The sequence below is a fragment of the Scyliorhinus canicula genome, chromosome 4, assembly GCF_902713615.1.
Source record: "Scyliorhinus canicula chromosome 4, sScyCan1.1, whole genome shotgun sequence".
In the NCBI taxonomy this organism is placed as follows: domain Eukaryota; kingdom Metazoa; phylum Chordata; class Chondrichthyes; order Carcharhiniformes; family Scyliorhinidae; genus Scyliorhinus; species Scyliorhinus canicula.
The window spans coordinates 38,096,549-38,240,727 of NC_052149.1; the positions used below are offsets into that span (position 1 = coordinate 38,096,549).

General features: G+C 47.2%; 1 long non-coding RNA gene across 2 annotated transcripts; it reads left to right on the forward strand.

Annotated features, from left to right (window-relative positions):
• The first annotated feature begins 7,148 nt into the window (after positions 1 to 7,148).
• LOC119964501 lies at positions 7,149 to 76,608 on the forward strand. 2 transcript variants are annotated; one of them, XR_005460308.1, is made up of 7 exons: positions 7,149 to 7,345; positions 17,196 to 17,289; positions 36,901 to 37,025; positions 46,709 to 46,832; positions 60,056 to 60,148; positions 75,281 to 75,333; positions 76,440 to 76,608. It is a non-coding gene; the product is annotated as an uncharacterized LOC119964501 (long non-coding RNA). The 2 variants fall into 2 exon arrangements; XR_005460307.1 differs by lacking the exon at positions 76,440 to 76,608 and having other exon boundaries at positions 75,281 to 76,429.
• The last annotated feature ends 67,571 nt before the right edge of the window (positions 76,609 to 144,179 follow it).

The window sequence follows — 144,179 nt, forward strand, 5'->3', positions numbered from 1 at the left end:
GGAGGACCTTCTGATGACACGCCAATGCCGTTCCAGCAGCGTATGGCACGCAACGCGATTTCGGAGAGGGGCAGAGAATAGAAAACCGCCGTCAAACTGGCGCCGCCCACGATTTGGGCGTCGGAAGGGATTCTTCGCCCGATCGTCAATTATGATGTCAGCTTTGGGCAACGGAGAATCCCGCCATTAGTCTCAGAAACATTTGGAAAAAGGCCCATTTATTGCTACTCTATGCTTCCTGCCAGCCAATTTTTTCTCCATCTCAATACAGTACCCCAATTCCCTGTGCATTAATTTTACAAGTTAATCTCTTATGTGGGACTTTGTCGAAAGTCTTCTGAAAGTCCAAATAAACTACATCCACTGGCTCCCCCTCACGAACTCTATTAGTTACACTCTCGAAGAATTCCAGTAGATTTGTAAAGCATGATTTCCCTTGTGTGAATGGATGCAGACTGTCTGTTCCTGCCACTGTTTTCAAAGTGCTCTTCTTTTAAATCCTTTATAATAGACTCTAATGCTTTCCCCATTTTCCCAGGGATGGCACAGTGGCACAGTGGTTAGCAATGCTGCCTCACAGCACCAGGGACGCAGGTTCAATTCCCGCCTTGGGTCACTGTCTATGTGGAGTTTCTGTATTCTCCCCGTGTCTGCGTGGGTTTCCTCCGGGTGTTCCAATTTCCTCCCAAAGTACAAAGATGTGCAGGTTAGGTCGATTGGCTGTGCTAAATTACCCCTTGATGTGGAGATTAGGCTATCGGGTTACAGGGATAGGGCGGGGTGGATGGGGGAGTGCAAATGGGAAGCTCGTTCGAAAGGATCGGTGCAGACTCAATAGGCCGAATGGCCTCCTTCTGCACTGTAGATTAATATATATCAAAATGAGAACTGGTCCTAATATCAACTCCTCGCTTCAGACTCTACCCTCTACGTTATGTTCCAAAGCCAAGTGACATCCATCCTTCACCTGATCCTTTAATTTCACTAACAAGCCCATTATATGGTATTTTGTCAAATGCCTTTTGTAAGTCCATATACACATTTTAAAAATATTAATTCATAGGATGTGGATATAACGAGCTGGGCCAGTAGTTATTGCTCATCCCTAATTGCCTTAGAAGTGTCTTGCTAGGGCCATTTCAGAGGGCAATTAAGAGTCACCCACAATGCTATTGGTCCGGAGTCACATGTGGGCCAGACCACATAGGATTGGCAGATTTCTTTCCTTCAACAACATTAATGAACTAGATGTGTTTTATTGGTCATCATCAGACTTTTAATTCCAGATTTTTGTTGCATTAAAATTTCACCATCTGTTGCGGTGGGATTTGAAACCAGGGCCGGGCTTCTTCCCTATCCGGCGGGGCGGGGGGTCCCGGCGTGTTGGAGTGGCGTGAACCACTCCGACGCCGGGCCCCCCAAAGGTGTGGAAGTCTCCGCACCTTTAGGGGCCAAGCCCTCACAAGCCGCCACGCCAGCCGGAGCCGAAAGGACTTCGCCGGCCGGCGTACGTCCGTGCATGCGCCGGAGCATCAGCGGCTGCTGATGTCATCCCGGCACATCCGCAGTAGAGGGGGTCTCTTCCGCCTCCGTCATGATGAAGACCATGGCGAAGGCGGAAGAAAAAGAGTTCCCCCACGGCACAGGCCCGCCCACTGATCGGTGGGCCCCGATCGCGGGCCAGGCCACCGTGTGGGCACCCCCCGGGGTCAGATCGCCCCGCGAACCCTCCAGGACCCCGGCTCCTGCCCGCGCTGCCAATCCCGCCGGCGGGAGAGGCTTGACAGCGGTGGGACTTAGGCCCATCGTGGGCCGGAGAATCGCCGCGGGGGGGCCGCCGACTGGCGCGGCGCAATTCCCGCCCCCGCTGAATCTCAGGTGGCGGAGAATTCCGGACACGGTGGGGGCGGGATTGACGCCGGCCCCAGGCGATTCTCCGACCCGGCGGGCGGTTGGAGAATCCCGCCCCAGGGTCCCTAAAGCGTTTGCCTGGGTCTCTGGATTACTCGTCCTGTGACAATACCAACACCACTCCACCAATGCCTCCCCAATCAACCACACTATCCTTTCCATTACTTCATCACAGAACTTAATCAAGTGAATCACACCTGATTTACCTTTAAGAAACTTTAAAGTCCCTGGCAAGCGTCCACCCAGAAGTGATGACTGTAAGAAAACTCCAATTTATTATACCTCCTAATATTACACCTCCTACTTCTAAAAGGATCTCCCACAGCCCACCCATACGTGGGCCGGGGTTCTTATGTCCCAGAGGCCCCTGGGTTATTAGTTTGGCTCCGCCCTCCCTCATTTAAGGAAATTGTGCTCATGTGAGGCCCCAGGGACTTTGAGATTGCAGATCCTTTGGCCTCCGGTCGGGTTATAACACCCCTCTCCCCCCGCACACTGCAAGTCCGATACATCTTTCACAGGTGTGTTTCCACTGTGCTTGGCCCGGAGTGTGAGACCAGGCCTTGTTGCTTTTCTACCATTCCCAGGATCCACAACACCCCATCGTGAAATTTCAGAGGTAGACGGCGTCGCCCGTTACAGATTCCCTGATGCGTCTGATTCGTCACGTCTAAACGTGTTTCTGCTGGTCGCGGATCTTTTCCCTGTTATCTGGCAAGTTGAGGCTCAACCACGTGCGCAGCTGACATCCCATTAACAGTTCCGAGAGTACCACTCCGGTCGTTGCTTGTGATGTGGTCCTGTAGTAGAAATGGAAATGGCCGAGGGGGGCTCTGGGGAACCAGAGGTCTGTTTCTGCAATGCTCATTTGGCCAAAACGTTCACTGACGGATGGTAAGGTACAGTCCGTACATGACGGACCCCATTTTGCTTTAGAAAGGTGGCGAATTCCGTACTCGTAAAAGCAGTGCCGTTGTCTGATACCAACACCTTGGGAAGTCCGGAGACACTTAAGGTTTGTCTGAGCCACTCAGTGGTGGCCTGCGATGTCACCATGGTCATGTGGTGGACGTTCATTCATTTTGAATGTGCGTCCACGATAATTAATTACATTGTGCCTTGAAAGGGCCCCATGAAATCTACATGGAAGTGTAACCATGGTCAGCCCTGCCACTCCCATGGATGGACTGGAGCTGCAGAGGCTAATTTCTGACATTTTTGCACCATGTATATTATTTTGCTCAAGTCTCGGTGTCCTCATCTATTCCAGGCGACCACACATAGCTCCTGGTCGATATCTTCAGTTTTGAAGCCTCTCAGCTGTCCACTATGGAGGTCTTGCAGGATTGCTCCATGGCCACGCTCAGGGACGACCACCCGGGGGCCCCACAGCAGGATGCCATCCATTACACTGAGTTTGGCCAGATTCGGAGCGAATGCACACAGATCCTCCAGCAGAGCTCGATACTGGGCCCCACACAACACTATGTGATGGACACTGTCCAATAATGGGTCTATTTGCGTCCATGTCTTTACCTGGGCCACTGGTAACTGGCAAGGAATCCATAAAATGTAAGGCTGCAATTACCTCCTTTGACCCAGCAGGCATCGGTGTGCTGGTGGGTAACAGGAGTCGGCTGCAAGTGTCCACATGCGGAATCTTTGTTCTTGGACAATGTTCCAACATGCATTCAAAAGCCGCCAGGAGCAGAGCCCAACGCTGAATGCGGGTAAACAGCACGGAGAGGGGGGGGGGGGGGGGGAGAAATTTCCCTATCTTCTTGAACAACCCAACAGTGACTCGTGGTTCATATACGCCATGAACGTATGTCCATAGGTATTCTGGTGGAACCGCTTCATCCTGAAAACCAACGCTAAACCTTCCTTTTCAATTTGTGCATAAATCTGATCTGGTGCCAGGGTGCTTGAAGCACACATGCAGTGCGCCAGAACAGCCCCAATGCTGTAGGGTGAGGCATCGCAGATTAACAACAAGGGCTTGGGCAGGTCAAAATCAGTCAGCAGATGCGACGATGATAGCCGCTGTTTCACTTCATTGAAAAACATCTGTGCGGTGGGTCCCAAAACCCTCGCTGCCCCTTCTTTAGTAACAGATGCAGCAGGGCTAATAAAGTCACCAAGTTCGGAATGAACTTGCCATAATAGTTTATGAGGCCCGAGAAGGAGCGGAGTTCTGCGGGATCCTTTGGCATGGGGGCTGCCGGATTGCTCGTACAGGGTGGACAGGAATGGCTTACAACTGGGTGTAAGCCATTCCTGTCCACCCTGTAACCTAAGCAGGACCCCGACTGCCTCAAAACGATGTAATACGCCATCTGGGTTCTTCATGTGTTCCCGGCTGGACAAACCGGTGATCAACACTTTAACCAGGTAAACTGATATTTGTGGTAATCCTCGGAGAATATTCTCCATTACTAGCTGAAAAATGGCGCAAGCGGAGGAAACTCCGAAAGGCAACCTGGTGTAGTCGTACAAATACCCATGTGTGTTTATTGTCACATATTTCCATGAAGCTGGGTCCAAAACTAATTGTAAATAAGTGTGGCGTATGTCGAGCTTGGTGAATGTACGTCGTCTGCTGAGCCGTGCATATAGGTCCTCAATCCTGGGCAACAGGTAAGGGTCCAAACAGGTCGCCCGATTGATCGGCATCTGATAATCCCCACAGCGATGGACGGCACCGTCAGCCTTCAGTACTGGCACAACTGGTGCAGCCCAATCTGTGAACTGCCCTGGGTTGATGATCCCTAACTGCTCCAGACAGTCCAATTCTGCATCCACCTTTGGCTTCAGTGCATAGGGGATGAGACGAACCTGAAAATACCATGGCTGGGGGTCCACTGAAATCTTGCCAGAGGCTCTGTGGATGGTATCTAATTTGAAATACGCCCGGAAAATGTACCAGTCCAGCCGGAGATGCTTCAGACAATTCTGCCCAACAAACTGGGGCCCAGACCTTTCACTGCTACCAATGATAGGTTTGCTGACTGCGCCGCATATTCCATGGGGACTTCCAAGGTGCCCGTGATCTCCAAACACTCCCCCGTGTTTGTTGGCAGCCATGTGCTGGTGTCCTGCAATGCCAAACCACGGATGCCTGAGCTGATTCAGTCATAAGTGCAGAGGATGATCACTGAAACCGCAGCACCGGTATTGAGCTCCATTTGGATTGCGAAACCATTGATCCGGACGTCACCTGGATAGGTGCCACCTGTGATGCTGAGTTACAGTAAAAGTGGTGGGCCCCCTCTACTTGGTCTTCCATGAAATGGGTCTGTCCCCCGGGATGGTCTTTGGGCATGTAGCAGTGGGCGGGCATCCCCACTGGCGACTGTTTTGCCGGTTTCTCCAGGTAACAGTGCATCCATCCTGCTTGTCGGAAGTGTCCAACGAGGGGGGGTGATGGTGACTCGCGCCAGGAAAACGCTGGCACTGGTCCCGGTCTTAAGCAGACCAACGGCGTAAGTCCTGAACTACAGCATGGGAAGGGGGAACTCCGGTTCTAGCTGGGCTCCCTTGGTTGAGGACAGCCACTCCTTGGAGCTCCTGGACTCGGCACTCCGCGCTCCTGGGACAAGGTCATTGCGGTGGCTTTCTTCAGATCAAGATGTGTTTCACCCAGTAAGCATTCTTGGGTCACTACATCACTGATGCCACAGACAAATCGGTTTCTGAGCGCCTCAGATGATTTTGGGGCCAAACACGCAACACATTCTGCAAACTGGCGAGTGTCGGGCGTATCCGGAAAAGTTAAACTCTTAATAACGCTGTAGATGTCTGTCCCGCAGACCGCAAGAAGGGTCACCAATTGTCTTTCATTGCTGATGATGTTGAGCCGAAAAAGTAGCGTATTTGCTCGATATATTGGATCCAGTCATTCGACTTGGCAACAAACGCCTCTAACTTCCCAATTAGTGGTGTAACCGCAGCCTGCTTGGAAGCCTCCTGAGGCCTGGTCGAAGTAGGCCTGGTCTGAAGGAAATGGCATCTCTTGCAGCTCCACTTTACCCTCGTCGCCAGTGTAAAGTCCCAGGCAAGCAACCACTGGGAGGCGATGTCTGTAAGAAACGCAATTATTTATCATACCTATTATATTACACTTCCTACTCCCACAATGGTCTCCTGTGCCTGGCCCATACTTGGGCCGGGGGATTTATGTCCCAGGAGCCCCTGGCTTAAAGGGGGTGGTTCCGTCCCCCTTATCTAGATAGATTGTATTCAGGTGAGACCAAAGGGACTTTGAGGTTGCTTATCCCTTGGCCTCCGGTCAGGTTATGACAGAAACCCGTGCTGATTTTAATTACTTCCGTACTTCCAAATGCCAATTAATTTTGTCCCAGATCATTGTCTCCAAAGGTTTCCCCATCACCGTCAATAAGTTGACTGTGTCATGAAAAAATGTAAAGGAAGGAAAGCAAGATCATTTTCTTAAAATGGGAGATCGATATTGTGTAAATAGACTCACAGAGGGATAAAACAAAAATCGTGAAAGCAGGGAACAAAAGTTAGTTGAAGGGAAGTGAGAGACGGAGAAGTTTTTTGGGGGGAGGGGAAGGCAGGGCAGATAAAGACGAGGAAGAGAGGAGCAGTATAGTCTGAAATATATGGTGCAAGTCTAAAGCGAGGCATAAATCAATGAGAAGATTGTGCTGCCCTGTATCTATTTATAGACATGTTAGCCATTACGTTTGCTTAGCCGCTTTGAGTGTCTAAAGTGTAATGGATGAGGAATCGAGCTTTACACCACGCTGAAATAAAATATTTTGGAAGTTTAGTTTAAAGAAAAAGTCTGAAGAAAAGGAAAAATTCTTGTCTATATAGGTCATCAAAAGATTGACATTGTCTGTTTAGTGCTGGCAATCTAAGGCTTAAATGACAGTTCTAGCCGCCCACACCGGGTGGGGTCCCTCTGGCTGACTCATGAACATTATCATCGATAAGAATTCCCCGCACAGCAGGTGAAAGTTGCATAGCCTGCTGTACTTCACAGACCAGTAAACCAGTTCAAGAGCAAGGTGGGAGTTTGCAGACTCTGTTGTGATTCTGTCTCAGTGAAACTATTTATTGACAGCAATTAATTCTCCACTTCCACTATCCCACCCCCTTCTCTTCTCATTCCGTCTCCCCTGGCTTAGCTGCACCAGGGTGGAGTTCTGATTTTTTTTTCAGTAAAAGAAGCCATGAATGATCTGAGGAGGCTTATTATTTCTAGCCACTAACCATGTCCCAGCCCCTAAAAGGGAGGTGGGAGGAGTTTCAGAGGCTGTCCTTTTTAAAACAAAGTCATTTTTTTTCTTCAGAAGAAAGTTGAATGCAGTTGACCACCAGATGGGATGTTGTAGCTATGAAGTAATGATGTCGAAATATGTTCCTGTTGAACACGAGTCGTCTGGAGGGGAAGACAGGCTTGATTGTGAGTAACAACTCTAAACCTTTTTAAAGTCTTCCTGCAGTCCTTTATTCACTTTAATCTATCTCATTTTGAGACACGTATGCACAGTTCAGGATTTACTGTGTCGATAAGGAAATTAGCTCTGAGCAATGTTCATTAAGGAGCAGTCTGCTGTTGGTTATGCTTTTTGCCTTTGACTCGTTGTAAAGGGGTGTGGGTTTCTGCACAAATAAAATTGCACTTGTTGCTAAATTTAGTTTGCCAAAGCTCTTTGTCCTGGCAAATCTTTTGATCAAAAACTCTTTGGCGTATTTATTATACTAAATAAGATTGAATGGTCCATTTTGGCACGTCAGTGAGACGGATTCTGAAAGTAGCAGCTCATTTGAGTCAGACGAGACGTGTACGTGGCCGATGGGGTGGCTTTAATATATGTGAAGGAACTACCTTTGTCTTTTCAAACATGGCTGGAGTGAACGGCAGAGTTTATAGAAGGGATATCTCACTGAAAATATATCCCAACAAAGTTTTGCATTTTATAATGTCTGTATTTTTTTAACTCTTTCCCTGGCTCATCCTGGTTGCACAGACATGTTTTGTACATTGTTGATCTCTCACGTTATTATTCTGTGCTCCTTGGTAGTTATCACTAAATACTGACTTTGTCCATTGAAAAAAATATTGTGAAAATTCTAATTCTTGTTCACTTAATTCACCGATTGAATGATTACATTTAAGTTTCTTAAAAGTTAAAGAAGCAAGACAGAAAGCAAAGGTTAGTGGTCTGTAGAACCTATTCCATTTAAACCTAAAAGTTTCAAAGACTGGTTGGAATTGGATTGAAGTGCTGTTGGAAGTCACATAAACCAAACATTGGTCATCGCCGCTACGCCTGTTAAATGGAATAAAGAAGCCATGAGAATATTGAATGCTCACAAATCGTACTTTCCCAAGTTTATTGACTGCTCAACTAAGATCTTCTGATTACTTCTGAAATTCTTTGGGATTTTTCCTAAGCATTTAAGGTGTAGAAGGAGCGTCAATCTATTGTGCAATAATAATAAAGGGATGGCCTTCTTCCTCTGCCAGTTTGGTTTTTCCGAAGAAAATTATCAATGTCTGACCTCTGGACGCAATGAAGCTAATTCTGCCTATACACTTTGGTCAGATTTCTGATTGATTCCTGAAAACTTTGCTCTGCATTGGGAAATGATTTCTTTCCTGCTTTCATTGCAATTTACAGCCTAATCTAATTATTATAAATTTACGGTCCCTGAGAGGAACAGTTAGTTCTGGAGAAAGAAATTGCATTGAGATTCCTCCCCCTCTAAGTTAAAATGGAGTCTCAGCAAGGACCAGAGAAACAGGATGTTATAATGAAAGGTTTGTTGTAACCAGGTTCTCACTGTAACTTGATTACTTCTATTTTATTTGTACTTAACCTCTAAAGAAAGAGAGAAGGAGCGAGAGAGACAGGAAGGCAGACGGTATGAGAGAAGAAGCCAGTGCACAAAGCATTAGAGAAAGGAAAGACAGGAATTCTGTCATTAAAAGTTGTGGAGAAAAAGTTGAGGAAAATAAGAAGGAGTCTACTAATTAACATATTCCAGGAGCTAAATGTATTTTTTCCTTCGAAGAGCTTCCTGTTTGCCAAATCCTATAGCTTTCTTTCCATAATTAGAACATAAGTTCAGCTACATTTTTGCATGGTCATTTTCCAGTGATTGATTCTCAGGATAGTAAAAGATTGTGGGTATAAATCACCATATTTAACTGCGACAAAATCTTCAAGTTTGGCGGGAATATTTGTTGCGCCAAAACATCCATCTGTTTGACCACCACACCCAACTCTCTCCTCTCAACACTGCTGTTAAATGCTGATATCAGATCATTTATACTAAAGCCACCTTTTTGGTGCTAAAATGTGAGCTGCTATAAAATGAAAACTCAAAAATGAAGGGTAATAGTTAATTTGTTTTGAAGTTAGGTGCAAATTTGAGAACTTCTCTTCAAATATATTCAGTAAACTCAGATGGGCTTGGAGGGGATGTGCTCCAACCTCGGAAGAAACTGGTAATTGATTTTTTTTAAAAAACGTGCTCTCCATGAGTCTTCGCTTATTGCAGACTTGTATATATGTGGACTGACAGGTTTATGTGTAAGAAGAGCTATGCTCAATCTACTGACCTCTTGAAAATTACAGACCCCCATGTTAATGAAGCCATTTGCTTATTCTGCCATTGTGTCAGCGAATTGGCATCGGCACGGCATTCCACGTGTACAGAGTTAGCTGTGAGCAAAGCTGTACTGGCACCGTTGGAGTGGAAGGAGGTAGGACAGGATCTATCTGAGCAGGAGAGTATTTTGAAAGTATAATGTCTGTTTCGTGCGGTTACGTTCACTTATGAGCCTTGTATGTTTCAGTGATAAAGGGAGACACAGAGTAGAGTTTCTGAGGCCTTTTTGTCCTGAAAAATGGGATTGTTCATTGTGACCTCTACCAGATCAAAAGGAGTAGCTATTAAATGGCGCATTTAGATTGTTGCCATTATGTCGACTTCACTGGGACCAGGGACCAATTTATGGGACGGAATTTTTTGTTCTTCAGAAAGTCATTGGATGGGATTTTACAGTCTTTCCCACCAGCAGGACTAGAAGAGCCTGTCGAAGTCAAAGGATTCTTGATCTGCTCGCCACATTTTCCGGCCACACCCCCCGCCATGACTGGGCCATAAAACTTTGCCCATTATTAATATTTTCAATTCAACAAATGACGGCCAATGGCCCAATCCCTCACCGGTACAAATCTATTTGCTGTAAAGATTTTACCCTGTTTTGCTATGGCATTTTAATAATAGGGTTTCACTGGAGACCCATTGTGTCTTTTTAAAAATAGGTGATAGAGATTTGCTTGTACGCTCTGTAATCTCCAGTCGAGGGTCTTTCCTTTGAGGAAACTGGATTCCCCGCTTCCAACATCTGCTTAAAAAAAAATTTCAAAATGGCGACGAGTATATGGGATTCTGAATCTGCTGCCTCATCAAAGGAATTGCTCTTTTAAAAATGTCACGTTCTACCAAATAAACCCATTGCCCTTCCCAAGTAAGCAAATTCAAGGGATCAGAGGGAGTGGCTAAATCCCTTCAAAATACATGTCAAATATGAAAACTATCTGCTCTGGCAGATCTCTGAGGTAGAACGGCCGAATGTAGATTAGGAAAATTAAGAATAGAACACTTCTTAGCTGATAATTTTCAGTAAATCTCAGTGATATTGAATATCTTTCTGGCATTGTTTATCTTTGGAGATAAAATGCTGCTGCAGCAGGTGGCAACGTTAATCCCAAGAAAGTCCGTCATTTGTTGATTTGAAAATATTTTTCCATTTCCTTCGTATGCCTGATCAGTGCAAATGCTGTGAGCTGGTACTCCATCTTGTCTCAGTTATTTTTAACTGGATCCTTGCTGGGACTTTGTTGGACTGTATTGAAAACTAACCAGCGGTCTGGTGAAATGTGGCACTTGCGTGCTAACTCACTGTTCCAATGGAGTGGTCGAAGCAGGAAGGACCCCTCCATGATCTCTGTACAGCGAGTTTCCAATTCAGCATAGTCTGCATGAGATGGGGAAAAATTACCAACTCTAAGTACCTCCCAAAAGCTGTCCAACCAGGGTAGGTGGATTGAACACGCTAAATTGCCCCTTAATTGGAAAAAATTAATTGGGTACTTTAAATTTATTTTTAAAAATATTTTAAAGCTGTCCAACACCACCACATTTCACCTCAGGAATGGGCTTGTCATCTCCTCAAACGGTTGCAAGAGGTGTTAGGTAGAGAAAATCTTTTGACAGATTAAACCTGCCATGCATAGGATGTGAAATTTCAGCACTGTTGTTGTGACAGTACTTACTTATTTACTCGCCATTGGGACCTTGTGTTAACCAATTAACTAAAGGTCCAGTTTGAATGAGCCAGTAGGGATCACTGGTTGGTAAATTGTGAATGTGTATAATTAGCCTGAACTCGGTAAATAGATTCTAACGAAAGGGAAACACAGCCGTAATCGTTCTAGTCAAGGAAGCAGACACCCATACCCCATAGGGCTGTAAAATGGCTCCTGCGGAGGAGGAATGGAGGAAGGCGGAATTCAGATAAACCACCGTAGGACTATGACATTTTCTGTGATCAGCCTCCATCTGCAACAAGTTTATGCCATTTGAATTCCACTAAGTCAAAGCTTCTGAAGACCATGCAATCATTAGGGAGACTGTAGCCACAATGATAATGATCCCTGGAACCATACGTTTCACATGTTTAACTTGCAGTGTGTTTCAGAAACAAGACTGTTGCCAGAATGGTAATGGTGAAATTTTCCTTCACAACCCTGCTGCTGAGGCTTATTAACATTTAGCGCTTGCAGCTCTGGGCTGAGAAATGCTTATCAAGTCCTTACTTGTTCCTAACATGGTAGTAGTGCAGCCCTCCAGTTAAACTTGCTTTTTTATCGCATTGTCAGACATGTTGATTATAGAGCTCAAAACTAGCTTTGGTTAAAATGTCATGGTTCGTGCGATGTCCTCTGGAAGTCACATACCCTGGGATAATCTGCACTCACTTTTCCTCAGACATGATCTGTTCTTACTATTCAATACATCAGAATTTTCTAAACATGATCTCTGCTCGCAAGTTTGCACACATGGGGATAGATTTTGACTTTGTCTGATAGTCTAAGACAAGTGATAGCCAACTGGTAGCCCATTGTACATCCTCCATAATCTTTCTTCCACATGAGATATGACAAAAAAAACCGAGATCCAATCTATGTTAAAGAAAAGAAATACAAAAATGCTGACAGCATGTTGTTAGGTTGTGGCACCTCCATAGATTTGTGAAGGGAAGGGTAAGAGCCACTCCCTGGTTTCAAAATTACTGCCATGCTACGATTGACGTCAGTCTTACATTAACTGTAAAGGCCAGAGGGTGATTTAAACCAGGACTGTTCCTTATAGATCTGGCAGAAAAAAAGAGAATACATTTCAAATATCCTTCATCAACAATAAATATTTATAACTTGACTGAAATAGGATTAAAGATCTCATATTATCTGCACAAGGAGGATATACCTTTCAGTTTATATTTGCTATATAGTTGGTGTGCTGAAGAAAGGTTTGTTTTGGTTCTATTCAGAATATATCTTTTGCTTATGTTGCGATGAATCTGCGAGTAAGTAAGCAAAATTTTATGACCTTCAACTTAAACTTGGGAAGTTGAGGGGCTCCATTATGTCAGTGCGAATGAACGGCAATGCTGGGCAGGAGTTTGACCCAATGCTGCTGGACCTCACTTCAATGGTGTTGAAACCATAGAATTGTTACAGCACAAAAGGAGATCATTCTGCCCATGGTGTCAGAGCCAGCCCTCTGCGAGATCAGCTAGCCCTGCAAACTTTTTCTTATCTCGTCCAATATTTATTCAGTTCCCTTTTAAAGTCGCGAGTTAATCTTCCTCCACCATACTCTCAGGCAGTGCATTCTAGATCCTAACCACTCACTGTGTGAAATGAAAATGTTTTTCCTCGTGCCGTTTTTGCCATTCACCTTAAATCGGTGTCTTCTGATTTTCAACCCTTCTGCCAATGAGAACAGTTTCTCCATCTCTACTCATTCCAGAAATCTCATGATTTTGAATGAAATGCAGAGTATTCGCTGGTTCAATTGTTTGCCTGTTTCTTTAAGCAGAAAGCCCACATAGCAATGCTCTGGGCCCCAATTCCCTAAATGGAATCTGTAACACATGCAAGTTGTTGTAATCTTTGAGATTTAGGTGAGATTCAATTCCATCAACATTTGCTTCTGCTTCCTGAAACGCTTGTGAATAGTTGACAAGATATACCAGTTGAAGATTATTTTAGGAGATGGTTATGGTTGTCAGATCAATCATATAAAATAATATAAAGAAACTGTAGACACTATGAAAATATTGCCACTTCTTTGAATGGGCAGCGTGTGATTTAAACCAAACTACATACTATCCTTCATAAAAGTGTCAAATAATATAACAAGCTCTAAAATTAAAATTGCAGAAATATAATCTGTTTACGAGTTTCAGTTGTCAGTACTTGTGTCAGGTAGTTGTAAAACTTAATTTTGCACTTGAATTATAGCTTTTACAAATGCCATGTTTATTTTTGTATGTTATATATCAACGATCCCAGTTGATATTATAACAGGAAGGGAAGATCCCAGAATGGAATCCTGGCTCAAAAGGCTGTAATTTATATATTTTTTTATGAAACGTGGAGGACAGAGTCACGGGACCACTAACTAGTTTTAATAAGAAAAAAACATTTATTTAGCATGAAAAGTTGGATTATTATACAATACTCCTTTACTCCCCCTTTAGTTTAATAATTACACAGGTTTTAAGATCAATAAAGATTACAAAGTGCATCTTAAGCTACAATGGTCTCATTAACACACAAAGTCCCTTTCTTAAGCACGCAAGATGTCTATAGTAAAATATATGCACTCCGCTCTGAACCCAAGTTAATGTCTGTGGATTTCTCCTCAGAATCCCCCCAGCTGATGATCACATGATAGTTTACAAACTCCACTCCCAAAAGAAAACTTTAAAATCTTCTCTAATAATAATGCTTTCACTTAGAGATTTGCATTCCAAATCCAAACCAGGTTTTCCAAATGACACTTTTAAACAAAGCTTCCACTCCACTTTTAACCGTGAATCCAATCCAAGATTTCACACCAACCCCTTTGAGATGTATTTGTCGTGACTCCTGTGCAAATTGCTCATAGTTAGTTTAACTTTCAGTTCCCAGACTGTATTAAAATGATCAGACATTTGTTTTACCTTTGACAGCTGTTGTCCTGCTTTACATCTGCTTACTTACTGCAATTGTCTCTTTTAACTCAGAGCACTTTGTTTACTCTTCCTTGGAATTCTTTTAAACAATACCTTGGTCTCTGATCTCTTAATTTCTGTCGTCTTAAATATTCTTTCTGTCCCAGTTACCTGGTTATCTGGATTGTAACTTGCACTTTAGGAAGCCTGCTGCTTTGCAGCTCCCATCCTGTCCAGTCTTTCTTCTGGCACAGAGATGTTCACTCTCTGAGGTCCTGTCTCCAACTGTCTCCAAATTCAGCTGAAACTAAAATTTACTATTTTTTTATCCTTACAAGTGCCTCCAGTTGTTAAGCAAACCCACATGCTTCTGCCATTTCATTATTCTTCCTGCCATAACCCTCTCTAAGCCTAATCGAAAAGCAGTTGGAAGTTAACCAACCCCCACACATACGGACACCTTTGTGTTAATTGTCAAGCACTTCACAGTTCTTCTATGTTTTGATACCAGCTCCTGTATTATGCAAATGGTAGATGCATGTTAAATATATACAAGATTAACAATGCTATTGGGACAACAATTAAGAAATACTGCTGTTTTTATGGAGCCGCTCTGAGTGTACTGCACTGGAGCTTTCCCTGCCTTTAGGTCAAAGAAGCTTCTCACGAGCAAATTGCTAAAATAATTGTATTTTCATTTTTTTTGTGTTTGAAAAGCGTTCAAACTTGCTAAATGCATTAACTGCTAACTTGTCTGGTACGAACATATATATTAAAAAAATTATACCATTGAAGCCAGGTGTTCTTTTTGCAAGGTAAGAATAAAGGGCTTTCTAAAAATAATAACCCCAAAGTGCTGAGACAAATGCTGTGTCCTTGTTTATGAGAATCACATTTACATAGGGAGGAATTGAAAACTCATTCCTGCCTAGAATACCTTAGCATTCTTTCCGATTTTTACATTCAAATATATGCTATGAGGGAATCATTAACTCTTGTGTGGTAGCAGCAGGGTAGGTCATGAAGGAGCCGGCATACTGTTCAACAGAGATGGGCATTCTGTGAATACTATTTTAGCTGGGGGAACCAGATTGTGCAGTCACCCCTTATTTGTTATTTGTTACGGATTCCGTAAACATCAGACGTTAATTATGAACCATAGGACAAAAAATGGACATCTTGAGGCAACAATTCAGCAAAATGATGCACGGGCATAAACCGGGCCAGCTGCTGATCCATGGCAGGACTGGCCAAGTAAGAATGGGTAGGGGGCATGCAGAATTAGGTGAGTTTCTGATGCTTGGTGTTTCATTTTTATTGCTCAATTCAGGTCACAAAAATCACCTGCAAACAAATAATGCTTTTTGGGTCAGAAATAAAGCAAAACGCTTGCAATCAAAGCGTGATTTAGCGAAAATAGTGTTTAATCAGTAAAATTAGTTTACAGCAAAAAGTACTTTGGTAGAAACAAAAATCAATGTCTGGGAGAAAGTGTACAGACTTTTTTGCTGTACACCCTCATGTATTGATTTGTGGCTCTCTTATATTTATGGCCTCTAGTTTTGGTCCTCCCCACAAGGGGAAGCATCTACTTGACATCAACTCTATCAAATCCCACTCTAGTGGTTAGGCCACTCTAGACCTCTAGTCTTTGGGCAGAGAATGGGCGGCGCATTGAGGATTGAAAATTATAGAGAATTTTTTTTAAATTCTTACTGTGCAACCCAGGGCCTTGATTTGCTAAGTCAATAAGGCTGAAATAGGCTGGCGCTCTGTCTGCCCATTTCCCAGACTAGTTGGAAATGGAGGTTGGTTAATTGAGAGTGTGAATGAGGTAGCAGATGAAGGCCAGAATTCTATGCTTAATGGCCGCTTATGTGGGTCTTTTCCTTCCCAGCCTCAACTTTTAGGCTGGCGGGCAAGTGACTTATTAAGGGGAGAAAGCCAAAATTGAACTAAGTTCAACCTTGGGCGACAAGGAGGTGTTATGGGGGGGGGGGGGGGGGGGATGGGGATGGGTGGGGGGGGGGGGGTGCAGGCGCAGGTATATCTCCATCAGAAGACTCCTTCTGACTGGGGGTGTGCTGTCCTAGGGGATCAGGAACTTCAGACTTCCCTCCTTCCCCACCATGACCTATCCCCGTGACCCGGATCTCCCCCTGGCATCCCCCAGGCCTTTCTTACCTCCCCTCCACCCCAATCCCTGGCATTTACCTTTCCTCCAAGTCATGGCATTTAGTTTTGGGCAGCTAGCTGCAGTGCCTCTTCTGGCTACTACAGTGCTGCTCCGGAAATGACTGGAGAGTTGCCAAAATGGGACCTACTCCCAGTAACTTGCGGACGTCTCGCCTTCTGTCAATCAACACTCGGTAGAGAGTGAAATGGTATCAGGCCTGCTGGATCCTGAGAGAATGCATCCCCCAGCAACTCTTTGGATGGCAGGAGCCGAGCTCCCGCTATCCTGAGAAGTCTGGCTTAAATGTTGTGATTTTCAGAGCTCTACTGTTACATTGCTGCCTGTGGAGGCAAAAAAATTAGCTTCCAGATTTCTCCATTCTTTCATCATCTGCAATCCACACACTCTCTTCTCAGTAATGTTACAGTCTGTAATCTAATGAGGGGCCCAGATGGTTTAAATATATACAACTGAGAGGAGGAGCATTAGGAGCAATTGCAAGACAATTATTTAATCAATGGGTTTTGATGGCAGCTATCATGATTTGTAACTTTCATGTGAATTCTGATAATATTATTACCTTTGAAAATACATCCTGGTAATTGATCTTATTTATCATATTTGCTTTTACATCAATTTTTGAACTGTGGCTTTTCTGCTTCTGCACAAGCAGTGACTCATCTATGTGGACATCTATGTGCACTCCCATGCTCTAGATGCAAGATTGTGTTTAAATAGGGAGAGTAATTATCATTGTGTGCTTTCTTTAAATTTGGTGACAAAAGTTAATTGCTGGCATAGTCAGTCAATAAGAATTGTGTATTTATTTATTGACAGTTGTGTCCAGAGACGAACTATCTGTTTACATTCCTGCCTCTCCACTCCATCGCCCATGGATTGCCACACCCGTGAAAACCTTCTGGGAATTAAAGTAGGTAGAATTCAACTCTGGCCGGGGTATAAATCATTGCCGAAGTGGATCAGTTGCCTGGTCCACTTGACTTTTATTCCATTGAATTCAACCAGGCAAATGTGTATGACTGCCTAATGACTCATCACCTACGTGTTTTATGTCCCCACCGATGATTAATTTTGTCCATAAAGTTGGCAGAGAAAAATGTTCATTTATTAAGTAAAAAACGAAGCAAAAGCCAAGTTTCAAGAATCACTTCATGATGATGAATGTTAATAAATATCTTGAATCAATAGAAAAGGATGTGCTAAAGTCTGTAGGATGACTCAAAGGTAATTTTTTGACATTTCAGAAGAAATATACTATTTTTAAAAAACGTCATTTTAATTTAGGTTATTGGTTCACAGGGTCAAAAATATGAGGAATTTAAATATAAAAGAATTCTACACAGCAGCAGTTTATTGTCTAAACTTAAATATTTATCACTATTATGTCAGCAAATATGCTAACCAGAATTTACTTGTTTTCAGATAGATGAAGTCTCATAGATTGGTTGTAAATTTAATTGATCCAATATTATGGTACCCAGTTTGATGTATGAAATTGTAACGCAATTGTCAGAAATTTCTTTCAATGCTCTTTCAATAGACAAGTTAATTCAAGTAAAATTAATTAGTGGGCTGAGTTTTCATCTTATGAAGGCAACGAGTTCAGAGGTGGGTGTGGCAGTAATTTTACACGACCAGCTGGCATACAATTAGATTTCCATTAAGGACAATTATATGCCATCCAGAAATTTCCGGAAAGCAGGCGGGTCCCCAGCTGGGGCTGAAGCTTGACAGTAGGAAGGATTCTACCTCCTAGCCACAAGCCATGGGGAGCCCCTGATGTCTCCTTTAACATCCCCACCCCGACTTCACGCATGCCAGAAGATCAAAGCTGTAGTGGCCGGCCATCCTTTTAAACTTTCTACATTCTTCATTGGGTGCCTCCATTTTGAATCACCCTTGTGTTCCCCGACAGCAACAACATCCCACCTGTCAAGCAGGGGCTGCCAGCTGACCAATACCTTGGGCACTTCCACTGGTCCTCCCAGTTGCACAGCCTGCGTGCCATCCTTAATTGTACGGGGTTCCCGAAGGTGGCCTTTTAATTGGCTATCACCATGAATATTTCCTCTAGGGTCCCACCACAGACACTTCCATGTTCGGTTTGGTGTCAGGATCAGGACCTTGGAACTAAAATTCAACCCAGAGTCTCTGTTAATATAGTGGAAAGAGGAATTCCAGCCAAACACATTAAATATTCATTTGTTAGCACCCCACAGAGCACTTTCAGGATTCTTGGAGAGAGTTCAGTTGACATTTGATGAGCCTCACTTTCTTTCCACCATTCTTGCTGAGTTTTGTTTTGTGTCAACTGTTGATTTTTGTCATATCTTGCTCTTTGTTTCACTGTTTTCCATGGCCACTGTTTTTTTTTTTGATTTCCATTGACTTCTGGTGAGCTGCAGCTTCACATTTGAGCCTTACATTTGGTGAGTTAAAAGGTTCTTTAAGAAAAAGTTTTGCGTTAAATCCCCTTTAAGGAGGGATAGTCATGTGATTAGTGCTGCAGATAAAGGCATGTGTCATCGGCAAGGTACCGCTGAAAGAAGATTCAAGATAGTGGAACTCCTTCTTGCAAAGAAATTCCATTTTTTCGTAATTCTCTTTTTAAAAGGCTCCTTAATGCCAGACCTCTGTGTTTAATATGCCCACTGAGAGATTTATAGACATTTGGCTAGAAACAATCTCCTATAAATACAGCTTCACAGCACATTAGTGATTGCACTTCCATAATAACAACTCAAACGAAGAGGGCCCGAAAAGGGGCAAAATAGATTTAAAAAGAGCCGAACTGTTGTGCGAAAGCTGGAATGTATTAATGTGGAAACTTTGATCAGAGTGTGCGATAGGTTTTGAACACAACCTTTGTGTCTGCCCTATCACTTTCAAACAGTATGTTACTTTTACTCCTAGACGTCTGATGAGAAAAGGATCAATTCGCTGGACTCATTCAGGCATATCACCCATCTCTCCGGAAAACATACAAATTCCAGAAATCATTCACAAGAATACATTTACAACATGAACATTTGTCTTTTCTGGCACAAGGCCCCTGCAATAATGTATATTTACTTCTGAAAGCATGGTTAAATTCGCATTTACCCTTTTAGACCCTGACTGTCTGGATGGTCCTCCTTTGTTAGACGTAACAATGTTGAGAACTTTTTAGCAGAGAAAGAAGTTCCAAGCAGGCATTAGGAAGGGAGAGGTGGGACAGGTATTTTCTCTTTCCAAGCTGTTGCTTTGGATATTGTGGACTCAGGCACAAGCTCTCGTATTTTCGGACTTCTGCCAGTGCTGCTCTTGATCCATGCTCTAAGGTCTGACTCTTGATTTTGTTCCCAGCCTCGGACTGTGGTTTGTGCTGTCAAGGCTGGCATTCATTGCCCATCCCGAGTTGCCATTGTTTGAAACGACTGAACTGGCTAGGTCAGTTCAGAGTCAACCCTGTTAGTATGGGGCTGGAGTTATAAGGAGACCAGATTGGGTAAGGATAGCAGGACTATTCATGAGAGGAGATTTGGAGTTTTACAACAATCCTGAATTTTACCTTGCCTTTTATTTTCAGATTTTTGAGAACTGAATTCACATTCTCAAAGTGCTATGCTAGGAATCAAATTTAGGACCTCGGTTATCGCCGTGACGGACAGACTCTCTCTCCGCCATGGCAAAAATCCTAGAAATGGAGGAAAATTTTACGTCTCACTCCCAAACAAAGCCATTCCTCTCTTTGTGGGAGTAGAACTGGATTCAGGCTGGGGTTTACGATTCACAGAAGTATCTGGCTATTTTTACTAGCTGATTTAATCACCAGCTGCCTCCGCTGAAGTGGGGATTTTTGAGCTCTAGAAGTGTACAGAAGAGTTGGGTTCAGAGTATGATTTGCAAACTGCACTGGAGTGGAGAAGGCCTGCCTTGGTTCTCCAACCCAGTAGCCCAGCTCCCAACTTTTTTTAAACCACATCCCTCAGCTCCCTCACCCCCACCCACCCCATGCCTGCCCATGTCCCCTCAGATTTCCCATGCCACCCTTATACCCCTATGTATCTTCCATGCCCTACTTTTTGCCAGCCATCTCTATACCCCTATTTATCCCCCGTGCCCCCTCGTGTCACCCATGCCAGTTTATGTATCCTCTATGAGCCATCAAATCAAGATCAAATCAGCCATGATCTTATTGAATGATGAAGTTGGCTCAAGGGGCTGAATGGCCTACTGATGCTCCTATTTCTGATATTTCTATAGACAGCCAAAGGAGTGCAAAGCTTTGTTTAAATCAACAGAAAATCTGAAAAGCGTTCTGTGCATTTGAATTTCAACATAATTTTTTCATAAAATTCGTAACATATATCACAAATTAAAATAATATCAGGGGCCTCACGGTAGCATGGTGGTTAGCATCAATGCTTCACAGCTCCAGTGGTCCCAGGTTCGATTCCCGGCTGGGTCACTGTCTGTGTGGAGTCTGCACGTCCTCCCCGTGTGTGCGTGGGTTTCCTCCGGGTGCTCCGGTTTCCTCCCACAGTCCAAAGATGTGTAGGTTAGGTGGATTGGCCATGATAAATTGCCCGTAGTGTAAGGTTAATGGGGGGATTGTTGGGTTACGGGTATACGGGTTACGTGGGTTTAAGTAGGGTGATCATTGCTCGGCACAACATCGAGGGCCGAAGGGCCTGTTCTGTGCTGTACTGTTCTATGTTCTATGTTCTAATATTTTGAGGTTATATTAGGCCTAATACATCCTATCCATGACAAAATTTCCCATTTCTACCACTGATACATTAGTCCCTCCTCATTCCCTCATCCTCATTGCTGCTAAGACCGTCATCCACACTTTTGTCATCTGCAGATTCAACTGTGTCAACACTTTGCTCACCAGTTTTCAAAGCTACATCTAACACAAAGTTCAACTCACCGATAATTCATTGCCTCACTCTATCCAGAGCTAAATCCTACTTGCCTCTTATTGCCCTTGATACCATCAATCTCCACAGTGCCAACACATCTCTTCAAATTCTTCAATATCACTTCCAAACTCGACTTCAACTTCGACAACTATCATCACCCCAGCAGTCTAATTCATAGTGTGGTATAGTACGGCACTCTCTCCCTCCATCTGATCCATCACCCCTGGTAGGACATTCAGCTATCATCGACGCATTCTGTAGAATTCTCCTCTGAAACTCCTCCATCTTGCTACATCTGTCTCCGCCTTTAAAAGTCTCCTAAAAAAAACATTACTTTCACTGAATCTTGAATCAGCTCACCCAGCCTTTTACCTAACTCTTTTATGTCCATTTATCCGTGCTCTCGTTTTGTTAATTTTTTCACATTACAGGCAATATAAAAATGAAAGTTGTTATTGTACGTGAGTATATTGAGTTGGCTCGGATCATAATTCATACACTGTATCAGAATGAGAATTATATTACCTTGTTAGTGAGCTAGCTGAATCTTCTGTACATGGGTTCTACATTGTATCTCACATGCAGTGACCCTTAACCTTTCTGGATAAATAAAAAGCCAATGCTATCGCACACATCATGCTGACTAATGCTTTAATCCTGTCCCAGGTGAATGAAAAAGGGAGTTGATCCCATTATACAACAAACACTGTGAATAGTGTATAAATCGTGATCCTACTGCATGAATAAGACCTGGAGTTAGTGAAGCTACAGATATCATGGCTAGCACTTTAATCCCTGCCTTCCTTAATAAGGAGGAACATAGTTAGCTGAATAAATACAGTGACTCATGTTTTGACTTTTACCCTTCAGGATAAATGGGGACTTTATACAGTTAGTACAAGTAATGCCATAAATTATGCTTTCATCCTTACCTCGTTAAACAGGAAGTTCATATAATTTCACAATAAATGAGGCACAACATGATTTGTCTTAAATCAAATTAAATCCAAAAGCATCATAAATATATTTATTAAAGGAGCAGGAAATAGTTAAAAAGAGACAAAAATGATAAATTGATCTTATTGTCAATTACTTTAGAAATAAGAGCCACACAGCACTTTGTGCTTGGAGGAAGAAGACTAAAATTGGTTTCCAGTCAACACACAAATTTGGAATTTGTTCCGATGGAAAATCTAAACTTGAAAGGATGAAGAGTAAATGTTTCCATTTCATTCCCCTGGCTATTAATCGAAACAGAAACGGGTTTAGCTGGAAAACTACGTGAAGCGTATATGTTGAGGGCTGACAATTATGGGGCCCACATTTTCAGCTATCCACTGCCGCATTTTCCGGCATCAATTGGGCAACAGTGGATCAGAATTTTAAACAGAAGCTTTGTAAAATCCTCACCAAAGGCCAGCCTGAAGCGACTTTTGAGCAGGCCTTAATTTCAGCAGTCAGTATCCCTTCTGAAATCGGTTGGAGCCTCATTATAACATCTCCAAAATAGGTAATTAACAATAAAATGCTGTTTTTTTAACTAAACATTAGCAAATTATAGGTCAGAATCACATCCAAGGAGGTATTGTGTAATGCTTTAACTTAAACAGTGCATTCAGCTCCTATCTTAGAAGGTCTACGATCAACTACAATAATGTTTCATGACCTTGTGCTCTGCGTATTTACTTTCTGCTGTGGAATCATTAGAAATATGGGCCTGGCGTAGATACCTACCCAGGTTTACTGCCATCAGTCTCTCCCTATGAATCAGCCTGTAATTTTATAGAGATGAATCACACCACCCTATATTTGTTCAAGGGGCAGAACTTTCCAGACTTTCCAGCTGGAGGTATCTTCCAGTCTGCCGAAGTCGACATCCCATGGGAGGTGGTGGGGCCGGTGAACCATGCAAATTGCTCCAGTGCTCCGGTTTCCTCCCACAGCCCAAAGATGTGCAGGTTAAGTGGATTGGCCATGCTAAATTGCCCCATAGTGTCCAAGGATGTGTAGGTTGGGTGGGTTACGAGGATATGGGCGGGGGGGCGGGGGGGGGGGGGTTGTGTGGAGGAGTGGGCCTTGATAGGGTGCTCTTTCAGAGGGTTAGTGCAGACTTGATGGGCCAAATGGTCTCCTTTTGCACTGTAGGAGTTCTTTGGTTCTATGAACTACAGTATTCATGCCCCAGATAAAAATCGGCACTTCAAATGCTGATTGTTTAATGCCTGGTAGAAGCAACTTCAGATTAACCTATTCACCATCTTTAGAGCTGATCATTTTTTGAAACTCATGAGAGTTGCCTTTAAAAACCCAACACTAAAAGGCACCTTTTTGCCCAACTTCTTTCTGTGGAAAAAGAGTACAGCGAATGCTATTCCTCTGTAACATTTAGGAAGATAACACCAGGTAACACTGTGATTAAAAAGTTGCATGGTACAGAAGTACTTCCGTTGACTATAGAACCTGCAATCTATTATCTATCATTATGATTTATAACGCAGTCCGAGAACTCAATATGCTGCTGCTCTGTGGGACATTCAATCGCTATGCTATCCAATAGGCACCTAAACACAACATCAACAACTGGCTTTTATATTGTGCCTTTAGCAAAGTAAAATGGGAAACGGTACTTCATACGGGTATGACTAGACAAAACTTCACACTGAATTGCGTAAGGAAACATTAGTTGAGGAGAATGTGAGGAGTATTTTGAAGGAGAGAGGGATAGAGAGACATAGGGAGGGAATTCTAGGGTTTAAGGCCTAAACAGCTAATGACCTCGCTGGGAGTGGGAGGGGAGGGGAGGGGGGATCTAGGCAATTTGTGCTGGGCAAAGAGTGCAGAGCACAAACCATGCAACCACCAAAAGAACAAAGTCCTAAATCTACCATATCTCACATAACTGTAACAGTTAATGCCCAACCCTTAGATGTGGTGGGCTAGTCAGATTAAAGATCATTCCACAAGTAAACCAATATGTTTAGTTTTCTGGAGCAATAATTAACAGGGGAAACTTTTGAACTGATGCAGGCAGACACTTTTGTAGCAGCTTTGTTTTATTGCATTCCTCAACTTCCATCAAATCTCTGCGACTTCTACCTCACGTTGTGTGGGTGAGAAGGATAGAATGGTGCCAAGTTTTTCAGTTGTATTTTAATTAAATTCTCCTGACCTGGGATGCTGGAGAGGCAAAAATTAGATGAACACAGATATCTTGGCGAGTTGTGGGCTGGGACAAGATTATAGAGATAGGAGGAGCGAGGCTGTGAAGGGATTTGAAAACAAGAATGAGAATTTTAAAATTGAAGTGTTGCTTAACTAAGAGTCAGTATAGGGCAGCGAGCGCAGGGGTGATATGGGAACTGGATTTGATGCAAGTTAGTCCACAGACTGCAGAGTTTTGGATGATTTCAAGTTTACCAGTGGCCAGGAGTGCATTAGCATAGTCAAAACTTGGGATAATAAAGGAATGGGTGAGGATTTCAGCAGTAGAAGAGTTGAGGCCGGGGCAGATATGGAAGATGTACTTAGCAAACAGATGGAGACGCTGGCTGACAAGTCTTTGAGGCCAGATGAACTTCCCCCAAGGTCAGCAAGCACAGGGGTGGCTAATGAGATAGTAGATCATCTGCTGTTATTTGTCAGTTTTCTTTGAAGAAGTAACATGTGCCATGGATAAAGGGGAACCTGAAGACGTACTATACTTGGATTTTCAGAAGACATTTGATAAGATGCCATGTAGGTTATATCAGAAAACAAAAGCTCATGGTGTAGGGGGCAATATATTAGCAAGGATAGAAGATTATCTGGCTAGCAGAAAACAAAGTATGCATAAATATGTCTTTGTCTGATTGGCAGTATGTGACAAGTGAAACCTTGCAGGGGTCTGTGCTGGGGCCTCAACATTTTACAATTCACATCAATTACTTAGTTGAGGGGAGCGAAGGCATGGTAGCTAAATTTGCAGAAGGCACAAAGATAGGTAGGTAAGTATGCCGTGACGAAGACATCAGGAGTTTTCAGACAGATATCGATAGGTTGTGAGAGTGGGCATAAATCTGGCAGTTGGAGTATAATGTGGGTAAATGTAAAGTTGTTCACTTTGGCAGCAAGAATAAATAAGCAGAGAATGACTTAAACAGAGATCGGCTGCAGAATGCCGATGTGCAGAGGGATCTAGGTGTTCTAGTGTAAGAGTCAGAAACCGTTAGTACACAGGTACAGCACAAAATCAAGAAGGCTAAAGCAATGCTGAACTTTATTACAAGAGGAATTGAACATAAAAATAAGGATGCTATGCATCAGTTATGCAGGGCATTGGTGAAACCACAGTTCGAAATTTGTGCACAGTTTTGGTCTCCTTATTCAAGGAAGGATGTAAATGCAGAGGTGGTTCAGAGGAGGTTCACTAGATTAACACTTGGAATGAGTGGATTGTTACCTGAGGATACGTTGGACAGACTGGGTTTGTTTCCACTAGAGGTTAGAAAGGTGACTTCATTCAAGTATATGAGTATATCAGATCCTGAACAGTCTTGACAAGGTGGATATGGAAAGGGGGCGGGATTCTCCGAACCCCCACCGGGCCGGAAAATCGCCGGGCGGCGGCATGAATCCCTCCTCTGCCGGCTGCCAAATTCTCCAGCGCCGGAGATCGCCGGGGGCAGGAATCGCATTGCGCCGGTCGGCGGCCACTCGCGGCACTCCCCACCCCCCCCACCCCCCACGCCGATTCCCCAACCTGCAATGGGCTGAAGCCCCGCCCTTTCTATGCAGGTCCCGCCAACGTAAATTGGACTAAGTCCCTTACTGGCGGGATTTGGTGGCGCAGGCGGGCTCCGGGGTCCTGGGGGGGGGGGGGGGGGGGGTGCAGGGTGATCTGACCCCAGGGGGTGCCCCCTCGGTAGCCTGGCCCGCGATCGGGGCCCACCGATCTGCGGGCGGGCCTGTGTTGTGGGGGCACTCTATTCCTCCGCTCCAGCCCTGTAAGCCTCCGCGCATGTGCGGACCCGCGCTTGCCTGCAAAGTCCCTTCGGCCCCGGCTGGCGCGGTGCCAAAGGCCATCCACGCCGACCGGACGCTGGAGTGGTTCACGCCACTCTGTCCCGCCGGGAGTCCCCACCCCGCTGGGTATGGAAGAATCCCGCCCAGGATGTTCCCTCTTGTGGGTGAGCCCAGAACTAGGAGGCGCTGTTTTAAAATTAGGGGTTGCCCTTATGGATAGAGATGAGGAGAATTTGTTTCTTTCAGAGGGTTGTGCAACATTGGAACCCTGCCTCAGAGGTAGTGGTTGAGGAGTCACTGAATATTTTTAAAGCAGAGGTAGGTAGATTCTTTTTGGGCAAAAGAATCAAAGGTTATCGGGGATAGATGGGGAATGTGGAACTCGAAACACAATCAGATCAACCATGATCCTATGTAATAACAGAGCAGGCTTGAGGGCCAAATGACCTACTTCTGCTCCTATTTCCTATGTTCATATGTTCATATGATGTTATGGCAGCCAGAGTGATGACATAGATGTGTGCTGAAACCTTAAGGTCGTGAATGAGAGTGAGAATACAATCTGCCTCAGGCCGTTGTCAGCGACAGGGATAAAATTGGTGGCAAGGGAGGGGAGTTTGTGGAGGGAGCTGGAGGGGTCCCAAGGATAGATCCTTGTGGACTCCTGAGGTAACTGTACAGGAATGGAAACAGAAGCCAAATATGGCAGTTTTAGCAGTAAAACTGATGATGGAACTCAATTATATTACCATTTGCTTTTGAAAAATTTTGTCACAAATCATTTTCAGTCCATTACCTTCAACCTTGTTTTGACATGCTGGCATTAAGATCAGTCCTTGCAAGCAATGTCAGGAGGAGAGGCTGAACTTCCCTGGGGTATAGGTGTGACTGACTGCATCCGCACCTGTTCAAGACCTTATTGGTTTTCATTCCCAGTTATTGAAATTCCAAATCGGCTTCAGCCACCACTTAATAATTACGCAAGTGAATAATTAAGTTTCTAGAGAGTGCCATAATATAAAGGAATCATGAATTCCCTACTTTTTCTAGAAAAAAAAGGCAAATTGAATGGGTGGCTCTTGCGTTACTCTCAAAGCATGGCCTATGGCATTGCTACAAAATCTCCGTCTTGCCCAACGAACAACATACAATAGAAAACATTAGAGAAACAAGAACATCATTGAGCAAACATCTGACATATTCAAACAATGCTGGAGCTGTTTAGATCACTGTGGGAGTGTTCTACAATAGGACCCGGAGAGAGTTGGCAGAATGCTGGTGGTGTGCTACACACTGCACAATAATGCTATTAAAAATGCACACAAGTGTTTATTTCCCATGCCCAACATCTTGCAATTCTGACAAATGGTTACCAGAGGTGCTAATATGTTCTTTACAGATTCAGACTTCCTGTTATTTCCAATATTTGCTGGTTATTTTATGATTGTTCCTCAGTAGCACTGTTTACGTGGAAACCATTCATTTCAAAACTAAACATTAACAGTGATGCGTTGTGAATTTATTAATAACAATAGTGCAGGTATTAGGGTGGGATTCTCCGATCCGGGTTCACCCTTTCACCGCTGCCAGTGAGAATGGAGAATTTGGTACTCAACAACCCAGCCAAAACTCTTCAATGCAATGGGACTGGAGAATCCCAGTGATGTGAACGGATGGAGATTTCCGGCCATGATGTGCGTCTGGGCCTGCCCTTTATGCTGCAGTTCCGGCTCCAGTTCTACTACATGATGCTTTAGCTACCGGACACATAAAGGCTTCCTGCTGTAAATGGGCATATGAATCAGCTCTTCATTGAATTCAGTGTGCAGCAGACCCAGGTGGACCTGCTTGTGCTCAGAGGCAATCAATCCCATTCTACCAGTGGGAGCCAGTGCTCATTCAGTACTTTTTCCTGATATCTGTCTAGAGCTACAGTCAAGGGAACGGCAGTGATTTTGAGAAGCATCAGCCTAGTTCAGTATTTCTGGACATCAATCCTAAGGCCAGGAATGATTGTGCGGAGCCATTTCTCCAGTTCCTCACCACAGTGGGATTTTGCGCTGGCAGTGACAGCAGCCACCCCACTTTAAGTGTTTTCAAAGTGGACAGTGTATCACATCACCACTGCCGAAGAAATGCCAGCTGTAAGGATGGCAGCATGTTACTTGGGCCCAGCATCATGGCCATTGGTGGAGCTGTATAGTGGAGTTTGCAGTTTTAAATCAAAAAGGTCCCCTACCAGCTTCCAACTCCCTGGTAATCAGTTGCACTCGCACAGCGACCTGTGCAAAGGACAGCCTACGCTAACATGTATTGCGAAGGGAAGCTGCTTCAGTGGGATTTCGCGCTGGCAGTGACAGCAGCCACCCCACTTTAAGTGTTTTCAAAGTGGACAGTGTATCGCATCACCACTGCCGAAGTCTGTCAGAACCACTGACAGACATAGGACTCTAACTGCAATCTTGAGGGACCAAAAACAACCCAAAGAATATATTTAATTGTAATTTTGTGAAGCAGCAGTTCTCCTCCAGCTCTCACAATGTACTTTGACCCATTGGACTTGCCAACACTAAACGCATTCAAATGGTCATTGGATAGGCATATGGACGATAAGGGAACAGTGTAGAGGGACTTTAGAGGGGTTTCACAGGACGGCGCAACATCGTGGGCCGAAGGGCCTGTACTGCGCTGTAATGTTCTATTGGCTCATTTCAAGGGAAGAGGAGGAATGGTATGGTATTGGAGAGCTATCAACCCAACTTAGAGTTACCTTTCTGAGGACCCAACTAATTTCAAGCTCTCTTGGGACTGTCAGCCACCTCCATTCGGAAGTTGGACATTTTTACCTCACCCCCCCAAACAAACAAGAGGCGGGCTGCCTCAGGGCAATGGTCTATTGGTGCACAGAGCTTTCCAGCTGTATGAAAATAAGGCCTGGGCCTCAAAATGACTTCTAGTTGACTGAGTGAATTGGAATTCCTAGCTACACGTGTGAATCATTATAATCAGTCTTCAATCATTCTCAACTGCACCAGTCTAGGTTTTCATTTCTTTGATTCTGCTATTACAGTTTTCAAACATATTCATTACTTGTGCACATTTGCAGGAATGTACTGTATTGGATCAATTTGTGCTAAGTAAACAAAGGTACTTATAAACTCACTTGACTTCTGTAATGCGACATTAGTGGCTAACTATCTTTATGGCAACATGTATATACAGCACGGTACACCTTGTTAATTCCCAATACGAAGTATGTGTAAATTGCCACCAGTTCATGTGTACTTTGTGCTGCACCCAGGTGCAGACTCAGATTATTCCAGCAAAATGCTTCTGGAGATGGCACTTTGTTTGCTTCTGTATAAAATCGAGCCAACAGCAGGAGATGCTGGCCCTCTGTCTTTTTTCAGGTTCCATTTCACTGGAGATGGTACCTCAGATCCCAGCAAACCTCAGCTAAGTAACCCACTTATTAAAATTAGGTCCAAACTGAGTTTCACCACCTTGGGTACAGCTCAGCAAACAATGTATACACCTGTCCACGTAAAATGGCATCTTACAGAAGTGGATTTCTTGCTTGAGTCAAAAGTAGTTTCTGTTTCATTTGTTGAGCTTTACTTCATTCATCATTTTATTTTGTTGGTTGGCTTCGGCATGATGATGGGAAATTTTGACTGAGTGGGATTAACTTCATCAGCTAGCCAAAAGCATGCTGAACTGTTTAAAGAGGACCTGTGGCTAAAAGAAAAGTAGAAAGGACATTGACCAAAGATGGCTACCACCAACCACTTGATGTCTGGTATTATAAGTTGACCACTTTTCTGGAAAATTCATATATGGATTGCACTGCAGACCTGCCCTGATGTGTTCCATGGAGTTTCTGACCTGGGACATGTCAAAATCCACTTCAAAAAAGGGACTCTTGAAACAAGGGTATTGGAAATGCAAAGTGCTGGGCTTTAATGAACAATTCTGTGAAGACAATGAGGAACTGCTAACCAAGCAGGATACACCCGACAGACAGGCAACCCCCACCCACGAACCCATTCCCCGGTGGAAGGTGAAATAGCCCCATTTCCTATTAGTTTCTACTGTTCTGAAATGTGTCATAGATTTCTGAGATGAAAGATCAAAAATGTGATGACGTGTTCTACAAAACTGATTACAAGATATGTTAATTTGAATTCCTTTCTTGGAGTATAAAGGCAGGAAGTTTTTAAGAACTGGTTTTGCCAAGCTAGAAACTGAGAAAAGATATTGAAGTCATCTGGAAAATCTGTTGAAGGAATCAGTAAGGATTCTCTCTCTCTCGCCTGCCATATTTAAGTGAACAATTAACAATCTATTAGTCTGGTTATCAAGCCAGTTAATCCTGATAATATGGTCCATATGTAAAACGTTTGTATGAGTAGCAGGAAGCCTGTCTTTTTACCTCAAGTGATTAAAGGGCAGGAAGGAATGGGAAGGCAAATTGCTCTTTGGAGAGTAAAATTAGTTTTAGGGGATTTATATTTATATTAGTAAACATTAGAAATAAGGGGCAGGATTACCCCGTAGCCGGCGGGGCGGGGGGTCCCGGCGGGCGGGAGTGTCGTGAACCACTCCGGCGTCGGCCCGCCCCAAAGGTGCGGAATCCTCTGCACCTTCAGGGGCTAGGCCGGCGCCAGAGTGGTTCATGCTACTCCGTCCCGCCGGGACCCCCCAGCGGGGGTCGAGAATCCCACCCAAGGTCTAATTTGAAGTGAGCTTAATTTAATGTTTTGGTGCCTGAAAGGATAAAATGTATAGTTAGATTCATGCTGGACAAAGGTGCAGTACACGTGGGGTTGGTTAGGTTCTAACTGTGTTTCTATTATGCTTAGAGAAAGCTATGGTATGAAGAATAAAAAGAACAGCAGTGGTTGCTTAACAACTGGGGCCTTGTAAGGTAGAGAAGCTTTTAAGTTTAAATTTTAGCTGAATTTGTGGCAGTTGGAGTTAGAACGAGGGAGTGAACAGCTCATGACTCTGCCAGGAGAAGCTGGCGATTCCCCGACCCTGCGGGGAGTATGAGAATTCTGCCCCTTTTCTCCATGATATATCAAAACAAATCAATGTTATGGTTTTTGGAACCAGAGTTCCTTTGTGGAATCTTCCTGTCCAGTTATAACATCAACTGGGATCATTACACATCCAAAAGCATTGTGAGGTGCACACTTAACAACACCTATCTCTTGATAGCTCAAACTCCTTGCTCATGTACTCTCCAGCACAAAGACTACCTTTGTTCACCTCTGTACCATTATTCACATCCATCACTAGTTTAGCCCATCTTCCACTAAAACTCTCACCCATGCCTCCCTCACATCCAGACTTGATTATGCTCTTTGAGTCAGTCATTGTTCGCAAACTTTAACTCATGTAAGACTTTGCTCTCAGTACTGTGTCCCAAACCAAATTCCACTCATTTATCAACCATATCATTGCTGACTTACATTGGATGCATTTCCTCAATGCATCAAATTTGAAATTCTTAATCTTGCATTTAAATCGTGCCATGTCCTTGCTTTTCCCTATCTCTGCTCCCTTCTCCAGTACTACACTCATGCACCATTGAGCTCTCCATTCATCTGGCCTCCTATGTCTCACTTTTTTTCCCATTTTACTGGTCACCAGGCTATCAGCCCTCAAGGACCCAGACTCAGGAAATCCTCTCCTACTCCGTGCATCTCTCCATTCCCCTCTTCTCCTTTAAAATCATCCTTAAAATGTGCCTTCATGGTACAAGTTGTAGTCACCCATTCTAATATCTCTCTGTTTCGCTTGGCATCCATTTTTCTTCTGTGAACCACCTTGTAGTATTTTGCTATGTGAACGGTAGTATAAAAATGTACTTTGATGTTCCAGAAACTTGCCCTACCACCCTACGGTGGAATATGTTGAAAGAAGCATATAACATTTTTTTTACCATTTAATTAGTATCATTGCCCATCCTGAAGTGGGGACAAAAATCCTCAATCCAGATCACAAAATCTCACATAGCTGCACACAAGGGAATTGAGTACAAGCAATAACAATTTGCATTTTTATGGCACTCCTCACATAATGCAATGTCTTAGAAAAGTTTACAAGGGGCATCGAAGTGGGTAAAAGAAGGAAGTTAAGCAGCGTTAACTCCACTTCAAGCATTTATTGTATTTTCTCAATCACCAGAGGGATGGGAACTTTAAAGAATGCTATGTTTTGGTCTTTGTAACGGAATGATCAAAGAGGCAGGAAAACAAATGACATATTTCACTTTTTCAGTATTACTGCTCTATGGAGCACTGTCTTAGATAAAAATAGTGATTTTATTTGGAGTGAAACTTCAATGCTGCTTAGGCGATAGTGAGTTTCCAAAGCTGGTGGTGGTATGAAGTATAAAAACTTTTAAATAACATTGATTCCTAATGTCTTGTAAAAGTCTATGTGTATACATAATGTATTTAATTTGAAAATATACCTTGGGGTCATTTATTTGATGTGAAAGATCTATAAAGTGTGTTAGCTACTAATTGTTAACAGGCAGAAAATGATGTGCATTGTCTGCATCTGGAGCTTTGTAAAAGTCAGCACACTCATAAATTATCAAGCAGCAGGAAATGCCTCCCTTTTTTTCTCAAGAGAACTTGAAACTTTTTCTCCCTTCCTGCACTTGCTTGCTAATGGCATGAATGAAACTTTTAATTAGTGGGGATCTTTGAAAGGCTCAGCCTCAATGACAAATGATTTAAAGGATCCCTTTATTCAGGGACTGACAGGGACTGGATTTAAAGGCAGCTTTATTATCAAAAACGCTTGGGGCAACTTGAAGGTGAGAAAGCTAACCCTCCCTTGGGCAGACCCACAACTCTCATTTGAAGAGGAGGGGAACGTAATTATCCTTTGGCACTTGGTGATAAACTGGAAGAATGAACATATCACTTACTTCATATCAACAGAAGAGCTACCTTCTTTGAGACCAATAGCCACTGAAGACATATTGCTTCAGGCAAGCAATGGAGGATTAATGCGTACACGATTATAGCACTGAGAAGCAAAGGTGGGGTGGGGATCTCTCTCGAAGGACATAACTCTGAGGGAATGAACCCTCACTCTCTTTCACTGATAAGCTAAGAAATTATTTAACCTATTCTTTGGCCTTAATCAACTTCCACAATGGAAGCAGCAAAATCCTGCAAAGAGGAGGGCAGTTTTCACGAAGTGGCAAAATTAATTAATATCCTAAACGAGGAACCTGAAATAACACGATGGCGTGTCAGACTACTAATTTGAAATGATTTATCATCATCACTAAAATATTGCAGAGAGTAATTTGAGACAATTTGTTGAAGCACTCTTACATTAGTTCCCACAGTGTAATTTCAGGGCCCAAATTACTAGAGATAGCAATGTCGGTCCAAATACAATTTTCATGTATCTCAGTTAGTTACTTCCGTCCTTCTGTTGATCCTATATAGAATGCAATAGGTACAAGATATAAATGTTGTATTCAATTACTCTTCAATAAGTTTGATCCAGAGTAAGGAAACAACATTTGTTTTATTTGGGTGTTAGTTTGTTTTATTGCTTTGATTGTAAATAGAACCGCACTTGACTAGAATGCAGACAATCCTTGTCCTTTATTCATTCATGGGCTGACAAGTCCAGCATTTAACTGTCCATTCCTGATTACCCTTTAGAAAATAACGATATGCCACCTCCTTGAATTGCTACATTACATGTGGTGAAGATGCACTCACACTGCTATTACGGAGGGAGTTACAGGATGTTGACCCAGTGACAATGAAGGAATGCCAATACATTTCAAGTTGAATGTGCCTTGGAGAGGAACTCGCAGACATTCATATACCCATGTCATTCTGCCCTTCTGCATGCTAGAGGTTGTAGGTTGGGGAGCTGCCATCACAGAGGCCTTGACAGGTTGATACTGTGCATGCAGTGTTCCAAACACAGGGGGATTAAATGCTTAAAGCAAAACTGATAATCGCTTCAAGAAACCAGTGGTGGAGATGAAGCAGAAGAAGAACGGGCAGCACGGTAGCATGGTGGTTAGCATAAATGCTTCACAGCTCCAGGGTCCCAGGTTCGATTCCCGGCTGGGTCACTGTCTGTGCGGAGTCTGCACATCCTCCCCGTGTGTGCGTGGGTTTCCTCCGGGTGCTCCGGTTTCCTCCCACAGTCCAAAGATGTGCGGGTTAGGTGGATTGGCCATGCTAAATTGCCCGTAGTGTCCTAAAAAGTAAGGTTAAGGGGGGGTTGTTGGGTTACGGGTATAGGGTGGATACGTGGGTTTGAGTGGGGTAATCATTGCTCGGCACAACATCGAGGGCCGAAGGGCCTGTTCTGTGCTGTACTGTTCTATGTTCTATGTTTTAAGAAGGGTGAAGTTGATCTAATTACCAATGACAATTTGATTAATGTGATGAGCCAATAATTTAAAATGATAACCTATTTCCTTATTTCAGTCTTCCAATCAATCATGCACAATTCTTGGTTAGGTTGCAGAATTAATGTTAACAATATTTTATGTAGCGGCCGTTTTATATTGTGGAGATGTGTCCAATGGGAACTAAAACATTTCAAACTTATTGGATGTTGAAATTGCAAAGAGAACTTGCTTCCCTCACTTTCAATTGAACTCTGGCTCTCAGGGGTGAAAGACAATTGTTCAATTCACCGCCTAGCCCTATGAATACCTCACTCTAATGGGCAGTGATATTCTTCAGTGATTACATCATGATTGGGTGTTATACTTTGTGTCAGTTTTGGAATAATACCAATAAATTCACTTTTGGGTGGTCGGCCAGAAACGGCTCAGACTGATTTGATTTGATTTGATTTGATTTATTATTGTCACATGTATTAGTATACAGTGAAGAGTATTGTTTCTTGCATGCTATGCAGACAATGCATACCGTATATAGGGAAGGAAGGAGAGACTACAGAATGTAATGTTAGCAGAATGTAATGTTACCTCAGTCATAACTTTTGTCAGCGAATCCAGTGCCACCACTCAGATAGGTCATAACCTTGATATCAAATCCTACACTAATCTCCAAACTAGCTTCCACCTCCCACACACAGGGGAAAAAAGTTTGCAGTTCAGTATCATTGCCATTCCCTGTAGCCTGTGTGCAGGTAAAGATTTACAAGCTGTAACATCAGATGCTTTCTTCAGAAGGCCTTTCTATCCACACCCGCAGCTCTTCAATCATCTATGATGCAAAGTGTAAATCCCTGGTACAATGGGTGAAAAAAGATTTCCTGACTGTAGTCAGGAAGATCCAGCATTGAAGCATTACAGCAACACTCTGACTGACCTTTAATGTTGATAACATCTATATGGAATGCACATCTAGGATGCTTTAGAAGTTGGCAAATACACATTAGACTACACAAACAAAAATCTGTATAACTGCCTTTATACATACAGAGTCTACAAAGTTCTTTAGTTCTTTCAAAGAACTTCTATGAAAGCAGGACCTTGAATGTGAAATAAGTTGACTGACTTAGGAACTGTCTGACTGAGGAAATTAAAGGTGCAGTACGGTGGCACAGTGGTTAGCACTGTTGCCTCACAGCAACAGCGACCCAGGTTCGATTCCGGTCTTGGGCGACTCTGTGTGGGGTTGCACATTCTTCCCATGTCTGCATGATTTTCCTCTGGATGGTCCCAATTTCCTCCCTCAGTCCAAAGATGTGCAGGTTAGGTGGATTGGCCATGCTAAATTGCCCCTTTGTGTGCAGGTTAGGTTGAGGGGATAGGGTAGGGTGGACGGGAGAGTGGACCTGGTTAGAGTGCTCTTTCGGAGGGTCGGTACAAACCCGATGGGCCGATTGGCCTCCTTCTGCTCTATAGGAATTCTATGATAATACATGCGAGCAAATGTTCGCCTATATTGGAAGAAGAAATGAAAAATAATTATAATTTGGCCGCTCCTGTCACATGATCAAGTTGCACATCCTAAGTAAGTATTACATCCCTTCCAACTCTATAATACAGCACAACTTGAAAATTCAAGATGTATCATGGAACCATCAGGGAGCACAGCAGTAAGAATACTTTAAAACAAAGATTTACGATCTAAGCATATGTTGCAATTAATACCTAGTACCTCATTGGCAAAGCAGTTTATCGGTAGGATCAGGTGACCAGTATAAATCATCGAGCTTTCCCTGGCTGGACTTGATGTCACTTAAATCCTTCGACTGGATCAATATTTTATCAATTATTTATGTGCCTATTTTCCTCAGTTTAATGCTTCGAATCAAGTGAGGACATTGCTGTTAATTTTGCAAGTAAGCATTGTTTTTGCTGCATTTTATGTTATGCCATGTACCAAAGATGAGGATATGGCCACATGGGCTCTGACTCAAATTTACCTGACACTTGATTCATGCACTGAGAATGTTTGGTGAAGCTGTCAGGAAAACATCAATTGAGTTGATTGGTTGAAAGGGGTGATGGGATGATCCAATTGAAGAACATGTTACATAGAAGTCGAGCTCAGAGCTCGCATTAACGGGAATGAATTAGAAAGAGTGCAGCAACTCGGAAATCTGTCCTAACACGACTGCCTTTCACCTTGCAGTTGTTCAGAGCGACAAGCTGAAGAGATGTCAGAATCTGCTTGCCACCCGCTTAAATTAGGAGAGTTTTCCATGTGAAGACTGAGACAAGTCACCCGTCTGTCTGCGTGAATATTTTGCATTACTGGTAAGTGCCTCTTCCACAATCAAACTGAGTTGAGTTCTTTTAAAGCCGGGAGTTGGAAAATATTTTTCGAGTGCTCAAGCATGACTCTAATATTGGTGAACAGCACATTTCTTATTTGGATTGGAGGGCTCATTTCCTGTCTGTTAACAGACAACATCCAGATGGTGAACTTCTTTGAGCATGATATAAGTCACATATTTGGGGAAACCACCTATGGCATGGTTAATAGATGCGAGTTCAAAATCACCCAGGGGGAGATTTTCCCAGAAATCAGAAAAGACTGAAAGCGGGCAGGAAAAGCAGCATTGAACCCACCAGGGGTAATGGTGGCTTTTCCTGCTGGATAACTTAGTGCCAAAGGTTTTCTGCCACAGTTTTCACACCGTATCGCCCGCGGGACGGCCTCTGATTCGCCTGCCACGTCCTCACCTCTGCGCTGCAATCAATGGGGCACCACATTTAAAGGCATAACCAACCATACTTTACGGTTCACGAGGAAATGATGGCTGCCAAGAAATCCACCCCCAGGTTTTCGAATGCCTCCCTGGAGACGCTCCTGGGTGGTGACAAGGGTGGCCAGTGCTAATGCCCTGCAGAAAAGGACAGCTATCCAGTGCATGAAGTGGATGAATGAGCCCTTCTGTTCCGCCAGGATAAGTCACTCTTCCCACCACTCTCAACTCAGGCACTCATACATCCATCACACATCCACAGGGATCTCACTCACTGTCAGCTCAAGGGGCACCACCATTTGCTCTCCCACACACATTTTCATCTCCTTCATCATCTCGCTGGTCAAACTCACCATCCACACACGCGAGGCATCCTTATCACCTGCCTCGCCATCTATCTTCATGCAGGAAAGGTTGCCTCACATCAAGAGGGAGAGATCCCAGAAGGGTGGAGGAAAGCCACAGCTGAAGGTCCTCATGGATTTTGAAGACAGAGCTATCCAGCAGGCTGGAGAGGACATCGACAGCTCCTGTGCTGAGGTCGTCGGCAACAATAATAATAATCTTTATTGTCACAAGTAGGCTTACATTAACACTGCAATGAAGTTACTATGAGAAGCCCCTAGTCGCCACATTCTGGCACCTGTTTGGGTACACAGAGGGAGAATTCAGGAAGTCCACATTATCTAATAGCCCGTCTTTGGGGACTTGTGGGAGGAAACTGGAGCTCCCGGAGGAAACCCACGTAGACACAGGGAGAACGTGCAGGCTCCGGACAGACAGTGACCCAAGCCGGGAATCAAACCTGGGTCCCTGGGGCTGTGAAGCCATAGTGCTAACCACTATGCTACCGTGCTGCCCATAAACCAAGTGAGGATCCAGCACTGCATCTTCCATCAGACAACGATTGCTGAGAGTCATTTTTCCCCTTTCTAAAAGGCCCCTGCTATGCACTAAGGACCTCCCCATTCTGTCGCAGGCACATCTGGGAAGCAGCTGAGAGAGGCCACCAGCCAGGCTCTCAACTCCAGCCCTGAGAACAGTGCATGTGGAATTCACAGACCCCGGACATTGAAAACCTGTCACAGTGCTCATACACACCCTCTACCAGCGCAGTGACACACACCTCGGTGGGATCTAGTTTCGGAGCAGCCTCAGGGTCATAACCTGGTGAGAATATCACACTTCCCGATCCTCAGTACACAGAGACAGACATGTCCCACAATGCCGGCACTCTGAGGATTCCTGGAGGCCAGATATCTGCTGAGTCCCAGTCAGATGACAAATGTCTGGACTCGGTCATGCCTCAGTTGCTGGATCGTCAAAGGCAAACTTGGGAAAATCAAGAAGAGATGTCTGGTACACTCCTTGAATTGCAAGGCTGCATGGAGGAGTCCACCTACCTTATGTCTGAGGTGATTGTGCCGGCATTGCAATGCACCAAGGTAAACACAGCATTGCTGCAGCACATGCTTTCCATGTTGCAGGCAATTGCTTGAACCCATGAGTGCTAACACCAGAGGACAGTAGACCTTCTCGAACTCACTCCAGCTGCCTCTCTATCCCAAGGAGAAAGCCAGGGGCCCTCAAGCATCCATAGGGAGGAGGATCAGCTGGTGCACACCATGGGGCCATCCACCCAGTTAACCCTGGAAATGTCCGGCCCATCCGAATCCCCTCTTCCTATGACCACTTCAGCTCCAGCTCCACAAGCTAAGGGGGATGCCATTGCAACACAACAGGACTCTGTGCGGAGGTTTGCAAATTCCTACAGTGGTCATCTGTGGAGCCCAGGAAGGTGCCAGTGGCATGAAAATGTATTGTCGCAGTAACTTTAAGCGACACTTGCAGTGAATGCCCTCCAAGTCCCCATGATGCCAAAACCTGCAGAAGGTGATAGATGTAACCAACCAGTTCCCTGGACATGTGTAGTTTTCAGCGACACTGGTTGTCAGACATCTGCAAGTATATTAGGCACCATCTATACACCCTGAGTCTAGCAAGGTGCCTCTGAGCGACAGCTCTCTGTGGTTCATCCTCTACGAGCGGAACAGCGCCCAGCCACTCCTTCCTCTTCACGGTTCTGTTTCTGCCTTTAGCGAGCCAGATGCCTCTGTTGATGTCTTTTTCTTCTTCTCTCCTGCCTATAAGCCAGAAGAATAACAGTGAGATCATCAGGTTCCATGTTTAATACGTTCTCCTCACTGGAATACCAAAGAGAGAGACTTGACAATTAGTTTATTTCTCCTCAGGATCACTCTTTGTCTACTCATCATCTGAAACTGCCTCTCAAAGCCCCTTGACTCATTTGTGGCCACCACATTGATGTCCAGTCCTTACTTAGTATTCTGCTTCGGCACCACCCCATACCACCCTTGTCCCACACCATATGACCATGTGGCCACAGCTTTGGCCATGCTACCGCACCCTGAAATCTCATCTCAGCCGTAAGTATTGTCCAAAGCTTCACTTCACGGTATTATGTTCAACCAGTTCTATGGGGGGTGTGCACATGTTAATATACACCTTAGCCAAGGGTTAGGAGTACTCTCCTCAGCCAGTGTACCATTGCCAACTGTCTAAGGGAATGTATTTACTTTCCCAGTCGACCAATGGTGCAGGCACAGCAAGGCAGTCAGTAATTTTGGATGTGAAGATGCCGGCGTTGGACTGGGGTGGGCACAGTAAGAAGTCTGACAACAGCAGGTTGAAGTCCAACAGGTTTTTTTTGGAATCATGAGCTTTTGGAGCACAGCTCCTTCCTCAGGTTCAGATCAGGAAGTTCCAGAGAGTACCTGGCCAATATTTTTTCCTCAACTGAACTAGCCATTCATCTTGCTTTACTGATAATAACAACTTGATGTGTGAACATTAGTTACTTTACTTGTCTACAAAATAGTTTGTATAGAAATGAATTGAGAGTAAAGCTCTTTCATTGCCGCTTCCTGGGTATGTGATGAGTAGCCCTGATGTGGAGATGCCGGCGTTGGACTGGGGTGGGCACAGTAACAAATTTTACACCAGGTTAAAGTCCAACAGGTCTGTTTGGAATCACTAGCTTTCGGAGCGCAGCTCTTTCCTCAGGTGAGGCTCACCTGATGAAGGAGCTACGTTCCGAAAGCTAGTGATTCCAAACAAACCTATTGGACTTTAACCTAGTGTTGTAAGACTTATAGATAGAATTTACAGTGCAGAAGGAGGCCATTCGGCCCAACAAGTCTACACTAGCTCTTGGAAAGAGCACCCTACCCAAGCCCACACATCCACCCTATCCCCATTACCCAGTAACCCCACCCAAACTCAGGGCAATTTTGGACACAAAGGACAATTTTGCATGGCCAATCCACCTAACCTGCACGTCTTTGGACTGTGGGAGGAAGCCGGAGACTCGGAGGAAACCCACGTACACACGGGGAGAACGTGCAGACTCCGCACAGACAGTGACCCAAGCCGGGAATCGAACCTCGCACCCTGGAGCTGTGAAGCAATTGTGCTAACCACAATGTTACCGTGCTGCCCGTACTATGTGACGAGACTTGAGATGAATGTGCATTCCTTTTTTTCCCCCAGTTAGGCTTTGATTGTTTCGCAAATTGAACCTTTTGAATAAAATTAAACCATGGGAATCCAAGCTAAAATAAAAATAGAAAACAGAAGCTGCTTTTGTATTGTTGGCTGAATCTCAGAGGAACGACCTAAGTGCGCCGCTCTCTCTCATTTGGATTTGAATAGTGCTGATAGTTTCCATATAAGTCATTGTGGAGAGCTGGATTCCAGCATGTAGTGCATAGATACACAGAATGACTTTGACTACTTAGCCAGTGCACATGCACAAAATAATGACATTATGATCCAGTATTGACAGAGAGCTAGGAGGGCGCGTGTCTGGCCAACAAATGAAGGACCCGGCCAGACCCTGATTTTAATGACAGGAGCTGATTAACATTAATTGACAGTTCGCAGATGGATACAGCCGGGGATTCTTGGGGACTGTCCCTGGCAAGCACGGCCAAGGTGGAGGTGGGAAATTGGGACTGCAGGGAGAGAGGTCATCAGTTGGAGCTGAGAGTCTCCATTTGGGGTTGGGAGTCGGTGATTGAGGCCGGGGGTGGAGGGCTTGCAATCAGTTTCGGGGGTGGGTGGGGAGGGCAGTCTGCCATCAGTGGTGGAGGAATGGAGAGGCCTGCAATCAGGGTGGTGGTCGACATGAAGTTAGCATTTGGAGCTGAGGGGAAGTCTCGAGAGGGCTACTTCAGGAGCTGCAGAGGCCTATGATTAGGGCAATGGGGGAAAGGGCAGTAATCAACAGGGTTGTTGGATCTGGAGACCAGCCTGGAGTGGGAGCAGCGAGAAGTTGCTGATTGGGAGTTCTGCGAGGAGGCCCACAATCAGGGCTAGAGACAGAAAGGCTTGGAATTCAGGGTTGGAGGAGGCCAAAATCTTCTAATAGGGGCTGAGGCACTTATATTCCTCCATGCACATATGGAGTGTGCTGGGTTTCCCTGTTCCCTGAGAAACATACTCAGCAGCATTGGCATTATGGGAGCCCAGTTGTAATATGTTAATTAAGAGCCACACCACTCCAGAAGAGAACAATCAAACACCCTGATATCCACATATCCACCACCGTAAAAATGTGACAGGCTACTGCGCAGTAGTTGAGGTCACAATCTGCATGCTTCACTTTTTAAATCTCTCCCCACCACCTCCAACTCCGACCCTCTCCTTCATGGAGGAGTTAATAGTGAGGACTATAATACCAAATGGTTATAATGGATGCAATCATTGTTCCCTCAGGGGAATTGCGCCACACTTTCTTGGAGTTGCTCCCATTCCTCCACGCTAACTTTTCCAAAGGTGCAGAAGAAATCTTGTTTAGGTGAGGGGTTTTCTGCCACACTTCTGGCAACGTTTTAGTAACTCCAAAGAAACTCCAGGCCCCTGTTTAAAAGAAAACAGACCTGCCTGGCTACAAGTTTTAAGAAATGACATAATTGTGATTGCCACCAGCTTTCTGCGAGCTGAACACCAGGAGCTGTTGGCCGGAAGGGCCCATAGAAACAATTTGAGAGTCTTGCAACAACCACTGATAAGAGTTTGTATTCATATAGCACCTTCAATAGAAAACCTGTGAAGGTGTTTCAGAGGAGGGAGTATTATCAACAACAGCAGTGACGAGGACAGGCAATTAAAAACTTTCTTCAGAAAGGTAACTTTTTTAAAAGCCTCTTCAAAGAGGTGAGGTGGAGAGGTTAAGAGAGGGAATTCCAAAGTTTGCCAGTAAGACAGTAATACCAGTGAGAGAGTAGAGTCCAGCACCTCAAAGACCATCAGCGGGATCCTCCGTCCACTGGCAGCGCGCCCACGCCCGTGGGTTTCCCGACAGCGTGGGGTGGCCACAACGGCAAATTCCACTGACCGGCCATGGGAACGGAGAATCCCGTTGCCGGCGGGGACGCGCCCCAGCGGAAAATGCAGCTGGCGGACCAGAGAATCCATGATCTTTGACTGCCAATGTTTAGGAAATACGTGACTTAACAGATAAACCAATTGTAAGCTTGCAAAATTTGCAAATTATATGAAAACTGTAAGGATTAAGGAGACAGTTGGTCTTTGCAAAATTGTTCAGAATAATGATGTCATTGCACAGACCAGTGGCAAATGAAATTCAGTACTCCCAAACAAACATAATTCTGTGTTGGTGGAAGGAAAAGAGTGACATAGGTATATGATGGAGCAGAGAGAATAAGCACAGGATGTTTCAGAAACCTGTTTGAACATTCTTGGCCATAAGTCCTGGGGTGGGACTCAAAACCCAGAGCTTCAGAGGCAGGGTCACTACCATTGCACCGCAAGGCCTCTTTGGACAGTGTTGACAGTCAATTACAAAAAGAGAATGGGAATGCATTGCCAGAAAGAATAGAATATATGTCTACAGAGAGGATACTGAAGCTTTATAATGCACCGATGAGAGTATACTTGGTGCACTATGCACAATTTAAGTCACTCCCTTTCCTTCATTCACTCTGCTAGAATTCATGCATTGGAAAGGAAGCAATTAGCGGCAAGAATGGAGAAACTCAAACTCTAGAGGCTGAGAGGAAATTAATGGAAAATCAAAATAAGGCAAGAATTAATGGAATCGATAATCTAAACCCAGATATGACCACAGGATAAGTCATAGATTTAAATGAGCGGAAAGAAAAAAAAAAGAAGTTCAATGTAAGCCATTCCTTCATGTATTTATCCAATTGTCTTTTTAAAGTTACGATTGAATCTGCTTCCACCAGCCTTTCAGGCAGTACATTCCAGATCAAACAACTCACTGGGTGGGATGTTCAGGCCCTTCCTGCCGGTGAAGGTGATTCCCCATGGCGGGTTAGGAACATAGAAACAGGAATAGGCCCTGCAGCCTGCGGCACCTCCTCCACCATTTAATACGATCATAGCTGGTCGGACACTTCAATGTCTTTTACACCCACTATCCCCATAACCCTTTATGTTCTTGTTAATCAGAAATCTATCAGTCTCTGCTTTAAATGTACACAATGATTGAGCTTCCACAGCTCTCTGGGTGTGGAAAACTCCAAAGATTCACAACCCTCTGTATAAAGAAATTTCTCCTCATCTCTGTTCTAAGTGGCATCCCTCTTACTTTAAAATTGTGCTCCCTGATTCTAGACTCCTCAATCAAGGGAAACACCTCCCCTGTATCTACCTTGTCTATTCCTTTTAAATATCATGTAGGTTTCAATGAGATCACCTCTCGTTATTTGAAACTCTAGAGAATACAGGCCCAGTTTCCCCAATCTCTCTTCATAAGACAGTACCGCCATCCCAGAACAAGACCGGTGAACATTTGCGGCACTCCCTCTATGGCAATAACATCTTTCCTGAGGTAAGGAGGCCAAACCTACACACAGTACACCAGGTGCAGTCTAACCAAGCTTATATACAATTGAAGCAAGACTTCACTACTCCTCTATTCAAATCCTCGTGTGTTAAAGGCTAACATTCCAAAACCCTTCCTAATTGCTGCGCCTGCATGCTAGTCTTCAGTGATTTGTGGAATAGGATATGCAAATCCCTTTGTACATTTACATGTTCTCATCTCTTACCCTTTAGAAAATACTTTGCATTTCTGTTCCTTCTACCAAAATGGATTGCTTCACATTTTTCCACATTATATCCATCTGCCACGTCCTCGCCACTCTGTCCAAATCCTTCTGTAGCCATTTTACTCTTTCTCACAACACACATGCCCTCCTAGCTTTGTATTGTCCGGGAACATGGAAATATTACAACTGGTTCCCGTATCCAAATCATTGATATATATTGTGAACAGTTGATCCTTGTCGTACCCCACTAGTCACAGCCTGCCAATGTGAGAATGATCCATTTATTCCTACTCCCTGTTTTCTGCCTGTTAGTCAATCCAGAATCCATGCCAGTCTATTGCCTCCTGTCCCATGTTCTTTTATTTTGCCAACCAACCTCCTGTGGGGGGCTTTAACAAAAGCCTTCTGACACTTCAAATGTAGCACATCCCTCAAGTATCTTTCATCAATTTCATGAGTAACATTGTCAAAAAGCCCCAACAAATTCATCAAGCAATGACTTCCCATTCGTAAATCCGCGTTGAAGATGCCCAATCAGATCATGATTGTTCAAGTGTCTATTTATCACATCCTTTATAATAGATTCCAGCATTTCCCTACCAACTGGTCTGTAGTTTCCTATTTTCTGTCTCCCTCCCTTCTTCGATGGTGGGGTGACATTTGCTACCTTCCAATCTTTAGGAAGCATTCCATAGAATCATGGAATTTACAGTGCAGAAGGAGGCCATTCGGCCCATCGAGTTTGCACTGGCCCTTACAAAGAGCACCCTACTGAAGCTCATGTATCTACCCTATCCCCGTAACCCAGTAACCCCAACTTAACATTTTTTGGACGCGAAGGGCAATTTAGCATGACCAATCCACCTAACCTGCACATCTTTTGACTGTGGAAGGAAACCGGTGCACCCGGAGGAAACCCACACAGATACGGGGAGAACGTGCAGACTCCGCACAGACAGTGACCCCAGTCAGGAATCGAACCTTGGACCCTGAAGCTGTGAAGCAACTGTGCTAACCACTATGCTACCATGCTGCCCACGGTAGATTCCAGAATCTATAGAATTTTGGAAGATGATCACCAATGCATCCACTGTCTCTATAGCAACCTCTTTCAATACTCTGGGAAGTATATCAGGTTCCCTGGTGGGGGGGGGGGGGGGGGGGGGGGGGGGGGGTGAGCCATACAAAATGCGATAGATCTTGGCAGAACTGTAAGATCTCTGTGGCGGCCAATAGTGAGCGACCTCCACCTGCAGAAAACAAGCCGCCAAGGCTGGCGGTAGGAGCAGGACGCGGAAATGTTTCTTCATGTCACAGCTGGTTCTTTTGCCAATCCCCTTAATTCTACATCCTCAGGTTTCTGACCCTTCTGCCACTGGAAACATTTTCTTCTTAATTTCTCCATCAAAACTGCTCATGTTTTTGAATACTTCAAAAAATAATAATCTTCTTAATCATCTCTGCCCTCGCGAGAACAATCCAGCCTCCCTAATCTCTCCACATGGCTGAAGTCCCTCTTGCCTGGTATCATTAAAGTTAATTTCTTCTTCACCCTCTCTAAAGCCTTGATATCCTACCTAAAATGTAATGCCTAGTATTGAATACCGCAGAAGAGGCCTGACCAGTGCAGTATAAAGGTTTAGGCTGAATTCCTCGTTTTTGTACACCGTGCAAGAATTTTTACAGACCTGCCACAGTCAGAAAGCTGGGGGGATCTCACTATTTGGGACTCTCCCCCCCCCCCCCCCCCCCCCCACACCCACCACCCATATTGTGAAGTTTATCTACACAGTGTGTTAGTGTCGCCAGTGATCAGTTCCTCACCCAGAGGTTTAGCCTAATTGAAATGGTGAACGGGGACGGGTCAGGACCTGATTCGGGGAAGAGGGAAGGGGAGAAAGTTGGGGGAAGGGGAGGAAGTTGGAAGCCCTGTGTTGGCCCTCACTGCACCGCCAATTCCCCAGGCGAATCGATTTTCGTAAAACGTTGTTTAGATTTGAGCACAATTTCTCCTTGACTTTTATGATTTATGACAATTCACCTGGTTTGCACTATAGGAGGCAATTAAGTATTGCATTAACAAATGCATATCATGTGATTTTCTCTTTCACAGATGCTTTACTCTTCAAGGTAGGATTCAGTCACAGGATGTCCTTACCACCTGAGAGTTAGACCTTCATTTTGATGTAACATAATTGGAGCTCCTTTTGTGAAATGACAGATCCAGTAACACAATGGTAAGCTTATGCATTTAATTCGTTTCTTTTTGTCACTTCAGGGGAGATTTTCCTGACCATTCCCTGGACAGTGTTCAATTGCGCAACCGCACAAATCAGAAACAGTGACCGGGTTGACTGAGTCTCTACTCCAACCATTTTGCTCTTGTATTTCTGGAGTTCAGTCTGCAGCAGGCCCATCAGAAACAGTTAAATGAAGCAAGAGGAGGAGTTTGTACCACCAACCCTGTCTCAATACTATTCACTGAATGCCCCGGCACAAGATTACCCACAACACCTAGCAATGTGACCTGCCTCTGAAATCCCACCGACTGAAAGGTCTTTGGGTGGCCTGAAGAAGACTGGAAAATAAAGATGATTCTTTGTTCACAATTGTTATAAACTTCCCTATTGAGTACAAAAGGTTTTTTGAACACCTTTTCAGTGTTGCCCGCCTTCTTAAATTCATGTCCCCACACCATTTTGTTCCAGTTATGTTCCATTATCTAATTTAAATCTGCAGTGTTCCTGAATGCAATGACAAAGATGGAACGTGTTCTCTTCTACTTGGACATCTCACTTTAATTTCAATCATGCAAGAAAAAATTGACAAATGTTGGGGGTGTAAGGTGGTGGTGGGGGGAGGCATTGATTGAGCATCTTGTTCCCCTTCTTTCCTTTTCTACCCCGTGTCTTCTCTGCGTCAGACACCAGTATGGAAAAAAGTGGAGAGCTCTCTGTGTCATTAATTTCAGTTTCAGACCCACTTAGCTTTATAAATAGAAGTCAGAGCAGAAGTAGGTGCATCTTGGAAATACCCCATGTTATCTTTGGATTCTTTCTAAAATTAAACAAAAATTCATCCAGGAAAACTACCTTCCAGGCTAAACACTCAGGGACAGAAGTCGAGCTTGCCAGTAATGCTGACTTCATTGCTGCTTCCAATTTCCTCTGGAAAATATTTGCATTGCTGCAGTGAGGTTTTGTTTCTATTTTTTTTTAAAAGACTCTTTACTGTTTCCAACTCCTCTTGGGAAATGCCTTTTGATAAGAAGCTCACGTTTGGAGACACTTTAATTGCCCCCAAAATAAATGATTATGACTTGTTTAACTTTTAGTGAAAGGTTGTGTGGATTTTGTCGGGCATTGAATCAGGAACACTGGAGGGTCTTTATTACCAGGGAGATGGGAAAAACAAATTCCAAGGCTGATTTTTATTTCAAGAGCTGATGAATTTACCTGCTGCCACTTAACCCTTTTAACAGGGTAAGTCTGACTCGATCTTTCCATAGTATAGCAAATTGGTCACTTGAAATGTTGCACTCACTTGCCAGTGCAGGAAGGAATCGATCGCCAGATACCCCTCACCGCAGCCTCTGTATCTCCCAATGCCCTAACTCACGTGTAAGGGATCATCATGCCCCAACTCATTAGTGCAGGGGACCCGCAGGCCCGATCCCCAGCCTGGGCAAAATGCCATTCAGGCATCTGGCAGTTTTCTTGCCAGGCTGGCAGTGCCCTTGCCAGGCTGGCAGTGCCCTTGCCAGGCTGGCAGTGCCACCTGTAAGTGTCAGGGTGGCACCTGGGTGACACTGCCAGGGTGCAAGGCTGACGGTTCCAGGGAGCCTAGGTGGCATCAAGGTACCAGGGTTCCACCCCACCCAGAGCCCAACCACCCAGCGTCCCTGATTGCTGGGGACACTCCCCAAAGTGCCGGTATGCCTGCTCCCCATTTGTGGAGACCAGTGTTAAGCGGTGCCCGGCTGAGTCTCGATAAGTGGATTTGATTCCGTGTGCCTCAGTAAGTGTGCCTAACTGCACAATGTAATATGCAGATTTGAGCCCTGCCATTGTAGGGAGGATCCAGATCGTGATGTCTTGCGAGATCCCATTAGATCTCACGAACTGCAGTGAACCAGGTAAATTTTGCACAAGGTCTCTCGTGAGATTTACAGTTTGCATCATGTCCCGAGTCGGGCACGGCCAGGCTGTTAGATTTCTCCTTGTCTATTTTTTGGGCCTCAGGGATTTTCTCCTTTGTCAAGCACACACTTAGAAATGTTTTCATTACTGGGAAGCTGAATTCGCCCGTGAAACCGGATCCGCTGCCATTTTGAAAGGGTGCCCCGATCTCTAAGTGAGCATGAGGGTCCCCCACACTTCCGCCCACAGGCAATGTCACACGTGTGCATTATCCCATACCCACCCAAGTGACCACACCCCACAATGGGGTTGCTGAGGGTTCCCCTTTACAGCCTCCCCACCCACCATTCACCACCCCGCCCAACTTTCATGGCTCCACCATTAACCCCCAAAACCTTATGAGACCCCTTCATACCTGCCCTTCACCCACCACTCTTCATAACCCCCTCATCCCCCTTTCATGGGCATGGTCCCATCAGAACCAGAACCTTGGCAATGCCACCCTGACACCTGGGCCCGGCCACTGGAACACCCTAACCGTGCCCCTGCCAGCCTGGCAGTGCCAGCCAAGCACCTTGGCAGTGTGAAGGTGCCTGGATGCCAGAGGGAAACCCAGGTTCCCATCCTGTCCTGCACCCAACAACCCAAGGGTAATGGGGGCAACCCCCCCCCCCCCCCCCCCCTCCAAGGAACTCATGTTCAATTCCGGCCTTGGGTGACTGTCTGTATGGAATTTGCACATTCTCCCCATGTCTGCGTGGGTTTCTTCTGGGCGCTCCAGCTTCCTCCAACAGTCCAAAGATGTGCCATGCTAAATTGCCCCTTAGTGTCTAAAGATAAGCAGGTTAGGTGGATTGGCCATGATTGGCCCCTTCGTGTCCAATGATATGCAGGTTAGACGAGGTTACAGGGATAGGATTGGAGTGTGGGCCTAGGTATGGAGATCTTTGGGAGAGTTGGTTCAGACTTGATGGGCTGAATGGCTCTGTAGCGATTCGTTATCTTGATACCACGATGGTACTGAGCTAACACTGAGAGATGGTCATTACCAGGAGAAAACTGCTGTAGCTTTAATTGCGGGTGAATTCTACCTATCTATTTTTTTGCCCATGAACAGGAGATTTAGTGCCAGATACTCAGCATCAGGACTGGCAAGTCAACTCTTTTATTAGCACACTAGAGCAGCTGCGCGTCCAAAAGCTGATATCAGAGAAGCAGCACAATGCCGCAGAGGGACAGCAGTGCTCAGGACATAAGCTGACCCTTGGTTACCCAGAGTTGAGCATCTCTAGATTTATGATGTACATGACGGGCCTACTAGGAGGTGCGTGATAGTAACCCAACAATGACTCTCACTCACGGCAATTCTCCTCCTTGAGACATATGAGGCACTTTGTTGAATGACGTTTTGCAATGGTGCTGCCTCACAGCAGTGAGTTCCTGGGACTTCAGTCTCGACAATCAAGAAGCCAGTACTCGCTGCACTAACAGCTTTAAATGTTGTTTCTAAAAATAAACATTCTTTAAAAAAAATATTTCTTTTTTTGAAGATCTTTGTAAGGGCTGAAATGCATTCACAATTATTGTGCGTATTGAGGAATGACCATTTTTGGCTATGCGACTGAGACAGAGCTTTTACATGCCAATTTTTCCTCAAAAGGATCGTTTCAAATCTATTCACTGCACGTCTGATACCGTCGTGATACTTTATTTTTAACTGATGACATGACTGTTTCAGGAAATCTCCCCTCATCACCCACCCATTACTAAAAAGTTCTGATTCTGCGGTCATTGAATCATGTTTCCTCTCTGATACAAATAGACGATAATGTCTGTCAAGCTCTTCCTGTCTAGCTTAAACAGTAACGTAATTGCGTTTTGTCTTCAGCTTATTGCATCAGTCAGGGGCAATGTTCATAAAAGGCTGCATCTTGCCGAAATGACAGTTCCCTGACTTCATTCATCATTTTACTACTTTTAGCCTCAGTCTAAACTTATTCTGTAAATCATAGCTCACTGCTGACAGCATTGGTAAAGATTGCAGTTGCAGGATTTTATATTATATATAAATAAGGCAAAAAGTTTGCAGTCCTCACCTACTTGTATTATTATAAGAGTTTCCAATCTACATTTATAATAGTGTCTTTAATGTTTCAAGAGACTTCACAGGAGCATTATCAAACAGAATTTGGCACACACAGAAAATGCTGGAAATGCTCAGCGAATCTGACAGCATCTGTGGACACAGAACAGAGCTAACGTTTCGACTCTGAATTTCAGAGCTCTGACCAAGAGTCATCCAGACTCGCAACGTTAGCTCCGTTCTCTCTCCACAGGTGCTGTCAGACCCACTGAGATTTCCCATCATTTTTTGTTTTTGCTTCAGACTCCAGCCTCCGCAGTAATTTGCTTTGAAAACTTGGCCATAGTCTTATTAGGAGATATTGGGGCAGATGACCAAAATCGCGGTCAAAGAGGTAGTTAAATGTTAAGGAGCATCTTGAAAGGAGGGAAAAGAGGTGAAGTGAGTTGCGGAAATAATTCCAGTGCTTAGGACATTAGAGCTTAGTGCTTTAGGCAACTAAGGGCAAGACTACCAAAGGTGGAATGATTAAAATCAAAAATGTGCAAGCGACCAGAATTGGAGGACTGTAGATATCTTGAAGCGTTATGGGATTGGAGGCGATTGCTGAGATAAGGAGGGGCAGAGCCATAAATATATTTGAAAACAAAGACGAGAATTTTAAAGTCAAGGAGTTGCTTTTTTGGAAACCAGTTTAGGTCAATGCACAGAGGGTGATGTTATCCATTTGCCAGTTAATGTATTTGTTTTCTTCTCAATTACTCTGTTGATCTATTTTTGTTTCTTTGATTATAGCTGTTTGTGTCTGCCTTCCTTTCATTTTATTCTACTTTCTCAAACGTGTTCCTTTGTTTCTCTTATGATTCCCTCCAGGAGTGATTACGTGAAGAAGTAGCCATTTGGTATTTTTTTACAATAAAACTTTATTATGAATACAATATTAAACTCTTCAACTTCACACGCAAAAAGAACAGCTTACAATTACCCCTTATACACTATTACTCAATTCCCCATTAAAAAACAAGAAAATAAATGTACAGCTCTCAATCCATCTAAAAATCAGCATGCCATAGAATAATACAGGCTTTACAGAACAGATTTGGAACCTGGCAGACTCTGGCTGAATGTCTTCAAAAAGCTGTTTCAATTGACTTGTTTCAGCGTCTTAATTGTACTCAGACAAGACTGCTCTGCTTGAAATATTATTACTCTTTTTATAACTATCCTACTGGGAGAGACTTCTGGACTAAGAGTCAGACAGATAAGACTCCAACCTTTCTCCAAAGCTTTTTCAAAATGCCTCTGAATCCCTTAGCTCCACCCAGCAATGACATCATCTTCCCAAGCTGAAAAACAAATGAACTCCCCTGGCTGAAAGCACATTAACTCCCAGGGATTTTCCCAAGTCAAACTGCAAGCAGTAGCCCAGACTGAAAAACAAAATCTTCTGGTCAATTTCATCTTCTGGCTCCTAAAGCTTCCCAGGCCCTGCAAAAGAAAACCCTTTGTAAAAACATGACCACTGCAGTCAAACACAATATAACCCCAGGCTTTTAACCCTAAAATTTCCCTAATATTTAGAATCCAATATTCCTATAATCCTCCATTCATCACACTGTGAACAAATTAGCTGCTGCGTTTTCTACATTTCAACAGTAACTGCATTTCAAAAGTACCTCATTGGCTGTAAAGATTAGCACTTAGAGCACTGAATTTGGTCTGGGTGGTTGAGCCACACTCGCAGCTAAGTGAAGTGGGTTCTGGGGTTGATAGGGCTAATTAGGTTCCAATTGGGCAGGGAGGCGGCAATAGTTGTTGACGTTAGTTGCCATTGGGGTGACCATTGCCACCAAGGGGCCCCTCCATGGGCTACAGAATGCCCAATTTGAAGGGCACATGTCCCCCCATCCTCAAGACCCCAGCATTCACCAAGAAGTCTCCCCACATGCCATAGGGACCACCTGCAGCTGCTAAAATGCCAGTAGCCTCTGGGTGGGGGAGACATAATCCATTTTTCCCCACCTCCAATAAAATCGATTGGCAGTGGGAAGACAAAAGCCACTCCACCCCCCCCCCCCCCCCTTCATTCACTATTTTACAAGCCCCACTTACTCGCCCATCTCTAAAGGGCTGGCAAGATGCAACCCATATAGACCTCTTTGCAACCTTAGGATTACCCAAAATACTTTACAGCTAATGAAGCAATTTGTGAAATTTGAAGTTACTTCCTGCCCACTCCCTCCCTTAAACCCATCCCTCTCGCTCTCTAACCAACCAAAATTTTCCCGACCCAACACTTGCCTGCAGGGGGGATGTATTGGTTGTCATCTTCTCCTGTGGTCTCGGCACTGGCCACTGATGCCTTCTTGGTGTTGCCAGGACTTAAGGAGCTGCCGGCCAATCGGATTTGGCTAGCAGCTCAAGAGAGCAAGGTGTCTTCCCCATTGAGGGTTGTAAGTCCAAGTTAGTCTGACATTGTGTACATTGTGACCTACAGTGCTTTATGGCTACATGGCGGATTGGCATGGTGAATGCCATCCCCCAGCCAGCACCGCCTGTATTATTCCACCCATGATCTAACAAAATCCGTCTTAAGTGGAGGAAGCTAATGATTTAAATGGCCAGCTGCTTCTATAATCCGTACATCTATGAACCCCAGCCCAACTCCACTCCAGCCCCAAGAAAAATAGAAAGCAAAAATATCAGGCTCTCTGTGATGGTGAAAATCTGGGCCACTGTGGCAATTGTTGGAGGAGGAGTTTTTTGGGATTTTTACAGGAGCATTTCTGTCGCTTGACAGAGATCAGAGTTAACTGGCCACTCCGGAGAAAGGCGGCTTCAGTAATCGGGGCTGTATTTACAGTTGCTTTGAATTTGGAACCGGGGTTCTGGCAGCAGAGAGGGGAAGCTGTGCTCAAAGGGACGAGGTGGAAGAGAAGGAGTCATCTGCCATCCTTATTGGCTGGACAATTTGTCTGTGAGCAGAGAGCTAGATTCAAACTCTGCGAAGAATTCATCTCAACATCATAGCGCCTCCAAAATTCACCGCCTCCATCCGTTATGTAGCATCACAACATCCTCTTGACCAAAGTCCCAAAATAAAACCCACCAAAAAAATATCCATTCCATGACTACTTATTCAAAAAACGCTCCAAGTTACACATTCAAAACAGTCCAAGTACTCGTACACAATGTAAACCTTACAGCATGGCTGGTGGAAGGCTCTTGACTTTCATTGGGGGTGGCTGCAGATTGCCCTGCAGGATGGCTTTGAATGGGCCTTGAGGGTCCGGCTTTGAACTGCCGCACCTTGAGAGTGGCAGTGGCGGTTTGGGCTGTCTGGCTGAGGGGAAACAGCATGGGTACCGGTGGAGTGGCAGTGGTGGAAGCATGAATAATGACATTCTGGGTGAGGGCAAGCAGGTTCATGCACCAGGAGGCCACTACCGCTGCTCTAGGGCAGCCCCTCAGCAATCCTAGTCACCTACTGGAGCACAGATTGCTCGGCTGCTGCGAAAGATCTGCAAGCCGTTTTGAACAGTGGCAACTGATGACAGTGGTCTGAGCCTGCATGGCAATAAGCATGGGCCTCATGACTTCAAACTGAGTTTCCACTGAAACACTGAGATGTTGAGTGTGTCTGTGCTGTGGTAAAGGCCAAGCAGTCAGCCACAAGACGCTGTAATCAAAGACAAACCAGGCCAATTTGGTGTCGAGAGAACCAGCGGTCTGTTTATTCATATTGTTTTTAAACATTTGAACCACACATTCAGACAGGCCATTGGAGGATGGATGGTTCAGATGGCACCATTCAGATATGTTTAATCATGTTGGACTTCCCAAATGCCTGGAATTCTCGGCTGGTGAACGGAGCCCCATTGTCTGACACACGGATCCCCGGTAACCCATAAACACAAAATGATTGCCGGAGTTTCTCTTTGGTCATGTTGGGAGTGGTAGAGGATTTGTATGTCCATCCATTCAGAATGGGCGTCAACAAAGATGAAGAACATCGATCCCACGAACAGCCCGCCACATGACCCTGCACCCAAGGTATCCCTGGCCATTCCCATGGGTGCAGTGAGGCTGAAGTGTGGGCTTCTGGTTCTCTTGACACAAGGGGAACTATTTCACCAGGTGCTCACTGTTAGTGTCAAGCCCGGGCCACCAAACTTTTCTCCTTGTGAACATCTTCACCTTGGAGACCTCTTGGTGAATGTGGGGGAGCTTCGTCAAGATTGGGCACTGACTTCGGCAGGAGCCGACCACTCTGGTTCCCCACAGGATGATGCCAACTTTCACGCTTCATATCCCCTGTGGGTGTTTTCGAATTCTGCCACTTAGGGTCATGTGATGTAGTTTTGCCAGTGTGATGTCCTTCTGGGTCCACACCTGCACTTATTTCGTGGGTACGGGGAGGGTATTCAGGAAATTTAGTGACATTATGACTTCTTCCATTACTGGCGGAGGGCTCAAGCTTCTGGGCAGTGGTAGGCAACTCAGAGCATTGGCACTGGTGATGTATGCACTAGGGCGGGGCTCGATGGAGTACACATAGGCTGCCAACAATAATGCCCAACGTTGGATCTGAACCGAGGCTATGGGGAGGATCGTTTTGTCCTTCAAAAGGTCCAACAGGGGTTTATTGTCTGTGATTATCGTAAAGTGCCGGCCGTAGACGTAGGAATGGGATTTCATTCTTCCAAATATCATGACGACCAATCCTTCTTTTCCGATTTGGGTGTAGAGTCGTTCCACATCTGCCAAGGTTTGTGATGCATATGCAATTGGTTGCTTGGTGCCATCGTTCCACCAATGGGAGACACTGCCCTACTCCATATTGAGAGGGATCACATGTTAGTACCTGTGGTCTGTGGTAGTGCGGCAAGATGTTGGATGATAGCAGCTATTGAATGCTTCATCCTGCCATGCCCACCACAACCATTTATGGTGCTTCTCCACAAGGGCGTGTAGGCGTGCCAGGACAGTAGCCAGGTTGCGGACGAATTCCCCGTAATAATTTATGAGGCCGAGGAACAACTTCAGTTTGGTCATGTTTCTCAGGGTCGGTGCCCCTTTTATCGCCTACATGTAGTCCTCTACAGAGTGCAGGCCGTCGTTATCGATGCTATCTCGCCTGCCTGCAAAACAGTTTTCCCACTTGAGGTGGAAGCCACACTACAGTATCATCGTAGGACTTCCTCCAGCTTTGTCAGATGTTCCTTTTCAGTAGCTCCTCTCATTAACATATCACCTAGGTACACTGCCACCTTATGCATCCCTTGAAGGATATTTTCCATTAAGGTCTAGAAAGTGGTGCACGCCGATGAGACTCTGAAAGGAAACTGGGTGTATTCATACAAGAACTTATGGGTATTAATGGTTATGTATTTTCTGGACGCTGTCTTGAACTCTAGCTGGAGATACACGTAGCTCATATCAAGTTTATTAAAAGTGTCAGTCTTGCATTGAGGTCCTCGATACGCAACATGGGGTACCGGTCCAGACAGGATTCTCTGTTAACACTTAGTTCATAGTCCCGCAAAGATGGACTGACTTGCCAGGCTTGAGGACCAGGACTACTGACTCAGCCAAATCCTGGTTTAGCTGGTTTAGTACAGGGCTAAAGAGCTGGCTTTTAAAGCAGACCAAGGCAGGCCAGCAGCACAGTTCAATTCCCGTACCAGCCTTCCCGAACAGGTGCTGAAATGTGGAGACTAGGGGCTTTTCACAGTCACTTCATTTGAAGCCTACTTGTGACATTAAGCGATTTTCATTTCATTTTCATTTCATGCTCAAATTGCACCGGGCATATGGTGCCAAGACTCTCCAACTGCACAAATTTGATCTCCACCTTGGTGAGCAAGGTATAGCGGACCGGTCGAGCCTGAAATACTTAGGCCGGGCATCGGGGTCTACATAGATCTTTGCCCTTGATTATACCGACGCCTTCCTGCAATACACTGAAGTACTTTCCAGTGACCTCCAACAGTCCGTCAGTTCCCATTTTGAAAATTTGCTGCTGGTCCAGTTGGAGCCAGTCTCTGCCCAGAAGACCAGGCCCTGATCTTCATACGACTATCAGAGGGAGTCGGACCGTCTGCTGCCCTTGGATAACCGGGGTAACGGTGGTTCCTACAATCCGTAGATTCCCCCGTATACGTGGCCAACCTGGCCCTGGTATCTCGCAGGCCTAGGGACACGATGCCCATTTGGAGGCAGTTCCCCAATAATGGAGATGACAGCTCCTGTGTCCACTTCCATTTCCAGAGAGTGAGCATTGACCTGGAGTTTGATTTTAATCGGGGAAACCTTGGGAGCAGTGATACAGTTCAGCTGTATCATTTTGTCCTGTTGGGCTGGTGGATTTACAAGGCCTAGCCTGAGGCGGCTTTGGCTTCTGGCCTGGGTGGCATAATCTGTTGATGCCTGGCTGTCTTGCCATTGGCATGTCATTTGGCCAAGGTACTGCAAATTTGCAAATGTTCCTTGAAGTCCTCTGGGGAAGCTTCCCTAATATATATGGATTTTGTTGGCCCTCCATCCCTGTTCTTGAGTGGTGGACATGCGGTAGGTGGGGCACGTGAGTACTCTCAAAGGGGAAACTGGTCTTTCTATATGGGCGTCGTCCTACACTGAACCTGCTACTATGCATTGACCCTTGAAGTTCCTGGGCTCCTTTTTCAGAGTTCTCTGCTGAGACAATGCCAGTTCTATGGCTCTTTTAAGGTCTAGGGTGGGTTCTGCTAGTAATAATACTAAATCTTTATTATTGTCACAAGTAGGCTTACATTAACACTGCAATGAAGCTACTGTGAAAATCCCCTGGTCGCCACACTCTGGCCTCTGTTTGGGTACACAGAGGGAGAATTCAGAATGTCTAATTCAGCTAACAAGTACGTCTTTCGGGACTTGGGGGAGGAAACCAGAGCACATGGAGGAAACTCACGCAGACATGGGGAGAACGTGCAGTCTCCGCACAGATAGTGACCCAAGCCGGAATCGAACCTGGATCCCTGGCGCTGTGAAGAAACAGTGCTACCCACTGTGCTACCGTGCCACCCATAAGAGCTTTTGCTGTGGCACAATGTTGTTTATCCCGCATACCAATCGATCCTGTAACGTCTCAGGAAGGAATATTCCATATTTAGTGTTGCGCCACTTTCCTGAGCCTGGTCAGGAATTCCATCATCAATTCTCAGGGGTCCTTCCAGCCATCTTCCATCTGCAATGCTGAAGAATTATCGATGGTCTTGGGTCAGAGTGGTTTGCCACTAACTCTACCAGTTTTTGAATCTGGGGCTGCTGGGTGCGTCAAACTCTTCATGATGCTGAACGTTGGGACTCTGCGAGTAGTCAGAAAGATTATCTTGCGTCAGTCGTCACATTCTATGCCATTGCACAAAAAAAAATAGTGCATTATTTCAATCTACTGGGGCCAGTCCTCTACACCCGCATCATACGGCTCAAGTTCTCGAATAGAGGCATTAGTGGGTTCTGCTCACACTGCGTTCCGGACCAAAGTTTCAATGAAGGCGGTCCAGAATCTCGTATTTGATTCTCATTGCCAATGCAGTAATCCAGGGAACACGAAGGAGAAAGCGAAACAGGTTTATTTTCTACTCAAAAGATAAAGCCGCCATCATGGCGTACAACACTAATATCCCAGTTCGGGACTATCAGAACTCCCGGCTGGGAGCAGCATTTAAAGGGCTCACTAATGAGTCCCAACTGGTCAGGCCTCCATGCTATCATGGGAACTTGTACTCCTGAGCTCCATGGGGAGAGTAATCAGTGATCCCCAGCAGTCCTTGTGAAGGTTATCACACCGTCAAACTTGATTAGGCATCAAAAAGGACCCATTAATTAAGGTTCTCACAAATATGCTGGGTGGTTTCCATGTTAGCTGATCTGTCTACATGACACGTGGAAGCATTAATTCTTAAGCTACTTACATTGAATACCACAAAGTCATTGGTGCTGAGGTACAAAAAGGGAAAAGAATGAATCGTTGAATGTCTTTCGACAAAACCTCAAAGCACCGTTTGAGAAAATCAAAAATCAAATTGGTCCTATTTCAAAAGGTTTCACAAAAATCTGCTTTTCTTACTTAGGTTTTTGCACCTACTCCTCCTCCTGTCTGATGCAGCTGGTGATAAATTGCACTGTTTTCTTTCATATTGTTGACTCTTTGCTAAGATTTTAAAAGGGGTGATGGCGGGAGGCCTTTCAGGGGCAGCTAAGAGTAAATCGGCTCTCAAATCACTGCCGGGTCGCTGCCACCCAAATCTCTTTCTTCGATCTTAAATAAGTTTTATTGAAAACCCTTGAGTGGAGACGCTTAAATCCGGACAGCAGACAAGCTCCACCTATTTCAAGTGTCAGTGGAGTTCTCACGCAGTGAGCCCACTAGATGCCACTTCCCTGAGAAATAAAGAGCGAACAGAAGCCGCCATTGTCTACGTTGACGGCGTTCTCCCCTTTCCCTCCCAAAACCTGATTTTACTTTGTTCGAAGTATATAGTCATAGCTGCAATTTGCTCAGCTGCGCACACACCTCAAATGGCAGCCTTTGCAATGGTAGCTGGAGCCCTTTCTCTGCATCGAATCAATGGTTTAACAAAAGTATATTTGGCAGATTGATGGTGATAGAGTTTCAACGTTAATGACTCGACTGTCAACAATGCTGATTTAAAGCAAACCCCATCCCTACTCTGTGCGATTCAGAAGAGATTTACTGGGAGGCAGAATGGCAGAGAAACAAACCTTACATCCGACCAGACGTACTGCTGTAACAAACCCCTCTTAATCCCCACATCCTACACACAAAAGTTATTGCAAACACAGAAGGTTCCGGGTTGCTGCGAAATGAAAGGACATGAGAACAGGCTGCTGACTCAGCATTAAGTATGGCAGCGACTTAAACCAAGGTGTTACCCTTTTAAGGAAAGGGAGTAGCCACCTAGCAGGTGTGCTCGAGTGAAGCTGTAAATTAAATAGTGACAGCAACAATAATGGAGGGAGGTGTGAGAGGGGTGGAGACGGAGACAGGAAAGCGGAAAGTACTGACTTCACCACAGATGAGTTGATTCCTGCTGGCGAAAGCAGGCCAGTTCTGTGGCTATGCTGAAGTAGAAACCAGCGTTTTAGCAAGTATTCACAAAGCCGTTCTTGGCTCTTAGTGTGTGGGCAGAAAGAACTGCATATATTATTTACAAAACGCATATGTTATTTGCAGATCACACATGATGAAAGGGAAAATGTAAACTGGAAGAGACGCATGGAATCTGAATTTCAACCCAACATCAGCAGCTTTCCCCAGATCTATAATGTGAGTACTACCGTTCTTTTACCATCAGTTTTTCATCGACAACTCAGCAAAAGCAATATCGATGGGAAACGTGATTTTAGATGAGAAGATTGAAATACTCTTAGCATTTCAATACAGATTTATTATGTTGTTTTTGTCTAATAAATGAGATCCACAGACTATTATGGTAAACCTCTTTATCTTTTCCCCTAATAATAGTTGTCAATTATTGAATGTTTCCCGCAGTGATTATTTCCGTAGTAGTGTCCACCTTTGAGTATAAACTCCTCCAAACTTTTTGATCAGACAAGGGCAGGCAGGTAAATAAAGATAAACATTTTACTTTCAAGTTTCTGAAGGGGCCTGAGGTTGGTCCATCTGTACTTCCTGGGGTTGGTCCATCTGTACTTCCTGTGGTTGGCGATCCCTCTTGGACACCTGTATTAATCCAGGGCCCACAGAATGTACGCATCCTTCCTCTTACAGTCAGGTAAGGTCCAGAGGATAGGAGAAGGAGGATCACACAAAACAAACCTTTGAGGAAAGAATAGATGTAGGAAAACAAACAATATATTTAAATTTTCAAGTCCTGCCTAGATACATTTTTCTTGTTAATTCTAGTTGACTTAACTGAAAAGGAAAATATATTCTATTGAATTGTCCTGGATGATATAAAAACTGATTCCTGTACATTTACCCGTATCAGACAGTCACTCTTTGTTTGCCTCTTTTAGAATCCAGAGTAGACATCTTGGGGATAATTTTAGCCTAATTGCCAGGCATGTTCCTGGTGTGATTGGATCAGCTCCCTGGTACACACCCCTCTCTGTTGCACAGCCCTCTGAGTTACACAGCCATAAAAGTTCAGGAGGCCCAAGAAGGTGAATTCCAGCAGCAGCTTATTTTAAGGCAAAAGAAAAGGCAGCAATGCAGCATAGGCACAAAAATCCCAACCGGGACTAACGATCATGCCAGTCCCAATCCGGGCCAGTTTTTATGAGGTGATTTCTCCAAGCCCCAGCTGATGAACCTTCGCCCATTAGCATGGGAGCTCGTAGTCCACCAGCCCCACAGGGAGATCAATCAGGCCATCGCCGTGAGTCTCGGGAGAGTTATTACATCCCTCCGTCTTTAAGCCAAAGGCCCCTCTGTTGCTGAATGCAGAGGGGTTCTTTTTTGCCGTTTTGCCCATCGTTGTGCTTCGGACAGCTGCGAGACTAGGCTGCGTATCTTGTGTGACTGGACGGCACCCACAGGTAGACTCATATGCTGCCAACAAAATGCCCGTTGTTGGAAGCTGGCTGAAGCTATTAGTGGTATCATTTTATTCTCTTTGAAAAGGCCGAGTAAGGACTTGTGGTCTGTCATTATTGAAACATTACGTCCACAGACATATTGATGAAAGCAGTAAGAAGTCTTACAACACCAGGTTAAAGCCCAACATGTTTGTTTCAAACACTAGCTTTCGGAGCTTAGGAGCTCCTTCCTTAGGTGATTCACCTGAACTCCGCAATCTCATCCTTAATAATGGACTCTAGAATCTTACCATAAAATCAGGTTAACCGGCCTATAATTTCCCTTCTTCTGCCTCCCTCCTTTCTTAAACAGGAGTGTTACATTAGCCACTTTCCAGTCCTCTGGGACCCTTCCTGCCTCCAGTGATTCCTGAAAGATCATCACCAATGCCTCCACAATCTCCTCCGCTTTCTCATTCAGAACCCTAGGGTGTAGTCCATCCGGTCCGGGTGATTTATCCACCTTCAGATCTCTCTGCTTCCCCAGCACCTTCTCCTTAGTGACTCACCTCTGCCCCCTGACTCTCTTGAAGTTCTGATATGCCACTGGTGTCTTCCACTGTGAAGACTGATGCAAAGTAACTATTCAGTTCCTCTGTCATTTCTTTGTTTCCTATTACTACTTCTCCAGCCTCATTTTCATAGTGGTCCACTGTCCATTCTTGTCTCTCTCCTATCTTTTATATATCGAGAAACATCTCTTGCAATCTTATTTTATATTACTGTCTAGCTTACACTTATATTTCATCTTCTGCTCCCTTAGTTATTTTTTTTAGTTGCCCTCTGCTCGCTTTTAAAGGCTTCCCCATTAGAATGAGAGGCAGTGAAACGGCCTTACGGTAACTCCGCAAAGAAGAGGTAAAACAAAACAAAAAAATGAAGCTGCCTTTTTAGCCATGACCAGCACATCATTGGCAAAGTATTCATCATAATTGTTGATCTTCACTGCATTGCTTACATTTCTTAAGTGTACTGGCTCTGGAAGTAGTTGTGATATTGCCATTAACACTTTTCTGTCCGTTACCAGAAATAGATTGACATTTGCCATTAAAACAGCAGAGAGAAGAATTTCAGTTCAAACAAAATATTAAGCCCCTGTATTATTTCAGAGGCAATGCAATTTGGTTCCTAATACATTGTCATCACTGCTTGCCTACCTTGATAGTTTTCTCTTCAGCCTCTTATGTCCGTTTTTGCCAGCGCAACACTTTTTCGTACTTGTTGGAGGGCTATTGTGTTTTGTCCGGCATTGCAGAAGAGTGGAATCTGCTGGTTGGAATCAAAATTGAACACCCCAATGTTAGGAATCGTGAAATCTAAAAACATGACAAAGTTCCCTTTGCGCTACCTCAGTGTGAGAGAGACTCTGCTCTCCCAAGGCTAGAAAATTCAGCACTGCTGCTGCAAGTGGGTGGGGAGGGGGGGGGAGGGGGGGGGGGGGGGGGGGGAGGTTGTGGGGAAGGGCCACTTAGAAGGCAGGAGATTGGAAGATGAAAAAGGATTTTTGTTAGCCTTAGACCAGCCGAAGACTAGAATAGGTTGCTCAGGCCCACCCCTCCAAAATGATCAGATATTCTGATCGGAAAAACAGTTCTTCCTGCGCTGAGGTGATTTTTGTGTCTCCTAATTCAGCAATACCTGTGACTTCCTTTGATAAGATTGTCATTTCAACAGAAGATTATGGACATGTTTTGGTTGGGGACTTCTTATTAACTAAAAGAAGGTTGGGCTGGGCTTGCGAAATCCAACCAACTGCCCTGGCTTGAGACACTTCAAACCTCTTTAACCTGGGGTTACCCCTATTTCTGGATCTGTAAAGATTCAGTTACCTGCAAATGCTCGCATTCTAAGTATTGTCTGGCATCTTTGAATTTGTCTATATATATGTTTCTGGAACATACCTCTTCATTCACCCGAGGAAGGAGCAGTGCTCCGAAAGCTAGTGTTTGAAACAAACATGTTGGACTTTAACCTGGTGTTGTAAGACTTCTTACGGGGCTAGGAGACACAGAAGAGACTTTCATTCCAGGCGGAGTCTTCACCCACAGGTAAATGTGATCGATTTAAATTCATCACGTATGCAGTAATGAGCACAGCAGTGCAAGGTGTTTTAGGAATATTCTTTCATGGGATGTGAGCATCGCTGGCAAGGCTAGAATTTGTTCTCGAAAAGGTAGTGACTGTAGCATAAGGGTCTGGCACATATAGGGTTAATGTGGGATTGAGTACAGTGATGTGAGACAGCACCTGAGCTGCATCTAGAGTCAATGTGGTGTGAGACGGAGTCGAGTTTAGACCTAAGCTTGGGGACAGTTGATAGGTTATGCCTTTTATTTATAAATAGTTTTAGTAGTTAATAAAGACAATCCTGCTAAAGTCAATGAAGACTTCATCAAACCTAACAAGATGGAACCAATGCCCCATAAAAGTGGTGAACTACCTTCTTGAACCACTGCAGTCCATGTGGTCTAGGTACGCCCACGTGGTCTGTATACGCCCACAGTGCCGTTGGGGAGGGAAATCCAGGAATTTGACCTAGTGACAGTGAAGGAGCGGTGGCATATTTCCAAGGCAGGATGGTGTATCACTTGGAGGGAACTTGCAGGTGGTGTTGTTCTCATGTATCTGCTGCCCTTGTCCTTCTTGGTGGTTAAGATGACAGGTTCGGAACTTGAGGATGTGGAACAGTGGGGGTGGTGTGAACCAGGGAGGAGGATGCAAGAGGATGGACTGGATACAGAAAAGGTTGTAAAACAGGGAGGGCTGGGTAACAGGGAAGGCTGCTGTAATAACCCTCATGAGACTCACAGCGAAGGCCCGATTGATCTCCCAGTGAGGCTCATGGAATAAGAGATCCCCTGCTAATGACCGGAGGCCCATTAGCTGGGACTCATAGAAACCACCTCATAAAAGCAGTTCCGGATTGGGATGGGTAAGATTGGTGGTCCCAGTTGGGACATTTGTGCTGAATGCTGCGTTGTGGCCTTTTCTTTTGGCTTGAAATAAATTGCAGTTTGAATTCACCTTCTCGGGCCTCCTGAATATTTATACTGGTATCCTGGCACTGCTGGTGCCACCTGGGCAACCTAGCAGTGCCAGCCTGGCACCCTGGCAGTGCCATCTGGCAGGGTCCCGCCCACAGTGTGTTCGGGCTGGGGAGAATGTCGGTGATTGTTTTGGGGGCCTCAGAGATCGAGACAACATTTAAAAATGATGTCCCCATTTCTGCTGGTGGCTATGAAGGTGTTAGCCGCACATTTGGTGGTTCCCGCTCGGGTCGGATTTTGGGACCTTTTCCCCTGATTTTCTACCGGACTTGAACTGTAAAACTGAAGACAGAGGCAATTGTGTACTGAATTCCCACATCGGTGCATGGAGAGAAGAATAAGAAGTGCTCGTAAAGGCAGAAACAGAAAGACAGAGCAGGCTTGGGCTGAAGCTGCAGCAGGAGACAGCATGGCGGCGAACCGGACCTCTGGTTTGTCGACCGAGCGGTCAACAGAGCAGTCGATGCAAGTTATCCAGGAAGGCTTTGCTAAGAAGAAACGGGACTGCTTGGCCCCGATAAAAGAGTCGATTGAGCGGCTGGAACTTAGATTGGACGCCAAAGGTTGGGCGATCCAGAAGGTGGAGAAAGCGCTGACTGAGCAGGAGGAACATCAAACTGCGGTGGAATTGGAGGTGGGGATGCTGAGAGACCAGCAGAAGAAGCTCCTGGAGAAGGTGGAGGACCTAGAGAATAGATCCCGCTGGCAGATCTTGAGAATCGTTGGGCTCCCGGAGGGGTTCGAAGGAGCGGACGCTGGGGCATACATCACAATATGTTTGAGAAGCTGCTGGGGGATGGGGCATTCTCCTGACCCTTGGAGGTGGACAGGGTTCACAGAGCACTCGTGAGGAAGCTGCGAATGTGAGACTCCCCAAGGGCAATGGTGGTGAGATTCCAGAGGTACTTGGATAAGGAGCGCATTCTACAGTGGGCCAAGCAGACACGGAGCTGTAATTGGGACAATAGTATCCTGCTGGTCTACCAAGACTTGAGTGTGGAGGTGGCCAGGAGAAGAGCAGGCTTCAACCAGATTAGGTCAATCCTTTTTCAGACGAAGGTGAAGTTCGGACTGTTGTATCCGGCCCGTGTCTGGGTCACGTACGAGGAACAGGACTTTTATGTTGAGTCACCTGAGGATGCGCTGGACTTCATGAAAAGGAAAAGACTGGTGGTGGACTGAGAACTTTTGGACTTTGCTGCAACATTCATGGGTTTTTTTTTCTTTTTGTTTCTTTGTTCTTTATTAAAAGTTTCTCGTTTTCATTTTGAGGAAGCTGTTTGTAATGCCTTCTGTATTGATTTGGGACCAGTGGCAGAACTGAGTGAATTAAGGCTTTCATTTGCACTGTTGGGGATGGATTGTGCTTGTTTAGATTTTGGTGTTTTTCTGTCGGTCAATTGTGTGGGGATTGTTTGATGTTGGAGTATGTTTGTATGAGTGGGTAGGGAGGGAACAGTAGGTGGGAGACTATCTGGCACCAGGGATGGGAGCCACCAAGCTAGCTGGATGGGCTAGCTCACAGAAGCGCAGTGAGGGGTGTGCATATGTTCGGTTCATCAAAGGGGTTGGGTTACAGAGTGTTGTTACAAGGGGGGGAATGTTCTGCTGACGAGGGAGGGACTTGGGCCAAGGGACAGAGAGGAGGTGGGGGCGGAGGCTGCTTGGGGACAGGCCGGTGGAGGTGCGGTTCAAGGGCTGGAGTCAGGCCCAAAAAAGGGGATGGCTGTTTGTGAAGGGGGTGGGGGGCGGCAATGAAGCCCCCCAACTAAGCTGATCACCTGGAATGTTTGAGGGTTTAATGGGCCGGTCAAGAGGGTACGTGGGTTTGCGCATCTTAGGGACTCAAGGTGGAAGTGGTAATGTTGCAGGAAACGCACCTTGGAGTAACTGACCAGATCAGATTGAGGAAAGGCTGGGTCAGTCGGGTCTTTCACTTGGGACTGGATTCAAAGGCTAGAGGGGTCGCGATCCTGATCAATAAGCGGGTGGTATTTGAGGCGGGTAGTTTCAGATGTGGGAGGTCGGTACATTATGGTCACTAGGAAACTGGAGGGGGTGCAAGTGGTATTAGTAAATGTATATGCACCAAATTGGGATGATGTGGAGTTTATAAAGAGGATGCTGGGGAAGACACCGGACCTGGACTCGCACAGGTTGGTCACGGGAGGGAACTTCAACACAGTTATTGACCCTAGCTTGGACCGCTCAAGCTCAAATATGGGCAGGGTGCCAGCAATGGCAAAGGAATTAAAAAGGTTCAGGGAGCAGATTTGGGGGGGGGGGGGGGGGGGGGGGGGCATGGAGATTTGGGAAGCCGAGGGTGAAGGAATTCTCCTTCTACTCACACGTGCATTAAGTGTACTCCCGGATCGATTTCTTCATTTTGAGCAGGGCCTTCCTGGCAGGGGTGGTGGACACTGGGTACTCAGTGATCATAATCTCAGACCATGCTCCGCACTGGGTTGACCTGCAGGTTAGTAAAGACAGTAACCAGCACCCGCACTGGAGGTTAGATGTGGGACTTTTGGCTGACGAAGGGGTGTGCGAGCGGCTGAGGAAATGTATTCAGAGCTACTTGCAGGTCAATGACATGGGGGAAATTTTAGCAGCGGTGGTCTGGGAAGCACTGAAGGCGGTGGTCAGAGGGGAATTGATCTCGATATGGGCCCATAGGGAGATGGTGGACAGGGCAGCGACGGACCGACTGGTAAAGGACATACTACAGATCGGTAGGAGGTATGCGGAGACCCCAGAGGCAAGGGCTTTTAAGGGAACAGCAGAGGCTACAGGCGGAGTTCAGTTTGTTAACCACAGGGAGGGCGGTGGAGCAGCTGCGAAAGGCGAGGGGGAGATCTGTGAGCATGGAGAGAAGGCCAGCAGAATGCTTGCACAGCAGCTTAGAAAGAGAGGCAGCCAGGGAGATCGGGAAAGTAAATGATGAAGATGGGAACCTGGTTGGAGATTCAACAGGGACGAATAAGGCATTTAGGGATTTCTACAGTAGGCTGTATAGGTCGGAACCCCCTCCGGGGCCAGAGGGAATGAGACGCTTCCTGGAGGGGCTGACTTTCCTGAAGGTGTACGGGGAGCTGGTAGATGGGTTCTGGGCCCCTATCGGGTTGGAAGAGATAGTTAAGGGTCTGAAGGCCATGCAGCAGGTAACACCCCGGGGCCGGACGGGTGCCCAATGGAGTTTTATGGAAGGTTCTCTGGGATACTGGGACCGGTATTGATGAGGATGTTCAATGAGGCAAGGGAAAGAGGGGTGCTGCCCCCAACGATGTCACAGGCCTTGATTTTGCTGATTCTGAAGCGGTACAAGAGCCCGGGGCTGTGTGGGTCCTACAGGCCGATACCCCTGTTGAATGTGAACGCCAAACTGCTGCCCAAAATTATGTCCTCCAGGATTGAGGATTGTGTTCCGGACATTATTAGGGAGGACCAGACAGGGTTTGTTAAGGGTAGGCAGTTGGTAGCCAATGTAAGAAGGTTGTTAAATGTGATCATGATGCTCTGGAAGGTAGGAAGGTCGCAATGGATGCAGAAAAGTCTTTTGATCGGGTAGAATGGGATTATTTGTGGGAGGTACTGGGACGGTTCGGATTTGGGCTGGGCTTTATTGACTGGGTCAGGTTGCTGTATCAGGCTCCTGTGGCATGTGTACGGACGAATAGGACAACATTGGACTATTTTAAACAGCACCGGGGGATGAGACAGGGATGCCCCCTCTCCCCACTGTTGTTTGCGCTAGCTATAGAGCTGTTGGCAATCGCTCTGAAAGCTTCAAGGGGCTGGAGGGGACTGGACCGGGCGGGGGGTGAGGGGGGGGGGAGTGGGTGTGTGGAGCAGAGTCCTGCTTTATGCAGATGACCTGCTTCTGTATGTATCGGACCCATTAGAGGGGATGAAAGAAATCCAGATGATTCTAGGGGAATTTGGCTGGTTTTCGGGGGAGAAACTAAATATGGGGAACAGTGAGATGTTTGTGATCCATGCAAGGGGACAGGAGAGGCGATTGGGGTAGCTGCCGTTTAGATTAGTAGGGGGAAGCTTTAGGTACTTCGGCATTCAAGTAGCGCGGGAATGGGACCGGCTGCGTAAAGTAGATCTGGCCCGGCTAGTAGACCAAATGCAGGACGATTTTCGGATATGGGACACGCTCCCTTTGTCATTAGCTGGGTGGGTGCAGACGGTGAAGATGATGGTCTCCCGAGATTCCTGTTCGTGTTTCAATGTCTCCCCATCTTTATTCCGCAGTCCTTTTTTAAAAGGGTCAACAAAGTGATCTCTGGCTTTATTTGGGTGGGCAAGACCCCGCGGGTAAGGAAGTTAATGCTTGAGCGGAGTTGGGAAGAGGGCGGGCTGGCGCTGCCAAATTTTAGTAACTATTACTGGGCGGTGACTATAGCCATGATCAGGAAGTGGGTGGTGGGGGAGGGGTTGGCATGGGAGCGTATGGGGGTGGCTTCTTGTAAGGGCACCAGTTTGGGGGTGTTGGTAACTGCGCCTCTGCTGTTCCTGCCGGCACGGTACTCCACCAGCCCTGTGGTGGTGGCGGCCCTGTGAGTCTGGGGGTAATGGAGGAGACATGTGGGAGCAAAGGGAGCATCGGTCTGGTCACCAATCTGTAATAATCACCGCTTTGCCCCGGGAAGTATGGATGGGGGGGTTCGGGATATGGCAGAGAGCAGGGATTGAGAGGATGGGGGACATGTTTATAGAGGGGAGCTTCCCGAATATGAGGGCGCTGGAGGAGAAGTTTGGGTTGGCAAGGGGAAACAAATTCAGGTATCTGCAGGTGCGGGACTTCCTATGTAAACAGATGGCAACCTTCCCGCTCCTACCGCTAAGGGGGATTTAGGACAGGGTAGTTTCCAGAGAGTGGGTAGGAGAAGGGAGCATCTCGGACATTTACAAGGAACTTATGTGGTCAGAGGAGACTCAGTCCGAGGAGCCGAAGCACAAGTGGGAGGAGGAGCTGGGAGGAGAGATAGAGGATGGTCTATGGGCAGACGTGTTGAGTAGAGTCAACGCATCCGCAATATGTGCCAGGCTCAGCCTGATACAATTTAAGGTCGTTCACCGGGCTCACATAACAGTGGCCCAGATGAGCAGATTCTTTGGGGTGGAAGACAGGTGTGCAAAATGTGTGGGAGGACCAGCGAACCATGTCCACATGTTCTGGACATGTCCGAAGCTTCGGGTATTTTGGCAGGGGTTTGCAGATGTCCACGGTGTTAAAAACAAGGGTGGCAATGAGTCCAGATGTGCCGATTTTCGGGGTGTCGGAAGACCCGGGAATCCAGAAGGAAAAAGAGGCAGACGTTCTGGCCTTTGCTTCCCTGGTAGCCCGGAGACGGATACTATTAGCTTGGAGGGTCTCAAAGCCCCCGAAGTTGGAGACCTGGCTATCGGACATGGCTAGCTTTCTCTGTTTGGAGAAAATCAAGTTCGGTTTGAGAGGGTCACTGTTAGGGTTCGCCCGGAGGTGGCAACCATTCGTCGACTTCTTCACGGAAAATTAATCGTCAGCAGAAGAGGGGGTGTTAGTTTAGCTTAGAGTAGGGGGTTAATAAAGGTGGGACCTGTAAGGGAGGGAGACAGCTTTTGCACTTTGTGTTGTTGGTATAATACCAAAAAATACCTCAATAAAATGTTTATTTAAAATAAAAAATCCCGATCTCTTGCTCCAATGGGGAATTCCAGTGAGCGGGACTCCCCACTGTAAAAAAACAGGGCAATGTGTGGCTTTGGCCACATGTTCCCCGTTCAGGCCCCTTATTCAACATGAATCGCATTGAATAGTCATGTGTTTCTTGCCATTCGAGTGCCAGGAAACACACAGCTAAACGCGCTCGCTGGGGTGCGTTTACGTTGCCAGATGGGCCTTAGCGTCCTTTAAACCCAGGTGCTGGAAACGGAGCTTTCAGAACATTTGTTGTTCAATGACTAAGACAGCGGCCCCCAAATCGATTTCCATGTCAAATGGCAGGAGTTTTGGGGGGTTACTCAGGAGGCACAACACAAATTCATCCCAAGCAGGAGGAAACATGCTAAGGGGAGGACAAGGCAACCATGGCTGACGAGGCAAGTCAAGGACAGCGTAAAAGCAAAAGAAAAAGTGTACAATGTGACGAGGATTAGTGGAAAGCTAATGGTGGCTCAGTGATTAGCACTGCTGCCTCAAAGATCCAGGGTCCCGGGTTCGATTTCTGGCTTGGGTCACTGTCTGTGCAGAGTCTACACGTTCTCCCCATGTCTGTGTGGGTTTCCTCCGGGTGCTCCTGTTTCCTACCATAAGTCCCGAAAGACGCACTTTTTAGGTGAATTGGACATACTGAATTCTCCCTCTGTGTACCCGAACAGGCGCCGGAGTGTGGTGACTAGGGGATTTTCACAGTAACGTCATTGCAGTGTTAATGTAAGCCTACTTTGTGACACTAATTATGATTATTATTCCAAATAAACCTGTTGGACATTAACCTGGTGTTGTAAGACTTCTTACTGTGCCCACCCCAGTCCAACGGCAGCATCTCCACGTCATGATTATTATTATAATACATTCTGCTGCAGAAAGTCCTGGAGGCTATTTGATTATCTGGCCAATGGAAATCTTTTCTGACAGCTGATGTTACTAACAGTTTTGCCAAGAATACTCAAGCCAATGGTTGAAGGAGGAAGATGTTGAATGTGGTCGCATTACCTATTTCAGAAGTATTACCTTACAGTATCACAGCCAATGGATGTTCCTAGCCAACGGCTGGAATGCAAAATATGAAGGAACGTTTTACCTCTGTGTCAAAGAATGAAATAAATTCCTCTTCCGTTAGCAGTGCTTCTTCAGGACAGAGCGTCTTATCACCATCCCAACCGTACCATGATCCTGACCCATTTTTCTGGGGTGAGGGGGTCATGAGGTTTGCAGAGCTGCCAGCTTCATCACTGCTACAGAGAGAGAACATGGGAGACTTGATGCTGCTGCATTGTTGCTGCGAGTGGTGTGGGAATGGTGGTGGTGGCGGAGCGGGGGGTGGGGGGATATAACGTGGATGCATTTAAAAGGGCTAAATGTTAAAGTTCAGGCCAGCCCAAGAATCAATAAGGGAAGCTGTTAAAGTCCATCCAAAATGCTCAATCATCGGCATTCTGTTGCTTCCACACCCCTTAAGGCGGCTGCTAATCCTTTCCTGACAAGCCCTGGGTCTGTCAGATCAGCAGTAAAAGATAGGGATGGAGGGCAACATGGCAGGCCCACAATATCTACTCACCGGCATTATTAAGCAGTATGCAGGAAAGAAAGCAGCTTCTGGTCTTCCCACTAGGAGAGGAGAAGTGTATTGAGGTTGTGGTGGTAATGGAATGGTGGGTGTGATTTTCTCACATTCTCTGTTACAATAAGCATCCAAATTTGGCTAGAATAGTAAGATGGAAATTCAGGACAATCTTTCTGGTCGTTACACATCATGAAACATGCAGATTTGGATGATAATCAGTGATGGATGAGCTTGAGGGTACTGTTATAATTGTAATTGGGAGAAAGATTTGCTATTTTTTCATATTTAACATCTCTGAAAGTTGATGGTTTAATGCAATGTTGTTCCATGGCGACCACATGTTAGTGTTATTGGTACACTTTTGGAGATGGTGAATTTCTGACAAAGTTTCCCGATTGCCCATGTAATATTGGTAGAGGAGATGTGAAAACCCCAAAGTAAGGCATAAAGAATGTTTATTCCATTTCTTTGACCCTTCACGGAAAGCCACAGCAGACAATTAGGAGAACCCTTGTGGAAATTAATGATGAATGCATCATAAGTGTGCATAATGTATACTTTCATATTTTGTGCCTTTGTTTTTACAATCTCACTAGTCAGAATTCAAAAGGAACCCTACATCCATGCAAATCTAAAACATATTATTGGATAGATACATAACTCAGCCTTTTAAGGTATGATATTGTATAAATATGAAGTGTTGTATATCATTTACAGAAAGTGTGTCCTTGCAAGATTCACTACAGCAGCATGTACATCTCTGACAGCCTGGTGGCTCAGAGGGTTTCAGTGGATAATTGCACCGCCAATAGGAATGCAGAGCATAAAACATCAATGCTGAAGCTCAGGGAAGAAAAACAGTAATATCAACTGTTGCATATTGCACCAAAAGCGGGTCTGAGCCTGCAACAAAGTTCAGATGGCTGTGTAAACCGCACGTTGTTTTTCTGTTACATCTAAAGACTACAAATTGGTAACAATGGAAGTGACCATAAATCCATTGGATCATCACCAAAACTTATCTGGCTCATTAATGTCCTTCAGAAAATGTAACCCGTCATTATTATCATGTTTGGCCTATGCTGACTCCAGACCCCCACAAACGTGGTCGACTCTGAACTTCCCTCTGAAGTGACCAATAAGATATTTTATAAATGGCTCGATACTTCTCAAGGGAGTAAATGATGGACAATAAACGTTGGGTTGCAGCGATATAATCATCTGCAGAAACATTAATAAAAATAAAAGAAACTCCTTGGGTTTTAATGGCATTGGAACACCTGACTTGGTGCTGGATTGAGGCCTCTTACAGTATGTGTGATGTTCGAAATGCCTTGCGAGATTTAAAGGAGTCTCACGCAGCGCTGTGATCTGGATCTCATCTTTACTGGGCGTGATCCAAATCTGCATACTTAAATAAACCATTAAACTCATTTAAATATGCGTTTACGGGATTTCCCAACACCTTGGACCCAACGACTGCACCTGGAGACCTCACCAGGCCTCCGTTTAGTCCTGGTTTCCACAAATGTGGACCAGTCATAATGGCGCCTGGAAGGGGGGGGAGAGGGGGGAGGCGAGGAGAAAGGGTGTCGACCAGGCCATTAGAAACCCCGGGTTGGGTTTGCCCAGGCCATTAGAGACCCCTGGGTGGATGGGGGTGAGGGGGCTTCCCTGAAGTTGTGGAGGGGGGGGTGCTAGAAAATGGGGGAGCCAGACAAAATGGTGCCCCCGATCTGTGAGGTCTTTCCTGCTGGGCTATCCTCAATTGCAGCCTTGGCGAAGAGAGGCTAAAAAAATGCAAAGCGCCATTGAATGGCAGGGTATTTCTCGGTGCCACAGCAGCCGTGATACACTCCGTTAAACACGCCCAAAACCGGACATAGATTTCTTTCTGGTTAAATCGCACACTTGTCTGTTCCAAGTGACTTTTTATTTAATGCATGGAGCTGTCAATGTTATTAACAACTCCGCTTTAGTTTTTTTTTAAATACTCTGATTTGTTACTTAAAAAATATATATACATAACTAGGGCCTTCTTATGGTCAGTGGAGTCACATATATGTCACTTAATATCTCGTGTACTACAGTTTGATCTTTTATCATGTCTGTAGGAAAAGTGAAGACTTTTGAGAATGCAAAATGTCTCCATTGAGCAGATTACGGTATGTGTGGAGGACGAGCTTTCCCAGCTGGCAAACTGATATATCGGTATAACAACAGAGGTTTCTCAGCTGCTTCTTCTAGGAAGTGGCCAGCCTGAAATCTCTTCTGTACACAAAGCTCCTTATCAAAGAGTGATTCCGTTTTTGAAAGGATAATTTTTTAGTTACAAGAGAAAAGATCTTTGAACTCCATTCTCATGCACATGCATCAGACACTCACTTCACTCATTATTCAGCCTGTACGTGACCTTGTGAGATGATAATATCTCAGGAAAGACAAGTCAGCGATCTGTGGCCCAGTGAGAGAGGAGTATGGGATAAACATATAAGTCCAAAGGTTCAGTGTAGCTGTGGAAATTGATAAACCCCATCATAGCCATGGTACAGGCTTCTCTCTGACAGAGAATTTGTCTTTCCTAAAGCCTTGAGGCTCTGTGAGGAGTGTATAATTAAAAAGGCCATGAGCCCTTTTGTGTAACATTCCTGAAGACATGATTAAATCTGTCAAAATCCAAACTATGATGTTCCACCTGAATAACTTCAAATGTTGAATCCAGGGAAGTACGAGGAGAAATGTATAACAGTTTAGAATTATGCACACGTACCAAGGGTAGTGGATCCTCACTTATGTTTTGACATTTTCACTTATATCTTTGAGAAATAGCCATCTATTTAAAATATCTAGAGATTTAAAAAAAAATCTCTTGTCCATTCTGCCCTCCACATATTCTGTGATATTCTCTAGATGGTGATTATGTTATTTTCAGTAACGTATAATGACCATCCTCCAGAAAGGCAGGTTTAGCAGTCTCACACTTACAACAGAGTCAAACAGGAATGAGATCAGAGGTAGTGCCAATTCCCTAACAGATTCTCCCTTTTAATCACAGCTCGCCACTGGGAAGGTGGAAATCACAGGATTGGCCTTACAGATTGTGTCAGTATCTATGGCCGGGCTCATTCTTTTACTTCTCAGTAAATGAATGTAGCTCCTTAGGACATTAGGGTCTTTTAATGTGAGCATCACTAGGGTATTGCTAGTTCATGACACCCATCTTGACAGCTACCAGTAAAAGACAAAGAGATTGTTCACAAATTATTATTAAATGAATAACCAAGAGTTACTGGGCCAATTTCAAAATTGAAATTTCATCGCAAAGTACAGACAATAGTTACGAACCATCCCTGCTTTGATAAAATGGTTTTCGGCATCAGCTAAAACTAGCAATCAAGTTGAGACATGCAATCATTCTCAGCGGTCCCTTATACTTAATATAATGAAGTCTGGGCAAATATTCCTCAATTAACTGATATGAGACAGATAAAATAATGGACTGGCTCATTAATTCTGTTCTCTTTATTCTTCCAGCCGCTGAATCGCAGAGCAAGTTAATCTTCTTCCCAAATTAACAAATGGCAATTGTAAGTATCGATTTATAGTAGCATACTTCAGGCAAAGAGCTTGTACGGATTTGTTCTTTTTGCCAGGAGATGCTGCACGTGTAACATTTTTGTACTCCCAGGTTAGGCAAAGTATAGGTTAAATATAACAGGTTCCCTCCTCATGGACCAAACCACAATCTCAGTAGAGTACCTACTACTCAAAAAAAATAGAAAAGCCACCTGTTTGGATGGGCTGCCTCATAGGTTTCTGAGGGAAGTAAAAAGAAAAACTTGCATTGTATAGCACCTTTCACAACCATTGCACATCTCAAAACACTTTACAGCCAAAGAAGGCATGCTGATCAAAATTCTCCTGGGGTTTGCCACCGAGTTGCCATTCTCGCTGACTATGAAATGGGGCTGAAAATCACCCCCACTATCTTTGTGGTCTCTCTGAGAGGGATTTCCAATTCGTTGCCTGGTGATACTGAATTGCACAGATTTGGTTTGCCGTGGATAGATGCCCAATTGGTTAAATTTGCTGAACTTTATTCGCCTAAGCTTCCATATAGTTAACTGAGAGAGAAAACCTTCACACCCATAAGTGCTGGATTCGCCAAGTCAAAGATGTGGAAAACAAATGTTTAAATTTGGGCTTTTCGAGCCCACAGGATGTCTCTCAAAACATTTTGCAGCCAATGAAGTACTTTCGGAAAAGATCTAATGCAGGAGTTACGGCAGCCAATTTTCACACCGTTGAAGTCGCACACAAGCTGCACTGTGATAAAGGTCACACAATCTGTTTTTGTGAATTTGATTGAGAGATTAATGTTGACCAGGGCAACGGGGATAATCCCCTGCCCTTCAAAATTGTGCACTGTGATATTTTACATCTGCCCAAGAAAGCAGATGTTTGGTTTAACATCTCATCATAAAGAGGACACCTCTTTGGATTCCTTCAGTACCAGACTGGAGTATCAGCCTTTATAGTTGTGCTCGAGCCCTGGAGTGGAACTTGAGCCCAAAACCTTGTGACTCGGGGAAAGAGTGTAACCAACTGAGCCCCAGCTGACACAATGCCATAAATTCCATTCATACTCAGTCATGTATCAAAATGATATTCTTTTATTCATTATGTTTTACAGTTGGATTTCCACTTCATAAGAGGACTGGGATTTGGGGATCAACTTTATCCATTTCACTACTATTATTGCTGAATTTATGTCTTGTACTGAGACAGTTACATTTTGAAGAGGTTGTGTATTAACCACCTTGTGTCTCTGAAATGCAAGTGTTTCTCTTGTCACTCTAAAACCTACATGATTTATTTCAATGACCAACAGATCTTTTCCCCCTTGTTACTGATTACTAGTACCTCTATTGAAGCCTTCAAGCATATTCAGTTGGCAGAACCACAGTGGGTTTGTCGTGGGGCAGCAGGTGCTTTAGTCAAGGGCAGCTCAAGTACTTTCAATACTTTTTGTCTTCCTTTGGATTGGAAAACATTGATTGTTTTACAATACGGGGGCCGAGTCTCGCAATATCACCAAGAATGACTATTAGTAACTTAGCTGAATCAGCAGCTTTTTTAAAAAAAAAAATGTTGCTGGGCCTCAGCCTCGCCCAAGGTGCGATCTCAGCAATTCCCGAGGACTGCAAGATATTGCTTGCTGTGGCTGGCTGGGTTCCTGGCAGAGTGATTTGATTTGATAATGTAAAATCACATTGCCAGGGATTACCAACCTGTCACCAGCTATTACCAACCATTCGAAGAAAAATTGGGACCAAGTGGGATTGGTGAACATCATCATCCACCTCGTAGCAAACACGGGAATTGTTGGAGGAGAAAAGATATAGGTCCGACTGGGTTATTATCTGCCACTCTGATGATAGCATGATACGACATAGCAGCTAGCTTCTGTTTGTCACAGAGTCTCACTAATCTAACCTGTATAACGTCCTTCGGAAGGATGTGAGCAGACCACGGGAGCCATATTACTACAGATATCAGTGTAAAACGCATCACATCAGCTCATCTGCCCAGTAAACATCTGCAGGAGTCACTGGAGCTAAATTCAGGAGATTCCACATTATACTGCATCTGCCATGCACTTGCCCATTCACTCAACTTGTCCAAATCACACTGAAGCATCTCTGCATCCTCCTCACAGCTCACCTTCCCACCCAGTGTCATCTGAAAATTTGGAGATGTTAGGGCAATTTTGGGCCCGCGTTAGAGGTACACAGGATCGCCGACATGGATGAGGGCGCGCAAGCAGTGGTGGAGGGAGGTAAACACTGGTAATACTTCCACCAGAGGAGGGGGCTCCAATAATTGTGAGATGGTTGGGGGAGAACGCGATACCTCCATGGTGGTTGGGGGGAGCTAATCTTCTGTTCTAAAGGACGCCACGATCTCTGAGGTGCTGGCCCTGCCGACTCTATCAAGCCTCACCCTGCTAGAGTGACGCATAATCCACGCTCACTCATTTTCTGTACACAGAGAGACACAAGATCTGGAATGAAAATTGGCCTGTGCTGCTGGAGAGTTACACATCAGTACTTTGAAAAAGTATGGTACGATTCTGCCCATTGCATTTATTTCCCTCATCTAAATCAGTAGTATGTATTGTGAATAGCGGGGTCCTAGCACTCCACTTGCTGCACCCCACTAGTCACTGCCTGACATTTGGAAATAGACCCATTTGTTCCTACTCTTTGTTTCTTGTCTGCCAACCGGTTTTCTATCCATCTCAATACACTACCCCAATCCCATGCACTTTAATTTTACACTCTGATCTCTTGTGTGGGACTTTGTCGAAAGCCTTCTGAAAATCCAAATAAGCCACACCCACTGACTCATCCTCATCAACTCCTCTAGTTACCTACTCGACGAATTCCAGTAGATTTTTCAAGCATGATTTTCCTTTCGTAAATCCATGTTGACTCTGTCCGATCCTGCCACTGTTTTCCAAGTCCTCTGCTATTAAGTCTGTTATAATGGACCCCAGCATTTTCCCCACTACTGACAGTAGGCTGACTGGTCTATAATTCCCTGCTTTCATTTCATGTCTCTCTGCCTCCCATTTTAAATAATGGCATTGCAGTAGCTACAATCCAATCTGTAAGAACTGTTCCAGGATCTACAGAATCTTGGAAGATGACGACCAATGCATCCATTATTTCCAGGGACATTTCCTTAAGTACTCTGAGATGTAGATTATCAGGCCCTGGGGATTTATCGGCCTTCAATCCCAGAAATTTCCACAACACCGTTTCTCTACTAACATTGATTTCCTTCAGTTCCTCCCTCTCACTAAACCATGAATTCCCCAACATTTCTGGTATGTTATTTGTGTCCTCCTTTGTGAAGACAGAACCAAAGTATGTATTTAATGGTCAGCCATTTGTTTTTCCCCATTATAAATTCCCCTGTTTCTGACTGTAAGGCGGACATTTGGCTTCACCAATCTTTTTCTCTTCCCGTACCTATAGAAGCTTTACAATCAGTTGTTATGTTCTCCAAAACTCTGGTACTCTATTTTTCCCTTCTTAATCAATCCCTTTGTCCTCCCTTGCTGAATTCTAAGCTGGCTCCAAATTCTTAGGGCTGCTTTTTTTTCTGGTCAATTTGTATGCCTCTTCCTTGGATCTAATACTATCTCCAATTTCCTTTGTAAGCCATGGTTTAGCTACCTTTCCCATTTTAGTTTTGCTCCAGACAGGAATGAAAAATTGCTGCAGTTCACCCATGCACTTTTTGAATATTTGTCATTCCCTATCCATGTTATCCTTTAAGTAATGTTACCCAATCCATCATTGCCAACTCGCACTTCGTACCATCGTAGTTTCCTTTATTTCGATTCAGGACCTGAATCCCAGAATAAACTGTCACTCTCCATCTTGATGAAGAATTCTGTCATACTATGGTCACTCATCCCCAACTAGATCGCCAATTATTCCTTTCTCATTACTCAATACACAGTCCAGGATGGGTTGTTCTCTAGTTGGTTCCTCAATGTATTAGTCCAGAAACCCATTCCGTATACACTCCAGGAATTCTTCCTCTATGATGTTATTACCAATTTGATTTACCCAATCTATATGCAGATTAAAGTCACCCATAATTGCAGATGTTCCTCGCATGTGTCTCTAATTTCCTGTCAATGCCATTCCCAACATCACCGCTACAGTTTGGGGTCTATATACAACCCCCACTAACGCTTTTTGTCCCTTAGTGTCTCTCCGCTCTACCCATATAGGCTTCACATCGTCGGAGCTAATAATATCCTTCCACACTAACTCCATCAGCCTTTTTAACAAGCAATGCAATCTCACCACCTTTTCCTTTTTGGCTGTCCGACCTAAATACTGAATACCTCTGGATGTTGAATTGCCATCCTTGGTCACCCTGCAGCCGTGACTCTGTAATCCCGACTATATCATACTTATTTACATCTATTTGCAAAATTATCATTCCCATTATTTTTCACTGTGGCCCCGTTTGATTCTGGCCCTTGATTTCTCTGCCTATCACTTTTCTTATTCCCCTTTCTGTCTTTTCTTATTGTCCGTGATTCCTCCTCTTCTGACTCCTTGCATAGGTTCCCATCTCCCTGCCATTTTAGTTTAAAACCTCCCCAGTCGCTCTAGCAAATACTCCCCTGTGGACATCAGTCCTGGTCATGCCCAGGTGTAACCCATCTGGTTTGTTCTGGTCCCACCTCACCCAGAATCAGTCCCAATGTCCTTCAATTTGAAATAGTTAACACACTGCGAGGATATTATGTGGGTATTTCTACCAATCTACATCGCAGGTCAGGAATCTCACCCGCTGCCAATACAACTTGGATGTGAATTCCTCATAATTTTCCAATCACTGAAATTATCCCTTGTAAATTGCTGAAAAATATAATGCTCAGGAATGTTCAGTTGCTTAGTGTAAGCATTTCCTTCCTCTTTAAGAAAATACACTGGGACCGCGTTTGGTCCCAATATTAGGTGTTCGGTTCCATTGAAAACAATAAAAATTCCATCTCATGTATTGATATGCGGGAGCAAATTCATGCTTGTCTCCTCAGCAAGCAAGGGTTTCTTGCTGCTCAGCATCAGCTGTTTCAGATTATGAAGTGCATGGCTACGTGGAGACACTAAGAGAGCCTGGAGGAGGGATTTTGTCTCTGAGCCCTGTGCGGTGAAGGACTTAGCTAACTCTGTGAACAGATCTTTGAATGCCTTCATGTTCACAGTGGCTAAGTTCCGCACCTCAGGGGGCCAAACTCAAGAGGATTTCCAGACTACCATTTGCGGTTCATATGTCAGTGCAGGCTTACGTCAAGCGGGTCACAGTTCTCGTTACTGCTAATTATCTTTGTTGTGTTGTATGATCCGGTGCAATGTTTTCCAGAAGCCTTGAGTTCCATGAGACAATTAAAACCGCATGCTACACCAAGGGGGGCATAAATGAGGACCTTGGGTCGATATCCAGATATCTAATATCACTTATTTTCTCAGAGTCCACCTCTCCAAAGATTTCAGCAGTGTCAACTGCATTCACATCTTTTATCAGACTCATGTCACTCATTTACTTATGTGTTTTTCATGATATTGCTCTGGGAAACATCATGAATCGTTCATCAACCTTCATTTCCCACATTGTGCAATGGTGCAAGTTGTGACTATTCCAAATTTTGGAACTCTTATGTCCAACAGCAGGAAAAGAATCAGTTTGCCTGGATTCAAACTTAGGTCATGGAGGAGTATGTTCCCATGAAAGGAAAATGTAAAAACATCATTGCCACATCTCGCATCTCCCTCCACTACCCCCCAGTGCGTTCACTTCCTTCCCGTCAATTATATGTGATAAATCAATAAGTAGAATAACAACATCATTTAAATCATCAGTCGTTTATTTGTATCAGCAGCCAATAACTAAATTAATTCATTAACAGTGTATGTAAAAATATAATCGGGGTGAATTATATTGTACGAGGAAAGGAGGTGACAGATTACTGAGGAAATGCTTTGGATATTTTATAGAAAATTGAGAAATAAATGCATGTCGTTAATTAATTGGGAATCCCAAACAAAGGGCCAAGACCCAGTTGGGGGGGGGGGGGGGGTTGCACAGCCATTAATATCATTAAAACGCCAATTGGGAGTGATTGTGTGGCCTAGCTGACCTTTTCCCAGCAGCAGTAGTGGCATCCCTGCCACGTGTGGAAGGCTCCACACCCCAATGATGAGGTTGTGATTGGAAAGGCCATACCTGGGACCCAAGCAATTTGTCCAGAGCAGGGTTCCCTCTTCTCTGATATGGGTCGAAGGGCTTCAGCCCTCACCTGGTGGGGCTGCCAAGGCCCCAGAACTGATGATCACGAGTCCGTCTGCCGTACTGAATGCGAGGGTGAGCACAGAGCCGACCAATTAGATGTCCTCCAGTGGGAAGATTGCTCCAAAGGGAGAGATGCCAACAGGTGAGGGTTTGGGACCCCCTTTGCTTCCAACCTCAGGGTCCCAAAGCTCACAGAAACATCCAGCCCATAGTAGAGAATATCATCAAATTCAAGAACAAATGAGATACATCAACAAGTGGGAAGCAAAAGGAGCCAAGCTTGTATCTTGAATGCTCAGGTTTACAAAAGGAATGCTAGGCTGTATGAGGTAAAGAACCCCAAAAGTCAAAGTCCTCTGAAATAATTAACTGAAGTAAGATTCAATGAATGTCAACATAGTGAGGATACAGTTGGGAGGGTGTGCTAGATTTGGAACCAAGGAGGAACAAGAGAAGAAAGCTCAGAGCATCACTGACAAAGAAGTAGCAACGAGAGGGAGAGGATTTGTAATGAGGATTGAGGTGAATGAGGGAGCAACTGTCAGGTCATTAGCTTTGGTTGTACCCAACCCAGGAGTGTACGAGCGGTGTTAGAAGACCCTCCCAACTTATGGGAACAGTGTTGAAGTGGCATGGGTTTTCTAAAGTGTCAAGAATTCTAGTGGGGAAAAGAAGGATTTAGCATGAAAGAAAGAACCTAGTATCTTGAAGACAGCTTTAGCAGCAAAGAAGAGTAGGAGTTCCACTTGATATCAAAGCAGAAGAACAATAGACCAAAAAGAAATAAGAGTGGAATCGTCAAATTTAACATATGATAACTGTTTTTCTTATGATTACTGAAGGTATGTGATTAGAGGAATTTTGCAGGGGTGAACCATCAGCAAATGAGTCAGTGAGGTTTTAGAATCAGCAGAAATGGTCATCAATATGGAATGGGAGTACACAAATAATTAACTACAGCACAGGTAGAATGACAAAGAAAAATAAGAGCATGGCTGGGATTTTCCAGCCCTGCCGTTGTGGAAGTTGCGGTGGGCCAGCCAAAAGTCCATCGATTTTCCAGCAACGGGCAGGCCCGAAACATCCTGGCCTAAGTTTTTTATGATGTGGAGATGCCGCCGTTGGACTGGGGTGAGCACAGTATGAAGTCTTACAACACCAGGTTAAAGTCCAACAGGTTTGTTTCAAACACGAGCTTTCGGAGTACTGCTCCTTCCTCGGGTGAATCACCTGAGGAAGGAGCAGTGCTCCGAAAGCGAGTGTTTGAAACAAACCTGTTGAACTTTAACCTGGTGTTGTAAGACTTCTTACTAAGTTTTTTATAAAATCCAGACACCTTTAAATTGTGTTTCATTTTTATTCTTGTGAAACATTGTAAAGAAAACTCTTAAAAAACATTCACATTCCATTGGATCTTGGCTCCACAGGGTCTGGAAAATTTCTCCCTCAGCTATTTATATAGGTATCAAGTAGAACAGGGGTAGTCATGCTAAATGTGTAGGGAAAAAAACATGTGAGTGAAGAGAGAATGAACCATGCTCGCACACCATTCGTGCCATAAAACATTTTAAAAGTTTGCACTATTCAGAGAATAGGACTAACCTGAAACAGCTTTTCCTTCACAGAAAACTGTTACCTGAATGTTAACCCTGCATCACCATCTAAACAGTAGATTGTATTTCCCTTAAGGTACAGTACACACCATTAAATATACTTAACTTTTCAATATTGAGATCTTTCAGGATAATGATGTTTGGTATTAAAGGAATGTTCCGTTTTTGGCTCTGGCTAAAAATAGACTTTCATACGGTGAATTCAGGCAAAGGAGAGAGCTGGGTTTCAACTCGCAAATATTTTTTTGTTTCTAAGGTTTAATTATCATCAGATTTTCTTTTTTACAGTTTCTAAGTATTTACAATACACAAACAAGGCATCCAACAGTTCCATATTGCCGTTCACGCTCCATGCAAGCCTGCCAGTATGCTATTTCATATCTGAGACCAAGGTTTGAGCTGAGCTTTGACCAGCTCAACACTTTGATAGTTGTATGGAGCCTAACTGAATCACGTATGGACTGTTCCAATGAATATGCTCATAGTCTTGTGTCCAGTCTCATAACTACCCATACTTTGGGAATCTTTGCTCAGAAATATCATTCACTGTCAAGAGCAGAAATCATTGATTCTTTTTTGAAACTTGAATTCTTCCTCTTATTTTTTTGGAGCTATTTGCTTATGTTTGGAAAAGTGAAGGAGGCAAAGTGTAATGCTTGTGGTTAATAGTTCTGAGCTTCCTAGTAAATGGATTGCATGTTAACCTCACTTGAGTATGGCTTGTTTTCGTTGGGTACAACACCTTTTGTCACCAGTAGACTTGTACTGCTTGCTTCTGTTGTATCAGTGTTTATTTTTAGACTTTTTCCTCATTAGTAATGTAAATGCAAAATATTAAATTCTCTGGGATCCCAGTTAGAAGTGGGATAGGAGTCCATTAGGGGCTGGTTAGCACAGTGGGCTAAATCGCTGGCTCGTAACGCAGAACACAGCCAGCAGCGTGGGTTCAATTCCCGTACCGGCCTCCCCGAACAGGCACCGGAATGTGGCGACTAGGGGCTTTTCACAGTAACTTCATTGAAGCCTACTTGTGACAATAAGTGATGATGATGATTATTATTATTCTCAGAGTTTACACCCCTACTTTGATGAACACAGAAAAGTATCCACATGATCCGAACTATTTATGTAGCTATAACTTCCTTTCTTATTTCCAGTTTGTGTTTTCAAAATGTTGTTTAGAGGCAAGGTGCGGCCATTTTATGTTGTGTGATAGCTTTCAACCATGGTACCAGTGAAGTGGAACTTGTTGATGTCATTGGCGGTAGGCTGCGACTGAATATCTGCACAGTTTCTGCTGACCACGCCAACCAAAGAGCTTAGAGTATATTTCACTTGAGTTTTATCCAAAGGAAGAATCGTTCGGAAGCACTGGAGCCTCCTTTGACTTGCATTTGGTACAGCACATTATCCCTGGAGTCCTATAAGTGTCCTTTGATTGATAGAATAGCAAGCATTGTGTAGACGCATACTGGGCACAAGCTGTAATTTATTTATAAGTGTAATAAGAGATTTTTTTTTGATTTCATAATGGAACGCATACCTCTGAACTATAATTTCAGACAGCTTCTGTAATTTGTTTTTATCTCTGTGTGTGCTTTGTTTTGTTTGGATTGTCTGCATGTGAAATATAATAAATTCTAACTTCTGAAAACACAGGAAAAATTGATGACTGACGGACCCCAGCAAATGTGCAGATTTAATAGTTATAGCACTTAACATTTTGTGTTACGTGGCAATTCAACTGAATATTGTTTCTCCTTAAATTGCAAGCTTCAAAATTTCTATAGCTTGTTCCCCACAATAAACCATTCTTCTTAATTCAGAACCAGCGGAATAAGCCTTTTTAAGGTGGGCCTGGAGGCACTGGGAACAGTTATTTAAAATGTTCAGTTTCTTGTCACAGGGAGATTATGGTATACTTCTTGCTTCTGCTATGTTAACAGAAATGTGAATTGTTATTAAACTAAAATGATTTTTGTCAGTAAATGCAAAACAACTTTACGCCCTGAGAAAGTGCCCATTCTTCATAGTTTATAGAATCGTAGAATCCCTACAGTGCAGAACGAGGTAATTCAGCCCATCGAGTCACCACCCAACCTCCAAAAGACTACCCTGCATAGGCCCATGCACCCACCCTTTTCCTGTAACTCAGTGACCCCACCTAACCTTTTTGGAAACTAAGGGGAAGTTTAGCATATAATCTGCACATCTTTGGACTGTGGTAGAGAACCGCAGGAAATCTACGAGGACACGGGGAGAATGTGCAAACTCTCACAGACAGTGACCCAAGGCTGGAATTGAAGCCGGGTCTCTGGCACTTTGAGGTGGCAGTGCTAACCATTGTGACGCCCCCATGTTATGTTGGTGAACGCAAGAATTTTCCTGAGAAACAAATAAGCAAATGGGATTGTTGTACTACAGGTAGAGAAAGGCATGCAAAAGACTTTGCCAAATGAAATGTTGTACACCCTATTGTAAAGATTATGCTCAATTGTACCACAAAACAGCCATCAGTTCACAGAATCACAGTTAAACTCGTATATCTGAAACTTAATCCATTTTAATGTCCTGGGTCAAAATCCTCAAACTCACTCCCAAGTAGCATTGTGGATGCGCCTACACCACATGGACAGCAGGGCTTCAAGAAGGCAGCTCAGCCCTATTTTCTCCAGGGCAGTTAAGGATGTACAATAAATGCTGGCATTGTCAGCAATGCTCACATCCCATAAACAGCTTATGTGAGATTAATAGCCCAGGAACTAACATGCAAAAACTTATTTTGTCAAACGGGTCAACCTCCTTGTTTAAATAGCAGACATAGAAATTCAATATGAATGTGAAATATTACTGCATTGTGTCACTTTCAGGCTGATGTGTTATTTAGGTTGGTGTAGAGGTGGACAGAATTAGCTGGATTAGAGATACTGTTACAGGTTAGGGAAACACAGATCATTATTTTTAAAATGGTTCACTCTGTAGGAGGATGCACTAAAATCTACCTGTTATTAACATGTTATATATTGGATGAGGCGGCACAGTGGCCTGGGGCCTCACAGAGCCAGTGTCCCAGATTCAATTCCAGCCTTGGGTGACTGTGTGGAGTTTGTACGTTCTCCTGTGTCTGGGTCCGTTTCCTCCAGGTGCTCCGGTTTCCATCCATAGTTCAAAGATATGCAGGTTAGATTAATTGGCCATGTTAAATTGCCCCTTCAAGTCCAAAAGGATAGGTGGGGTTACTGGGATATGGTGGCAATGTGTCCCTGGATAGCATGCTCTTTCAGAGCGTCGGTGCAGGCCTGAAGAGCCAAATGGTCTCTTTCTGCACTGTACGGATTCTATAAATTGTATAAAATTTACAAATATTAATCCAACTTGTGACATAGCATAAATGTTGCAAGGAAATGTACACATTTATTGTTTATTTATTTGTCTTTAACAGTCTTTTAGATAACTGTCCACTGCAGCAAAAATGCTTTCAACTGTAACCTCTTCACTTTCTATTCATTTTGATGATATTCTTTTTTCATATTTTTAATCATACTCTTTTTTTTTTCAAAACATTTCTAGGTTAGAAATAAGAACTGGCTATCCTTTGGTAATGCTGAAGGGAACAGGGTCAGAACAGGGCAGCATGGTAGCATGGTGGTTAGCATAAATGCTTCACAGCTCTAGGGTCCCAGGTTCGATTCCCGGCTGGGTCACTGTCTGTGCGGAGTCTGTACGTCCTCCCCGTGTGTGCGTGGGTTTCCTCCGGGTGCTCCGGTTTCCTCCCACAGTCCAAAGATGTGCGGGTTAGGTGGATTGGCCATGCTAAATTGCCCGTAGTGTCCTAAAAAAAGTAAGGTTAAGGCGGGGGTTGTTGGGTTACAGGTATAGGGTGGATACGTGGGTTTGAGTAGGGTGATCATTGCTCGGCACAACATCGAGGGCCGAAGGGCCTGTTCTGTGCTGTACTGTTCTATGTTCTATATTAACTTAGTACTGAATGTGAACAGCTTTAAACCATTCTTAAATACGGTTGCCAAACCTTTTGCATGACTGTTCGATGGACTAAGCTTAAACCTATTTAATGTTGAGCCCTATCAAAGATTATTTCTATTGAGGAGAATTTGTTTAACTGTGCTTATACTGGTATTCTTTTTTGAATCTGTTCCCAGTACCTCCCACCAAGGTCTACTACAAAACCAATACCACACGCAATGTTTTCTCCATTCATTGGATGTTCCTCAGTATTCAGCCATGCAGGTGTTGCATGATGGGAGCCCAAGAAACAGTACCGCAATTTTGTGTTGAACAGACAACACATAATAATGCAGCATTATTAATCAAATGCAATAAATGTAAAGTATCCAATGATCTAAACAAAGTTATTGTAGAGCCTTGGACCATTCCTGTATCCATATATCTTTTCTAGGCCACCCTATTCCACCCTACTAAGTCCACCAGCTGTCAACAGAGATGTTCTATTGGCATTGGTCATAAAGAAGGACCTGGCATCTCTGGTTGTGGGGCTAATATATTACAGAGAACGCTTTTTTTTAAAAATGTGTTCATAGGATGTGTGCACTGCTGGCAAGGTCATCATTTATTGCCCATCCCTAACTGCCCTTCAGAATGTGGTAGTGAGCTGCCTCTTTGAATCCTTGCAGTCCAATGTGGAGTGGGTTCACCCGTAGTGCTGTTAGGGAGGGACTCCATGATTTTCACCCAGCTATGAAGAAGGAACAGCGATATATTTCCGAGTCAGAGTAATGTGTAACATGACGGAGAACTTGGAGGCAGCGATGTTCCCTTGTACCTGCTGCCTGCCTGTGCTTCCAGGCAGTGGAGGGAGGGGGTTCGGAAAATGCTGTCGAATGAGCTTTGTAAACGTTGCTTGAATTATCTAGGTTGCTGACTGAAACATGACCAACAACCGGAAGAAGCGGGCTCAATCTTCTGTGCCTACTGAGCTGATAACAGTTGATGTAGCCTGCACTGGCTCAGTTCAGCAGGAACAGAAGTTGTTCCTCTTTAACGACCTGAAATTCGAGAACAGCTCCATCTTTTCCTTCTTTGAAAATAACAGAAAGAAGGAGAACAGTCTCAAATTAATAGAGGAAGCGTTTGATCTTTGATTGTTTATCAAAACATTCTTTGTGATTTGTAAGTATGAAATTATTTCTTACAGTCTCTCCTACAACAATATCCCAAAAAACTCATTGAAATCTGCAACTGAATTGGTCCCCAAAAGTTCTTTATAAGACACACAAGATGCAATGCCCATCTAAAATCTGTGATATCGCTGAATCAAACCTGTAGTTTCCCCCATTAGGGTTTTGTCATTCAGACATACTGATGATAACAGTATACAGCGTAGCTCTAAAACTGTACCTGGTACAGAGGCAGCAATGTGGCACAGTACAAGAGGGTCCTGAATTTGTATATAATTAGCACATGTAATACCTCACGAGTTACCAATCGCAGCAAAGTATTGGAAGGCAAACACTCCCCACACAGGGAGGGAGAGTTACCCCCATAGCAGCCCTTGGATACCTCCGCATGACCAGCTGCCCACCATCTCACTCTTAGGTGGCGAGTGTGATGAGAAACCTACCGATAAAAAGACTTGCATTTTTGCATAGCTCCTCATCATGTACTCGGAATGTTCCATACTGCCAATGAATTACATTGAAAGATTAATTAGTGTTCTTAGGTAGGTGAACATTGATGAGGAGAAAGGGAAATCATTTAGAAACAATCTGGTGCTTTTATCAACAGTTTGCTCATTTAGAAGCTGGCATGTTTTAGCGTGGTATTGGCACAACTGTAAGGTCAATTTCCAATCCAAGGTAGCAGCAACGTAAGTCAGATCTTTGAAACTTGTAAGAGGCACTGTTCAAATAGACAAAATTTGACATCCCCATATTTCATTAGTGAAATTATATTGCTGTCATATTTCACTCATATGAATAATCCTTCTGAGGATATCATTGGATGAGGTGAGGAGACTGGCTATAGAATTATAGAAATTAATAGCAGAGGAGGCGGCCAATCAGCCGTAAGATGTCTGCTGGCTGAAAAAGATCCATCTTTAAGCCTCTGGCAGTAACCCTATAGATCATGGTACTTCTAATGCACAACCATGCATAGCATGTTTTATATGGCTTTCTGTCTCTACCACCCTTTCACGCAATCAGTTCCAGACCCCCATCACATAATTTCGTCTCAATCCCCCCTTTAATCTTTCTGCCAATTATTTTAAATCTATGCCCTGGTGACCCCTTCAGATAATAGAAATAGATCCTTTCATATCTGCTCTGTCCAGCCCCTTCATTATTTATATCTTCAATTGAATCTCCTCTCAGCCTCCTACATTTCCAAGAAAACAACCTCTACCTATCCAGATATTTCTTCATAGCTAAAGATTTTGAGTCTGAGCAATATCCTCTTAAATCTTCTCTGTCCCCTCTCCAGCGTGATCACACCCTGTAGTATAACCAGAATGCACAACACTCTTGCTGTGATATGAAGTGTTTTATACAGGTTTTGCATTATCTTGATGCACTCATGTTCTATGCCTCAATCAATAAAATAAATGGCCTTCCTAACCACCTCACGGATGGATCTTCTGCCCCTCCACAATAAGTATCCTACCATTTATTTTGTATTCACTTGCCTTGTTTGCTCTCCCCAAATGCATTACTTTCTACCTCTCTGTATTGAATTCCATTTGCCAATTTCTTTGCCTGCCTGATTAGTCTGATATCTTCCATAAGTCTACAGCCTCCTTCCTCACCAATTTTTGTATCATCTGCAAACATCTCAATCATGCCCCTTATACTCCAGGTTAATTAATTTCTACATGTGATGAAAAACAAGGGACCAAGCTCTGAAACCCAACTGCAAACAGCCTTTCCGTCACAAAAAACACCCGTCGACCTGAAGCTTAGCTCATGATATCATTGGTGAAGCAGTCACTGAGAAGAGGAAGCACAGAGTTAGACTGGATAAAATAGATCAAATTATGGAGGGTGGATCATTTACCCAAAACACACTGGTTGTGGGGACTTATTACAACTGAAAAGCCAGGGCAACGGTCAACTCTTCCGCAAAGAGGCAATGAAATTATACCTCCGATTGATTTCACATTTAATGTACTCAAAAAGATCTATAGTTCGACATGTAGGTCAAGGATTAACTTTGAGGCTTCTCAAGGTCACGGAATCCAGAAATTGTCCGCCTCTGGCTTCATGAAGAATCCATTCTTCCAGAAACTTGGAGGAGCACTGTTCCTGTCCCTTGTGATATCAGACAATTTACTACACAATGGCAGCAGTGCTTTTCCAAAATGTTTTCGACAAGAAGAAAAGGCAAGTTAATGGTGACTCTTGAAGAAGTAATTCCTGAAGAAGAGATAATCAGACTCCTGTATTCCTTTTTATATAACTGGTGTGATGTGATTTGGGAGTTGCTCGGTATGCAGGAAGGCCACGGAATACTATGCTGAGATCATCACGGGGGAAGACCAGAGCTATCCCATGACCTTCTGCGAACACCTACAAATCTGGTTCATGAAGTGATTGTTAACGTTTTGATTGCAAGAGACTTGAGGACACAATTTTACCAATTTTTGGTAAGTGTGAACTCAGTCCAGAAAAGCACGGTGTGGCACTGTCAATTTTTCAGCCATATTTCACACCTAGCGGGAAACAAAAACAGGAGATGTGTCCCACAATGTCAGAGCGTGCCCCCACCAGCAACATCGGCTCTCAAGAATTACCCACTGATGTAAAGAAAATAGAAAAAACAAGGACAACATGGAAATGTCACCCCCAACCCCCCAGACAGGAACTCTCAAGCCCCTCCATCCCCCAACCATCACCATGAACACCCACCCCCCCACACACACACCACGGAACCCCCACCACCACCAGTGAACCCCACACCCGCACCATCATGAACACACCCCACCCCCAATCAACCTGGACCCATCCCCACACACACAATGGAATTTCCAACATCCTCCCCCACAGAACTCCCTCTGGCTGTGTACCAGGAGGCAGTGCCTCGGCACTGCCAGTGTACTGCCCAGACATGACCCTCTCCCCCACTGGGAGCTGTACTTAACCTCTGCACCACCCGCGGGTCCTGTTTGCCAGTTTCCCGTTTTTAAAAACCTATTATAAACCACACTGCCATGATGTCACGCCGCCTGTGGGGGAGACTTTTGTCACAGCGGGGAGGCACACTTATCATATCGAAATGAATTATAATGGGGTTCCCGTCATATCAAGGCAGGAGCCCCGTTACGTCACTGGCAGGGGGTGGGGACAATCGAGCTGGGAAATCATGCCGGTATAAAAGCGGTTTTTAGACTCCCACATGATTCCCTGCTCCACTCCTCAGCGTTCCTGCCCAGTGAAAATGGTGGGGGGGATGGAAAATACCCCCCCCCCCCCCCCCCCCCCCCCGCTTCCCCCTCACCATGTTTGAGAAAAATGTGGGGTTGGATTCTCCGATTCTGAGACTAAGTGCTGACGCCGGCGCGGAGGCAGTGTTGTTTTACGACCGAAACAATGGTTTCCCCGTCGGGTGGGGGGCTAGCAGGCATGCAGCGTACAGCACCCGACTCCAGCTGCGGATATGGCTGAAGAATTGCTGGGTCCGTGGCGCGCATGCCAGCACCGTGCAATGTGGCGCCAACCGCGTGTGGACCCGGCCTACCAAATAGTGACCCCCTTTGGCCAGCCTCAGCATCCCCGGACCCCCCCACCTGTGCCCTCAGCACCCGACAAAGTCCTCCCTGCCCGCGGGTCGGCTTCCCCCACGACTGTGGCTGCACTATACTTAGTCCGCAGCCGCCACGCCGAGTTCGCAAAATATATATACCACACGCGACCAACACCATCAGGAACTCGGCCCATCGGGGTCGGTATATCGGGGGGGGGGGGGGGAGGCCCTCAGGTAACGTCTTGAGGCCGTCCGATGGTTTTGGAGGGGGCTGAGCATCGCAAACGTGGCCCCGCCCCCGATTTCGGCGCCAACGTGGATTCGCCGGCCGATCGCCGAACGCGATTTCTGCATGGGAAGCCAGAGAATCCCACCCGAGAGCTCTGAAGAAAGGAGAAAAAGTGGGCAGGATTCCACCCCTCACACCCCCTTCCCAACTTGCAGGTTTGTTTCAGCAGAGGATAGCAGTTGCCATTGGTTGGCAGTGGGATCTTCTGGTCCTGCTAACGTCTATGGGGTTTGGTGCACCCTCACCGCTGCGGAATGCACCGTGGGGGTGGCCGTCATTAGCGAGACCGGAAGATCCCACCTTGTATGATGGGTTGGAAAACTTTGGCCAGCATGTCAAGTGTCATTGTTACACATCTGTACTTATTTTCTGACATAAACGGTATAAATTTAAAATCGTGCCTCAATTACCTCAAGTCCCAACTATTTATGGTTAGTCTCCCATATTCAACAATCTGTATAATTGCGATCACATATCTACTGACCATGTCCTGACTCGCACCAAGTTACATTCACCCATCAAATTGGGATCTCGCCTTAGCATGGTGAGAAACCAGTTATCTACACTTAAGCCCTATTTCCATGCGGTTAATGAGAACCACCCCTTATCCAACAGCCTCCTGCCATTCATCGGCCTCCCCAGCAAGTGGTCACACTGGCGTCAATTAGTACTCCTTTTTAAAAGCGGAAGGGCTTCTGTGGGGAGCCGAAGGTGAGTAGCCATGGGTGTGGGTAGCGGCTATGAGGTGCAGGTGATGTGAGTGATGCATTGCTGAGTTGTCCACTGCAAAGTTATAAGAGCTTGTGTGTTAACAAACAGCGTACTTCTGATTAACTGAAAACCTAAGACGCTGACAGAATGACTGCCTCAAAGAAAACCCTCAGTAAAATGGAAGAGGAGGAAATCAAAAAGAAGGAAGATGAGAAGGAAGCTGCTGAGATTGGCTTCCTTTGGGGGTGCATACTCCAGTAAAGTAAAGGCTTTTGTCAGAGGTAGCATTGTAAATGCAACAAGAGGGTCCCCGGTTCGATTCCTGGCTTGGGTCACTGTCTGTGCAGAGTTCGCAAGTTCTCCCCGTGTCTGCGTGGGTTTCCTCCAGGCGCTCCAGTTTCCTCCCACAAGTCCCAAAAGATGTGCTGTTAGGTAATTTGGACATTCTGAATTCTCCCTCCATGAACCCAACAGGCGTGAGAGTGCGACAACTACGGGATTTTCTCAGTAACTTCATTGTACTGTTAATGTAAACATACTTGTGACAGTAAAGATTATTATTATCATCTTTGCTCACAGGCAAAGGGCCCAGGGGCGCTGGGTTTACCACCCCAGTGCTCGGCGGGTGGTGGGGGATCCTCAACTGGAGTGGGGGGGAGAACCCCGGCTGGGGTGGGCCAACATAGGGGTGGGAGCTGATGTACCATCAATTGAACGCGAGACGAGTTGCTGGACAAAAGTATGGCTTTAATCAGCTAGATGTTAGCCCTGCGGTCGATTACAGTATAAGGACGACCGCCGGGAGTACTGGGTATTTATACCCCGCCCTGGAGGCGGGATTAACTCAGCCTCTCGACCAATCGGGGAGCCGTCACATGACTGGTCTCAACCAACTGGTCGAGAGGCACATGACCGACCAGGGCCAATGGTAAGCTGGTGTTGTGCACCAATGGCAGGCAGCTATGCTAATCATACCACAACATTCACCCCTTGCGGAGAAAGAAGCGGGGGGGGGGGGGGGGGGGGAGAACTGGTGGTATGAGTAGTAAGGAGAGAAGGAAAAAAAATGTATCCTTGGCTTCCCACTGGCCCAGACATTTAGCAACAGTACATAGTGTCCATACAAGGTCCATGGTGGTGTTGAAAGTTAAATGGACTCAATCAGCCTTTTATTTGCCCGTGACGTCCTGGCAGACCGCCGCAGTGGAGTTGGTGATGTTGGTTCAGCCGATGGTAGTGGTTCAGCTGATGTCCTGGACTCCGGGAGCGATGGTCCTTGAACTGTCTCCGTAACCTGGGCTTGTGAGGGAGATGCCATGGATGGGGGAGGGGTGGCCTGAGTGAGGCGCTGGGGGAAAAGGGACAGGGTGGTGAAGGGGGGGAGGGCCGCACGCCGGCGGGTGCCAGGTCCCGGAGGAAGACCGTGTACTGCCGACCGTCGGGGTACTCCACGTACGCATACTGCGGGTTAGTGTGGAGTAACTGGACTTGTTCCACCAATGGGTCGGACTTGTGCACCCGCACATGCTTCCGGAGCAAGATGGGTCCGGGGGCGGCCAGCCACGTCGGGAGAGGGGATCCGGAGGACGACTTCCTGGGGAAGACGAGAAGACGTTCATGAGGTGTCTGATTTGTTGTAGTACAGAGGAAGAGCGGATAGAATGTAGGGCATCGGGGATAACCTCTTGCCATCGGGAAATAGGGTGATCTCTGGACCGGAGGGCCAGTAGTATGGTCTTCCAGATGGTACCATTCTCCCGCTTGACCTGTCCGTTACCCCGGGGGTTATAGCTGGTCATCCTACTAGAGGCAATGCCCCTGCTGAGCAGCAATAGACGCAGCTCGTCGCTCATAAAGGAGGACCCCCGATCGCTGTGTATGTACACAGGGTAGCCGAACAGGGAGAAGATGGAGAGGAGGGCCTTAATGACGGTCGATGTGGTCATGTCGGGGCAGGGAATGGCGAAGGGGAAGTGGGAGTATTCATCGATCACCGTCAGGATGTAAATGTTGCGGTTGCTAGAGGGAAGGGGCCCCTTGAAGTCTATGCTGAGACGTTCGAAGGGGCGGGATGCTTTGATCAGATGTGCGCGCTCAGAGCGGTAGAAGTGCGGTTTGCACTCTGCGCAGATGTGGCAGTCACGGTTTACTGTCCTGACTTCCTCGATGGAGTAGGGCAGGTTGCGGGTCTTTATGAAATGATAGAAACGGGTCACCCCTGGATGGCAGAGGTCCGCGTGGAGGGAGCGGAGGTGGTCTATCTGCGCGCTGGCGCAGGTACCGCGGGACAGGGCATTAGGAGGCTCATTGAGCTTCCCAGGACGATACAAGATATCGTAGTTGTACGTGGACAACTCGATCCGCCACCGCAAGATCTTGTCGTTCTTAATCGTGCCCCTCTGTGCATTATCGAACATGAAGGCCACTGGTCTATGAGGAGGGTAAACTTCCTGCCTCCAAAGTCGCACAGCTTCGACTATGGCCTGGGCTTCCTTATCCACCGAGACGTGGCGGAGTTCGGAAGCCTGGAGAGTTCTGGAGAAGAAGGCCACGGGTCTGCCCGCTTGGTTCAGGGTGGCCGCCAGAGCAACTTCTGACGCGTCGCTCTTGACCTGGAAGGGGAGGGACTCATCGATGGCGCGCATCGTGGCCTTTGTGATGTCCGCTTTGATGCGGCTAAAGGCCTGGCAGGACTCTGACGACGGCGGTAAGGTCGTGGACTGAATGAGGGGACGGGCCTTGTCGGCGTAATTGGGAACCCATTGGGCGTAGTAAGCGAAGAAACCCAGACAGCGTTTAAGGGATTTGAGGGTATTGGGGAGAGGGAGTTCCATCAGGGGGCGCATGCGTTCGGGGCCGGGGCCTATCACTCCGTTACGCACTACGTAGCCGAGGATGACTAGACGGTCGGTGCTAAACACGCTCTTATCCTTATTGTAAGTTAGGTTAAGGAGTTATGCGGTTTGGAGGAATTTTAGGAGGTTGGTGTCATGGTCCTGCTGGTCGTGGCCGCAGATGGTGACATTATCAAGGTACGGAAAGGTAGCCCGTAATCCGTACTTGTCGACCATTCGGTCCATCTCCCGTTGGAAGACCGAGACCCCATTTGTGACACCGAATGGAACCCTTAGGAAGTGGTAGAGGCGCCCACCTGCCTCGAACTTGCGGTCACTCGCGCGGATGGGGAGCTGGTGATATGCGGACTTGAGGTCCACCAGAAGACTTTGTATTTCACGATCTCGTTTACCATGGCGGAAATACGGGGGAGAGGATAGTCTGGACCACCAGGACTTGGGCTCGCCAGGGACTGTTGCTGGCCTCCATGACCCCTTCCTTCAGCAGCCTCTGGACCTCGGACCTGGTGAAGGTCCGGTCCTGGGCGCTGTACCATCTGCTCCGGGTCGCGACGGGTTTGCAATCGGGGGTGAGATTAGCAAACAAGGAGGGGGGGTCCACTTTGAGGGACGCGAGGCTGCAGACAGTGAGGGGGGGTATAGGGCCGCCGAATTGAAGATCAAGCTCTGCAGGTTGCACTGGAAGTCCAGTCCTAGGAGTGCCGGTGCGCAAAGGTCGGGGAGGATAAGGAGTTTATAATTTTTAAAAACCTTCCCCTGGACCGTGAGGTCCGCGATGCAGCACCCGGTGATGCGGATGGAGTGCGAACCTGAGGCTAACCTGACTTTGTGTTTTACAGGGTGGACAGCGAGCGAGCAGCGTCTTACCCTGTCAGGGTGTACGAAGCTTTCCGTGCTCCCGGAGTCCAGCAGGCAGCCCATCTCATGCCCGTTGAGGTGTATTTGCGTCGTCGTCTTGGCGAGCGTGCGTGGACGTGACTGGTCGAGCTGAATGGCCGCGAGCTGTGGAGAAGATCCGTAGTCGTCGTCGTCGTCGGCCGAGTGGGTGCTGGCAGGACCTTGCATGCCAGTCCAGGATGGCGGCGCCCAGGACCCGCACGTGGAGTCGTGGCCCCAAGATGGCCGCGCCCAGGACCCACACGTGGAGTCGGGGCCCCAAGATGGCAGCGTCCAGGACCCGCACGTGGGTTCGGGGCCCCAAGATGGCAGTGCCCATGACCCGCACGTGGAGTCGGGGCATCAAGATGGCGGCGCCCACAGGGCCCTCATGGTTGCTGGGGGCGGGGTTAGCGGTGCCGGCGGGCTGATCGGAGCGGCTGAGAGCGGGGGCAGAGAGGCGCGCAGGCCGGGAGCAGGGACCCGGGGGCTGGGGGGGAGATTGGTGCGGTGCGCTGGAAGGGCCCGGAAGGGCCCGGAGGAGGAGATCCCCGGTCGCTGTGTGGCACAGCAGCGACCAATTTGGCCTGGCAGACCGATGAAATATTGCCCTTCTTCCCGCAGCTCTTACAAAGGGCGGAACGGGCCGGGCGGGGGTGTTTTGCAAGCCCACAGAAATAGCAGCGGGGCCCCGCGGACTTGACGGGGTGTCCTGCGGCGCAGGCCTGAGGGGGCTCAGGAGCGGCGGATGGCGGTGGGGAAGCGTGCCAGGAGGCCCAGGGCGCTGCAGTGCGGCTGGGGACATAGGCGCGGGTGTTTAAGACGGCGACCTCCAGGGAGGTGGAGAGAATCCGTGCCTCAGTTAGGCTGAGGTCGTCTTTTTCCAGCATCCGCTGGCGGATAGCGGGGGACTGCATCCCAGCCACGTAAGCATGTCTGATCAAAAGTTCCATGTGCTCAGTGGCTGAAACTTCGAGGCAGGCGCAATTCCTCCCCAGGACAGCGAGGGCCCGGTAAAAATCGTCTAAGGACTCACCGGGGAACTGTTGGCTGGTAGCCAGCAGATGTCGGGCGAACACTCGGTTTACCGGCTTAAGAAATTGTCCTTTTAGCGTATCCATGGCCACGTCATATTCTTTTTGTTCCCCTATCATCGCGTAGGCCGCCATGCCCATGCTGGAATGGAGAATATGAAGCTTCTGTGCCATGGCGGGGGGGCTGCTTGCGGTCTCCAGATAGCTATCGAAACACACCAGCCAATGCTTGAAGATTTCCGATGCGTTCGGAGTTTGCGGGCTGATGTGGAGTCATTCGGGATTGATCCGGAGCTCCATTTTCAAATTTCTAGCTGATTAAATTGATGTACCATCAATTGAACGCGAGATGAGTTGCTGGACAAAAGTATGGCTTTAATCAGCTAGATGGTAGCCCTGCGGTCGATTACAGTATAAGGACGACCGCCGGGAGTACTGGGTATTTATACCCCGCCTCCGTGGGGTTAACTCAGCCTCTCGACCAATCGGGGAGCCGTCACATGACTGGTCTCAACCAACCGGTCGAGAGGCACATGACCGACCAGGGCCAATGGTAAGCCGGTGTTCTGCACCAATGGCAGGCAGCTATGCTAATCATACCACCATAGGAGCCGAAACAGGGGGCAATACTCGCGGCACCACCGTGCCAACCCCTGGATCGTGTTTATCCATTCCGGGGGCAACCCTTGTTCCTGCCCGTTTCGCCCACCGACCAGTAGTGCTGCTGGTACCCCGGGCGGCCACATGCCGGAGACAGTGACAGCAGCAGCGTCTGCAGATGCGCGAGGCTGCGGCCCATATGCCGGACCCCACCCCACACCCTGAGGACCCAGCCGCCCATCAGGCCAGGGAGGGACACAGAGTTGGAGTCCCACGGCAGCCCAGGGTGTACAGGCGTCACTGGTTGTTTGAGCAGATGACGGGCAGCGCGTGCCACACGAGGCTCCGCTTCAACAAAGAGACGGTGCAGCATCTGTGGCACCACATGGAGGAGGACACCTGCTTCCGGTGGCCATTAACGTCACCGCAGCCCTGAACGTTTATACCTCGGGATCATTCCTGGGCTTGAGCGGGGACATGAGTGGCATCTCACAGGCCACAACAGCCCACAGCTCCATTGAACAGGTTGCAGATGCCCTGCATGCCCGGGCGGAGAACTTCATCTTTGATATGGGCCAAGCCCAGCAAGATGCCCAGACAGCAGGTTTCTCTGCCACCGCCGGGGTGCCCCAGGTCCAGGGGGTAATAGATGTCATGCATGTCGCCATGTGCTCACTGGGCCATCTGGGAGTGCCCTATGTTATCCAAAAGGGATTTCACTCCCTCAACATACAGCTCGTGTGCAACCACCAGGTGAAGATAATGCACGTATGTACCCGCTTCCAAGGGAGTGTCCATGACAGCTACATCCTGGGGCAGTTGGTCATCCTCGGCCTCTTCAAGAAGAACCCCAGGATGGGCGGCTGGATAATGGGTACCCGCTGAGGACCTGGCTAAAGATGGCAATATGGAGACCGAAGTGGAGACCCGATTCAATGAGGCCCATTTGGCCATCTGGGCTGAGATTAAGTGGTGCGGTTCCGATGCCTCAACCGCTCCGGTGGTGCACTCCAGTACACCGCCCGACGGTCACCCGTTTTGTCGTGGTCTGCTGTGTCCTCCTCAACCTCGCACAGTAGTAGGGCAACGTGCTGGATGTTGGTGATGAGCAACATGTGGCCACCTCCGAGGAGGAGGACGAGGGTGATGAGGTGGCACCACACTAGCCGGAGGCTGTACGCACATGTGGGAATGTCGAGGGTCTGGTGAGCCCTGCGGCCAGTGAGGCCCTTAGACACGCCCAATTCACATGGGACGTGGCCTGGTCCATCAAACCCCTACTTCCGTTTCCCACCCTGCCACGGTGGGTGTCACATCAGTCCAGGCTGCTGGGACTATGTCGGCACTGTCAGTGGGTCACTGCGAGGGCAGGGGGGTGATGATAACCCGCAGAGAGTTGAGCACCGGTGCCCCTCATTCTATGCCATAGTCTGACCCCTGCCTGTCTGCTGAGTGCTTGTTGACACCCTGCACGTGGTGTGTCCAGGGAGGTGGGGGGGGGGGGGGGGGGGGGGTTGCCTGGAGTGATGGGCCAAGGGGGATTGCCTGGAGTGATGGGCCAAGGTTCGAAGGCGGCCCGGATTGCGGTAGAAAGAGACACAGGCTTCATAGTGGTTGTGCTCAAGTATGTTTATTGTGTTATGCGATTCCCCACTCTGCAGAAGGTGCCACCCCCCATATTCCCCTCACCCCCTCCTTACCAGCTCCACTCCATCCCCCCTCCCCGGTGCTGTCAAAGATCCTCTGTGTGTTTTGCCCTTCTAGCTCTACCACTACGTCGAGATTTCTCCCCAGATGCACATCTGAGGTGATGGCAGCCAGCTGCTTACCTCATCCCACGGCCTTCGATGCCCCCGGCTAGCGCCCTCTGGGGGCTCTGAGGCTGAAGGGCCCTGGTTTACTTGTTGATAGCACATGCACAGCTGTGCCACTGTGTCCCATGTACTGGCTGCGAGACGCGGCCTCATCAGAGGGATGGAACTCGGGGAGCTGGTGGCCACCGTCGCCACTCCATGGGACGGGTCTGGGTTGACACCCAGAGCCCCCTCCTCATGGTCGGTGCCCATTGGGCCCTGGAGTTCACCTTGGAATGTAGGAGTAGCTGATTCAAACCTTGGCTGCCCCTGCATCATCTGGTTTTGGCGGTTCCCAATGGGCCGCACCATCCAGGCCAGCCAGTGCTGCCTGGGATGAGGTTGTGGCGGCTGTGAGCTCGGGGAGTGTGACTGGCCTCCAGTGCTTTTAAAAAAAGGTCAATGCCTTACACCGGGCAGCACAAGTGAGTAGACATCGTCCTCGTTGATGCTCCTCAGTCATGGGGACATGGTGTGCAGCACCTCAGCAATGCCCACCTGCGAATGAGACAAGCTCCGAGCACCTCGGCCATGCCCATCTGAGAGCGTGCCATGTCCCGTAGAACCTGATCAAGATCAGCTTGCTACTGGGTGACATACCCCATCGAGGCGGACATTCTGTCGAGATTCTCAGCCATGGTCATCACCGACTGCGCGGACATCTACCTCTGAATGTCCCGACTGCATCCTAATGTTTCCATCAACTCCAGGAAAATCTCTTCCACAGGCTCAGCTGAGACCCAGCTGGGTCTTGGGATCCAGCAGACCTCCAACTGCTGTCTCGCCTGGAGGTTCCTGCCTCCCCCTGATTTTGCATCAGCAGCTGTGTGATGCTCACCAGATTGTGCCCCAGAAGCCTGACCACTGACATTTCCCACCGAGGTGGGTGTATCTGCGTTGGTGGAGCTTGGGGATGGCAGCTGTGCCGCGACTATTATGGTGGCAAGCTCAGAGCTCTCCTCCAAGGTGTTCTCCCTGGAGACTGGAGAGGGTGCCGCCCGGGATGGGCTGGCGCTGCTGGCTGGAGGACCTGCAGGATAATGGACATGTGGTCAATGGGGGAGATTGGTTAGTCAGTAAGGCAATACAATTCACATTCGACAGGTCCTCTGGATGAAGCCTGGTGATTCTTCACTTCTGCAGCGTCCGCGTTGGTGACCGCCCTGTCCTCGGCCACCCCGTCAACTCCAGGGCCCGCTCCTCGGTGAGGATTCTTTTTTTAAAAATGTATTTTATTACAAACATGTATCAAAATAGGTTACAACAAATAAACCCCGGGAAACATACTTCCCAGCAATCAACTATATAGTCTATACACATTTGATCCCATTTTCACCCTCCCCCTTCCCCCTGCGACGAACAGCTCCTCAAACACGGTCACAAACACCCCCCACCTTTTCTCAAACCCCCCTGCAGAGCCCCTTAACTCATATTTAATCTTCTCCAACCAGTTTATACCCCGAGATCTCTCCAAACTTCCCTAGCAGGCCCATAATCCTTCCCATACTGTCCAGCGGATCCGAAACATACAGTAAGAGGTCATCGGCATGGAGCGACACCCGGTGCTCTCTCTGTCCCATCATAATCCCCCACCACTCTGCTGACCCCCTGAAAGCCACGCCAATAGCTCTATGGCCAGCGCAAACAGCGGTGGTGACAGTGGGCATCCCAGCCTCGTACCCCTGTGACAGCCAAAGCTCCACAAACTCATATTATTCACAGAACATAGAACATACAGTGCAGAAGGAGACCATTCGGCCCATCGAGTCTGCACCGACCCACTTAAGCCCTCACTTCCACCCTATCCCCGGAACCCAATAACCCCTCCTAACCTTTTTGGTCAGTAAGGGTAATTTATCATGGTGTAGAAACCAACTATTTTCTAATACACCTATAGGTAAAAGATAGCTATTTAGTGTAAATATTAAGCCTTGTCTTTAAATACCCATTTTACATTCACTCATAACCTCAGGCCATCTCAAAACATACAGAGATGCAAAACAGCATGAAACAGCATAATTCCATTATAGATTAAAACAGCACTTTTACTGGGCAAAGATGAGAAAGCCATTGTTCTAACAAATACATTTGCAAGACAGTTTGACACTATACTTGTGCTGTACCATTTATCAGATCAAGGACATAGCAACACCATAGCAACGCCACAGTAATATGAAGGCACCATTGTTCACAATACAGATAACAGCTAACTCAGCAGAAGACCAGTTTAAGCTGGTCGCGATAACAGCACAGAATCGCATTCCATAACATGCACAAGTATGCAGACATGAAACATTTAAAACTAATGTTGCACATTGAAGATTGACAGCTAACCGTCAAATCAAACTCATTTGATTCTAACCCAAACCAATTAGGATTACGTAGGGGTGTAGATAGATGGCTAAAGACTGATATGATTTTGTATAACCGTGAGGGTCCTTATGGCCATCTTTATTCTGGAATCATCCTATACTTTGATCTAAACTATTCGCTGTCTCCATTTTTCATACTTTCACTTTTCCACTCTAACTCTTGAAGTAAATACAAGCTGTTTTGCCATAAGCAAGAAACTATTTCTGTATTATTTTGAAAGTTAAATTGTGTACAAGTTGCTTCTCTTTAAGTCCTTTTTGCTAGCTGGACCTATTAGAGAATAAGATTCAAGTGAGTCTCAATTGAAATCAAATAGCAGCAATAAACAATTCTTATTTGCACCCAAGAAGTTTTAACTCAAATTTCTACTGAGTTTTAGTGTCGCAAGTGCCACTAGATCCGCATGGTAGATCTCTACACATGGCCAATCCACTTAACCTACACGTCTTTGGACTGTGGGAGGAAACCGGAGCACCCAGAAACGGGTAGAACATGCAGACTCCGCACAGACAGTGACCCAGCGGGGAATGGAACCTGGGACCCTGGTGCTGTGAAGCCACATTGCTATCCAGTTGTGCTACCATGCTGCATTCTCACACTCGCCTTTGGTGCCACGTACAGCAACCGCACCCATGCCACACATCTCAGCCCAAACCCAAACCTTCCCAAAACCTCGAACAAGTACTACCGCACCACCCAATCAAATGTCTTCTCTGCATCTGTGGACACCACCACCCCGGTACCAGACCCTCGACGGATTCATCACCATGTTCAACAGCTGTCTTATATTACTCGTGAGCTGCCTGTCCTTCACGAAGCCTGTTTGATCTTCTGCAAATACCCCCGGGACACAATCCTCCCCGCCAACACCTTAACCAATACTTTCACATCTGTGTTCAATAGTGATATGGGGCTGTACGACTAACATTCCACCGGGTCCTTCCCCTTTTTTGGGATTAGTGTGATTACTCCCTGTGTCATCGTCTCCAGTGGTTCCCCCTTCTCCAGTGCTTGTGAGATGTGGTGCCAGATCCATCTAAAATTCCATCGGGTACCCATCTGGCCCTGGGGCCTTCCCTGACTTCAAACTCCTGACACTATCCAGCACCCCCGTCAGCCCTAGCGGCTCCTCCAGCACCTGCCTCTTTGCTTCCTCAACCTGGGGAAATTCCAGCTCGTCCAGAAACCGCCCCATGTCCCCCTCCTCTGCCCCCGGGTCCGCCTCGTACAGTCCCTGGCAGTATGCCCTGAACACCTCATTTATCTTCCCCGGCTCCAACACCACATCTCCACCCCAGTCTGTATCTGCAATATTTCCCTGGATGTGGCCTGCCTTCGCGGCTGATGCTCCAGCATGTGGCTCGCCATCTCGCCTTACTCATATTGCACCGCTCTTGCCCAACGCAGCTGCCCTACCGCCATTCCCATTGTCAACCTATCAAACCAACCCTGCAACTTTTTCCTCCTCGCCAATCCCTCCGCGGTGGTCAGACTCGAATATTCCCTGTCCACCTCCACTATCTCGCTCATTGGACGGTCATGTTCCTCCCTTCTTTTCCTTTCCGCACGAGCCTTATACAAAATAATTTCCCCCTGGACCACTGCCTTCAGTGCTTCCCAAAAAATGGCGGCCGACATCTCCCCATTCTGATTCAACTCCACATACTCCTTAATTGCCACCCGCACCTTTATCACAAAAACTTCCATCCACCAACAATCCCGAGTCAAACCACCCCCCGGCCTCTCCTCTCATCCCGATCTAAACTGAATCTCCAGCCAGTGGGATGCATGGTCCGAGAAAACTATCCCTGCATTTCCGCCGCAACCAAAATCCCGCGACTTACAACAGAGTAATCAATCTTCGAATACACCTTATAGACGTGTGAAAAGAAGGAATACTCCCTTCCCCCTGGGTTCTGAAAGCGCCATGGATCCACCGTACCCATCCTCTCCATAAACCCCCAGCTCCCTTGACATTCGTACCTGTGGGAGTAACTCTAGGGGTATTACGGTACCTGGGAGTGTGAGCTGCCATTGGTGCAGAGGACTCGCTGCCCATTGGCCCAGGTATGTCATGTGCCTCTCAGCCGATTGGCTGGGAGGCGAGGTGGGGTATAAGAACCCGTGTTCCCTGGCTGTCTGTCATTCTTCTGTACGTCTGCTGCCGGGTCCACTTCTTGTGTATTAAAGCCTATCGTTCGGACTTTATCTACATTTCGTGTCCACTAATTGTGCATCAGTACCCTACCCATCGACCTGGGGCTCGATCTATCCACCCTTGTCTCCAGGACACAGTTAAAATCTCCTCCCATGATCAACTGGTACGTGGCCAAATCCCGGATCACTGCCAGCAACCTCCTCATAAAACCCACATCATCCCAATTTGGGGCATACACATTTTCCAACATCACTGGCTCCCCTTCCAATACCCCACTCACAATCACATATCCCCCAACCTGATCCCTCACCTTTGTACTCTCAAATCCTATTATTTTGTTCATTAAAATCGCCACTCCCCTCGATTTCAAATCAAACCCCGAGTGAAAAACCTGCCCGACCCACCCCTTCCTTAACCTAACCTGGTCCTTCACACAAAGGTACATCTCCTGCAGAAAGACTACCCCTGCTTTCAAGCTCCTGAGGTGTGCGAACACCCGCAACCTTTTAACCGGCCCATTCAGTCCCTGGACGGTCCACGTTACCAGCCTTACTGGAGGCTTGCGCCTCCAATCCCCTCTACTGTCCGTCATCTTCCCCACTTAACACCCACCCCTTTAATTCCATCCCAGATGGCCCCCTTCTCCCCTTCTGACCATGTCATCTCTCACCACCTGCCATGTCGCAACAACCTTCCCCACCTCCGCCCCCGCCTCCCCTTCCCGGCCACTCCTCTCGGCCTTCTCCCCCACCACCTCACTTCCGTTCACCAGCTTCAGCTGCTAGCGTGATAGCCCCTACCCAAAGGCACCCTTCACCCCACTCCTCAGCTCAAGGAAGAAGGCTCCCTGCTGACCTTACCCTCCCCCACCCAAAGAAACACTTCTCCTGAATCCCAGGCTGCCTTCCGCAAAAGCAAACAAACAATGTTAAACAGATACAGTCCCATAAAAAAGGAGGGGTGGATGGGAACATCCATCCCCACATATACGTTTCACCCCTGCCACCCCTTGCAATCCCAACAATAAACAGCAAACCCAAAAAAGGACCCCCTCCAAACCGGAGGGGATGAAAATCCTCCCAATCCCTCCCCCCACTTCGAACATGTTCCCAACTATTACGAAGTGCCAGCACCCCTGTTCCCAAGCATTGGCCACTCAGTTCTCCCCCAGTTTATGCTCCTTACTGAAGGCTTCAGCCGCCTCAGGGGTCTCAAAATAATACCCCTGGCCTCCAAATGTCACTCATAATTATGCCGGATAGAGCACCCCAAACCTGATCTGCCACCGATACATCACCACCTTGGTCTTGTTGAAACCTGCCCGCCGCTTTGCCAACTTGGCTCCAATGTCCTGATAAATTCGGACCTTGTTCCCATCCCAGTCGCAGGTACGCTTCTTCCAACGCATTCTCCACACATTTGTGGAGTCTCACGATCACCGGCCGCAGCGGCTCCCCAGCTCTCGGCTTCTGCCTCAGGGACCTATGCGCTCCGTTCACTTCAGGCACCTTATCTAGCACCCCTTCTGCCACCAGCCTGCCAGCATCCTCGAGACGTACTTCATGGCAGTCACACCTTCCACTGCTTCAGGCAGGCCCACTATTCGCAGATTCTGCCTTCTCGAGGTATTCTCCTGATCCTCCACCTTTGCCGTCAATGCTTTACACTGGTCCCCTCGGAGCGCTGCCTCCGCCTCCTGAGCTACCACACAATTGCCCTGGTCTGAGATCACTCTTCAAACACCCGAACCTGTGACCCCTTTACCTCCAAACACTTCTCCACTGTGGTAGTATGACTAGGGGTATTACGGTACCTGGGAGTGTGAGCTAAGTGGGTCCCCAATTACGCTGACAAAGCCCGTCCCCTCATCCAATCAGCCACGTTCCCCCTGTCGATGGAGGCCCGCCAGGCCTTCAGCCGCATCAAAGCAGATATTGCAAAGGCCACGATGCGCGCTATCGACGAGTCCCTCCCCTTCCAGGCCCGAGAGCGACGCACCCGATGTAGCTCTGGCAGCCACCCTCAACCAAGCAGGCAGACCCGTGGCCTTCTTTTCCCGTACCCTCCATGCTTCCGAAATCCACCACTCCTCGGTCGCGAAGGAAGCACAAGCCATAGTAGAAGCTGTGCGACACTGGAGGCACTATCTGGCAGGCAGGAGGTTCACCCTCCTCACAGACCAACGGTCAGTGGCCTTCATGTTCGACAACGCACAGAGGGGCAAGATAAAGAACGACAAGATCTTGCGGTGGAGGATCGAACTGTCCACCTACAACTACGACATCTTGTATCGTCCTGGGAAGCTGAACGAGCCTCCCGCGCCCTGTCCCGTGGCACCTGTGCCAATGCACAAGTGGACCGCCTCCAAACCCTCCACGCGGACCTCTGCCACCCGGGGGCCACCCGCTTCTTTCACTTTATAAAGACCTGCAACCTGCCCTACTCCATCGAGGAGGTCAGGACAGTCCCTAGGAACTGCCACATCTGCGCGGAGTGCAAGCCGCACTTCTACCGCCCCGAAAAAGCGCATCTGATAAAGGCTTCCCGCCCCTTTGAATGCCTCAGCATGGACTTCAAAGGTCCCCTCCCCTCTACCAACCGCAACACGTACTTCCTCAACGTGATTGACGAGTACTCCCGCTTCCCGTTCGCCATCCCCTGCCCCGACATGACCACACCCACCATCATTAAAGCCCTACACACCATTTTCTCCCTGTTCGGATTCCCTGCTTACATACATAGCGATAGGGGGTCCTCCTTTATGAGTGACGAACTGCGTCAATTCCTGCTCAGCAGGGGCATTGCCTCAAGCAGGATGACCAGTTACAACCCCCGGGGTAACGGACAAGTCGAGAGGGAATACGGTACGGTCTGAAAGACCGTCCTGCTGGCCCTACAGTCCAGAAATCTCCCAGTCTCCCGCTGGCAAGAGGTCCTCCCAGACGCCCTCCACTTAATCCGGTCACTGAATTGCACATCCACTAACCAAACACCTCACGAACGCCTTCTTGTTTTCCTCAGAAAGTCTTCCTCAGGGACCCCGCTCCCGACCTGGCTGGCTACCCCTGGGCCCATCCTGCTCCGGAAACACGTACGGGTGCACAAGTCGGACCCATTGGTCGAGAGGGTCCAGCTGCTCCACGCAAACCCGCAGTACCCGTATGTGGAGTATCCCGACGGCCGACAGGACACGGCCTCCCTACGGGACCTGGCACCCGCCGGATCCCCGCCATCGCCCCCGGCGCCAGCCTCCCCCAACCCCCCCCCCCCCCCCCCCCCCAACTGCAACTGCTTCCGGAAGGCGCTCCTCTCCCTGGCCCGCCGACACCCTTACCCGCGCTGCCTAGAGAACCCCTTCCCCGGCCCGGCCCTCGCCAGCTCCGACTAGGGGTGCGGACGCAGCCACAAGGACCGGATCATCGCTCCCGGAGTCACGGACGCCCGCAACGCCAACATCTGCAGCGAAGCCCCGCAGGTCGCAGAGGACGTCCAACGCCCCCGATCGACTAATCGAGTCTATGTGAACTGTTGATGGACCCTTTTTGGCTTGTTCTCTCATTTTGTTTTTTTTCTCTCAAACCTGTATATAGTTACCGTGTTCTGACACGACCCTGTACATAGTTTCGGGCCAGTGGGCAGCCACCGTTGAAGAGGTATGATCCAACATCACTAGTCATACTACCAGTCTCTTTCCCACTCACACAAGACCCCCCCCCCCCCTCTCCATGTCCTCATCCCCCGTACACACCCCCTCCCCCCGGTTTCTTTCTCAACAAGGGGTGAATGTGGTAGTATGACTAGGGGTATTACGGTACCTGGGAGTGTGAGCTGCAATTGGTGCAGAGGGCCCGCTGCCCATTGGCCCAAGTATCGTGTTCACTGTATCCTCATTGGTCGAGAGGAAGGTAGCTCCGCCTACGAGACGGGGTATAAGAACCCGTGTTCCCCAGCAGCTAGGCCATTACTGTACTCCTGCTGCTGGACTCACTTCTTGCTGATTAAAGCCTTTTGATTCGGACTACACTTACGTTTCGTGTCGATTGATTGTGCATCATCCACTCGTTCCAACAAAATCTTCAGGGGTTCCACAGCTCCTTTGATTGCCTTTCAGCGATCCTCTCGCATTTCCTTCCTCTGTTGTCAGAATTCCTCCTTAATAAAAGTCATCAACTGCTCCATTTGGGGCCTTTCACCTTGCAGCAGCCCTTCCACCGCAGCCATCCTTACATTGGCTGCTGCAGCACAGGTTTCCTCTAACTCTTCAGTCAGGTCTCTCACCATCTTCATCTGGGTTTGTTAACCAGCAGAAATACCATTCCTAGGGGAAACTACTCCTCCAAACTTCAGCTACGCTTTTTCATCAAAGGTCCACCTAGTATCAGGTAAAAAGAGCTCTTTCCTGTGCCTTCACGCAGGAGCTGGCCTCTTTGCGACCGCTCACACCATAGCCTCTGATGTCTGACACACCTCCACCAGTCTGGGCCCACTCCTGGCGATTGTGGGAGAACTTTTCATGAGGAGACACAGAGAGAGCATTGTTAGCCACACGCATGGTTCACCGTGGTGGGGGGGGGGGGGGGTGAAGGAAGGGTTGGGGGGGGATGGTTGAAAGGGGAAGGGGTGGAGGGAAGGTTGGGGAGAGTTGGGGTGTGAACGCCCCCGTGGGGGCGGAAAGGTCTCAGTGGGGGGGGGGGGGGGGGGGGGGGGGGGGGGTGGTAGGGTGGGCATTGGTGTCTACTCACTTGTTCTGCCTGGTGGAGGTCATTTACCTTTTTTCTCCACTGGAGGTCACACTCCCTGAGCTCACAGCCACAACCACCTCATCCCAGGCAGCATTGGCTGCCCTATTGATGACCCTCCTCGCCCCTCGGGGGAACAGGACATCCTTCCTGGCTTCCCAGCATCCAGCAGTCTCCCCAGGTCAGTGTCCCCGAATCTTGGGGCTGGTCTCCTCGGCGCCATTGTTGAGAGCTGGCAGGGGTTGGCTGAGCAAGTGCAGCTGAAGTGCTGTTCGACCTTGTTTGGGGGGGGGGGGGGGGGGGGAGGGGGGGGGGGCTGGCGAACCTGGCACTGGTGAATCAGCTGGCGACCCTTTGTTTACAGCAAGAAGCCAGTGAGGCCTTGTTAAGTGGACCAGTTAACGTTGAATTGCGTTGCCGGCCTCATTGGGCCCCACACAGGTGATGCACTATCAATTACGACAAGACGAGAGTAGAAAGTAATGGAGGCTTTATTAAGCAGGGATGTGGTGCCTCCTGCAGCTGCTGCTAGAAAAGGTAGCAGCTCGGTGTGCACACACATTTATACTCCGCCTACTGGGTGGAGCCAGCAGGCAGGGATCTACCCCGGCCATACCTGTAGTACAGGAGCCTTACCATATTACCTCTAATACACGCATTATACAAACAGTGGTGACTACCACATTCACCCCCTGCTAAAAAAGAGTCCAGCGGGGGTGGTGGAAAAACTATTTACAGGTTTGTGAGAATTTAATGTTTACAGTCTTTTGAAAATTTACAAATTTAGCCTGTCGGGTACCTTGATCCTCTGCTGTGAGCGCCTCGGTCCTGGTGGTGATGCAGGCGATGGCTTGGTTGCCTGTGACTCCGGGAGCGTGTTGTCCTCATCTTCATTCCCGGATGGAACCAGTGGGAGGACGGATCATCCTGGGGCGGAGACTGTAGTGAGGTGCGCTGGGGGGAGGGTGGGTGGTGCCAGGGCAATCGGAAGGGAGGGCTGTCGAATGGTGTGGGGCCATGTGTGGGGATCAAGCTGGTGCCAGGTCCCTGAGGGAGACTGTGTCCTGGCGGCCGTCGGGTACGCCAGCTGCACGTTTGCATACCAACGGGTCCGCTTGTGGAACCGCACATGTTTGCAAAGGAGGACGGGTCCTGGAACTGCCAATCACGTTGGGAGCAAAACCCCAGAGGCAGACTTCCTGGGGAAGGCAAGCAGACGTTCATGGGGGGTTTCATTAGTCGCAGTGCAGAGTAGCGATCGGATGGAGTGAAGCGCATCGGGGAGGACCTCCTGCCAGCGGGAGACCGGGAGATATTTAGACCACAGGGCCATCAGGACGGCCTTCCAGACCGTCTCATTCTCCCTCTCCAGCTGCCCGTTTCCCCGGGGGTTGTAGCTGGTTGTCCTGCTCGAGGCAATGCCCTTACTGAGCTGGAACTGATGCAGCTCATCGTTCATAAAGGAGGATCCCCGGTTGCTGTGGACGTAAGCGGGGAAACCGAACAGGGCGAAGATGGTGTTGAGTGCTTTAATGACCGTGGCAGACGTTATATCGGGGCATGGGATGGCGAAGGGGAATCTGGAGAATTCATCGACCACGTTCAGGAAGTACGTGTTTCGGTCGGTGGAGCAGAGGGGCCCTTTGAAATCCACGCTGAGACTTTCAAAGGGGCTGGAGGGCTTCACCAGGTGCGCGCGATATGGCCGGTAGAAGTGCGGTTTGCACTCCGCGCAGACCTGGCAGTCTCTAGTGACAGCCCTGACCTCCGCAATGGAGTAGGACTGGTTGCGGACCTTCATGAAGTGAAAGAACCGGGTGACCCCTGGGTGACAGAGACCATTGTGTTGGGCCCGGAGTCGGTCCACTTGTGCGCTGGCACATGTCCCTCGGGATAGTGCATCGGGGGGCTCGTTGAGCTTACCGGGGCGATACAAAATCTCGTAATTGTAGGTGGAGAGCTCGACCCTCCACTTTAAGATTTTATAATTTTTGATCTTGCCCCGTGCGTATTATTAAACATGAAACGAAAGGGAAAATGCTGGAAAATCTCAGCAAGTCTGGCAGCATCTGTAGGGAGAGAAAAGAGCGAACGTTTCGAGTCCAATGACTCTTTGTCAAAGCTAACAGACAGAGAGAGTGGGAAATATTTATACTGTGGAGTGAGAATGAAAGATGAGTCATAGCCACAGAAACCCAGGGATATATCCAGGCCCAAAACACTCATTCCAGGTTAAGCAGCGTTTCACTTGCACCTCTTTCAATCTGGTCTATTGCATTCGCTGCTCCCAGTGTGGTCTCCCCTGTATCGGAGAGACCAACGCAGACTGGGTGATTGCTTTGCTGAGCATCGTCGGTCTGTGCGCATTCAGGACCCTGACCTTCCTATTGTTTGCCATTTTAACAAAAGACCCTGCTCCCATGCCCACATGTCTGTTCTTGGCCTGCTGCAATGTTCCAGTGAAGCTCAACGCAAACTGGAGGAACAAGGTCTCATCTTCCGGTTAGGCACGCTACAGCCTTCCGGCCTGAACATCGAATTCAACAACTTCAGATGATCAGCCCCACCTCGCCCCATTTGTTTTCATTTCATTTTAACTGTCTTTTACCATTTCTTTCTTTCCTGCACCTTTCCTGCACCTTTCTCCTCTTTGTTCCCCCCTTCCCCTCCCCCCACACCTACAGTTCATCCTGTGATGTTAGTTTCCCTGCTGTTTGACCTTTCACATCTTTTGTCCTCTCTGGGGGCTGCCATTAGCACTCCTTCCCCTTGGTTCCTGTGGCCATTAGCACCCGGTTTCCCTGGGTTTCTGTAGCTATGACTCATCTTTCATTCTCACTCCACAATATAAATATTTCCCACTCTCTCTGTCTGTTAGCTTTGACAAAGAGTCACCGGAATCGAAACGTTAGCTCTTTTCTCTCCCGACAGATGCTGCCAGACTTGCTGAGATTTTCCAGCATTTTCCCTTTCGTTTCAGATTCCAGCATCGGCAGTAATTTGCTTCTATGCAGTTATTAAACATGAAGGCAACCGACCGTTGGTCAGTGAGGAGAGTGAATCTCCTGCCGGTCAGGTAATGCCTCCAATGCCGCACAGCTTCTACGATGACTTGGGCCTCTTTTTCGATGGAGGAGTTCCGAATTTTGGAGGCATGGAGGGTGCGTGACAAGAATGTCACGGGTCTGCCTGCCTAGTTGAGGGTGGTGGCCAGAGCAACGTCCGATGCATCGCTCTCGACCTGAAAGGGGAGGGTCTCGTCGACCGCGTGCATCGCGGCCTTCGCGATGTCAGCCTTGATACGTTTGAAGGCCTGGCGGGCGTCAGCCGCCAGGGAGAAAACTGTGGAGTGGATGAGTAGGCGGGCCTTGTCCGCATAGTTAGGGACCCACTGGGCGTAATAGGATAAAAACCCCAGGCATCGTTTGAGGGCCTTGGGGCAGTGGGGGAGGGGGAGTTCCATGAGGGGGCGCATGCGGTCGGGGTCGGGCCCCAGAACTCCATTTTCCACAACATAGCCAAGGATGGCTAAGCGGTTGGTGCTGAACACGCACTTCTCCTTGTTGTACGTGAGGTTCAGGAGTCGGCGGTGTGGAGAAATTTGAAAAGGTTAGCGTCGTGGTCCTGCTAGTCGTGGCCGCAGATGGTGACGTTATCTAGGTATGGGAAGGTGGCCCGCAGACCCAACCGGTCAACCATTCGGTCCATCTCACGTTGGAAGACCGCGACCCCGTTAGTGACGCCGAAGGAAACCCTAAGGAAGTGGTAAAGGCGGCCGTCTGCTTCGAACGCAGTGTATTGGCGGCCCGCCTTGCGGATGGGATGCAGGCGGTCGGCAGATTTCAGGTCCACTGTGGAAAAGACCCGGTACTGCACAATCTGATTGACCATATCAGATATGCGTGGGAGGGGGTACGCGTCGAGCTGTGTGTACCGATTGATGGTCTGACAGCAGTCAATGACCATCCTGTGTTTCTCCCCAGTCTTAACTACTACCACTTGGGCTCACAAGGGGCTGTTGCTGGCCTCAATAATGCCGTCCCGCAGCAGCCGCTGGACCTCCGACCTGATGAAGGTCCTGTCCTGGGCACTGTACTATCTGCTCCTGGTGGCGACAGGTTTGCAATCTGGAGTGAGGTTTGCAAACAGGGAAGGTGGGTCGACTTTAAGGGTCGTGAGGCTGCAAACGGTGAGGGGTGGTAGGATTCCGCCGAATTTTAGAGTTAGGCTTTGGAGGTTGCACTGGAAGTCCAGGCCGAGTAACAGGGCAGCGCAGAGGTTGGGTAGGACGTAGAGCCAGAAGTTGCTGAACTCTACACCCTGGACAGTGAGGGTGGCGATACAGTACCCCCGGATTTCCACAGAGTGGGATCCGGAGGCCAGGGAGATTCGTTGGGTAACGGGGTGTATCACGAGGGAGCAGCACCTTACCATAGCAGGGTGGATGAAGCTTTCGGTGCTCCCGGAGTCCAGAAGGCAGCATGTCTCATGCCCATCGACTTTCACCGTCGTCGTTGTGGTTGCGAGCTTGTGCGGCCGGGACTGGTCAAGCGTGATGGAGGCGAGCTGCGGCTGGTGTTGGTAGGCCCCGGGCTGGTCGGCGGCGGTGGCAGGCGATGAGCGGCCAGATGAGGTGTTCGACGAGCAGGGGTCCTGAGCCGCTGTCCAAAATGCCGCTGAAGATGACGGCGTCCACGGGTACACGTGGTCTGATGGGAGGAAAATGGCGGAACCCACGGGCCAGACGTGTTCTGCTGGGAGGAAGATGGCGACACCCACGGGCCGCATGTGGGCCGCGGGGACGAAAACGGCGGCGCCCACGGGTCGCACATGGGGGGTGTGGGAACAATGGGCCTGGATACAGCGGCGACCGACCGGGCCTGACACACCGCAGCAAAATGTCCCTTCTTCCTGCAGGCCTTGCAGATTGCGTTCCGCGCCAGGCAGCACCGCCGGGACTGCTTTGTCTGGCCGCAGAAGTAGCATTAGGGCCCCCTGGGATTGGCTGGCTGCCGTGCGGCGCAGATTGGGGGCAGCCGTTGGTGGGGTCCACGATGTCCATGAGGGCACCGTGCGGACGGGGGCGTACGACTGTACATTACAGGAGGCAACAGTTAGTGAGTTTGCGAGTTGCCTGGTTGCCACAAGGTCGAGCGTGCCCCATTCTAATAGGCGGACGTACGCTGACCCCATGCCCGGAACAAAAGCATCCCAGATTAAATGTTCAGCATGTTCGACTGCCAAAACTGATTGGCAATCACAGTTCCTCGCCAGGATGTGCAGGGCACGCCAGAAATCGTCTAAAGACTCACCAGGGAGTTGCTGTCTCGTGGACAGGAGGGGCCTGGCGTACAGTTTGTTGATTGGGCAAATATAATGTCCTTTCAGGAGCACCATTGCTTCCGTGTAAGTAGGCACATCCCGGATAAGGGGGATAATATCGGAGCTCACCCGTGAGTAGAGGACCTGGAGTTTCTGTTCTTCCGAGGTTTGGTCAGTAGCGGATCGGAGGTAGCTCTCGAAACAAGCGAGCCAGTGGTCGAAGGCCGTCGTGGCATTGGCTGCTTGTGGGTGCAGCTGCAGGCGACCTGGCTTGATGTGTAGTTCCATCGCTGTAATATCTCTGCTTAATAAATTGATGCACTATCAATTACGACGAGACGAGAGTAGAGTGTAGTCGAGGCTTTATTAAGCAGAGATGTGTTGCCTCCTGCAGCTGCTACTAGAAATGGTAGCAGCTCGGTGTGCACACACATTTATACACTGCCTACTGGGCGGAACCAGCAGGCAGGGATCTACCCCCGTCCCTGTCGTACAGGAGCCTTACTGTATTACCTCTAATACACGTATTATACACACAGCTAGGGGCAATTCCCGCTCGCTACAACACTCAGAAATCCTTTTGGAGAATCGCACCTCTTGTTTCCAAATCCGTCCATGGGCTCACTCCTCCCTACCTCTGCACTCTGCTCCAGCCTTATTGCCCTGGGAGCTATCTGAACATCTCAAACCTTGGCCTGTTGAGGAGGTCTGATTTTAGTCATTCCATCTGTGCCTTCAGCTGTCTCGGCCATTAGCTCTGGAATTCCCTCCCTAAACTTCCCCAACTCTCCACCTCACTAGTGGCACTACTTTAAACTTACTTCTTTGGCCAGGTTTTTGATTGTTTGACCTATTCTCACCTTATGTGACTTATTGTCAAATTAACGATAATGCAAAGCGCTTTAGGATTTTTTTACGATGTTAATGCTGTCATATAAATTCAAGATGCTGTTGTGCTTGACATTAATGTGGAGATCTTGGGCAGAATTCTCCTATTCTGGCAGGTGTGGAAATGCGAGGCGGACGGGAAAACACGCTGTATCTTCTAGCTCCAACCCAAGCCGTGGGTTTTATGCCAAACTCTGCAGCGGGGCAGGCTCGATACCCAATATGGCCATCAAATCCGGGTGCCATATTGAAAAGGCACCTACATCATTGACCCACTATTGAATAAAGAAAATGGACTTCCTGAAAATGAAGAAGGATCTTCGTGAACACTGTAAGGCCGGAAGAAGGATGATCCCCTGGAACACTCCGAGGATGGAATATGGACCCCTCCAGGACACCGAATCTGGAAGATTCACCTGTAGATGTTCCGCACACCCACTTCTCTGATATTCTAAGGTTCAGGGTTGCAGGTGACCTCGAACTCCCGAGGTAGCCGTAGACATTGTTCAGGTGAGTCCCAATATCTGCATGCCATCTTGTTCCAGATGTGTTTTACACCCATTAGTGGGATGCAAATTGATGCTGGCCTCCAGTGGGTTTCCCAATCCACCATAGTGGGCACCAACAGAAAATCCAGTGGGAAATCTGCACCCCCATAAAACCAATTGTTTTGGTCTCCTGCCGATTTCACTGCAGACCCCACTCCCATACCCGGCATTGGATTTGCCAGTAGGGGCATTGGAGAATTCCAACCCTTGTTTAAACACTCACATCATGCTTTCCTGTGCCTGGTTTTGAAAAGGATTTGCAGGGAGAGTCACCCCTCTGTCATCCAGCTGCAAGGATAAATTTTAGGCCTACATTTCTTCTGGGAATCTATTTTCTTTCGAACAGTCCCGGAGAATATACTGGAGGAAAATGGGGTGCTGAGCTCCACTGCTGAATCCTCACCCCTCCACCTCGTTAAGGGTAGCTTTCATCAGCTGTGTGTAATGACCAGGGACTGGATTCTCCGAGCCTTTGCGTCGAAATCCTGCTCGCGCGGGGGCAGAGAATGGGGCAGAGAATCGCCACCAGTCGGGTGCGCGCGGTCGACGCGGCACCAGTGGGGGGCCATTGAAAGAGGCCCCTGCCGTGATTCTCCGCCAGCAACAGGCCAAGTTCCCGTTGGCGTAGTTCCCTCATGGTTCCACCCAGCGGGCACTCAGTGTGGTGACTGCGAACATAGTCCGTGGCTGCCCTGGTGGGGGTGGGGAGAACCGTCACTGGGGTGGGGCCTCCAGGGCAGCCAGGATTCCGATCGGGAGCCACCTATCGTCAGGTGTGTGCGATCTGGGGGGGGACCTATATTGTTGGGGCAGGCCCGGTGTGTGGGTCCGCCATGTTGCATGGGGCCGCGCCACAGGCAGTCGACGCGCGCATGCGCGGACCCGCGGCTGGAAATGCGGGGCCCCGTATCGGCAGCCGGAGCTGGAGTACACCAGGGCCCTGCAACACCCCTTCAAAATGGAGAATCACTCTAGACTTTCTCTAGGAAAGTCCAGAGCGATTCGCGCCTGTTTTCCCGCAGGCGTGGCCCCATTAACAGAGAATTCCGCCCCTTAGTGGATCAGTTGTTTGCCCACCTGTTACCTTAGCTCACCTCATTAAAATATCCTCATCAACACAGCTCAGCGACTCTCCAGACCTAAAGGTCAAAAGTGACCCAAAGCTGCATATGTTCCAGAAGTATAATCAAGGATTATTTTAAACAGCACATTCATCTTTTTTTAAATCCAAGTTTTTTTTTCAATTCTTGAATACATTGAGTATTTTGATAGATTTTTAAAAAAATCACAGAGTGTAATTCTCCCATCCTGCCCGCAGTGAGTTTGGTGTTGGGCACGTCTGGCAGAGGCCAAAATGTCAGACGTCCCCCCAGGGTAAAACCACATTGCAATTCTCCCAATGGCGGGCGAATGGCAGGTCGGTCTGCCCTCTGGCTGATGGTATGAACACCATATGCATTTGTTTCCATCTCATGCATGCTCATTAAAACAGCTGGCCACCAGAATCTCATCAGTCCTTCAGGTCTTGTGTCACGCCAGAGGAAAATCATCTCAGCATCAAACCCAGTTGTAAAGAGTGCACCAGGAGGTAGTCAATTCGCCAGAGTCTTTGGGTGAGCGCAACATCTTTCTGCTATCGTGCTGCACTGCTCCTGATGCGCTGTATACCACTCTGCCAGGGCAGGCCAGTTCCTGCCTCCATCTCCATGCCAAGCTGGTCTTCATGGGCAGCACCATGGTAGTGGACCCATGGACCCTCCTGTGTCACTGACTTAGATCACTATGGCACCTGGCGTTGGGGAGTTCAGGGATCTCCTTGCCCCTGGTGCCACACACCAGTGTCTATCTGGAAAGCATTGTGCTGAGGGACTCATGCAGTCCCCGCAACAAAGGCCTGACATTCGCCGGGGGCTGGAGTGCTAGGTGAGGCTGGAGAGGTGGGGAGGGGGCATAAGGAAGACAAGCGGGGAAAGTGGAAGGAGGGCTGTTCAACATTGGGGGGGGGGGGGGGGGGAGGGCACATGATTGCACATGGAAGGGCAAGGAGGTGGATGGAGACAGGGCCGGTGCTAGGAATTGCGGGCCCAATTAGAAAAGTGATGGCGGGACCCCTACTCTACAAAAGTAAAAATTTATGTATGTTTATATTTCGTGTAGTACGCTCGGCTTTAACCAAAAAAAAAACATTAAATGCTTGATATACTAAAATTTTGAAACTTACTTACCCGGGCGGAAGGATTTGGCGGCACAGGGCTGAAGGATTTGTCGACGGTAATGCGGTGCGTTCCCCAAAAGTAAAAACTACCCTATAGTTCCTCTTAGAATACAGAAAAGGCTTCAAACGGTAACTCTGTCGCCGCTGGCGCGGGGCCCCCTTAAGGTGCGGGGCCCAATTTGATGAAATTGGTCAAATAGGCTTAAAACCGGCCCTGGATGGAGAAGATAAACAATGGAAAGAAGAATAAAGACTGAGGAGAGGGAAACTTTACCCTGACAAGGCTGAATGAAAAGTTCACAAACAAGGAAAGAAGACTCCAGATGCAGTGGGTACAGGTCCAAGCAAGACATGGGCACCTCGCAGGTGATGGGCTGGAGGGAGGGTGCTTGAATTGAGGAACAGACTTATTCTTGAAACTGCTAACCTCTTTCCTCTGGGTTAGAATCATAGAATCTACAGTGCAGATGGAGGCCATTCAGCCCATCGCATCTGCACCGGCCCTTGGAAGGAGCACCCTACCTAAGCCCACACCTCCACCCCATCCCCGTAACTCATCCCAACCTTTTTGGACACGAAGGGCAATTTAGCATGGCCAATCCACCGAACCTGCACATGTTTGGGCTGTGGGAGCAAACCGGAGCACCCGGAGGAAACGCACGCAGACACTGGGAGAAAGTTCAAATTCCACACAGACAGTGACCCAAGCCAGGAATCGAATCTGCGACCCTGGAGCTGTGAAGCAACTGTGCTAACCACTGTGATACAGTGTCCCCCAACATTTATGGCATCCTGCACTGTTTGGTGAAGACATATGGTCAGGGGAGAGTGATATAAGACCATAACACCATAAGACATAGAAGCAAAATTAGGCCACTCAGCCCATCGAGTCTGCACCGGCATTCAGTAATGGCTGATATTTTTCTCATCCCCATTCTCCTGCCTTCTTCCCACAACCCCTGATCCTCTTATTAATCAAGAACCTATCTATCTCTGTCTTAAAGACATTCAGTGATTTGGCCTCCACGTGCTGCTGTGGCAAAGAGTTCCACAGATCCACCACCCTCTGGCTGAAGAAATTCCTCCTCATTTCTGTTTTAAAGGATTGAGCCTTTAGTCTGAGATTGTGCCTTCTGGTACTAGTTTTTCCTACAAATGGAAACATCCTCTCCATGTCCAGTCTATACAGGCCTTGTGGTATCTTGTAAGTTTCAATAAGACCCCCCTCATTCTTCTAAACACCAACAAGTACAGACCCCCCAGAGTCTTCCACCATTCCTCATACGACAAGTCCTTCATTCTGGGGATCATTTTTGTGAACCTCAAGTGGTGCAATTTAAAATGACTGTCTCCTGATCTCCTAGGGTCTGACCAGTGCCTTAAACAGCCTCAGAGTACATCCCTGCTCTTGTAGTCTAGCCCTCTCGACATGAATGCTAACATTGCATTTGCCTTCCTAACTGCCGGCTGAACCTGCACGTTAACCTTGAGAGAATCTTGAACAAGGACTCCTAAGTCACTTTGTGCTTCTAATTTCCTGAGCATTTCCCCATTTAGAAGATAGTCTATGCCTCCATTCCTCCTTCCAAAGTGCATAACCTCACACTTTTCCACATTGTATTCCATCTGCCACTTCATTGCCCACTCTCCTAGCCTGTCCAAGTCCTTCTTCATCCCCCCTGCTTCCTCAATACTACCTGTCCCTCAACAGATCTTTGAATCATCTGAAAACTTCGCAACAGTGCCTTCAGTTCCTTCTTCCAGGTCATTTATGTATATTGTGAAAAGTTGTGGTCCCAGCACCGACCCCTGAGGCACACCACTAGTCACTGGCTGCCATCTTGAAAAAGACCCCTTTATCCCCACTCTCTGCCTTCTGCCAGTCAGCCAATCCTCTATCCACGCCAGGATCTTACCCTTAACACCATGGGCTCTTAACTTATTTCACAGTCTCCTATGCAACACTTTATCAAAGGCCTTCTGGAAATAAATCACGTCCACTGGTTCTCCTTTGTCTAACTTTCTTGTTACCTCTCAAAGAACTCTAACAGATTTGTCAGACATGACGTCCCCTTGACAAAGCGGTGCTGACTCAGTCCTATTTTATCATGCACTTCCAAGTACTCTGTAATCTCATCTTTAATAATGGACTCTGAAATCTTACCAATGACCAAAGTCAGGCTAACCGGCCTATAATTTCCCATCTTCTGCCTCCCTCCCTTTTTAAACAGGGGTGTTACATTAGCCACTTTCCAGTCATCTGGGACCCTCCCTGCCTCCAGTGATTCCTGAAATATCACCACCAAAATCTCCACAATCTCCTCAGCTATCTCTTTTAGAACGCTGGGGTGTAGTCCGTCCAGTCCAGGTGATTTATCCCCCTTCAGACCTTTCAGTTTCCCCAGAATTTTCTCCTCAGTGATGGTCACTATGCTTACCTCTGCTCCCTGATTCTCTTGGACCTCTGGCATCCCACTGTTGTCTTCCACCGTGAAGACTGATGAAAAGTAACTATTCAGGTTCTCTGCCATTTCTTTGTTCCCTATTATTATTTCTCCAGCCTCATTTTCCAGTGGTCCACTGTCTATTTTTGCCTCTCTATTACCTTTTATATATTGAAAAAAACTCTTCCTATCTTCGTTCATATTACTGGCTAGCTTCCACTCATATGTCATCTTCTTCCCCTATTGCTTTTTTTATTTGTCCTTTGCTCACTTTTAAAGGCTTCCCAATCCTCTTGCTTCCCACTAATCCTCGCCACCTTGTATGCTTTTTCTTTTGCTTTGATGCTGTCCTTGACATCCCTCAATGAATGCTGCGTCCTCCCCTGAGCATGTTTCCCCCTCCTTGGGATAAATTTCTGTTTTGCCTCCCGAATAATCCCCCAAAACCCCTGCCATTGCAGTTCCACTGTCTTCCCTGCGAGGCTCCCTTGCCAATCAACTCTGGCCAGCTCCTCCCTCTTTGTAGTTACCCTTATTTAATTGTAATACCATTACATCTGTTTCCAGCTTCTCCCTCTCAAACTGCAGGGTTAATTGTATCATATTGTGGTTCCTTCACCTTAAGTTCCCTAATCAAGTCTGCCTCATTACACATCACCAAATCCTAAATTGCCTGTTCCCTGGTTGGCTCTGTCACAAGCTGCTCCAAAAAAAAATCTCTTAGACATTCCACAAATTCCTTTTCTTGGGAACCACTGGCAACCTGAATTTCCCAGTCCACCTGCATATTGCACTGTAAATTCTATGATTCTATGATTCTATATTGAAGTCCCCCATGATTAATGTAATATTGCCTTTTTTATATGCCTTTTCTATCTCCTGATTTATTTTCTGCCCCACATCCTGACTACTGCTAGGGGGCCTGTACATAACACCCATTTGGGTCTTTTTACCTTTGCGATCCTCAACTCTACCCACAGAGATTCTATGCCTTCTGATCCTATCGCTTTTTGCTATTGATTTAACTTCATTCCTTACTGACAATGCAACCCCGCCCACTTCGCCCATCTGCCTGTCCTTTCGATAGGACACATATCCTTGGATATTTAGGTTCCAGCCCGGACCTTTTTGGCTGCCACGTCTCTGTGATGCCGTCAATTTCAATGTGCGCAACAAGCTCATTTACTTGATCCGTATACTGCGCGCATTTACGTGCAACACCCTCAGTCCTGCATTGACCACCTCCCTTCTCACACTTGTTACCTTTTTTCTCTGCCTGAGGTTAGATTCCTGCCACCTTCTATACTCTCTGTTCTGTTCCCGTACCAGCCTCCCCGGACAGGCCCCGGAATGTGGCGACTAGGGGCTTTTCACAGTAACTTCATTGAAGCCTACTCGTGACAATAAGCGATTTTCATTTCATTTCATATTACGTGCTCTGGAAACTTTACCAACCTCTTCTGAGCTCTCGGCTCCTTTAACCAGTTTAAAGCCCTCGTCATTAACTTGCATTTCTACCCTCTCCTTTAACTTTGATTTTCTAATTCTCCAAACAACTGAACCCTCCCCCTCACTATTTAGTTTATGATATGAGTATGTTGTACTTGTAATTAAAAAATGGTACTGGGACCTTTGAACCCCTCAGCTGAGGGCGGGCAAATGAATCAGTTGCCAGTTTGCCGGCTTGAGTTGAAGGGGAAAGCTTCTGCATAATTAATGAGATACTAAGCAGAGAATCCAGCACGGGACCCTGCTATTCTGGTCGGAGGATAGACACCGCCTAAGTCATCCACTTCCACACTTAGTCATAAATTGGGAGTTCCACACCTAGTCTACAGGATCTTTAGACCATACTAACCTACAATGTCTGGTTTAGTTCAGTTGGCTGGGCAGCTGGTTTGTAATGCTGAGGGAGGCTAACAGCACAGGTTCAATTCCCATATCTAGCAGTTATTCATGAAGGCCCACTGTGTTGTTACTCATGTCTTAATAAAGCTCGTAGTCTCAAATGTGGAGAAGATGCTTTATTGTGAGTTCGTTCTCTCTTCAGAGCTGTTACCTAAGGCTACCTTCAGTGCTCCTAGCTGGCGTGTGTGTGTGTGTCCTGCTCCAAGTTCTGCCCTCTGTGAAGTGTGTCCTCACTTCCTGTCCCCGTCTATTTATATGGCTCTCCCGTGCCCCCTCTAGTGTTTGCTCAGTTGTATTGCATCTAGTTAACTTGTGATCACCACATCCCCCTTTTTCTCTTTACATATTTTCTGTACATCGTTAAAGAAAATTGTACATCCTGTCCCGGTGTATTTATAGCTCTCCCTCTGGTGTTTACTCAGTTGTTTTGTATCTAGTCAATCTACGATCACCACATCCCCCTTTTTCTCTTTACATATTTGCTGTACATCGTTAAAGAAAATTATAGAAAACAGTTACTTATGATATGCGTATCTATACAGGTGATGGTGCTATTGCATATTGTACAAAGCCAATGTAGTTATATGTCCAATCTTAATAAAAACATTTATGAGTCCAAACTTGATGAATTTTTCAGAGCTTTTTTTTCTTTTTGTTGTTGATGACGTGGTGATATTGATATTGCAAGTCCGCTGTGAATGTTGTTGGTGTTCCTTGTTATCTTAAGTACCCAATGCATCATCCCGAGGTGTTTGCATGGTCACCTCACTGATGTTGACTGGCATGGACTTTTTTCTGTGCTTGTGGTGTTGATTTATTGTCTCATCCGCCTTGGATGCTGGTGTGCTTGCTCGTTCTGGAGCAGACGTGAGTTTGTGCGATTCGTTGTCATCCCATGACATGTTTGTAGTCTTGTCATCGTTTTGCAGTGTGCTGTGGCATTGTCCTTCATGTGCCGAGTAGTACCATTGTGTACAAGTCGTTGTTTCATTGCTGTTGTTTCTGTCGTTCCTGTTTTTGTTGTTTTCGTTGCCGTACTTGTTGCTGTTTATGTCGTTTCTGTCTTTGGTGTTGGCACTGTCATTGTTCCTGACTTTGTTGTTTTCGTTGCCGTTCGTGTTGCTGTTTTTGTCGTCTCTGTCTTTGGTGTTGTCGCTATCTTTGTTCCTGACTTTGTTGTTTTCGTTGCCGTTCTTGTTGTTTCTGTCTCTGTCGTTGTCGCTATCTTTGTGCCTGACTTTGTTGTTTGTCTTGTCGCGCTTCATGTTGCTTTTGTTCTTTCTGTTGTCGTTCTCGTTTCTGCTGTGCTTCTTGCTATTGTTGTTGGTCTTGTCGCACTTCATGTTGCTTTTGTTCTTGCTGTTGTTTGTCCCGTTTCTGCTGTGCTTCTTTTGACTATTGTTTTTCTTGTTATACTCTATTCGTGTCCCGAGTGGATAATTTGAGTAATTGAGCATTTCGTCTCGAGAGTGGTGCGAATGATCTGATGTTGCATCGGTGCAGGTGACATCAATCATTTGTGGAGAATTGGATTCCTCATCTTTGCTTTTTTTGTGCTCCTCTTCCGGAGTCAAATTCTTCTCGATTTTGTTTGACGCAGTGTCTCTGGATTCTTGGCGCTCCTCTTCTGGAGTCAAAACCTCCATGATTACAATTGACGTGGTGTCTGTGGACTTCTGGCGCTCCTCTTCTGGAGTCCAAATCTGCATGATTTCTGTTGACGTGGTGTCTCCGGACTCTTGGTACTCCGCTTCTGGAGTTGAAATCTTCATGATTTCCGTTGATGTAGTCTCACTGGACTCCAGGTGCTCCTCTTCTGGAGTCAAAATCTGCATGGTTTCTTTTGGCTTGGTCTCTCTGGACTCCAGGTGCTCCTCTTCTGGAGTCAGAATCTGCATGTTTTCTTTCGGCATCGTCTCTCTGGACTGTTGGGTGGCCCGACTCTGTGCTTCTGTACAGACAAGCTGAGAACTGTCAGTCTCGCTGTGATCCTGTACGTCGAGTGCGATCACCTTGTTACTGTTTTCGCTCTGTGCGTCGGTACAGACAAGCTGAGAACTGTCAGTCTCGCTGTGATCCTGTACGTCGAGTGTGATCACCTTGTCACTGTCTTCGCATGCAGTGGGTAGAGGTGCATTGTCTTCTTTTTGTTCCTGTGAGCTTGGTAGACTGTCATAGTCTGCTTGCGGTTGCTCAGATACAGCGGGTTTACCTGCATGGTCTTGTTCATGCATGGTGTTCGCCAGGGAGTGTTTGCTTGCATCCCTTTTGGAGTCTTTCATCACTCGCACTGTGGAGCCTGTCATCGCTCGCTCCGTGGAGTCTTCCTGTGCTCTCTGTGTGGCGTCGTCTTCGTCTAGGGTATTGCTGTCATCCAATGTATCGACGAGCTGCCATGGCATCATGGTGTTGGATTCATCTACCATGAGTAGAGTCATGTTGAGCTTTGCAACGGTGTCGCTGATGCTGTGATCAGCATGTCCAAATAACTCCTCCATGTCTGAGTAGTATTCTTTGATACCCATTTCATCTTCGTTGGCTTCTTCTACCACGAGTTGATTCGTGTTGAACTTTGCGACCGTGTCGCTGATGCTGTGATAAGCATATCCGACTGACTCAGCTGTGTCTGAGTAGCATTCTTCGAAAACCAAATCATCCTGGTTGGATTCTTCTACCACGAGTTGATTCGTGTTGAACTTTGCGACCGTGTCGCTGATGCTGTGATAAGCATATCCGACTGACTCAGCCATGTCTGAGAGGTAATCTTCGAAAAACAAATCATCTTTTGTTGTTTCGGAATTCTTTTTGTTCTCTTCACTTTGGGTGGTGCAGACTGCTTTTTTCAGGGTGTTGTGCAAGTTGTTTTTAACTGTTGGTTTAAGTTCAGGCGTTTTTCTGTGTTTTGAGGCAAGAAAATTTGTGTTTACCACTTTAAGTGTCTTATTTTCAATTTTCGGGCATTTCCCTTTTAAGTGGGCGTGGTCGGGATGCTCAGACGTCATGACGTCACGCGTAGGAATGAATTGCGCATGCGCAAATCGGCTTTCCTTCCCTGTGCGGTTCTGTGTCCATTGCGCATGCGCGGCTTGCGCATGACGATCCGCGACCAAGACTTTTTTTGACTGCGCATGCGCGTCTTGCGCATGCGCATAACGATTGGCACCGCGATCTTTTTTTAAACTGCGCATGCGCGGCTTCCGGTTCCAGCGCATGCGCAGACGCGATTTGTAGTTCTTTGCTTACCGGAGACTGCAAAATGTGCTCCAACGCCATTTTTTCGCGTTTTTCGCGGATTTCAGGGATTTTTCTTTCCCACCAGGACTGGACTTCTAAAAGTTGTAAGTAATCTTCTCTTCCCGATCTGGACTGGGTTTCAGCGTTTTGGCTTTGTGAGAAATTCTTGTTATTTCTTCTTTTTGATCTGTACTTTTCATTCGCGATTTCTTGTTCTTTTCGTGATTTTTTAAGTTTTGCATCACTCAGTCTCTGTGCAGTTTGGACTCTGAGCATGCCTTGCTGTTCAAATTTCTCACAGTACTCTTCAAATTTGTTTAGTAACGTTTGTAAGCTGTTTCTGTCTTCACCTTTTGAGTATTTAAATCCATTATACACTTTCCTATTTACAGGCCCTGCGGTGAGAATTGCTATTTTAATGTTGTCTGAGGCTTCTTGTACATCATTAGCTGTGAGACAAATATCAAACATTTGTTTAAACCTTTTCCAGACATTTCTTACAATGCCCGTCTGGTCCAGCTGATCTGGGTATCCATACCACATCCTCGAATTAGCAATGTCTTCCCAAGTCAAATGTCCAGTAGGAGATTTCCATGCCATTTTGAGCTTTCTGTATCTGCCACTGAGTTGTCCTGTAGTAAGCGTCTGAAGCCACTCCTGGGTACCATGTGTTGTTACTCGTGTCTTAATAAAGCTCGTAGTCTCAAATGTGGAGAAGATGCTTTATTGTGAGTTCGTTCTCTCTTCAGAGCTGTTACCTAAGGCTACCTTCAGTGCTCCTAGCTGGCGTGTGTGTGTGTGTCCTGCTCCAAGTTCTGCCCTCTGTGAAGTGTGTCCTCACTTCCTGTCCCCGTCTATTTATATGGCTCTCCCGTGCCCCCTCTAGTGTTTGCTCAGTTGTATTGCATCTAGTTAACTTGTGATCACTCGGGTGCCTGAGTGTTCATGACATCAACTGTGCGGACCTTCAGGTTTCCGTGCTGTTGCGTGGATGAGTGATATTTGGCTGTGGATTGACATTGGGAGGCGAAGTGATTCATTTTTGAACACTTTCTGCACCTTTTTCCTTGAGCAGGACATTGCCCTTTTAAGTGGGAGGAGCCGCAATAATGACACGTCATGACGTCATGCGTATGTTGCGTTCGCGCATGCGCATTGCGGTTTTCAGTCCAGGGCCGGTATTGTGAGTAGTGCGCATGCGCGGACCGATCACTTCCGGGATCGCGTCTTTCAGGATGATGCGCATGCGCAAACGGGCCGGAGAACGGAAGAGACGGCCAGGAGAACGGAAGAGACGACCTGTGAGGGGAAGCCACCATCTTTATATCTGCATCGTGGTGAGTGTTTTGTAAGGAATGTTTTTCAAATAGCTCCTGTACCTGCTGCTTTTTCTGCTCCTGTAGCAAGCATTTATCTATGGTAGTTTTTAGTGTTAAATCGTTTTGTAGTATTAGTGATTCTCTTAGATTTCCGTCAGCAAGACCATAGATTAGCTGATCTCTGATGAGTGAGTTTGTTAAATCACCAAAGTTGCAGCCTTGTGCTATCAAACGTAGGTCTGTCACAAAGTGGGAGATAGTCTCCCCGTTTTTTTTTGGAGTCTGTGACGGAGGGTGAATCTTCAATGATCTCATTGGATTGAGACTTACAGTGTTCATCAAATTTTGCGATTATCACTTGAAACTTAGTTTTGTCTTCAGTATCCGCATATGTGAAAGAGTTATATGTGTCTACCACTTGCTGGCCACCCGATCTGATTAAAAGTGCAATTTTTTTCTCATCGGTGGCTGTATGTAAGTCCTGAGCTAACAAGTACATCTCAAATCATTGTTTAAACATTTTCCAATTGTAATTTAAATTACCTGTAGCTCTCATTGGCCCTGGAAGTAGCGTGTGTTCCATAGTTTCAGCTAGCAGTTATTCATGAAGGCCCACCTTCACAGCCTAGCTCCTTGCCTGAGACATGGTGATCCTTTGGTTAAATCGCCACCAGTCAGCTCTCCCCCTCAAAGGGGAAAGCAGCCTGTGGTCATCTGGGACTATGGTAAATTTATTTTAGTCTATATTATCCATGCTTGATGCTAAAACTGGGAATAAATCGTTTAAAAAAACAAATAAAATTAAAATAAGACATTGCTAGAGAGCGCACAGAAACAATGACATGTAGCAATTATTAAAATAAAGCAACAATTTGGATTCTTTGTGGAATGTACGTTTTTCTGAGAGCAGGAATAAGAAAATAATCTAACATCTGCACAGGAGCTTTGACTCCAAGCCTAACCTACACTACACAATGTTTGATGCTTATACAGGAAATAAATCATAGTAAAATGTTCCTTTCGCCAACAGAGGGTCCCTTCACCCCAATAAGCATGGAATTTATCGGAAGCAATTAAAATAAAAATAAGATAGCACTACAGAGTACACAAACAATGAGATATAGCATTTATTAAATAAAAAAGCAATAAATTATTTGTAGAGAAAACCTTTACTGAATCTGTAAACTGACGTTAATTTCAACTTGTCACAGAATTATTGAACATGACACAATCCTGGTGAAAACATATGTCTGGCCCTCAGGCAAATCGTCACCAGATTTGAAGCCAATGCAAAGACCAAAGGCTATATTATCCCTCAGTAATGGATTTGCCCCAAATTGCACTCTCGCCTATCAGCCAAACTCTGCTAAGAACCTGCCAAATTCTCTCATTGCCCCCCCTTTGTTTGCATTGCCAGTGCTGTCAGCACTCTCTAAAGGCAGCCTGTCTCGAGAAGGGAGGAACGCTCTGTGCTGTGGCAGCATTGGAAGGGCCAAGGCTGTTTGTCTGTGTTCATTGCGTAGTCCTGTGTCTGTAACCATGTTATGCTGGAATGTTACATAATGGCTGATGTTTCTTTAGGGCACCAAGCCCACACACATTTCACAACTCTTCTCATTGAGTAGTCACTGCCTGCAAATTGGCAAAGGAGGAGCCAGCTTTTTTGGCACGGGACAAGAAACGAAAGCAAAGGGGACGCCATGACACAGTGCCACAAAGTCGATGGCCTTGGCTGAGAGTAATCCTAGCACTGCTACTCAAAGCTGGAAGAGGTTCATTACTACTCCGTTACTGCCCTGAAGAACAGTCCTACGGACTGGAAGCATTAACTCTGTTTCTCTCTCCACAGATGTTTCCCAGACCTACTGTGTTCTTCCGGCATTTTCTGTTTTTATCCCTTACACCTCTCCTGGTTTGGGGAGGAAACGTATCAGCAGGATCGATTTTTCGAAATGTCTGGTTGAACTGGTACATAGACAATCCCGGGTCCCTGTCCACTAACAGCTGCACCTCATTTTCTATACATCCAAGCAGGACAATGTCACACTCACCCCTGAGAGCTTCTTCAATAGTTGAACCTCCCTAACAGTGAATGAGCAAGGTAAACTTTCCAACTGCTTTAAGTGCAAAAAAAATGAGAGATCCTCAGCTGACTTAAGATCTGAGACGCATGCAGAATGAATCCTGGCAACATAGTTTCCCTTTGTCAACTAGTTTATTCATTTTCTTTTTTTTTAATAATTTTTATTGTAATTTTTTGAAAAATATATATCAACAGAACAATAATAACAATAACAACAATAATAATAAACACCCCCCGGCACCCGTAACAACGCATATAACAAACCCCCCCACCCCCCCCAAACCCAATAAACAACAAAATAAATTAACAATAAGCAAATTAACTTAAACACTATCCCCCTAACCACCCCCCCCCCCCATTCGCCCCCTCCCCCCCGGGTTGCTGCTGTTGCTGACCTAGTACCTTGTCGTTGAGCCAGAAAGTCGAGGAAAGGCTGCCACTTCCTAAAGAACCCTTGTACCGACCCCCTCAGGGCGAATTTGACCCTCTCCAGCTGAATGAATCCCGCCATGTCATTGATCCAGGTCTCCACGCTCGGAGGTCTCGCATCTTTCCACTGCAGCAAGACCCTCCGCCTGGCTACTAGGGACACAAAGGCCAATACATCGGCCTCTTTCGCCTCCTGCTCTCCCGGCTCTGCCCCAACCCCAAATAACGCGAGTCCCCCAGCTCCTGGCCACCTGAACCCCCAGATACCTAAAACTCCGCACTGCCCTCTTTAGCGGGAGCCTACCAATCCCCTCCTCCTGATCTCCCGGGTGTACGACAAACAGCTCACTCTGGCCCAGGTTCAATTTATATCCCGAGAAACTCCCGAACTCAGCAAGAATCTCCATCACCTCCGGCATTCCCCCCACCGAGTCTGCTTCATACAACAGCAAGTCGTCCACGTACAGCGACACTCGGTGCTCCTCCCCACCTCGCACCAAACCCCTCCACCTCCTCGACTCCCTGAGAGCCATGGCAAGAGGCTTAATTGCCAACGCAAAAAGCAAGGGGGACAGGGGGCACCCCTGCCTCGTCCCACGGTGGAACCTAAAGTACTCGGACCTCCTCCTATTTGTCGCTACACTCGCCATCGGGGCCTCATACAGCAACCTCACCCATTTAATAAACCCCACCCCAAACCCGAACCTCTCCAACACCTCCCACAAGTACCCCCACTCAACCCTGTCAAAGGCCTTCTCCGCGTCCAATGCCACCACAATTTCTGCCTCTCCTTCTGCTGCCGGCATCATTATCACATTGAGCAGCCTTCGCACGTTAGTGTTCAGCTGCCTCCCCTTCATAAAACCCGTCTGATCTTCATGTATCACCCCAGGCACACAGTCCTCTATTCTAGTGGCCAAGATCTTCGCCAGCAACTTTGCTTCTACATTCAGCAGTGAAATCGGCCTGTATGATCCGCACTGCAAGGGGCCCTTATAACGCTTCAGGATCAGGGAGATTAGCGCCCGAGACATCGTCGGGGGCAGAACACCCCCCTCCCATGCCTCGTTGAAGGTCCTAACCAACAGGGGGCCCAGCAGGTCCGCGTATTTCTTATAAAATTCAACCGGGAACCCATCATGTCCCGGCGCCTTCCCCGACTGCATGTGGCCAATCCCACTGACCAGCTCCTCCAACTCAATCGGCACCCCCAGTCCCTCCACCTGCTCCTCCTGAACACTTGGAAATCGGAGCCTGTCCAAAAAACTCTCCATTCCCCCTCCCACCGCCGGCGGCTCCAACCGGTACAGTTCCCTATAAAAGTCCCTAAATACATCATTGACCTCTGCCCCCTGCCGCACCACATTCCCATCTCTATCCTTCACTCCACCAATCTCCCTAGTTTGGTCCCGCTTACAAAGCTGATGCGCCAGCATCCTGTTCGCCTTCTCTTCATACTCATAGACCTCTCCCTGCGCCTTCCTCCACTGTGTCTCCGCCTTTCTGGTGGTCAATAAATCAAACTTGGCCTGCAAGCTACGCCGCTCCCCCAGCAATCCCTCCTCCGGGGCCTCCACGTACCTCCTATCCACACTCAACAGCTCCTCCACCAGTCTATCCCTCTCCCTCCTCTCCCCCCTCTCGCTATGGGCTTGGATGGAGATCAGCTCCCCACTAATCACTGCCTTCAGAGCCTCCCACACCATCCCCACCTGGACCTCCCCAGTATCATTGACCTGGAGGTACCTCTCGATACATCCCTGAACCCTCCTACACACCACCTCAGCCAACAACCCCACGTCCAGACGCCAAAGCGGGCGCTGGTACCGCGCTTCCCCCATCTCCAGATCCACCCAATACGGAGCATGGTCCGAAATCGCAATAGCCGAATACTCGGCCTCCTCCACCCTCGGGACCAGTACCCTACTCAAAACAAAGAAATCATACGGGAATAAACCCTGTGCACATGGGAGAAAAAAGAGTACTCCCGAGCCCTCGGCCTCCCGAACCTCCAGGGATCCACTCCTCCCATCTGGTGCATAAACCTCCTCAACACCTTGGCCGCCGCCGGCCTCCTGCCTGTCCTAGAACTAGAACGATCCAGTAGGGGATCCAGCACTGTATTGAAGTCCCCCCCATGATCAAGCCCCCCACCTCCAGGCCAGGAATGCGGCCCAACATACGCCTCATGAAACCAGCATCATCCCAATTTGGGGCGTACACATTAACCAACACCACCCTCTCCCCCTGCAGCTTACCGCTCACCATCACATATCTGCCGCCACTACCAGCCACAACCTCAGACGCCTCAAACGCCACCCTCTTCCCCACCAGGATCGCCACCCCCCGGTTCTTCGAGTCGAGCCCTGAGTGGAAAACCTGCCCCACCCACCCCTTCCTCAGACGGACCTGGTCCGCCACCTTCAGATGGGTCTCCTGGAGCATGGCCACGTCCGCCTTCAGCCCCTTCAGATGCGAAAACACCCGGGCCCACTTAACCGGCCCATTCAACCCCCTCACATTCCACGTAATCAGCCGGATCAGGGGGCACCCCGCCCTCCTCCCCCTTCGTCTAGCCATAGCCCATCGACTGCTCGCCCCTGGCCAGCACCCATTCGGCCCGTTTCCCACGGCGATAGAACCTCACCCCGACCCCCCGACCCGCACCAACTCCTCCCTGGCCAATCCAGCAGCAACCCGGTATCCCCCCCACCCAGGCTAGGACCCCTCCTAGCCGCAACTCTCCCTCCACTGTACTCCCATGAGCCAGCTGACTTCTGCTGACCCCGGCAGCTCCCGCTCCAACTCCGACCCCTCCCGATATAAGGTCCCCCCTCCCCCCCTGCATCAGATCCATGGCACCGCTTCAGCGCGGGAAACCCGGTCTAATAACCACGCCCCTCGCCACCAGCTCCACCCCTCGTCCCGCAGTGTGGGAAACCAGAGAAAAGCCTGCGCTTTCACACTGCCCCACCCCACCAACGCAGCTCCCAAACAGCAGTCCCAACCCAACCACCAACTCCGTACAAACAAAGACACAGATCAACCACAAACCCCAGTACCCCCCTTAGAACACAAAACCATAACCCACATCGTCCGAAAGCGAGAGAGAAAACAGAAACAAACGGAATAACCCGCTACAGCATAAAAAATGATACAAAAATAGAGAAACTCCCACAGCCCCCAATCTCTAGTTCGAGTCCAACTTTTGAGCCTGCACAAAGGCCCACGCTTCCTCCGGGGACTCAAAATAGTGATGCCGGTCCTTGTAGGTGACCCACAGGCACGCAGGCGGCAGCATGCCGAACTTCGCCTGCTTTCCATAGAGCACCGCCTTCGTCTGGTTAAACCCGGCTCTCCGCTTGGCCACCTCCGCACTCCAGTCCTGGTAGATACGAACAACCAAATTCTCCCACTTACTACTCCTCACCTTCTTGGCCCATCGGAGAACACACTCCCGGTCACTGAACCGATGGAACCGCAGCAGCACCGCCCGCGGGGGTTCATTCACCTTAGGCCGCCTGGCCAGCACTCTATGGGCCCCCTCTAGCTCCAGGGGCAGATGGAAGGATCCTGCCCCCACCAGCGAGTTCAACATCACGGCCACATAGGCCGGCAAGTCCGACCCCTCCAGCCCCTCCTCGAGGCCCAGGATCCGCAGGTTCTTCCTCCGTGACCGAAGATCCATCTCCTCGAACCAATCTTGCCATTTTTTACAAAGCGCCTCGTGTATCTCCACCTTCCCCACGAGGGCCGAAACCTCCTCGCGCTCAGAGGCCTGCTGCTGCAACTCCAGTATCGCTGCACCCTGGGTTGTCTGGGTCTCCAGCAGCTTACTCGTTGTCACCTTCAGGGATTCCAACAACTCCCCTTTCAGCTCCGTGAAATAGCGCAGAAGGGCCGCCTGCTGCTCGTCAGCCCACTGCCTCCACTCCTCAGGGACTGCACCGGCCGCCATTTTGTCCACCTTCCCCCGCTTTTCCAGGGGAGCTGCTGCCGTTTTTCTCCTCTCCCCACTTCGAGTCTGCACCATAAATCCCGGGGGGTTTTTCTCCAGACCCCTTCATCTACCGGGAATCGTCGAATCAGCGCCGTATGGGGCCCTTAAAAGAGCCCACAAGTCCTATTAAAGCGGGAGCTGCCGAACCTGCGGCTTAGCTCCGCATTGCCGCAACCGGAAGTCAGTTTATTCATTTTCTGATGTTTGTGCGACGGGATACACTGCGACTTGTGTCCAGCTTCAGCAAAGAATTTCCCCTTCCAAAATACAATGGAAAAGTGAAGGCTCACTGCATGGAATCATTTGGAATATATCTAGAACATAGAACATAGAACATAGAACACTACAGCGCAGTACGGGCCCTTCGGCCCTCGATGTTGCGCCGACCTGTGAAACCATCTGAAGCCTATCTGACCTACACTATTCCATTTTCATCCATATGTCTATCCAGTGACCACTTAAATGCTCTTAAATTTGGCGAGTCTACTACTGTTGCAGGCAGGGCGTTCCACACCCCTACTACTCTCTGAGTAAAGAAACTGCCTCTGACATCTGTCCTATATCTACTACCCCTCAATTTAAAGCTATGTCCCTTCGTGTTGGTCATCACCATCCGAGGAAAAAGACTCTCACTGTCCACCCTATCTAACCCTCTGACTATCTTATATGTCTCTATTAAGTCACCTCTCAGCCTTCTCCTCTCTAACGAAAACAACCTCAAGTCCCTGAGCCTTTCCTCGTAAGACCTTCCCTCCATACCAGGCAACATCCTAGTAAATCTCCTCTGAACCCTTTCCAAAGCTTCCACATCCTTCCTATAATGTGGTGACCAGAACTGCACGCAGTACTCCAGGTGCGGCCGGACCAGAGTTATGTACAGCTGCAGCATGGCCTTGTGGTTCCGAAACTCAATCCCCCTGCTTATAAAGGCTAGCACACCATATGCCTTCTTAACAGCCCTATTAACCTGGGTGGCAACTTTCAGGGATTTATGTACTTGGATGCCGAGATCTCTCTGTTCATCTACACTACCAAGAATCTTGCCATTAGCCCAGTACTCTGCATTCCTGTTACTCCTTCCAAAGTGAACCACCTCACACTTTTCCGCATTAAACTCCATCTGCCACCTCTCAGCCCAGCTCTGCAGCTTATCTATGTCCCTCTGTATCCTATAACATCCTTCAGCACTATCCACAACTCCACCGACCTTCGTGTCATCTGCAAATTTACTAACCCATCCTTCTACACCCTCTTCCAGGTCATTTATAAAAATGACAAACAGCAGTGGCCCCAAAACAGATCCTTGCGGTACACCACTAGTAACTGAACTCCAGGATGAACATTTGCCATCAACCACCACCCTCTGTCTTCTTTCAGCTAGCCAATTACTGATCCAAACCGGTAAATCACCTTCAATTCCATACTTCCTTATTTTCTGCAATAGCCTACCATGGGGAACCTTATCAAACGCCTTACTGAAATCTATATACACCACATCAACAGCTTTACCCTGATCCACCTGTTTGGTCACCTTCTCAAAAAACTCAATTTCTTAATGGCTGTGACAGTACTAAAACACTGATTGGTGGAAGTTTAATGTGGGCAAAGGCAGTCTTGCCCACCGTTTGCAGAATCAGTGGGAGCCCCGAGTCACTATTCTCCAGGAGCCTAATGCTAGTTCACGCCCATCAGACACTTATGGGCAGTTTTGGTCTACCTGCTCAATTAAGCTTGCAGCAGGGCGGAAATCCCATCCCCAGGAGCAGCCAACCAAATCAGAGGTCAACAGCTCTCCATTATTGGCCGTAGCTCTGCGGGCACTGCCGATACAACAGTGGGGTCAGCCATGAAGATTGCCGATGGACCCCAGACAGGTGTGAGTGTGGGCAAGCTGGAGGTTAGAGGGAGAGGGTCACTGGTGAGGTGGGTGGAGGTTTGGAAGCAAGGGCAGCAGCAGTGACCTCCTGGGGACACCTTCCCGAGACCAAGACCCTTGATTGGGCACAGAGTTCCCGTGAGTGACAGGACCCCTAATCCCAACAGGCAGCCTCCTGGGATAGCAAGCTCCCTGCCCCCAAGGCCTTAAGTGTTAAGGGCCTCTATTGGCCTTCAGGCAGGAAGGCTACCTACAAGCTTTCTTGCACTCAACTTGATTGGAGGGAGGTGGCCTTGTGGTGGGCATTAAATTCTGCCTATTGTGTGATTTAAACTGCTTCCTTATGAGTAAAGGGACACTTCCAGTTGAATAAAGGAGGTGCAGGTGATAAGTTCCTATATTTGATGCCATGAGGACAATGCACTTCAGGGCATGTAACGGAGTAGTAATGAACCTCTTCCAGCATTGAGTAGCAGTGCTAGGATTACTCTCAGCCAAGGCCATCGACTTTGTGGCACTGGGTCATGGCGTCCCCTTCGCTTTCGTTTCTTGTCCCGTGCCAAAAAAGCTGGCTCCTCCTTTGCCAATTTGCAGGCAGTGACTACACAATGAGAAGAGTTGTGAAATGTGTGTGGGCTTGGTGCCCTAAAGAAACATCAGCCATTATGTAACATTCCAGCATAACATGGTTACAGACACAGGACTACGCAATGAACACAGACAAACAGCCTTGGCCCTTCCAATGCTGCCACGGCACAGAGCGTTCCTCCTTTCTCGAGACAGGCTGCCTTTAGAGAGTGCTGACAGCACTGGCAATGCAAACAAAGGGGGGGCAACGAAGAGAATTTGGCTGGTTCTTAGCAGAGTTTGGCTGATAGGCTAGTTTGCAGTTTTAACTACTATTTGGGCAAATGCATTACTGCGGAATAATATAGCCTTTGGTCTTTGTATTGACTTCAAATCTGGTGACGATTTGCCTGAGGGCCAGACATATGTTTTCACCAGGATTGTGTCATGTTTAATGATTCTGTGACAAGTTGAAATTAACGTCAGTTTACAGATTCAGTAAAGGTTTTCTTCACATAGAATCTATTGCTTTTTTATTTAATAAATGCTATATCTCATTGTTTGTGTGTACTCTGTAGTGCTATATTGTTTTAATTTTATTTGCTTTTGATAAATCCCATGCTTATTGGGGTGAAGGGACCCTCTGTTGGCGAAAGGAACATTTTATTATGATTTATTCCCTGTATAAGCATCAAACATTGTGTAGTGTAGGTTAGGCTTGGAGTAAAAGCTCCTGTGCAGATGTTAGATTCTTTTCTTATTCCTAATCTCAGAAAAACGTACATTCCACTTCCCAATAGCCATCCTTGTTGTCATTGGGATTAAATCTGTTTGTTGACAACCAGTAAATCTGATTTGGTTACCACGACATCAACACTCTGACTGGTTGACATTCAGTCATCCTGCCCTCCAATTGATTTGATTGGTTGACTACTTCCAATTCCAGTGAAAAGAACTGGGACTGGCTTCTCCTTTTGGGAGACTAAGTGCTGACGCCAGCGGAGCACATGTGGACTTTCACGACCGGAAAATTGGTGCGAAACCCTCACCGATTCAGGTACCGGTGAGGGGCCAGCACCGGCGCCAACTGAAACTCCTGTGAACCGCGCCGAAAACAGCCGGAGAATGGCCGGGTCCTGGGCCGTGCATGCGCACGGCTGAAGACGTGCACCGAACACGCCGTACAACGTGGCGCTGGCCATACGCAAACCCAATCCGCCATTCGCGACGCCACAGCCCACCCCCTGGGCGACCGCCTGGCCACCCCCCACCAAACTCCCCAGCACTAGCAGCAACCCCCATGGCCAGCGGCACGGATCCCGGCCTAGTGTGGCATCGCGCCGCGTTCCCGCACGCTCAGACCACATGTGGCCCATGCCATCGGGAACCTGGCCCATTGGAGACGGGAGCATTGTGGGTGGGCCGGCCGATGATGCGCCAACGCCGTTGAAATGGCGCACGACACGATAACGCCGGTTTGAAGGGGGCGGTGCATGGCGGAACGTCGTCAAACCGTTGCCAGCCCCGATTCCGGCGTCGGAATCCATTCTCCGCCCAATTGCCGATCCCAATTTCCCGTCAGGCTATGGAGGAACCCGCCCCTGATTTTTCTTGTGAAATACTGCTATCTGGAAAAAGCCTATACTTCAGAGTGTCATCCTACCAGTTCCAATTTCTCATTGAAGCAATGTAAGGCTTGAACTATTTTGCAGAAAGTCAAATTAGTTTAAAACCTACAGATAAAATTAAATTTCCTCCTCCGAGACATATTTGGGTGTGGGGTGGATTTAATAGGTAGGAGGGTGCCACATGGAAAGTCTTGTCAGGTGGATAAGGGGCAGGGAGGGGTGGGATGCTGCGGAGGTGGGATGGTACCTCATTCCAGGCACTCAGTTCCTGATCCAGGGATCCAGCATCAGTAAGGGAGGGGGAGGGACAGAGGGAGGGGTGGAGCTCACTGGGAGCTACTCCGCTTTCCCCACTGTAGAATCCCCGCAATGACCCCATCGGCACGACCCCCATCCTGCCCTCATTTTCACCTGTAGCCGGGTGTCTCACTGCTCCTGGACCTCTGTTGTGTGGACTGCCAGAAAACTACCACCGATCCCCCAGTGAGACTGATGTCAATGAGGAGCTGCCGGGGTCTGATTGGCTGGCAGCTCTGGAAGGCCTGCCTCTGGCCACTGAAACTGGCGGTCACTATGGTGTGTCTTCCCCAGAGGAAGCAACGGATGAGTACCATGTTGCCTGGATCAAATTCTGCCCCACATTCCTTAGAATTCATATGAACTCTGCAATATTGCATTTCTAACACCAATAGCCTGGGAATTAAATATTTTCTTCTGTTAATAAAAGTATCTTTACGTCAGTAAGTTTTGATTATATATAAAATAGTAACAGTAGAATGAAGGATATCTGCAAACATAGGAATTCATACCAAAACCACACAGTGGCACCGATAGGAGAAATTTGGCAATCTACTTTTTACGGCATGCAACGCCTAGATTTAAGATTACAAACTCTCAGCTGGCACATGTTGTCAGAGCTAAGGGAAGTGTAATGAGGCGAATTCCCAGGGATGTCCGGGAACTGCTGCGGACATGCCTCAGAAGCAGTGATTGGATCAGGTAGAGTAAGCAAAAAGGCTTGCTCACTGCTGTGCACCAACTCGGGTTTGGGTGAAACTTTACTTGGGTTGAAAATCTGGCCGATTCGAACCTGGCCTAAAATTTCAGACCAACCATAGCCATTCAACCTGATTTTCACCCTTCCATCCCACTGGAACCCTGGACCCACTATTACCTCTTTGTTGCAAAGGTGCCATGAGCAGGGACATGAAAATAGAATGCAAGTATATTCACTGTAAACTATTCCTCCAATGAGCTATGTAAGTAAAACAATTGATAACGATCTTGCCTTGTAAAAGTTATTTCAATTCTATGCAGGGGTGGGGATACTGGTGGGGGGGTGGAATCGACACCCTGATACTCACTAAAGAAGCATCAAATTCCAGCTTTTATTCCACTGAAAGTACCACCTCACGGAGATTGCCATGTCAACTTTCACAAGGTTTAAAAACTAGGCCTGTTGGGAAAATCACTGCTTAATTCTCATTTTACGTTAATAGTTAAAATAATAATGCAGGGCAGCACATGGGCGCAATAGTTTGCATCGCTGCCTCACGGCGTTGAGGTTCCGGGTTCGATCCCAGCTCTGGGTCACTATCCGTGTGGAGTTTGCACATTCTCCCCGTGTTTGCGTGGGTTTCGCTCCCACAACCCAAAGATGTGCAGGAGATTGACCGCGCTAAATTGCCCTTTAATTGGAAAAAATGAATTGGGTATACTAAATTTAGAAAAAATAATAATAATGCAATCCCAGATGACACTCCCAAGGTTGACCTGTAGCTTTGCTGTGGATAACAATGGCATCAGCTTTTCTGACTTTTTTTTTCCAAGCAGTGCGAAACCTTTGTGTAATAATATCATAAAGCTGTTCTTCATACGCAATTAATAATTTAATTACAAGCGACATATAATGAAGGCTCATTTCCCCCTGTTGCTCACTCCATCCCCACCACTGCCCCTCTCCCAGCCCCAGACGTGGAGTGGTTCTGGATATAAATAGCTCCTCACAGTGTTCTATCTTTGAAAGTTATTTTCATTCTTTAATAATCAGCTTAGCGCAACAGCTGACCCCACTACCCTTCAATTCAGCTGGAGTGGCAGCAGCAACAGTGACTGCTGCCGAGGAAATCAAAATCAAATCAGGCTGCAAGCGGTTAGGAACATGCAGCTGCAGTCTGCTTAATTCGGCCAACTTTGAAACTACTGGCCCTGATAAAACAGGAGCTCAAAATTATTCTTATTGCGTGCTGGCAGATTGCTGGTGGGGAAAGCAGTTCCATACGATGACATACGCCCCAAGCGTCTTTCCAAACATCTTTCAGTATTTTTACAGTTATTATATAAACCCCAAGTTTACCACTTAGCAATTGGAGGCACATCTTTCCTTACAAACATGAGGGGGGGAGAAAAGGTCTTTGAGGTTAATTGTGACTCTGTGGATTTATCTACGTTATCTGGTTATAAAGGAGACCTATTTTTATCATGCCCCTCAGATTCATCAGTTATGAATTATGTTTGTTTTGTGTGCTACTATTCGTACTATTGCCTCACTCTCTGAGGGCTAGTAAAACCCAGGAGTCATTGTGAGTGTTCTTGCAATTTACAGCCTGTTTCTTGTCATTACAATATTCACGGTTGGATGCTTAAAGCTTCTGTTCTACCCACCAGGCCGTCATGATTGAAGCATGTCGAGTAACCGTCTCACTCACACCAGTCATTTTGCCCTCCCTAATATAAGGAAAATACTGTTGATGCTGGAATCTGGAACAGTAACAGAGGATGCTGGAAAAAAACAAGCAAGTCTGGCAACATCTGTTTGGAGAGAAAGCAGCGTTAACTTTTCGAGTCCTCTGACTCTTCTCCAGAACTGAACGGAGAGTGAGTGGCAGAGCTGTGAAAGTTTGAAACAAAAAGTAACAACTTTAAGAACAAAAGGCAGATCGCCTGACATGGACATTTCATGCAATTTACAGAGCAGAAGGAGGCCATTCGGCCCATCGAGTCTGCACCGGCCCTTACAAAGAGCAACCCACTCAAGCCCACGTATCTACCCTATCCCCGCAGCCCAGCAACCCCCACTTGGCCTTTTTGGACACTAAGGGTAATTTATCATGGCCAATCCACCTAACCTGCACATCTTTGGACTGTGGGAGGAAACTGGAGCTCCCGGAGGAAACCCACGCAGACACGGGAGGACATGCAGACTCCGCACAGACAGTGACCCAGCCGGGAAACGAACCTGGGACCCTTGAACTGTGAAGCAATTGTGCTAACCACTATGCTGCCGTGCTGTCCCTAAAGACATGTGGGCATGAGCTCATTTGTAACTCACCACCATGTCCTCATGCCATTTATCTCACCACCGTGATCTCATGCCCACATGTCCATCCTTGGCCTGATGCTATGCTGCAGTGAACCCCAACACAAACTGGAGGAGCAGCCCCGCAACTTCTGGTTGGACTCATTGCCGTTCTTCGCGCGGTTGACGAGTGGTCTCAGCAGTCGGGAACCTGGCGGGACGGCAGCAGACTGTGTCCAGTGCTGCCATAGTCGGGCGGGAGCCGTGCTGCTTTGGGGAGGGGGGGGGCTTCCGCAAGGGCTGGGGGGACTGGTGGGGGGTGCCAGGGAGTGGCCAGAGGGTGGCCAGGGGGGCACCGTCTGGCAGGCCACGTCTGTGCATGACCAGCACCATGTTTTACGGCGCGACCTCTGCAGGTCATTGCCGTACACATGCGCAACCACGGACCCGGCCATTCTCCAGCCGTTTTTATCTTGGGAGCCGGGAGTTTTACTCGGCACGGCTGCTGGCTCCTCATCGGCCACAGGATCAGTGAGGGGTCGGCACCAAATATTTTGATGTCAAATGCCATAGATCCTCTGCACTTAGTCTCAAAAATGGTGAATCAAGCCTCATATGTCTTTTATTCTTAAAATTGCTACTTTTGTTGCAATCTTTCACAGCTCTAACACACTCTCTTCCCCTTCATTTCTGACAAGAGTCAAAGGACTCACAAAAGTAAATTCTGCTTTCTCTCCTAACAGATGTTGCCAGACCTACTGAGTGTCGGGTCGGAGAATCCCCGGGGACAGCGTGAATCCCACCCCGCCACCCCACGCTGGCTGCCGTATTCTCCGGCGCCGGTTATTGGGCGGGGGCGGGATTCACACCACACTGGTCGGGGGCCGTTGGCAGCGGCCGCCCCGGCAATTCTCTGGGCCCCTATGGGCCGAGCAGCCGCCCGTTTTTGGCCAGTCCCACCGGCGTGGATTGGACATGGTCCCACATGGCGGGACCTGGCAGGTAGGTTGGTTGGGTGCAGTCCTCGGGGGGGAGGGGCGCGGGGGGATCCGACCCCGGGCGGGGGGCCCCCACGGTGGCCTGGCCCACAATCGGAGCCCACCAATCTGCGGGCGGGCCTATGCCATGGGGGCACTTCCCCTTTCCGCGCCGGCCATGGCGGAGCCCTACAGACACCCCCCTGTGCAAGCGACCGGTCTGCGCATGCGCTGAACCATGCAGTCCCTTCGACGCTGGCTGGCACAGCGCCAACCCCTCGGCGCCGGCCTAGTCCCCAGACGTGTGGAGAATTCCGCAACTTCCGGTCGGCTTGACGCCGGAGTGGTTCACGCCATTTTTGACGCCGGCATCGGGCCATCGGTCCGATCGCGGAGAATCCTGCCTCATGTTCTTTTGAAGCTTGGAGGATTGGTAGTCTCAGCTTGGATCTATTTGTTCTGACTTGACTGCTCTTCAGCAGAAGCTGCAATATTTGGTGTTTTGTTTGTTTCAGATTCAGCAATTGATGTTTTTCTTCCTTGATGTTGTATTTTCCCCATCAATAGTTTCTCTTTAATGGTCAGATGTCATGTGTTTATCCCTTTCTTTATAGTGACTATGTTCCCTGTCCTTGTGCATGAAATTGGTGGTGCTTCTATTTATTGATTTTGTCCGCCATGCTCGGCTTTTAGAGCGGTGAATCGCGTAGTCCCTGGTTGCTGGAATTTTGGGGAATCCTGAATTGTTGTCTCTTGAAGTGAGGAAGGCTCTTGGTTAATGGCTTGCTGACACTCCAATTGCAGTAACCCCAATTTGGTAGGAAGGTCAGTATCACCCAATGTATAAGAGGTGGACCTCATCTGAATCAGTTTTGTTTCTAGTTCTGAAAACATTTGGTTATGTGCACCCTGGGACACCAGTTCTAGTGGCTAGATTGGTGTAGATACACATACTAAGGGGTCAATATTGACAGATGAACGCGGGATTGTACCAGCATCTCCCATCACCTAGGTTTCAACTATGATCCTCTCTGAAAATTTGTGGAGTGATGAAGAGTTATGGGTGTACTCAGGTAGCCATCGCTCCACCTGGTCCGTGTCCTCTGTCTCGGGAAGGAGCTGGATTATCTGCCTCGGCAAAGAGTGCTGAAAATACTGCACCAAAGTCTCAGCCAAGCTCATCAGCACTGTCGGACGGTTTGAGAGCCTCTAACTTGATAAACTAAATGGCCATTTGTTCCTTGACCTCTTCCATTGGTTTGGTGATGTTCAGGGCGACACAGGCATCTCAGTTCAGGAGAGAAAACTCCTGATTGCATATCACACATAGCGATTTAACTAAAACAGAACGTTCAGCTATCAAGGTGCCTGGGTGGCATTCCAGGTTTCCAGCCTGGCCAGAGGCAGACCACCCCGTTTGTGAGGACCAGTGCTAAACGATGCACGGCTGGGGTCTCCTCGGCGAGGTCGGTAGATGCGGGTGCCGGTTAGATCTGGCAGCGGCACAGCTAAGTGAGCTTTCAGCTCTTTTAACTACGTGACTCTGGGTCTAGTAGACTTTGCGAGGAGTAACAAATGTCGGAAATCACGGGAGAGGCCTCTTCAGGGATCTACCGGGCGCATCTTGTCCCAATTCTGACAGGATGCAGCCAGTAAATCGCGCCCAGTGTCTCTAGTACCTGCTTGTTTCTGTATTGGAGCGGTTCTAGAAGCTTGTCTGATCCAGCCCATGCCACATATGGTGTGCCTGTTGTCCGCAGCCAGAGATTCGCTAGCCACAGTTTTACATCGGACAGGACTGTCATATCTGCTCCTATGTCTAATTTTAAATTAGTAATGTGCCCGTTAATACGAATATGACCATAAGACATAGGAGCAGAATTAGGCCACTCGGCCCCTTGAGTCTGCTCCGCCATTCAATCATGGCTGATTTTGTTTCTCATCCCCATTCTCCTGCCTTCTCCCCATAACCCCCGATCCATTTACTAATCAAAAACCT